The sequence below is a fragment of the Adiantum capillus-veneris genome, chromosome 29 (genome assembly GCF_014529385.1).
Source record: "Adiantum capillus-veneris isolate H3 chromosome 29, ASM1452938v2, whole genome shotgun sequence".
Taxonomy (NCBI): domain Eukaryota; kingdom Viridiplantae; phylum Streptophyta; class Polypodiopsida; order Polypodiales; family Pteridaceae; genus Adiantum; species Adiantum capillus-veneris.
Window position 1 is genome coordinate 111,013,149 of NC_140959.1, and position 144,179 is coordinate 111,157,327.

The following is a 144,179-nucleotide window of genomic DNA, read 5'->3' on the forward strand; positions in this document are numbered from 1 at the left end:
TCTTAGCGGTGTAATTGATATTTTGGCCTCTTGCAGCAAGAGCAGCTACTTGATAGACAAGTTTGACTTGTCCCCAATAGTCCTCCATGTAGTATTGTGGACTTTCTTCAAGTGCATCAATCCCATAGGCAATATTAGGGTCTATATCTTCCTCACAGACTTCCAAACAAGCAATAGATGACTCACAACCCACTTGATTCACATAGGTGATTCTCGGATGTGGTGGTTGCGGTCCTAGCACTGGAGGTGGTAAGGTGTTGTTTGAACAACATTTTGGGCCCTAGGGACCATGTGTTGTGACGTTTGTTTAACACGTGGAGCCGATATCAATGCAGGCACACGAGGTGTGTCTGTCCATGCTAAGGTTGGTCTTTTGGCCATCGCGCGCTTAAATACTATGCAATCCTTAGCTTGATGACCATACCTCCCACAGGCATTGAAATTCCCTTTGAATTTCACTCTAAAAGTAGGGAATTCATTGGTACTATGTGGACATAGCATATTGAGCACCATTGTTGCTCCCTTCTTGGATACATATGATTGTTTTGCGGAGCACGATTGTCTCTAAGACTCTCTTAAATGGCCTTGGTGAGATCTGCTAAAGTCATCTCGGATATCTTTGGCTCCTTAGCAATAGGCTTTATGGTCATAGGCTGATGCCCCGATGCTTGCGAGCTAATAGATTTAGGCTCAACAGACACTCTTTCTCCTTGAATCATTAAATTATCCTCCAATTGGATCGCATTGGTTGTGACTGCTTCCCAAGTGGTGATACCTCTAATGACTAGGCCATTGTACATATCCTCATGTCGTAATCTTCTAATGAATCCATCAAGCAATTGATTATTATTGAAGCGCTCATTTGATTACAATGAGAATTCAAATGCTTTAAGTGACTAATAAAGTCTCTCACCGACTCTCCTTCCTCTCGTTGGGATTTTTGGAGCTGAGAGGCTCCACCCCAAAGCACTCCCTCTCATATGTATTCTTTCAAGAACACTCTTAAGAGTAGGGTAAATCATTTTTCCTTCCACCCTTAGGGTTCTATACCAATGCCCTGCCTTTCCACTTAAGGTTAGGCTTAAAGCATTACTCTTATACAGGTCATTGTGTTCTCCTAGAGAATTGCATATTTGTTCAAACACTTCGATATCCTTTCTCACATCCCCGTCTCCACTAAATTTTTGTGTGAGCTTGGCTATTTGTACTGCTTTACTCCTAGGATCTCTATCAGGCTTGTTACACATATTCTCAGCAATAGATCGACCCGATAGCTTGCGCAAATGTTGCCAAGTCACCTAAGTGAGCAAGCACCATGGGTGAAGGCGCTCCAGAGACTACATGTGGAGTAGGTATTGTCATTGGGCTTGGCGCATAGGAAGCCCTTGGGTTCCACGTTTGGTATGGTGTTGTACCATGTGGCGGCCCAAAGTTCATATGTGTGGCCCTAGGCATAGCAAATGTCGGGATGTGACATGCTAATGCTAGTCATTATGGTCCCATGGAAATAAGAGCTTGGGTGTTGTGGTTGTGGAGCATAGGTTGTTGGAACAATGGGAGAGGTAGGAACTACATGAGTACGAGGACCCATAGGTGTATACGATTTGTACACACTTGTAAATACTGTTGCATGCAATGAGCTACCATGTAATGGTGCTTTACTAACAAATGAGGTCCATGGCGTGTTTCTTGGCATGCCCATCATTGGGGTAGGCATCGTATCCGTGGTGTCATCAAGGGAAAGATGAGCTAGACTTGGAAAGGTAAAGCTATCACTTGTGGGCTCAGATTGCACTGAGACCCCTGGCGAAACAACATATGGAGAATCCATCGGACTTACCGAGAGAGTCTCCATTTACGATAAGGTTGGTTGTTTAGCCTTCCCTGTATCCAAGAATCTCATGACCCGTTGAAGGCATGTGGATCCCTTTGTTCTGCCTTTCTAGCTCAATAACCCTATGGATGACCTCACAAACTCTTTGTTGTTGATCCTCCACACTCGTAGCACCCATTGTGGATTGTAGGACATCTAACCAACCCACATGAAAGGTGTGACTTGTGTATAGGTTGGTTAGAGTTTCCCCGTAGTTCGGACTCCCAATTCTCATTTAAGAACGCTCCATCTAGGATTGAGATGCTAGGGGTTTCCTTTGAACTAGATGCAATGTAGCTCTCTATGGGTTGACCCTTAGTGGTCGCTAATTCAGGAGCACTCAATTTCTCTCCTAGCAATGATATTGACATAGGGGATTTTGGTTTAAACTCTCTTCGTTGCTCCGCTTTGCGTAAGCTCTCAATTTCCTTTTCCCTAGCCGCAATGATATATCACTCAACCTCTTGCACTTCGGCAAGGCTTCTACCATCAGGTAATATAACCTCGGAGGGCAATAGCTCTGAAGAGTCAGGGGGTGCAGTGAATGGAGTATTCACGTCCACACTCTCTAAGGGCATAGAGTCTACGTTGGTCATAAATGGAGAATTTACTTCCCCTCCCCCCTCATTTACATCGTTATCTCCATGTTCGGAGCGAGTGGCTCTACTAAAGGTTTCCTTCAAGAGGCTAAGCACGCTCAGCCCAGACCATGAGCCCATGGCATGCATGTCTTGGCTTGAGCTATCAGAATTAGGCATTGGGTAACCTTCCATGAAGTCGTAGTCAGAGGAAGAGTCACTAGACGCTATGTGCGGGTCCTGAGTGGTACTACTTCGGGTTCCCGTTGAGGGCCTAAAGCCTAAGGTAGAGGAATAATGAGTGCCCGCGTAAACGGAGACACTCTCGATGTGCTCGTCTCTATCACACGACCCAGAGCATAGGTGCATGTGACCTTGACACTCTAGAGGTGTTGGTGAGTGTCCGTGAAGGCCGCTCACCTAGTTTTTTAGGTGTTTACAACCCAAGTTTTTTGTATTTTTTGTCTCTTTTTTAACCGAGCACAAAATATGGCGTACGATAGCTCAAAATGAGCGTCTTGGCTAGAGGGACGTGTGGTGCTTTACAACTCCCGATTGAGTTATGTACAACCCTCGGAATCCTAAAACTAGTCTTTTCCTAGGTGGGGAGAGGACTAGAATTAGTAAGTCCAAAGGGTGAGTGTGAAGGGGATGGTGGAGGACTTGAGGAACTTGTCCCACATGTCCTCATTCCCTCTTGTGGGGGTAGGGTATATATATAAGAATGAGTCTAGTATATATCTGAGGACTGAGGATTGAGGCCTGGGCCTAGGCTTCGGTTTGGTGGAGGACTTGAGGAACTTGTCCCACATGCCCTCATTCCCTCTTGAGGGGGTACGGTATATATATAAGAGTGAGTCTAGTATATATTAGAGGACTGAGGACTGAGGCCTGGGCCTAGGCTTGGGCTTGGGCTTGGGGAAATGATCCCAATCCCGATCCAAAATTTTCATAGAACACACTCACGCCTCACGCTTAAATATTTTTGATTATTTATTTATTTATTTATTTTGATGGTCTCCGCGCGCCCGATTTCAGTGGCCTTTTTGGACCACACACACACTACACCTTAATCTACTCTCCTAACTAACCTAACCTTATCTCTACAGCTAACTACTCTGCTAAATAAGCTTAACTACTCTGCTAACTGCTTACTCATTCACTACCTAACACACTAACTACTAACTGTGCAAATAAAAAACTATGTAAAAGTAGACATTGACAAAAAACAAGCTATTCATTAACTATGTAAATACTGTGTGCAAGCAGAAATTGGCAGAAAACACTCATTCACTACTAACACTAACTACTAACTGTGCAAATTAAAAAAAACTGTGTAAAAGCAGACATTGGAAGAAAACAGAGATTATGCAGGAAATTAAAACTTGCAAAAAATAACTTCTTCTTCTTCCTCTTTTCTCCTAACACAAACACTCACAGAAGAAGCATAGAGTACCTCTTGAGCTTAGTGCAGGGCGATTCCCTGGCAGTGGTGCCAAAAATGTGGGCTTTTGCCGCACGTATCGAAGGAAGGGCCTTGCCTAACACTGTGTGCGATCCACAGACGACTCCCAGCACGCGACTAGCCTAAACTAGTAAGCTCAAAGGTGACGATGGTGTGTCACTCACCGCTCTACGCTTGTTGTCGTGGAGGATTCCTCATCGCAAAGAAGAAGGAGCCGCCGCTGCGCCCCGCTCAACCGCCTCGCCATCGTCGTGCCGCCGCAATGCTCGATCGTACTCTCTCTCTCTCTCTCTCTCTCTCTCTCTCTCTCTCTCTCTCTCTCTCTCTCTCTCTCTCTCTCTCAAGCACACACACATACACACACACACACACACACTAGTACACAAAGGAAATAGAGAAGGAGATGGAGCAAGAGCACTCTTCTTGCATTGCACAAATGAGAGAATGAGGTATTTTAGGTTTAGATTGACTTTTATATGGGCTTGCCCGTTCACATTTGCGCACCCACACTTAGCCAATGTTACCCAAACATTATAGGTTCCAGTTTTAGAGTGCGCCTCTCATCGGTGATCACTGTTAACCATTCCTACCTGACCGACAAGCCCGGCTATAACATAATACACTACTAGCGGGTCCGACTAGCCCGGCCATGGCTACATAAAAGGTGGTCGCTTGGTGGTGGTGATCACTTGGTGGTAACAGTAAATCAAAGCAAACAAGCACCTCCACCTCAGTAGAGAGATTAAGCCAGATAACAATGGTATTATCTACAAAATGTATGTTTCATAACCCGATTAGAACCTGTAATATCCAAACTCATATTTTAGCAGCAAATCACTTCCTATGGTTTTGTGAAACAAAACTTGTAAGTTGAAATCATTTCAAAAAATTCCCATGTATCTTTCCGAAGGAATATGAACCACCACATAACCCTCCAGAATTCAAACCAGTGTCCAGTATTTCACCCACCTCAATTCAAAAGATCCTATTTTGTGCCCAATTGATCCAGCAATAAGGTTTTACAGAGATATCAATATAAAATCGGGATCAGTACTTATATGTCGGTCAAAATCTTAGGTTATGCCAGATACCAGGTTTTAAAGCATCAACACCAGAATTTGTATGTATAATTAAGGTTTTCACATAATTTATGGCAACACCAACCCCAAGAACCACATGTAATAGAATATGTTTGTATACATATGGCTTAAAAAAGACTAAATTTAAGACAGATTTCCAAGATCCAAAAAGCTAATTAGTAATCCAGTAATCAGTAACAGGTCAAAAGCAAAACAAGCCCTTCATTGATGTGTGAATAAAAGTTTAGAAAAAAACTTATTTTGTACCTAGGTCATCATACCATAGTCCTCAGCTAAAGAGGAAGTTGCTCCAGCAAAAAGCTAGGATTTTTAAAAAAAAACCAGTAGAAAATCAAATATGTGACATATTGATATTGTGTGTTTTGCAACAAAAGAGCCCTTTTTCAAGCCAGAAAGAAGTAAAACCTCTAGCCCAAGGAAGTGGGCTTGAATCCCACCTTATCCCATAGTTTATAAGAGTATCAAGGAAAAAACAACATATTGTAGATCAATCATGCAAAAAAGTTTTAAAGCCATCATCCCATCAAGAGCTAGTATCCTTCAAAAAGCCTTATAAAATCAGAGTGGCACAACACTAGAACTTTTCTAGAAGCTGAAATTTGAATGAAGTTTTAGAACCTGTGGAGCAGAAGCATTCCAAAATACCCTCCATAGTACCCGGGGAGTTTCATAGCCAAGCAAGGGATAGCACAGTAAAACCAATGCTCACTAACTAGACCAAAATTACCTTCTCCGTTTTACAAAAAAGCAAAAGACAGAAAGAACCCAATTCTAAGTGAGGGGAGAAGAGCCCCTCACCTTTATATACGAGTAGTCGATTGTTAAGGAGCAGTACAAAGCACGACAGCTATTGTGGTTGTACTAAAACATGATAGGTAAGGCCACACCTAGTATGCTCATCACGGCAAGACATCACATTAGGAGGGAAAGAGGATTCTATCATGAAAATGATACGCTACCTACCGCGTCGAGCCGCCAATCATCAGTCCATGTTACCAGCAAGGGAGGTTTTTGTCATGAATCCCTTCGAGTGAAATAGGGGAAAAGGATCAGTGTTGTCGGGTCTTTTGAGTGTCTTACCCTCGCACCAATTTATGCCAGGAGGAAAAAATGAGAAGGAGACCCATCACTTTATTTCAATGAGTTAAATCCTTAAGGGACTGCTCCCACTGAGCCGAGCCTTTTAGTGGTTCATATTCAACCAAGCTTATCAAGACAACAGTGTAAGCTAGTATCAAGGGTCCAAGCATAGTTATCCTATGCGGTCCTTTCAATCTTAAGGTGGACTCCCTTATGCTCAGGATAAGCCACTTGTAATCACAAGTACTCTCGCAGCAGTAGTCACCTAGCCTTAGCCAATTATGGTGAATAGCTCCTCTTAGCCACTATATTCTGCATAGCAGAAGTTTCGGAGTCGTCATTATGGGAGGTGTATAGTAAAGCATAAGGTAAACTCCCATAAGCAAAAACTCAAGTTTAAATTGAGTGCATATAGTTGGACGTCACAGTTTTTAGCCAAATACAGTGATTCAGAGCACAATCAGAACCCCTCCAGATGCTATCATGATCAGATGTTGTGACCAAGTGTGTGTGTGTGTGTGTGTGTGTGTGTGTGTGTGTGTGTGTGTGTGTGTGCGCGCGCGCGCGCGCGTGCGTGCGTGCATGTGTGTGTGTGTGTGTGACTAGAGTGAAAAAGAGAGTTATGTTAGAGATAGCAATACCCATCAATAACAATGGATCGGTGTTTTTAGTTGTTTTATAACTGGATCAATCAGTCTATTGATCGATAAGATTATTTAGTGACTTATTCACGTATAATTCAAGAACACGTCCCCAAAGGGGTGGTATAACTGTAAGGCTTTGGCCTCTCAACCTACGAGTTGTGGGTTCAAATCCCTCGTTGGGTCACGCTCTAGAGAGAGACCCTGTGCTCACGTGGTGTTCACGTTGCTACGGCTCTTGCCCTTGGACACTCAAATGCATCCTCCTCCCAGGGTGGTTCAGTCGAGGAGGAGGTTCCTAGCTGGTTGCTGCGAGTTCTCTCCGTCGTTCCGAGCATGTGGTGCATCAATAAGGTGGCCGCGATGATGCCTACGCGTCGCTCTTGCCCGATGGCACGCGGTCCTTGCCCAACCATGTAACATGGCTAATATAAACACCTCCCCCCTATGGGACCTCTGGTGTGTCGAAAGAAAAAATCAAGAATACGTGTTTATTTTTTAATTATATGATTTTTTTAACTATTCAATTATATAAGCAATGTAGATTATCAATATCCATTTTGAATTAATTAAAATGTTCTATTTTCAAATTATATGATTTTTTCATTATTCGATTAAATATATGCAAGCAGAGATGATCAATATCAATTTTGAATTAGTTAAGAGTGTTCTAAGCTACAAGTGTTTTAAGGCTTCTTTTGTTAGTTCCAATACTATGCATATTTTTTGTAAGGCTTTTCTCCCATTTTTTGTATGTATTTTGGGGAAATCTCATATTCAAACTTGTGTCAATGATAGCTATGACTTGCTTACAATCATGCTAATTTGTGAACAGTATTAAAGATTCCAAATATGTTGTGTCCTTTTCTTTATTTCCAACTTATGGGAAAGAAGGCATGGGGAATATTTACCTTTTTTCTTGTTTTTGTTTTTCTCAAATTTCCCTTATTTAAAATCCACATTTCATGAAAAATACCCTATCCACGAGAGGTAATCAGCACTATCCCCATAAAAGCCCATTGTATACCTTTTAAGGTTACAATTTGCTAGGATTTCATGAGGAAATAAAAGGGTGTCTTTCATGAATGAGCAAAGCATTTGAGGTCATCTTTTGGTGGGAAGGCTATAACTTGAGCATCTGAAGTGTGATTAGCTTATTTGGCACATTGCAATTCTCTCACTAACAACTTTCAAATGTCATGCCATAGGATGTGATCTTAAGGTAGGGAGATCAAAGTTATCCAAAGACCCCATTTCGTCATAAGGTAGATATCATGGACTTCTTAGATGGTCCAAAAAGTGAATCCAAATACCAAGGCACCTTCATAAACAAGTGTTGTCGATGTGAACAAGATACAACAAAGTGCTAAGTCCGTACAAGAGCTTGGCTTTTGGCTTACATAAGGCCTTAGCAAAGCATTGAACTTTGCATGAACCTTGTCGATTAGCACCACATGGCAAGTAATGACGGCAAACTTTTTTCCTTCCTACCTCTCATAAGAGAGGCATTAACTAAGCATTGTCTTTTGACATATAGGCCCCACTCAAAAATGGTTTGACATTTGTTTTCCTATTCTTGTGAAGAGGGGCATTGAGTAGTGGGCTAGACACTCTTTTTCTCATCCTCTTATGTAGGCCATTTTGATTTCCACTTTGCTTGGGTAAGAAAAGTCGTCAAGATGTCAATTGGTCTCCTTCTGTGCTACTTATTGGATCCCGAATGATGGTAGTAAAACAATATATCCGATATGTTCAACTTCCATGAGTCCACTGTTCAAGACAACATTGCCAATGCTCCTTACATCCCCCTCCCCCTTCACGCAATGCAAAACACAACATACGGCTTTCATCCTCCTTATGGTTCAGATGAACAACTAGATGTAGCTCAAAAGTATCTTACCATTGCTGTCTTTAATGAGAATCATAGCTTGATGTCAAGATGTCCAATGGCTCTTTGAGGCCTACAAAAGCATTTGTACCTCATTGTCATTACTACTGCCTCTCAATTATCTAATCATAAATGGTAGCTTGGCAGATCCTCCATGACTTGATCATAATTGGCTAGAACTACCATGTCTTTAGCCCTTGTATCAAAGTTTAAGAGTTGATCAAGGTTGTTGGCTTTCACATCCAAGAGTAATCCTTGCCTTGATTAGGAAATCAAGGTTTAATCAAGCACTTTCAAAATCTTTTAGCCAGATCTCTTATGTACAAGGTCCTCTCTGTATTTCACCCTCTATGTACTAACTTCTATGCACCCTCTATGGAGAGGTGGTTTAACTACAAGCTAAGAATCCATTGTAAAATTCAAGTCCTCTGCAAGTCAGTGGTCGACAAGGTGTGGCATCTAGACTTAAGTGAATAGTTGGTAGTAGTATTTCACGGTGATTCTTCATAAGCCTACAAACAAGCTTTGAAAACAAATATCCTACTGCTAGGTAAAGCAGATTTATGACTTCAGCTGTACTTGTCAGTTTACTGATGCCCAAATTTGTTGTGCATGGGTGTTCATTTTATGCATATCCAAGCTATGAGATGGTTTGATTCATAACATTATACATTATTACCTGAAAATGGGTACCAAATAATGCTTATTTGTCAGTCTAGACACGGCACCCACTAGTCAGAGACAGCATTCTACAGCAATCACGATAAGCACTACTGGTTAGCAAAGGTAGTATTCACCATCTCACCCATTTTGCCAAATGCTGATCTAACCCTAGTCTAGTTGAGCTACCATGTTTTCTGACACCACCAGTAGACATGAATACAGCAAACCAAACAAGGCATGAAAAGCCTGCTTCATTAACCAGAACTCCTATCAGCATTTCCCTCGTGTCTGAGGCTTTTGGATTGCTCTTAAGAAATGGAGCAGAAAAAAATGGGTGGTCATTGCAATCAAGTAGAAAACAAGAGCAAGAAAATTGAAGCTTTATTTGCAATTAAAGGTAATGCCTTGAGCTACTCTGGTTGATTTGACTACTAGGCAAATGAGAAGATTTATCGAGGGTGAAAAATGATACGGTACAACAATCTCTCCCCACTCAACAGGGGTGTATCAGACGCATGCTTGCGGCTTATTTGCTTTGAACTCGAAGCAGACATTCATTTGCTACAGAGTTGGTTTCTGAAACATAATACAAATTCCAGCCTCTCAACTCAACCGAACTCATTAATGCCATTTCTTCTGAGCAGGACCAAGCAATAGATTGCACAAAAATCTTCTTACTATACATAGGCAGCAGCATGTGAATCTAAGAACAACAAGAGTATGATGCTGACACACCTACTGAAATATGGACTCAATGCTTAAGCATTAGCATTATTGATTGATATAACCCTTGTGTATGCGAAGGGAGAATACTCTGCTTGGAGATGATTGAGCTTCGACCACGATTGTGGAAATCAAAGTGAGCAAAACTATAACATGTCAAGAAGGTGGTCTCACCATAGGAGAGGAAGCAGGCATTGCCATACCACCGGGACCCATTGTGAACAAGGTAGGCCGCAACATATGAGAAGGGAGGATGGCGCCTGATGGCATTAACCCTCCAGGTGGCATTATAGGTCCTGATGGCATTAAACCCCCTGGTGGCACCACAGCTCCTGATGGCATGGCAGGGGAAGAGGCGATAACACCGGCTGGTCTCATAATGGGACCTCCAGCCCCCACAACTGGCATTTGTGGAACTGCCCCTGAAGAGCTCAGCCGGTTGCTCAAAAAGCGCGCCCGCTCTGCCTGGAAGCGCTGCCTGTTCCTCTCCATCTGCTCCCTCTCCTTCTCAAGAACTGCATCAATGTCTCCAAGTTGCTTCAGTTTGGTGCTTAATTTCTTCAGCTGGCAAATGACACCCACATATTAGACAACAATAATCAACACCCACGGGCAGGCCTTGTAATCCTCTTTGTACCTGATTGTCAACGATGATTGCTGCTAGCCGCTGCACCTCACGTTCTTCTTGATCAGCAAGTAATTTTGTCTTCATTGCAGCAGTAGCCAATGCATCAGACGTGACCTTTCTATACGAGTCCTTAGATAAGGGACATTGATAGCCCTCTGCAAACTCTTCTGTGTTCTTCTTCTCTGCCTCATTTGCCCCCTCTGGATACAAACAGAACCTGTTTTCAAATTTTGGAGCCCAAAACCCAGCAGATTCCAGATAAGAAAGAAAAGCAACCCTTGCCAATTACCTGCTAAGTCTATAGGACATGAGGAGTCCACAAGCATACTCTGCTCTCGCCCATTGGCACCTGGCCTGCAAGTTCAAAAATCTCTCAAAATCTCTCTCTCTCTCTCTCTCTCTCTCTCTCTCTCTCTCTCTCTCTCTCTCTCTCTCTCTCTCTCTCTCTCTCTCTCTCTCTCTACTCCTCCTCAGCTAGATCTTTAAGGTCTCTTGGGATAGTTTCCTACAACGTTAAAACTCTCCTCTCTTCTTCTTCTTCCTCTCCGCACATCCTCACATCAGCTCGAGCTTGAGACTGGAAGATTCAGAGGGATACCAACAGATAGCAGGATATGCCGCTTATGTCATCTAGAGCCAGAGACAAGAGTTACATTACATATGCCATTGCACAGTGTACTATGAGATATGAGGCTGTTTCCACTGTCTATTCAGAGAGGGTTTTGGGCCTCTATCTAGGGTCATGAGTTATGAGGATCAGAGATGTCTTGGACTATATCTACTTTAAGTTACATAGGCATAGAGACACTTTACTAAGGAGAGCCGGAGAGAGACAGTACCAGAGACAGATTACAGATTTCTTTACACTAGATATTGGGCACCTAGAGGAGCAACCACCATTGCAGAGCTTTGCCCGCACTCATACTACCACTACTAGCATTTTCATAGACCGAGCATTGGAGCTAGGGAGATCTAGAAGACCGCAATTGAGAAGAGGAGCTACACAGTATAGATGGAGACTACAGCAAAGGATTCGAGCCATACTTTCTCGACGGCCATAGTGCGGACGAGGATGGATCTCTACCATAACTATCACCCCCCCCCCCCCCCCCCCCCCCCCCCCCCCTCATTGGACTACACAATGTACTGGGCACCTTGTATTAGCTGGCACATCCATACAGTCCCAATGTAGCAAACTGTTGACGTGTCGAAACCCTAATTCTCTCTCTCTCTCTCTCTCTCTCTCTCTCTCTCTCTCTCTCTCTCTCTCTCTCTCTCTCTCTCTCTCTCTCTCTCTCTCAGTTCAGTTGTTGAAGTGCTAAAAGTCTATTAAAATTGCTGTTTTCTAGTGCTTGTCTTGTGACAATGGTATCAGGGCATCAAGCGTGTGCTTTTCTGAACGCATACCGGTCCAACAAAAGAGCAAGCAAAGCTATTGGAATTGAATTATATTTGAGGTATCAGCCACTCCCACACTTACTTCATCGCGCATCGGGCACGCTCCCGTCTTCACCGATCATGTCTTACAGGACATAAGCCAATTAAGATCACTTGCAAGAGAAGGATCCACATTTGTTTCAAGTCACTGTTTTTCTCAGAAGCAGTGCCATGCAGATGTTGATGTCTATAGCTACCAAGCAGCATACTCCCAAGTACTTGGCAAGCTTTTCAAGAAAAAATAAAAAAAAATTGCACGAAGTTTTATGGTTTCTGATATCTTCCTTCGCAGTGCAACTTCTGGCAGAGTGGGGTATCCTGAAATGTTTGCCATGGAAACCCTAGCAGATTATATCTTGAAATTTCTCGACATCTCTCAATAGATGTCTATTCACGAGCAGATGACCTTGGAGGTTTAGTGCGATTGCTATCTTGGGACTACCATCGCCGCCAAAGCAACACTATTTGTCAAAGAGCTGACGGACCATGTGCTGCTCGGCTACGACCTCATGGAAGGAAACTAACCCTAATTTTTGGTGCAGGTTTCAAGACGGAAAGTCAGTCGACTTTTCGAGCTCCACTAATGTCGAGATTGCTTTTTAAGTTTGAGTTCTGTTTGATCTTGTTTAGTGATCCTGTTTGGAATTTGTTTGAAATGGTTGGTATCTGTTTTAAACCTGTTTTGGTGCTGATTTGAATTGTTTGACTCTGGTTTGATACTAGTTTAGTTGATTGGTGATTTTACTCCCCGGTGGAGAAGTGAGAAATATTGTTTTGGTATTGTTTCAACCTCGGAACAACGCAAGCCGATGCTTGGGGAGCGTTTCATTTTATGTTTGTTTCAAACCTCCGAACGACGCAGCCCGATGCCTGGGGAGCCTTTCGTTGTATGTTTGAAAACCTCCGAACGACACAAGCCGATGCCTGGGAAGCCTTGGTTGTATGCTTGTAAAATAATTGTTGTTGTGACTCCCGGCCCGGACCTAGATGGTTATGCGTGAGGAGTATTAAGAAGTCTGAGCAGTGGTTACTCTCAGCACCTCCAAATGACACAGGCTGCACTCTAGGGGGCGTTTGGTTGTAAATGGCCTCTATATCTCCCGGCCCATACCTTTTTAGGTTATGCAAGAGGAGTGATGAGGGAGTCGTTGAAAATCTCCCGGCCCGGACCTTGTTAGGTTATGCGGGAGGAGTGTTTATCGGCGGCTTTATGTTTCTATGTCTTGTAACATGCATATATGAGCATTTGTGTTGTATTGTGATGTGCCAACCACTGAATATTCCTAATTGGATGAGATTGCCTGGGTATGTAATTTTACTGCATCAAGACACCCGTGGAAGATCAATACGGTCTGGGTGTGATGGCTAATTTTACTACGCCGAAATACCAAGAGTTCCGATCTCGACGAAAGGAGAAGCTAACTCTTTGATCAAAACAGCCGACAGGAGAAGCTAACTCCTTGATCAAAAGAGTAGAAAGGAGAAACTAACTCCTTAATAAAAAGAGCAAACTGATTGTCCCTTGGAATGTCTCTCGGAAATTTTTGAGCTAACTTGAGTTGTTTCGCAGATATGCTGTAATCGCGGACGATTACTCTCTTTCAAGAAGGGGAGATATCACAAACTGCTAACGTGTCGAAACCCTAATTCTGTTGAAACCCTAACCCTAAAATCAAAAACCCCAATTCTACTGAAACCCTAACCCTAAAATCAAAAACCCTAATTCTGCTGAAATCCTAACCCTAAAATCAGAAACCCAATTCTGTTGAAACCCTAACTCTAAAATCAAAAACCCTAATTCTATTGAAACCCTAACCCTAAAATCAAAAACTCTAATTCTGTCTGAAACCCTAATTCTGCTGAAACCCTAACCCTAAAATCAAAAACCCTAATTCGGCCCGAAACCCTAATCCTAAAATCAGAAACCCTCATTCTGCATGAAACCCTAACCCTAAAATCAAAAACCCTAATTCTGCCCGAAACCCTTATTCTGTTGAAACCCTAATGCTAAAATCAGAAACCTTAAACCTAACCCTGATTTGCTGACGTGGCGGGCTGACACGTGGCCTGTTGTACGGACACCAACGCGATTTACGAAAAGCTGGCAGCTTTTGGCATTGCTTTTTGGACCAGAAGCTTTTGAGTTTGAAAGCTTTTCATGTAAACTGCTTTTTAGGCCAAGGGCCTTTAAATATGAGGTTAGGGCTTATTCTCTGGCATGCTGCCTGGAGAAGGTGCAGAGTACCGACTTGTAATGTGTTGATGCAATATAAAGAAATACTGAAAGGGGCGCCAAGGTTTGGGGCCAATACTCTCTGGGGTGGCGTGTCGCATGTCGACTCTCTCTCTCTTTCAATTCACTTGTTATTGAAGTGCTAAAAGTCTGTTCAGTCTGCTCTTTTCTATTGGCACGTGGTGCCTGTCTTGTGACACCCAGTTTGTAGTAGTTGTATTTTGTTTCAGTTCTTTTTGATTCCGAACATGGCATCAGATTCACTAGGTTGTAACAACTTGGTCTAATAGGTCATTTTGGCCTTTTGAAGACATTAATATATCATTTCATCTCTCTCTCTCTCTCTCTCTCTCTCTCTCTCTCTCTCTCTCTCTCTCTCTCTCTCTCTCTCTCTCTCTCTCTCTCTCTCTCTCTCTCTCTCTCTCTCTCTCTCTCTCTCTCTTTTCAAGCCATACTCTTTCGTCGTCCAGAGTGCAGATGAAGATGGATCTCTACTCCCCTCCCATATTGTCTTCACATTGTACTGCTTAGTTTAGGATCCCGCAGTATTTATATTTTGTTATCCTAGTTTAATTTATTTTGTTAATCTGACTTTGTATCAGATACACCGCATTGTAACTTTCTGGTCTCATAGGTCACTTTGGCCTTTTGAAGACGTTAATATAACATTTCATTTCATTTCTCTCTCTCTCTCTCTCTCTCTCTCTCTCTCTCTCTCTCTCTCTCTCTCTCTCTCTCTCTCTCTCTCTCTCTCTCTCTGCGCGCGCATGCATGCGCGCAAGGACAGCAGGCTTTTGGGTGTGTGTGTGTGTGTGTGTGTGTGGACGCTTAGAATTGTTGTTGCTTGTTCACGGTTGGTTTGTTTGGGGTTGGCCAGTTGCGCTCATCTCTAGTCTTTCTACCAAGCTTCTTCTGTTGGTTTCCACCTGGATGCTATCTCAAAGCCTCCTACACTGCCTCCTTGAAGTTCCCTCTCCAGCTACGGTTTTCAGGAGCCACCTTCAGCAAGTGGATTGCTCACTCTTCTGGATGAAATCTCCTTGTCAGCTCCAGTGCAGTGCTTTGTTACTCACCTAGTGCCATAATTATGAAGTAGCTCGGTGATGTCAGTTGCCTCTTCTCCCTCATCTTCGCCACCAAATGCTCTCCCCCTTCTGTTCCTCCATCAGCTCTTGCTGTCAGATTTTACCAATTGGCACACCAAGCTTATCGTAGCTGCTCACAGTCATCTTCAGCGTTGGTGGCTTTTAGTGGCTCCGGTTCTGTCGAAGTGCATATCTTTCAGAGGTTGCTGACATCCTGATTCCTCTCTCCACTTATCTTGCCAGAGCACTTTTGACTCTCTTTAGAAGAGGTTTTTAACCCTCGACTTCAATCTTTTCCGTTTGGCCATGTACCTAGTTATATTCAGTCTCTCTCTTTCTTTTTGCTGCAAGAAAAGGGATTATTTTATGAGTACATAAGAGACCTTGGGAGATGCTCAATGGCCTATCACCCACACGAAGTACAAAAGAGGAGTGACCATGTGTAGGCTATGTAAACATCAAGATGGTTTGTACAATGAATGTAAAATCGACCAATGTGGGAATGCATAATGCATGTGTTGTAACCCTGATCCCGACGAAAAAGAACTGACAACTGCGCCCATGTGAAAAAAAAGATGCATCGATGCTGCTCCGCTCCCTTGGAGGCCTGAAGAATCCCACTGGCTGCGAGTGTGCAGCAGCTCTGTCCAGATGGCTGTCAAAATGGTGGACGTAGCGGAGGATTGTGAGCCCAGATAGAAAAGCCTTCCACATGGTCCAAAGCGTGATGCTGCATATCGTGGTGAAAATTGTCTCTCGCTGGTAGAAATCCAAGTGGTGAACTGCATCTGGAATCATCTATCTGTAGAGTGCCCGGTCTATAACCCAAGGGAGTAAGTAGGTAGACCGGATCTTCGGCAAGCCTTGAAAAAAGGGGTGTGACCCAGAAATTGCAAAAGCCATGCAACTACCCCCACGTCACAAGGATGCCCACTCTAATCAACAACAAACAACTGCCATCCATACAAGCTGCACATAAGGACAAACCCAGAAACAATGCCTCAAAGACTCAGGCTCTGAAGTGTATCTCTAACAAGTCGGATCATGATTCTCTCTCTCTCTCTCTCTCTCTCTCTCTCTCTCTCTCTCTCTCTCTCTCTCTCTCTCTGGGCAGGGAGTGGTGCCCCCTCAGTAGTGAAAACAAGGTCAACACATGATCTACTCTCGAAAAGAGCCTACCACTCTAACAGGCTGCCAATGTGCAGTCAACTCTTGATCAGGTGGAACCTCACCCTGAAACTCTAGTCTGATGTTACATCCATGATGGCCAGTCTTAGCAATGCTAAAGACTATTGAGCAACAATCAAGACTCAAAGAGAGGATTGAAGTAACACCCACCAACCTTGATGAGAAGGTAAACGCGTCTGCTCCCCAACGAAATCATGTAAGTCAAGTGGAATAGCCTCATCTCTCTCTCCCATACACGCAACAACCCCTCTACTGATCCCGTACATAGCTCCAATAACATGTGCCCCAACCAAGGAAGCATCTAACCAATGGTGTAAAGAGCTTGCTGGCCCGTCATCCCATCTAGCCCAATCAATGTGAGTCCTCTTGCCTAGCTGATGCCCTTTTGAATTCGTCACATATGCATTCCATATAAGTGGCTGCCTCGCTACCTCCTCGACAGAAGGTGGGCGTCGAATCAAACCAAGACCTAAATCCTTTCGAATTCGCAACAAGCAATGCAATAACGGTGACAAATGGGACGCATCCGATGGTCGAGCAACATTATCCATAGATCCAAAACAGGGAGACGTATGCGACAAAGCATGGTGCAGAAACTGTTTCCAAGGCTCTGCCCCTGGAAACAATCCACGTACTGCGAGCTTGGCAAGCAATGCCTTGCTCTGTATCTCTAGATCAATACTCCCCAAACCTCCCTCCTCTCTAGGCCAAATGACTACCACGTGACACATCCAACCCTATGTGTGCGTGGACAAGCTACAGCATGACCAGGGTTCAGTCAGTCAAGTCAATCTAGAATAGGAAGTAATCTGGCACTTTTGTGAGTCTGTTCGCAAACCGTGCATGACTAGTCACGTAGAGTAGATGCATATCCTCCGGTTGCACACAACATGATCATCAGCATTCCCATCAGAATCCATCACGGGAATTTTCCAGTGTATTAAACCTTTTCCCTATTTTTGACATTTTTCACTTATTTATTAAGTGACTTTTGTTGGGAACTAGGTAGGGCAATTTTGCTAGTGAAATATATAAGCAAACCAAAGCTAGCACTTTCTGGCAGAAGAGGCAGCAGGAGCATTGCTCAACAGGCCAATTCTCAAGCAAGACCAACATTGGAAGCCTGGCGTTTTTCCTCAAGCACTTCAGCGTTTCCAATTCAGCAAAGAACTCCATCGCCACCCACCCAATACCACTTGCAGATTCAGCCATTCAGCTTGGCGTTTTTCAGCCTTAAGGCTTCAACGATTCAGCCCTGCACTAGGCGCTTCCCTCAGCAAAGTTCTGCAGCAGCGTTTTTGGTATTTCTGCCAGCGTTTTACATGCAACAATTCCAGCCTTTTCAGCAGGGTATTTCAGCCAGCAAGGGGACAGCAGGGCAGCATTTCGGCAGCGACAAAAAGGACAGCCACTCAGCGTTTCTAAACAACAGCAAAACAGGGACAAAACAGCCAGCAGATCAGCGTTTTTGATCCAACAAATCAGCGTTTTGCAGTAGCATATTCAACCGAAGAACCATCGGACTTAGCAGATAAGGAACAGCCCGACAAGAAGCATCCCAAAGCATTCAGTTTTCAGCATTAGCATCGTCCTCGTCGTCCACACCGTCGACCTCAACATAGCCCCATTTAGATTTGCATCAGCCATTGTACCAGATTGTGCAATCAATAGTAGACCACTCTCGCCATCGAGAGTGGGGCCCTTAGAGGAGGGTTTTACAACGTCTCTGGTGTCGTATTCTCTTCTCTCTCTATCTCTCAGTCCCATGCACCTTCATTCACAGTGTTCACCCACTTTGTTTGTGTCCATTGCACTCTCTCACTAAAGGAACGGAAGGCTCTCCCTTCCGTAAGTAAAAGGAACCCTTGAGCACAGTTCAGAGCACTCATCTTGAGCAAAGTTCAACAATCATTCCACTGCACCTTACAATGACTTTGCCCCAATGGACTCATGGTCGAGTGTGAGTAGAGCCATCTAGGCCAACCCACAAAAAGTTGTATACAATGCGCCTCAAACACGCCATGATGCCAAAATTGAAGAGTCATGCAAGATGTGGTGAACCAAGCCGTCGCAAGAAAAACCCAATTCACCACAAGGGCTTTGCCACCCGGGCAACAGAGCAAGGGGGTCCTTGAGGTGGTTGGGACGCGACATGCGGTGTCGTCCCTCTTTTCTCTCTCTCTGTCTCTCTCTCACTTTTTATTCACTTCAAGTGATGTAAAGTAGCCTTGTGTTTGTGCAAAGTACTAGATCTAAGCAAAATCCTTAAAACCCTTACGCGCCTTACAACAAGAAGAAGTACGGTATAATGCAAAGACACATTGAATCCACTGGAAGGGGAAACCGATCCTTTAAATAGTGCCCTCCAAGAAACCCCAATCTACTCTATCATAAGCCTTCTCAAAATCAACAAGCATGAACGCTACAGGCTGATCTGTCTGGCGAGCCCACTAGATTGCCTCATAGAAAGTGAAGATGTTGATCAACTCGTTGTTGCTCACGCTCCTCCCTCGCCATCGCTAAAAGAGGGACTCAACATGGTGGTAGAACACGTCTCCTAGAAACTCCTTGAGCTGCAAGCGTATGCAGCTTAACCGGTCCTATAACTCACATTCCCTGCGGAATAGGCCTCGTCACATCTCTGCAGCTCTTTCTGCAAGCCTCGAAAGACGCAGGTGATGCATGTAGCCAGATGGGACGCAGGATCTGCAGAACCGGTGCGTGTCCAAACATCCCGAATCAACTCAAACAATGAAGTATCCTCTAACACCAAGTCAGGTATGCACAATCCTCGCCTAGACATAGAGGAAGTCTCAAATCTCAAATGCGAAGAAGCTGGGGCATGATCCCAGAGCATTGTGCCGAGCCAAATCGTAATTGTCCCACCATGAGATGTTGCCCAGGCACCCACATAAAATCTATCTAGTCGCTCTGGCAGAGCACCTAACTGCCTTCAAAAACCCCACAAAAACTACAATAACTATGGCGTGTGAGCCATACATGAAATATGTCAGGCATCTGTACAAGAAACTGCAAAAAAGAATCTGTCCCAAGCATCTATCTCATATGGTGCTACATATGGTAAAGATGGAGGTTGAACGATTCACCAATCCTCCGTGGTCTCTACATTGTTGAAATCACCGCCAACAACCCGTGAATCCACTGTAGACAATACATTTACAATCCGGTGTCAAAACGAGGCTCTCTCCTGAGCTGAAGTAACCAAAGAGTCATCAATCTCTCTCTCTCTCTCTCTCTCTCTCTCTCTCTCTCTCTCTCTCTCTCTCTCTCTCTCTCTCTCTCTCTCTCTCTCTCTCTCTCTCTCTCTCTCTCTCTCTGCAATAAAGGTGGGGCTTTGACCAATGGCATTACATAAAATCGACCATAGGTCCATATACAAGAAATATGGGAAAAAACCTAAAAGAATACAATGAGATCATGGGGAAAAATCCCAAGACTAGTGAAATGTAGCTATCTGGACTGTGATCAAGTCTACACAAATCTACCCAAAGCTCTATCCACCTCAGACAATGTAGCAAAGACCATTAAGTCCAATATTGTATATCTGACTAATATAAAGGATCCGCCGTAAAAACCTCCTATAGCAGCTCACAAAAGCCAAGAGATTGTAAACCCCTTAGGCCATGCCTCTAAAATCATGCACATCCACTGATGATGAACCCCAAAAAAGGATGGAGATCTACAACACAACCATACTGTAAGAGAAGCACGAGGGACCCACTCGTCGTCCACCTCAAAAACCAAGGGAAGGTACGAAGATGCACATCTCTTTGGCCAAACCAACTCCCGAAGGCCTCCCTAAACTAACTCTCAAACAAATCTGCAAATTGTCCGATATCCATAAAGTATTTGGCCTCTACCATTCTCTACTTTTGTATGGTATCAAAGACAGACTCCCTCATCCATAAGGAGTTCTCATGTAAAACTTGCACTCTGAATCTGATCATGGGAGCTCTCCCTAGACCGAGGAGAAAGTGACGTGCTCCAAAAAACTACAAGAAAAACATATGACACATAATGGCCCACTCCTCAAAGAGACATCTAGATATCTCCATGGACCGCCAACCGCAAAGAACTCTGCAGGTAAGATGTAAGGTGCAGTGGAAGTGAATGTTGAACTTTGCTCAAGATGAGTGCTCCGAACTGTGCTCAAGGGTTCCTTTTACTTACGGAGGGGAGAGCCTTCCGTTCCTTTAGTGAGAGAGTGCAAATGATCACAAACAAGTGGTAAACACTGTGAATAAAGGTGCTGAGACTGAGAGATAGAGAGAGAAGAATACGACTCCAGAATGTTGTCAAACCCTCCTCCGAAGGCCCCACTCTCTATGGCGAGAGCGGTCTACTATTGATTATACAAAACTCTACAATGCTTTGGACTTGCCGACGATGTCGATGATGATGAGGACGACGATGAGATGGGCTGAAATCTGAAAACGCTAATGGCTGAAATCTGCAAATCTTTATCTGCTGAATTCTGACTCTATGTCGATGAAGACACGCTGAAAACGCAGATGCTGAAATCTGCGTTTTTCGGGCTGATTCTGCAAACTTTGGCTGATCTAACCGTGCGGCGAGGATCTGTTGCGGGAAGGTGAGATCTGCAAGGTTCAGGGGCTCTACTACGGAATCTGACTGCTGAAAACTGAAAACGCTGATGCCTATGCTGGTTTTGTCGCAGAGAATCTGCAAAACGTTGTGTTGTACTGCTGATCCAAAACGCTAGGCTGAATGTTGGAATCTGCTATCGCCAAGGCTGATCTGCAACTGCAAACGCCAGGGCTGAATCTTGATGAAAACACTAGGCTGCTGCAGCATAAAATGCTAGGTATGTCTGCTCCAAAAACGCTAGGTGGTCATTGTTGGGGAGTCTTGCTGAGAAGGTGCCTGCTGAACACTCGGTTCTTGCTGCCTCTTTTGCCAGAAAGTGCTAGCGCTAGGGTTTCTTATATATCTGCTTGTCAAATTGCCCTACCCAGTTTCCCAACAAAAGTCAGTTAATAATAATAAGTGAAAAATGGCTAAAATAGGGTAAATAGGTCAATGCATTGTAAAAATGCTTCTGATGGGTTCTGGCTGTAATCTGATGGTCATGATGTGTGCAACCAGAGGATATGCATCTACTCTAAGTGTCTGGACATGCACGGTCTATGAACAGACTCACAAAGGTGCAAGAACACTTCCTAAGCTAACTGAACTGGACTAAACTGAACTGAACCCTTGTCATGAAGTAGCTTGTCCATGTACACATAGGATTAGATGTGCACGTGACATCCCCTCCTTTTCAAAGTGAGATACTGGTACCGAACTGTGTGGCGTCAAGGGAGATCGCCAACAGCGTCTATAATCCTGGAAAGGACTCTTCGCCGGCCCACTCTAATGCGTGGGGCATGCGATCCTTGAACTTCATAAAGGTTTGCAACGCTTGCTTCTTTGGGCCGCGCCGAAAGCGACACAAAGTCATCTGTGGCTCCTTCAATGCTTCCACTTCATCGATAGTCATGCCTCTACCTTCTTAAAGAATCTCCGAGGATGAAAATTCATGAAACCACTTCCACACAAAAACATGAACATACCCATTCAAAGGAAACTGACTGGAAAAGTTCTAGTCTTCGTTAAAGACTGTGCATGCAATGTAGATGAACAAAATACGAAAAGCCAAACTGTTCATCAAACACACGCAAACAATGGAATCGAATCTTGACTGTCTAATGTAAATCAATCAACTGTGGCAAATCACAATGGAGATGCCGATACTTGATGCTCAATCCTTCATGTTCTCTTTCGGATACTGTGTCATGCCAAGGAAGAGACATAGAATGTGAATTCCTTGGGTGCAAACATTTCATCTTTTCATGAGTAATCCGCATACATCCGTGCTCATTCATGAGTGAATCGTGTTCATCGTACAATATGGCATGCCTGTGAAAAGGGATCACATAATGATGGTGACTAAAATACAGGAAAGCATCACGAATGAAACACTCGAACAATACGTGTTGTCTAATCATTCGAACACATAATACTTCCTGTGGAGGTTCTTTGGACCTCCACTCGAGAGCCAAGATCGGTTCTTCGTGATCTATTGAAATCTACAATGAGGTTAGCTTCACTAGTCAAAGTATCAACTAAGCCATCATCCTTGTGAACAATCACATCCTCATGCAAATCATCATGCTTATCATTATCATGCAAATCATGTGTGTCGTGCTTTGGAAAAGAAGAGACTGAGAGTCTCCTTTCCCCGATTCTTTTCAATCTGCTCCTGCACACTAGAAAAGAGTCAGAACAATGCCGCTTTCCTTTCGTTGTGCTCACGCTCTATGGTTCCCATTCTTTCTACGTATTCGCGATCCATTTCTGCTCTTCTTTCTTCGCGTTCTAACTTTCTGTCTATCATCATCTTGTCCATAGCCTCCATTGGAGTTAGTGCAATTCTCGTCATAAAGAGTGGGGCCTTCGGAGGAGGGTTTGACAACATTCTGGTGTCGTATTCTTCTCTCTCTATCTCTCAGTCTGAGCACCTTCATTCACAGAATTTGCCACTTTGTTTGTGATCATTTGCACTCTCTCACCAAAGGAACGGAAGGCTTTCCTTTCCTTAAGTAAAAGGAACCCTTGAGCACAGTTCGGAGTACTCATCTTGAGCAAAGTTCAAGATTCACTTCCCGCTTCGGGTGATGACCATACACTGAAGTCTTGGGTTCTTAAGTTCACGAGAAACTTAGGTTCTTGTGGATTCTTGGGTTCTTGAGGTTCTGGAGTATTGAGGTTCTTAAGGTTCTTCTTTAGCTTGCAATCTGTGTTAGACAATGATCTTCTCTTACCGGAGCTCTTCTCTTTTCTGTGGGCGCACCCCTTGGCACCTTGCCCTCACACCAAGGTTCCTTTTTCCCACCTCACGTCAATTGGCCGGCCGCTAAGGGCACAGTCCGCTCTCAATGAGTGAAAAGAGAAACATGGGAAACTAGACAAGCTCTTCTTTCTTTTTCTTGTCACTCTTCAAAAACAAGATTAAGAATCGACACGCCCAAGAGTACTTGCATTACGTGCGATCGCAACAAGCAAAAAAAATTCTTGTGGTTCTTTCCTCGAGGGTACAGAACACTGCCAAAGCTCTGATACCAATGTAAGGTGCAGCGGAAGTGAATGTTGAACTTTGCTCAAGATGAGTGCTCCAAACTGTGCTCAAGGGTTCCTTTTACTTATGGAAGGGAGAGCCTTCCGTTCCTTTAGTAAGAGAGTGCAAATGATTACAAACAAGTGGTAAACAATGTGAATGAAGGTGCTGAGACTGAGAGATAGAGAGAGAAGAATACGACACCAAAACATTGTCAAACCCTCCTCCGAAGGCCCCACTCTCTATGGCGAGAGCGGTCTACTATTGATTGCTCAAATCTCTACAATGCTTTGGACTTGCCGACGATGTCGACGATGATGAGGATGACGACGAGACGGGCTGAAATCTGAAAACGCTAATGGCTGAAATCTGCAAATCCTTATCTGCAGAATTCTGACTCTATGTTGGTGACGACGATGCGACGACGATGCGCTGAAAACGCAGATGCTGAAATCTGCGTTTTCCACGCTGAATCTGCAAATTTTGGCTAATCTAACCATGCTGCGAGGATCTGCTGCGGGAAGGTGAGACCTGCAAGGTTCGGGGGCTCTACTAGGGAATATGACTACTGAAAACTGAAAACGCGGATGCCTATGCTGGTTCTGTTGCGGAGAATTTGCAAAACGCTGTGTTGTAGCTCTCTCTCTCTCTGGCTTTGTAAAAATAAAGCAGAGTATTCCCCTCTCTCTCTCTCTATCTCCAATGCGTAGAGAAAAGCTTCAATTTTGCGTCGCTAGAAAGCTGAATTTTCAGCTCCGCAATTCCCGCCGCAATTTCCGAAAGAACTGTACTGTTGCCACGTGGCATTTTCAGCCGCCTGTTAAGAGTTTCCAACAACATTAGGGTTTCAGCCAGCAGTTAGGGTTAGGGTTTCCAGAAATTAGGGCTTCTGATAGAAATTAAGATTTGCAGGAATTAGGGTTTCTCGCAAAAATTAGGGTTTCTGCTCTCAGTTCGTGTGTAGCAAGAGTGGAACCTTCGCAGCACTTTCAACAATCTCAAATGGCGCCTTCCCCGTCGAAGAGTGTACCGTGTTATTGTAGGCAAATTCCACCAAAGGTAGATACCTTTCCCATTGAGTCTTCTGATCTGAGATATAAGACTTCAATAAATCTAGAACCACTGAATTTGCAATCTCAGATTGCCCATCAGTCTGCGGGAGGAACGATGACGAGAACTGCAACCACGTGCCAATGTTCTCCCAAATACTCGTAAATCTGGGGTCTCTGTCGAAGACAGTCGTCTCAAGCATGCCATGTAATCTGAAAATCAACGTGACCATTCTGTGTTCTTGGGAGATCAAAAATGAAATCCATTGCAATACTTTCCCAAGGGCGGGTGGCCATGGGTAAAGGCTGCAACAATCCTTGTGCTTTATGTCTGTCAAACTTGACCTTCTGGCATACTAAGCAACTGCGCACAAAGTCTTCCACATCCTTTTTTTTTCCCGAGAAAAAGATCCTTCTATTAGTTATTGAAACTGCGCGTAGGGCTACAACCACCTCTTCAAGAGAGGGCTACAACAACCATGGTGGGAGACTCTCCCAATGAAAAAACCAGCATATGTATAATGGGGCTAAATCAAGAAATGGGGGGAGGGAAAAGCCACACAGGTGGTCGGTAGTGCCATCGTAGTACACCCTGGACCATGGTGTAGCAAGGCCCGGGACGCCAGAGTCGAAGGAAATCCTCTCTGCGCTCCTGCATGCGGTCGGAGTTGCCATGTAGTGCCTCAAGCTGTTCCTGAGAGTGTGGATCAGCTCTAGCCAAAAATCGCGAACAGTCTCTACTGGTGACACAAGGCGAGCCTCAAAGATGCGAAAGCAACGGGCCCGCCAGATGAACCAGAGTGTCAGGCCACTGAAGAGCTCCCAACACTCCTCTCTCTCACTACACCACTTCTATAAAGTAAGCTTTGTAGCAGGCTGGAGTGTAGGTCTCCCCTCCTGCATCACTATCATCATGCTGGTGGAAGATAGCTCAAACTGAAGTGCCGGGCCCGTGAGGGTGGACCAAGCCGTTGCTCCCCAGGTATACTGTCGAGCCGTGGAGAGAGCACGCATCAGCCGAAGAACTCGTAGCCACATCTGCTGGGCCGAGGGGCAGTCCCAAAGACAGTGACGCTGACTCTCCGCAAGATGGTCACAAGCTACACATGTGGCCGAGAGACCACTATGCACTAGCAAGCTCCCAACTGCTGTAGCTCTGTGTGCGACCAGCCACTAAAACAAGGTGACTCGCCTCGGCTGTCTGGAGTCCCACAACCTCTCCAGAAGGCTGCCAATAACTCAGCTGTGAGACCCTCCTCCTGCCAATGAGGTGCTGCAACAACAGGGCAGGCCTCTCCCTGTGCTGCAAGTATATGATGTCCCAATCGAACAGTGTACTGAAAGAACGGGACACCTGGGTGGTTTGCAGAAGAGAAATGGTCCCTCCAAAGCCACTCACCAGGATCCCATTGTACTCGTACCAGTGGACAGCACTCCCAAGCCCACAGCCTCAATGTCCAGTCTCAAGAGCTGCTGGGTCAGGATCGATGACACAAGTCCTCCCACAGATGCCCACTACTCGGATCCTCTGAAACGGCACTCTGCCACCTGCGGGGCCTCTACTGCAACTCGCTGTAGCGGTCCCCCACCCTGAAGCTCGAAGAAAAGGGCTGGAACAATCTCTGAGCAAGCTCTGACTGAGATGAGAACCTCCAAACGTGTGAAAGCTCCCATCCACCAAGGTGCTACTGGCTCGAGAGGCGTGAGCCACTCAACTGGAACTCCCTTTGAGATGTCCTAGCACATGCTTTGCACCCCTCTCATGTCTTGTAGCTGGAGACCTTGCACCTCTAACAAGCCTGTGAACTCTAACCAATCACCTAGAGAGCGCGTTGGACCCGCTGCCATGGGACCCCAAGAAACATGAGGCCGACTACCAACCAAGTGGCCTCACTGAGTGCTAACCATGGGGTTCCAGACAAGGGGCTGCCGTAGGCGCTCCTCCGTGCAAGTAGGTTGTCTCTGCTCCAGGCCTCGCCGCAAGAGCTCCCAAGATCGCAGCAAACTCACGTCGAAGAGGTCCTCCACTCTCCTGCTCAAACCAACTCTGCGCATCTCTGTGAAGATCCATCTGGTCGAAGGTTGCCAGGGGCCTCCTGCCTAAGGCACCCTAGCACGAAGCCGCTATAGCAAGAACTCCTTCCAGGGCTCCTCACCTGGAAGGAGTCCTCTGACGATGAACTTCCCAAGAAGAGCTCTGCTCTGCTGTGCTGGGTCAATGATCCCAGGCCCTCCTTGTGAACAAGGAAGAGTGATGACCTGCCAAGCCACTTTGGCTCGGGTTACCTGAGTGTCACGTCCTGACCAAAGGAAGTTCCTGATCAGCCTCTCTACGTGGCTGATACAAGAACTCGAGAAGATCCAGCAAGAAGTGATGTACCACATAGTCGCCAACAACAACTGGTTGGCCACTACTACTCTGCCAGCCAAAGAAAATCGTGTTGAGCTCCACCGTAACAACTTCCTCTTGATAGATAGAAGGAGGGGAGCAATCTGCTACTCGGGAGACAAGTCCAAACAAACCTGACAGCCCAAGTACCGAACTGCAATCCCTTGGGGGGATCCACCTAAAACCCTCTCCTGGCATCCAACCAAGAAAGCCACTGTCTTTCTCCAGTTGATCTGTGCGCCCAATGCACAACAGAAGGTCTCCAGAGCCTGCTCACACCTGTGAAGGTTGGCCTCCTGGCCAACTAAGTACAAGGCAAACTCAGCGTCCAGCAGCTCGTCTCCCCGAATAGGGAGTGCTAAGCCCCGTAGACCAACCAACTGCGACACCAAAAACCTGCTCATCGCCTCCGCATAGAACAGAAAGAGAAAGGGGGCAAGAGGACAGCCCTGTCTGACCGAACGTGTGAGCATGAAGCGATCACCTCTACCTCCTGCCAAAAGTACCTGATTGTGAGCCTGTCTGTACAAAGCTGACACCCCTCTGATCCAAGCATCTGAGAAGCCCATCCTGCGTAGAGTGCCCTCTAGAAAGTCCTAGTCAACTCAGTCGTATGCCTTCTCAAAATCGAGAAGAAAAATCACTAGGTCCTCACCACGGAGCCGTGCTAGGGCAAAAGCCTCCCAAAAAGTAAAGATATTGTCAAGGATACTGCGTTCCCTGACAAAACCTGTCTGAGTCCCATGTATAAGGCTCTCTAGCAGTGGCTGAATCCTCAAACTCAAAGCCTTGGCAAGAATTTTGTAGGCTGAGTTGAAGATGGTGATGGGGCGCCACTGTCGAATCTCATCCAAGGAGCCACCCTCCTTGGGAATGAGGTAGATCAGGCCTCACTCATGCTGTCAGGCATCACTCCTATGTGCAAAATGTACTGAAAAGCACTACAGAGATATGGGCCAAGCACTTCCCAGTACACCAAGAAAAATCTGGGAGTCAACCCATCCTCACCTGGACAGCTACCACGCGGGAGGGCCCTAAGAGCCGTGTGCAACTCCTCAAGCTGAAATGGCAGCTCAAGCCTCTGACGCGTCTCCTTAGTCACAAGACAAGGCATCTGTGCCCAAACCTGCTCCCTGCATGCATCCTGACGCTCTGATTGAGGCTCTGCAGATAGTAACTCACGGTAAAAGTCAGTAGCAATTGCACGCATATCCTCGGGCTCAGAAGCAACTGACCCGTCGAGCCTCGGCAAACTGACTGACCTTGGCATGCGAATGTCGAGGTCCCACTGCCTCAAAGAAAGCACCAGTCACTTTGTCGCCTACGTGGGTCCACTGAGATGCCTGTCGGTGGAAAGCAAACTCATGTCGCCTCTCCTCTGTGCTAACAAGCTCCTGTCGAGCCTGCTGTAGCTGCTCCTCCAACCAAGGACTGTCTCGATGTTGCTCCTGCATCCTCTGTAACGAAGCAATGCCCCGTCTGAGACGCTGCTCCTCCTCTCTCGTTGCAACCCAACGAGCCAAAGACTCCTGGAGAAAGAAACGGCTAATCTGAGCTAATCCTTAGGCCACTCTGTCAACAGGAGAATCCTGCCTGTCCAAGCTCTCTATCCAGAGAGCCTCTACTCGCTCTCTGAGTGCAGAGTCCAACAAGACCCTCTCTGGGATGCGAAGCATCGTCCTCCCACTACTCTGCCTGTCTGCTACTGTGAGGATCACTGGTGCATGGTCCGAGAAGGAAGTCCCTGCCAGAATGCCAATTGTCCCTCCCAAGTCACTGAAATGGTTACTAGTGTAGAAGCGATCTATCCGCGATAGATTCACTCCTCCCACTCTGCGCTCCGAACGAGAGAAGGCAAGGCTGTCTGGGGGCCTCACAAAACTAGAGTGCTGCCAAGCATCCGAGACCCTCAGAGCCATACAAAACCTCTCCCAAGCTGCCAACTCAACTCCATGCACAGTAGCATGGCTACCACCAATCCTGTCAGAAGGGTCCTCCAACATGTTGAAGTCCCCTCCTATGCACCAGTATTCTGCCTGCGGCAAAGACTCAACTATCTATGACCAAAGCTCTGCTGGAGCACTCACCACATTGGACGCATAGATGTTCAGGAAGCCCACTAGGCAACCCTGAACCTGCATAGTAATCCATTGAGCCCTGCATGGCACAATAATCCCTCTACCCACAATGGCCTGCTGCAAAGAGTTCGCAATAGTCATACATACTCCACCCTGGATGCCTCCAGGCCCAAAAGCAGCTGACCAAAGAGTATTATATCGTCCACGCAAGAGCTAACCACGACATCTAATGCGGCTCTCACACAGATGGTGCTCCTAAAGCATAAGGAGATCAATCTCTCCTCCCACAAGGCAGCGCTGAAGCTCTTGACGCAATCGGCCTTGCTGACGCTGAAACTGGGGCCCACCTAGTCCCTGCACGTTCCATGAGACGATCCTCATGGGGAGCGAGAGAGAACAGACGTTGCCGCAACAGCTGGACGGGCTATCTTCGAGGCTGACTTGGATGGGGAGTAATCCGCATCCGAACGTCCTCTAGATAGGCGTGACTGCAACGAGTGCCGGGCCCAAGCCCAAGCAATGTGAGCCGTACGTAAAGCAACCTCCTCTGTCCAGGAGTCCTCATGAATGTATACATAGCATGGCAAGCACTCTGTATCGGCACAGAAGTAAACCACAATGTGTCTACATCCTGCTGTATCTGGAGGTGTCATCGCAAACTTGGCCAATGGCCACAAAGTCTGAAGCATGTCTGTAACTCCTAGTTCTCCCATGTGGTGAGAGAACTCTAGGACCTGTGTATGCAACCATCCCAACACTGAGTCAAGAGTCCACTCAGCCTGGTCCCTGCCGCAAAGGGGAAAGGAGAAGCCAACTGCTGAGTCCAAGGCCTCTGTCCCTCTAGCTGCAAGGAACAGAACATGGACCCTGAAGCAGGCTGCCTCATGGTCTGCTGAGGGGTCGCCGAGAAAACGGGTAAAGTCGTAGTCGAAGAAGTCCCATCGGCGCCAGATGTCAATGCTCGTCAGACCACGAGGGATAGCTGCAAGGGGAGACGTCTGTACCTGTAGAGGGGGCCGCAAGAAAGGTTGTCCCTCTCTCACCAAGGGACTCGTGGCAAAGGCGCTGCCAAGAGATCTCCTAGCAGCCAGCGAAGGCCCAACCCGGGGGCCCTGCCCCCTGGGTTGACTGTGGAGCTGAAGCAGGAGGGGGGGGAGAAGGAGCACGGGGGAGCGGTGGAGAAGAGGATCGGGGGGAGCGGCAGAGGTAGAGGGGCAGGGGGAAGAGGTGGCGGGAGCAGGAGGCGGGGAGGAGGATGATGAGGAGGGGGGGAACTCTGGGGGGGCAGGGGCCGTCGAAGGTGAAGCTGGGGTAGGGGCTGGAGGAGGGACCTCATCCTGCTCAAGAGGACCAAATCGGTTCCCCGTGGGAACCCACTGCTTCTGAGTAGGCGCCTGGGGACCACTCTGAGTGCCAGGTTGTCGCTATGGCCCCTGTCGTCGTCGACCACGGGCCTGCTGCCATCCCTCCTCCGCTGGAGCCCCGGGCTCAGAGGGTGGCTCTGCATGTGTGCGTTGTGCCTCTGTCTGTGTCTGCTGGCTAGCCCTTGTCGGCTGGGGCCGAGTCTGTTGTGTAGGTCGAGGCCTCCACCGTGGACAGGCCTTCGCTAGATGGCCCATCTGTCCACAAATGAAGCACTGGTTCGGGAGGCCCGAATACTCCACACTAAGTCTAAATGAACCTCCACTCACCCGAGGCAGAAGAATAACCTTCGGGAGCGTGTGAGTGTCTCTAACCAAAACGCGAACCGAGGAAATGCCAGCAGCCTTTTCAACTACTGAGGTTGCCGTTCGAGGTGTCCCCAGGACAGTCCCAATGGCTGAGCCGATCCTGGACAAAAGTAGTAAGTACTCCCTCCGCAAATCCAGAAAGCAGACGGAGATGGAGATGTCTGCCTCCTCTACCAGAATATCCGAAGCAGGGTCAAAACCATGTCTCCACTGTCGAAAGTGGGCTCAAGCTGCTAGGATGGTCAAAGGACTCATGACGATGACCTTGGACGGCATCTCGGAGGTCTCAAACTCGATCTAATAGTAAGCTCGTCCGAGTATCTGTACGTCCAAGATCTTGCCCGCCTCTACGAGAAGGCGGGCCTGGAGAAGTTCATGCAGCTCTCGTCTGTTGAGTCGGGTGCCAAGAATCTTGCAGATGACAGAAGTCGCCTGCATGCGCTCTACCTCTGCGGCTAGGCTCACTTGCTCTGTCGGTGAAAGAGCAAGTCGAATAATGGGCTCAACGGGGTCGGGCGAGGGGGCTTTGGAGGAGTCTCTTTGGGGCGGAGCACAAGCCTGTATTTGTGTCTGCTGCTCTGTAGGAAAAGGGAGGGCGAGAAGGCTAACGCTTGAGAACTCGACGAGTAGAGTCCAAATGTGAATCCACTGCAAGGCTATTCAAGCAAAGCCTTCGGGGCGGCGGGGCCGAAAATGCGCAAGGAGGGGGGGCGGGAAAATATGGGGAACTCGAATTGCGGGGGCAGTGGGCAGCAAACGAGCGGGGGGAAGCGGCCTGGACTGCACGCTGGTTGGATTGCGCATTGGCTGGGTGCAAACACAGCAACCAACGGGGGACGGACGGCGCGCAGGCAGGGGGGTAAGCGGGGGGCAGCGCGCAGCAAGGGCTAGCACGCAACGCGAGGGCGAAGGAGGGGAGACGAGAGCGATGGCGAGGGGGGGGAGGCAGGAGCAAGCGGGGGGGGGGGGAGCGTGCGGGAGCAGCAGCGAGCGTGCGTCTAGCTGCCTCTATCATGATGTTTCCTTTTGGCGTTTTGACAAGATAGGGTTCTTCCACATCCTTTTTGAGTCTCGGCCAATAGAAGTATCTCTCTACCCCTTTCATGGTGGTAGCAATGCCGTCGTGACTCGTAAAAGGTGGACAGTGGCATTTAGTCATAACCTTTTCCCTCAACGGATGTGTAACGCACAACATGGTTTTTCTCATCAAGTAGCCTTCCCGAATGGAGTATCCCACTACTGTCTCCCCATCTCGTATCTGTGTGAAACGTCTGCAAAATCTGTATCTGTGGCATACTGGTCGACCGTATCCTCGAAGCTCCTATGATGTATCGCAAAAATAGCCAGAACCAACGGCTTCCGAGACAAAGCATCTGCCACCACATTCTTTTGTCCCTGCACATGGACAATATGGAAGTGAAACTGTCACAAGATGTTCACCCTCATCTGCTTTTCCGAAAGCTGCTTCTGTGACAAGAAGTAGTGCAAACTCTGATGGTCTATAAAGACAGTAAAATCCGCTTCGAGTAGGTAATGCTGCCACTGAGTAAGAGCATGAATAACTGCCAAAAGCTCTTTCTCATAAATCTGTGCTGTCATCTCCGGCCTTGAGAACAATCGGCTCTCGTAAGCAATGACATGGCCTTCTTGCATTAAGACCGCACCCAGACTACGACCACAAGCATCACAATATACTTCAATTAACTTCTGCAAGTCCAGCAAAGTCAAAACTGGTCCTATAGACAATTTCTCTTTCAATGTCTGGAAGGCAGTCACCTCTGTGGATCCCCACGAGAAAGCTTCCAACTTCATGGACATTCTTCAATTCGGGCCAATCACGGATAGTGTCTATCTTGGCCGGATCCATTTGCACTCTTGTTGCTAAGACAATGTGTCCCAAAAACTGTATCTCTAAAGCAGATAATCTCTATGTTCTGCCTCATTCTTGGAGAAAACAATGAAATCATCAAAGAAAGTGCCAACAAATATCATGTACTCTCGAAAAATCATGTCCATCTTCCGGTTAAATGTTGCAGGAGCATTGGTTAAGCCAAAAGGCATCACCAAAAACTCAAATAACCCAAAAATCGTCCGGAAAGTTGTCTTGTAGACGTCTCCGAGCGCGATTCTGATATGATGATATCCACTCTTCAGATCAATCTTGCTAAAGCACGAGGATCCCTGTAATCTGTCAAGTATATCATCGATCCTAGGAATCGAAAATCTGTTCTTGATGGTGATTTTGTTGAGAGCTCTAAAATCGACGCACATTCTCCAAGATCCGTCTTTCTTCAAAACCAACAACACTGGAGAGCAATACGGTGAAGTACTAGGCTGGACAAGACCCTTTTCCAAGAGGTGTTTCACTTGGTTCATAATCTCTTCATCTAGTGCTCAGCTCACACGGTAAGGTGGCCGGTTCGGTGGCGTGCTTGCAGGTACCAAATCAATGGTATGATCTTCAGGCCCTCTAAAAAGCAATCGGCATGAGTGTGGAGAAAAATCTTGGCGTTCTTTTGTTCAGGTCAAAACATATTCGACGTTTATCCATCGTTCAGTTCTCTCCCAAAAGAATGAGTAAAGAAACTGAAGTTCATCAAGTACAATCTCTGAGCCCTTCATTTGTCAAAGTCGCTTTCTTGGCCCAGTTTTCAACCACGGCATAGTTCTTGTGGTACCAAGGGATTCCGAGTAGAACGTCACTCGCGTGCCCTGAACACCCCTGTCATTGCAAACGAAGTTTGCCAATGCTCGATGTAATGGCAACATCCCGTATCCGGGTGCATGTCGAACTACCTCCGCCTGTGGCGTCAGTCTATCGGGCGTAATTCCAAATCGAGCAGCCAATTTCAAGTGAAAAGAAGTTGGCCTTGGCTCCTTCAAAAGAGCTTCCTGATCCTTCACTTTGCCCAAAAAAAAAACGGCAAAGTTTGTACTTGCATTCATTTGATTCGTGCAGGTCCCACGCCATGTTGTACCAATTCTACTTTTCTATTTGCCTTTTCTACCACGTTCCTCAGTTGCTCTCGAACTCTCAAGCCTGTCGTCGTCCTTATCATTCTGTTCCTTCGGTGCCTTTTTAGGGCACTTCACGGAGATATGTCCATGTTCCCCGCATCCAAAGCACTTCCCCTCTCTGATGAAGCGAGCTCTCTCCTCAGGAGTAAGCTTGGGTTGTGCATCCTTTTTCTCTGGGTTGCTCTTTTTCTTTCTACTTTCATTCCCAATAGTCTGTTCGGCTCGTTGTGTCATGGCCTCATCTGTGGGGTAGGTCAGACTGCCAGAGAGAATGGCAAAGTCCCGCTTCGCATGACACATCAACTCATAAATAAAAGCTGATTTCTGTTCCAAGCAGTGATCTCACACCTGTGTAGGTAGATCCAAGGTGAACCGCTCAATCTGTTCTCTGAACGAGATCTTCTTGAATGAAGAGGCGGGTAGAAAAGAGCTCCAGAATCTCTCACGGTAAGCATTTATTGTATCTTTCTTGGTCATCCGAAGATGGTTCCAAGCAGCTCGTATATCGCGTTCATACTCTTGCGTCAACCAAGAAGAAATAAAAAGCTTCTTAAATTTCCACCATTTAACTGGCGCAGTCTTGTTTAATAGAAGCGTGGACCACCACGTGTGAGCATTCCCCTTAGAGTAAGAGGCATCTCTCCGAATCTTTGAGTGCTCTGAGTAGCGTCCTCCCGCGAATGCAATGTCAAACTACTGTAGAAAAGACAAAGCCTTCGAAGCATCTCAGTATCCTGAAAAAGTATCAAATTTAATCGAGTATCCACCTTTCTTAAAGTCTCGGACTTTCTTGCTTTTATCTTCCAGAAAGTCATATTGGTTAGCTTTATAAAATTCTTCTTGTTTGCATAAAAGTTTCCGTCATCAGAATCTGAGCTGTTTGTAGACCAGTCCTCACTAGAACTATCAGTCTCTGGGCGAGATTTAGCCTTCTTTGCCTTTTCCTTGCCCTTCCCGAAGCGTTGTTTCTTGCTTCGCTTTTTACCTTTTCTGTCTTCTTCGCTCGAATCCGAAGAGCTAGAAGAAGTGTCAGAAGAAGAAGAAGAAGAAGAAGAAGAAGAACGGGGTACTCAGGTGAACACGCTTCTTCTGTTTCTTTGCTTTGTCAAATATCGACTGACGACCCAAATAACCCGGGAAGTCAGTGCCTTTTTTCTGCTTTTTGCCGTGCTTTTTGGCTTTCTTTTGCACGTAAAAAAGCTGAACAATCCATGCATCAACCACCTCTTCTAATTCCTTCTCTGAATATTTCTTGTGAGCAGAAGGTTTCTTGAGAGCGGTGGTGTAATGGTTTTCTACCACTGCGCGTGCACTTCCTAAAAAGAAGTCTCGCTCATATATTTTGCAAATTTTGGGTCCTTCGCAAAATTGAGCATCATCTTTGTTGCATCGCCGAACAATTGACGACATCTCTCGCCGCTCCGCCTGAGTAGGCCGAGACGGGCCACACTCTCTGCCGCAATCTTCGTTGTGATCCCTACCCGCATCTCCAGATACAAAGGGAGTCGACTGATCCTTGCGTGAAGCCATAGGTGTCATGGAAAAAAATTTGGGGATCAGACTTCCCGTAGAAGAGAAATCGGCCGTGCTATGATACCACTATAACAAACTTGGACACTCCAAGTCAAGAATCAATCGCGACAACACCAAATAACCACTACAAAACAATTCACAGATCACAATAGATTTGAACTGGCCCGGCGGAATTCTGTGCCTAGAGATATTGGCCCCATAGACTGGCACCCCTTTCGGTATTTCTTTATGTATTAAATCAATGTCAAAGTATAAAGAGCGGTTAGGGTTTCACTCTCAGACTCTGTGTCCAGATGCTCTGCAGAGTGAGCCCTAAACCGCTTATTTAAAGTTTACAAGGGATGCCCAGAGGCAGAGCCCCAAAAGCTTCAAAACAAAAGCAAAAATTCTCTCTTTCAAACTCTCTCTCTCTGGCTTTGTAAAAATAAAGCAGAGTACTCCCTCTCTCTCTCTATCTCCAATGCGTAGAGAAAAGCTTCAACTTTGCGTCGCTAGAAAGCTGAATTTTCAGCTCCGCAATTCCCGCCGCAATTTCCGGAAGAACCGTAATGTTGCCACATGGCATTTTCAGTCGCCTGTTTAGGGTTTCAGCCAGCAGTCAGGGTTAGGGTTTCCAGAAATTAGGGTTTCTGCAAATTAGGGTTTTGGCAGAAATTAGGGTTTGCAGGAATTAGGGTTTCTGGCAGAAATTAGGGTTTTTGCTCTCGGTAGCCACGTCCTCACTTTGTGACAGAATCTGCTATCGCCAGGGCTGATCTGCAATTGCAAACACCAGGGCTGAATCTTGATGAAAACGCTAGGTTGCTGCAGCATAAAAACGCTAGGTTTGTCTGCTCCAAAAATGCTAGGTGGTCATTGTTGGGGAGTCTTGTTGAGAAGGTGCCTCTTGAACACTCTGTTCCTGCTGCCTCTTCTGGCAGATAGTGCTAGCGCTAGGGTTTCTTATATATCTGCTTGTCAAATTGCCCTACCTAGTTTCCCAACAAAAGTCACATAATAATGATAAGTGAAAATGGCTAAAATAGGGAAAATAGGTCTATGCACTCTAAAAATGCTTCTGATGGGTTTTGACTGTAACCTGGTGGTCGTGTTGTGTGCAATCAAAGGATATGCATCTACTCTAAGTGTCTGGACATGCACGGTCTATGAACAGACTCACAAAGGTGCCAGAACACTTCCTAAGCTAACTAAACTAGACTGAACTGAACTGGACCCTTGTCATGAAGTAGCTTGTGCATGTACACAAAGGGTTAGATGTGCACGTGACATAAGATCTCTAATAACGGGACATCGGCTAGTGATGTAAAACCTACTGAATAGTCACAATCCTCTGCAAACTAAGAAGACTCTCTCTCTTGCTCCCCCTCAATGGCCCACTCCTCAAAGAGACATCTGGAGATCTCCAAGGACCGACGACCGCAAAGAACTCTGCAGGTAAGATCTCTAATAATAGGACATCTGCTAGTGATGCAAAACCTACTGAATAGTCACAATCCTCTGCAAACTAAGAAGACTCTCTCTCGTGCTCCGCCTCAATAGTGCCTACTGTAAGCTATGGGGCCTTAACTACCCCCCCCCCCCCCCCCGCACATTGCCCTACCCAAGACTTTGACAAAAAAGTAAAATAAATACCTAAAGCCAAATTAAATATTGGGATCACATTGGGCTATTCACTTGAGATGCTATAACTTAGTCACAAAGTCATAACGTGGCATGCCCATTTGGAAGAGAAATGCCTAGGTGGAAAAGCAAATCTCAAGAACCGAACCTAGAAGAACTTTTGAATCGAGAGGCCAAACCCTAAAATCCCCAAAGCTTGAGGTCTAAGGCTGAACGCGCTGACATGCTGACGTGGCAGTTTGTGCGGACAATAACATGGCACGGCTATACGGATTTTCCGCGTTTTGCATTGAGGATGCCATGTGGCAAGCTTTGCGGATTTCCAATAATTATGCTGGCTGATTTCAGCGCTAGCTTTTGGAAGCAGATGCTTTTGGGGGTTAATGCTTTCAAGAGAAGTGCTTTTCTTTTGGGCATCCCTTGTAAGTTAAAAGAACCCTTGGGCCTCATTCTCTGTAGAGCATCTAGACCCAGAGTTCGAGAGCAGAGGACCCTCGGAAGTTGTACTTGCCGACACGAAATTAAATAAAATAGCGGAAGGGGTGTCAGTCTTTGGGGCTAGAGCGTCTGGACACGGAACTCCACCGTGTCAACTCTCTCTCTCTCTCTCTCTCTCTCTCTCTCTCTCTCTCTCTCTCTCTCTCTCTCTCTCTCTCTCTCTCTCTCTCTCTTCACGTGTTGCTATTCATTTCTCGCTTGGTGTGTCCAAGCCTATAACAGTGGTATCAGAGCAACGGTGTTGCTTTTTTAAAAGCATACCGGACCTTCAAGAGCACACAGAGCAATCATATTTTTTTCTAATCATAGAATCTGTGTCCTTGCCCCGGACACTGGTATCAAAGCGAGGGCGTGTGATTTTTTGAAAGCATACCGGTCGTTCAAGAGCACACAGAGCAATCAAGTTTTTTCCTAATCCAAGAATCTTTATGTCTTTGCCCCGAACAATGGTATCAGAGCGAGGGAGTGTGCTTTTCTGAAAGCATACTGGTCCTTCTTCAAGAGCACGCAGAGCAGTCAAATTCTTTTCTAATCAAAGAATCTTCGTGTCCCTGCCCCGGACAGTGGTATCATAGCGAGGGCGTGTGCTTTTCTGAACGCATACAGGTCCTTCAACAGCACACAAAGCAATCAGATTTCTTTATAATCAAAGAATCTTCGTGTCCTTGCTTCGAAAAGTGGTATTAGAGCGAGGGCGTGTGCTTTTCTAAAAGCATACCTATTAGTCCCTCGCCAGATCCATCTTGCACACATGATATAACACAAACCAAACTCACACCTAGACACACCTAGTGAGAGGACGTCAGGCTCACCTCCCAGCCATAGAGCCAATGCGGGCTCGCCTCCGAGCCTGCAGCCAAGCGCGCCAGCCTCTGCCACAAGGGCCGGTGTCCCATACCACCAAAGCCCATACCAATACGGGTGTGCGGACAGAGCTGCCAAGGGCCTAGAGTCCAAGTGTGGTGATCACACAAAATGTATTACAAATGAGACAAGTCTTATTTCTAGGACTTATAACCAAGGCGGCCATAACTGCAAGCGCACATCCTGATGTCTGGGGACGAACCACTTCCCCCTTTATTTTTAATTATTGTTCTGAGCAATATCCTCGGTTATAAAACCGGGGAAACGACTCCTTAACGATCTAATTGACTCCAACGTGGCTTGGATTCAAGACGACGTTTCGACTTGATCAAATATTCAGAATATAAAGTCTTCTGAGACTTGCAGACCCTTTGATCGAGAACTAGTTCGGGTTCACCTGGAACGTGACGGGTGGTATCTTGCAAGTTCGGGACTTGCTCAGGAGGAATTAGTAAGTCCCAACTGTTCCTTCAGACGGCTAACGTGGAACACGGGATGAACGGCAATGCCTGAAGGCAAGTCTAGCTTGTAAGAAACCCCACTTATCTTCTTTGTAATCTGAAACGGACCACAATAGCGAGAAGATAATTTCGAGCATGGATCAGTTCCAATCGTTTCAGAATCCTTTGGCACTTTAAGGTACACCCACATGCCCTCTTTAAGTTCACATGGTTGCCGATGCTGATTAGCGTAAAAAGTGGCACGATCTTGTGCCGTCTTAATGCTCTGTTTTGCCATCTAAAGTAATTCTTGCATATCATGCAAGAAATCGGTTACCGATCACATCTTGATCCCCTTGAATCCAGTGACAATTGGTGGTTTCGGCTCATAACCGTACATAAGCATAAACAGGCTATAGCCAGTAGCCAAGTACTTTGTATTGTTATAAGCGAGAAGAATTGGAGCGTCCCACGAAGACTTACTCGGTTCAATAAAACCTTTGGCAAGATAAGCTTGAAGCTGCCTAGCTATCTTGTCTTCCTCTTTTGGGCTGAACCTGTAAGGTTTCCAAGAGACGGAATGGCTATCGGGCAAAAGCTCTATCTTATGATCAAGATGAGGCCCACGAGACGGAAAGTCGTCCGCAAATTCAGCCAAAACAGAATCCAAATAATGCTTGACAATTACATCAAGCTCAGACAGAGACTCCGAAGTTTCTGATGCAATAATATCACTTTTTGAAAGAAGAGAATGACATTGAGACGGAAAATTAACAATAGAATCTTTAACCGAAGAAACTACAAGTTGCACACTGGAAACACGAGACAACGCATTGAATTCATTAGCTGAAAGCAGATTTACATCATAATCGGTGGTCAAGGAAGAAGGAGACCCCTCAACCACATGGTACACACCATCAAGTTCAAAGAAAATTGTATGCGATGCATAATCGATAGACAAAGAAGCTATCTTATCATAAAACCATGGCATGCCTAAAATAACATCTACATGCTCAAGGCCCATGATGCAGAAGTCCAAGACTAAGTGGTAACGCTGGATTCGGAGGTCGAGTCACGGCACAACCTCGGTCCATTGGTCGCTCCTACGTTCCACATAGCGGACCACATACGCATGGTCTGCAGGTGACATGTTGAGCTTAGTGCCTGTACCACACGAGAGAAAATAAAATTATGAGTAGAGCCTTTGTCGAATAAGACTGTCACAACGTGGCCATTGATCTCTCTTTTAACGTGGAGATAGTGCGGGCCAAATATAGCCTTCTTAACGCGACAACCTGGGCAACTATGTGCATTTACATGAAAAATCTCTGAGTCAGTAAAGGAAAAATACTTGGATTGTCGACAACGTTTACTGAGTAGTCGCCAGTGCGGAGGAACACGGCTTCCTCTTTTGCTTAGGACACACCTTGTCACCGTGGAAGTGGCCGGTCTGATGGCAATTGAAATAGCCATTCTTCTTTCGATCCTCCATACCAGTTGCCTTTGATTTTGTTGTCATTCTTCAATTTCTTTTGCGGAGGGTCTGATGACTAACTTGTGGCTGTCAAAGCGTTTGAAGGGACCACGGCGAGGAGTTTCCCCGTTCGTCGGGCCACCTCTAGAAGCCGCCAAGGTATTATCATAATTCTTGGCGGACTTATAGATGTCCTCAATAGATGTTATCGGATTGCGTAATACTTCATTTTGATATGTTGGCGGCAATCCGAAAACGTACGGTATTTGCACAATGACCTTAGGATCATGAAGCGTCTTCGTTTTGTGGAGAAGATCCTTGAAGGTCTGTGAGTAAACGTCTAGAGTTCGCTTTCCCATCTCGCAACGAAAAAGCTTCATAAAGCATTTGATCCTATCGACTTGCACAAAACGGGCTCAAAAGACTACCCAAGTAGTGGGCTTCGGTGGTAACGCAGCCCACCAAGAGTAGGCCTTCCCCTTTAGCATCAACGGAAGCTGCCCAAGACATTGCGCGTCCGTAAAACGATGCATATCAAAGAAGGCGGTCCATTTCGCCAACCACGAGTCTACAAAGGTGTCTTTGCACTCTTTCATTTCCCCTTTGAAGGGATTGGATAGAGTTGAAGAGGCAAAGTACCCATGGTGACGGGCAAAAATGTCACAAGACAGGCACAACGTGCCAATAGAAAAGAACAAACTGAATAGACTTTTAGCACTTCAATAACAACTAAACTGAAAGAGAGACGACACGCGACACGGAGTGGCAGAATTCCACCCCCAGAGAGTATTGGCCCCAAACCGTGGCGCCCCTTTCGATATTTCTTTATATTGCATCATCAAAGTACAAGCCAATACTCCAAACTCTGCACCTTCTCTAGGAAGCATGCCAAAGAATGAGCCCACGGCCTCCTATTTAAAGGCCCTAGGCCCCAAAAGCAGTTTACATGAAAAGCCTTCAAACTCAAAATCTTTTGGTCCAAAAGCAATGCCAAAAAGCTACCAGCGTAAATCATGGAATTCCGTACAACTGCCACGTCAGCAGTCAGCGCAAAACGGGGGAAATTGTACAGCCTACCACGTCAGCATTGTCAGCATAATTTCCAGAACCTCCGTACAATTGCCATGTCATCAGTTCCACGTTGTGTGTGTGTAATCCTTTATGTCACTTGGGGCCCCATCAGACGGGGTTTCCATAAGTTGGTAGGACTTCTTCTTCTTCTGTTACTTATTCTTCTTAGGGTTTAGGCCCCTCGGCCGGCATCTACAAGTTCGCTCCATTCTTCAAGGCTTTGACACGTCAGTAGTTTGTGACAGAAAACAGGACCTCTGTATAGCGTAGCTCCACAAGTTGCCTATGCATCTCTGTTAACTGCTGTTGCAGCATAGTAACGAGGGATGTGTCGGAGGCCAATGGCGGGAAGGAAGAACTCTCAAGACGAAGCTCATGCGTATGTGTGGAATCAAGAGGAGAAAGAGGCGAATCCTCTGTGGGTCAATGTGTGCTAGCGGCGCCATTCTCGTGTGGAGAAGCGTCGTGTGACGCCATAGCACGTAGATGTGTAGAATAGAGTGCGTGTGTATGGACATGCTTGGAAAATACACCAAGGCATGTATAGAGAGAGAGAGAGAGAGAGTTGTGCCCACGAGTGAGAGCTCACGGTCACAAGAGACTCTCGCTCACCTGCGCGGTTTACATAAAGGAGCATGGAAGAGGTAGCTGTCGTAGGAGTGGGACTGCTCTTGAGGGGATTGCATACCCAAGCGGCTAGTCAGTTTGGCCAATAAAAGGCCTCGCACTTAAAAAGTAGCCAATTATTAAAAGAGCTTTTGGGCGGCCTCTTAGTTTAAAGAGGGTCACTTAAAATAAAAGGGTGAAACAAAAAAAAACCTTACCGCAAGGAATATCGACGAAGGCCCTAAACGGCGTGCACACAACTGCCCTGCGAGACGACTCTTTTTCCGCCCTATGGTCGCTCGCTTTGCCGACCCATTGTACCACCTCTACGCACCATCCGGGGGTAAGCCACCTCACCGCCCTATTTGTGCGTTGCCTCACCACCCAGTCTATGTGCCACCTCCAACTCCTTGCTACACAGCCAGCGCATCGCCTCTCAGCTCCCAGCTGCACCAACGCCGCTGCCTATGTTGGCCGGACATGCCTCCTGTGTGTCCTATTATCGTACCTCAGCTGTAGATTCTCCATGGCACAGCAGCCGCAACCGGCCCACCTCAGTGCGTCGGTTGCAACACATGGCGACCATTGGCAAACAAGGTCTTGATTAAATTCTTCTTTTTTCCATCTCTGCAAAACATATTCCTAAATCACATAGTTCCTCTCTCCATTTGCATACGGAGGGGTAGCAATGTCCCTGGAGTGGAAGCTTCCAGGGACACCTTTTAGCAAAAATAATTACGAAGAGGTAAGACAAAGACATACGAAGAATCCATGTGACTGTCACCGGCAAATCAACATTCCACACACCAGAATCCGTGAAAAGAACTTCCCAGATTCCCACCACCGGCTGGCATGTGCCCCCTTGTCCTCCTCTCGCTAGTAGTGTCCCATACCACCCTATACGAGAGTTGGGAGAACCTGTCAAGCAAGGCAATCATGGCCCCATGAGCTCTAGTGGTTTTGTGTACGTATCCATGCCGTGCATACGAGGAAGGAGACTCTAATACCAATGTTTATCCCTAGCCAGATCCATCCTGCACACATGACATGACACAAGCCAAACTCACACCTAGACACACGTAGTGAGCAGACATCACGCTCACCTCCGAGCCATAGAGCCAAAACGGGCTCACCCCCGAGCCTAGGAGCCTGCAGCCAAGCACGCTAGCCTTTGCCACAAGGGCTTGTGTCCCATACCACCAAGCCCACACCAATACGGGTGTGCGGGAAGAGTTGCCAAGGGCCTAGAGTCCAAGTCTGGTGGTCGCACGAGATGTGTCACAAATGAAACTCAAGTCCTATTTATAGGACTTCATAAACAAAGGGCCAGGTTCACACTGGCCGGACATACTACAGGCGCCCATCCCGATGTCTGGGACGTAACAATACTAGTCCTTTAGGAGCACACAGAGCAGTCAAATTTTTTTCTAATCAAAGAATCTTCATGTTCCTGCACCGGACTTACTAGCAACTCCCACCCTTAGTCCATCGCGCATCGGGTGCACTCCTATCTCCATCGCTCTGTCAAGGCATAAGCCATAAAGAACTCAAGAGTTGGGGGGGCACCTTGAAATGCCAGCCACGAACAAATTTTAGGAGGGGGGTTTTGCGAGAGCAGAGTACAAACATCAACTGCAAGGTGATACGTGTGTGAAAAGCTTGATCAAGTACTCAAGAGACCCGAAATTTGCGAAATAATTAAAGAATTATCCGATTGATGAGATTCACTTGAGATGGAGTGAGGCCCATTGATTGTCATCTCAAGTGTTGTTAAATTGGCTTTATCTGACATAAAAATAATTCTAAATGAATTATTGGATTTATAAATGAGAGGGTTTTCTCGCTTGGAACACTAGGAAAAATAATTCTAAATGAATTATTGGAATTTTAAGTAAGAGGGTTTTTCTCACTGGAGACATCAGAGTACAGAGTATTCCTAGTGCGTCATTCAAAGTAATGACGGGAGCACTGAGAACGGGACTATCTGTAAGGCCACCATGAATGGGTACTTCTGATGCGTCACATCGGATGGGTGACAGGGAGCCTCAGAAAGAAGAATCTGACCATCCGGGAACGGACATCTCTGATGCGTCATAGGATGGGTGACATAGAGCATCGTGAAGGAGATTGTACCGTAAGTTCGGTAGGAAAGGACTAGTATTCTTGATGCATCACAAGGTGGGTGATGGGTGCATCGGAAAGGGAATATTCATAGTCAGGAGGAAATTCCGAACTGTGTTAGAATTGTGCACGAGGAAAAGCAAGCACTTGAGTGAAGATGGGTTCAAAGGAAACTTTGAGGAAAAACAGATGCTTTCTGAGAAAGCGAGATTGCTTTTCAGGAAAGCAGATGCTTTCCCGCGAGGAAGTCTATGTCTGTATTGCAACTGTGCGTGTGATTGCATCCAGGAACGCTTGGGAAGTGCTGTGAAAGCATTGTTTTTAACTTATAAGGTTTTATTGAGTTTTTGAGCAGGTTCATACTATTTTTATGTTGGCCACCCACTTAATAAGTGAGCAACCATCTGATGAATAAGGCAACAAATCAGCCAGCGTTTTCTCTCTCTCTTTTTCTGGCAGAACAGCAGAAAAAAAAACGAAAAATAAAATATTTTTATTTAATTTAATTTTTTTTAAAAAAATGGCCGCAATCTCTATGCGAGCAGCTATCTTTGCCATGGCCAAGGAGCTATAAAAGCATCACACGCCCTCTCCCAAAGGGAAGACCAATCTTTGCAAGGAGGAGATGTTGCTGCAGATTTCAGCCGCAAAGAAGACATTTGCCGGTGATGCCCATGACTGTCCCAAGTGTACCTGATGTCGCCAAGACCCAGTGCGCGAGTTCCCTCGCAAAGAAGTGCCTACGGAGCATGTTTCCATCGCGACAAGCTGCTGTTTTTCTCTGTTTTCAGCCCATAAACGTCGTAGATGGGGCTGATTTATGAGAAGGAACCCGAGAACACACCTCTTTTGTGAGTAGGATTGGAAGAGAGGATTTTCTATGTAGAGATCTCTTCCGGGGAATTGCTTTTCGAGAACCGAGTTGCGTTTCAAGCGTCGAGACTTTGAAGGTAACAAATTTTCATGTTATGATCTCTAAGTATTTGTTTGCAGGTGTACTTCCTATTAGTGAGGGAGTAGGAGCAGAGGAAGGCATGAGCCTTTGCAGGAGAAAAGCGCTCTGCGGAATTAGAGCCAGATCAGCCCAAGGGTTTCGTACCCGAGTTTGAGAAGTAGATCCACGGATCAGAGAGAGGTAGTATCTCAAGTTGTGATCCAGAAGTTGAGATTCCCAAGTAAGGACTTCGCATCCGGGAAAGCAGAGTTGTTCTGCGGCGGGAAGAGGACTCTGGAAACACAGTTGGAAAAGAGAGTTGCAGGGATGTCATGCCCTGAGTCTGGAGGGTGAGATCCAGAGGCGAGAACCTTGGTTCTCAAGGATTTGGAATAAGGAACGGAAGTTCCTTGGAATAGGGTTTTGCCCTAGGAATTGGAACTGAGGCTTCCGGAAACCATCAAGTCTTATTCTAGAACGAACGTGGTAATATGTTCGGTTCAAGTGCTTGTATAGACTTCTCCTCAGTAATAAAGATACTATTACGGGGGCGAACCAGCCCATCTTCTGGTCCCAGTATTGTGTCGATCTTCTCACTCTCTATCTCTCTCTCTATCTATTTCTCTCTTATCATAGTCACATGGGGACGGGGACGGGTCTCGGGGACGTGGCGGGTCCCGGGGACGGGGACGTGGCATAACAGGGGACGGGGGACGCGACAGTGGACGCACTTTAAAAAACACTAATTCTTTGCAAATTTAATACTGAGACAATAGTGAACACTTAGAGCACAAGATTGCAAAGAAAAAGTGGTTTTTGCATTCCTATTACATAGCACCAAAATATAACAAAGGGCGTGTGGCGTGCGCGACACAGTACACTATTAATGTGGTGATCAAGCATCAATCATTCTCGCCCAGGGACAAAACATAATGATGTACAAGTGAAGAGTGGATAAGTAGAGTTTAGCATAAATGAGAGTCAAAAAGGGAAGGACTCGAGACTCAAGAGGTCTAGACTCTAGACTCTACATGTTGGCCCATGGTGCCAACTGAATGTAAACTGGCTCTCCATAGTCCATTTGATACAAAAAATCATCCTCAAGTGGTGTTGTCTCAATCTCTGCCTCTGGCACCTCTGCATTTATCTGTGTCTCTGGGATAGGATCATCCTCAACAAGTGCCCACTCTGCGAAATCATCAGTTTGATCTAACTTGGAAAGCATCTTCAAATTTAATGAGACATATATGAGATCATTGGCTCTCTGTACATCAAGACGATTCCTCTTCTTTGAGGCTACATGAGCATACACACTCCAAAGTTGCTAGTCAAGATCCTTGGCTTTGTTAAACTTCAAGTCTTCAAGGAAGTGGCCTTGAGCCTTGAGACTTGGGTATGATAGTAGATACTATGAGGCTATGAGCCTTGAGGCTTGGAAGTGGGTGCTCTTAAGTAGAAAGAGCTCCCCCCAAAATGGGGGTTTGAAATTTGAATTTGAAATTTAAAGGCCCCCAAAAGTGGGATTTTGAAATTTGAATTCCCCCCAAAAGGGTGCTTTTGAAATTTGAACCCCCCCCCCCCCCCCCCCCCAAAAAAGTGGGCGCTTAAAAACATTTTGAAAGTTGAATGGTTGCAGCTGTTGCTAAATTGGCTTTATCTGACAAAAAAATAATTCTAAATGAATTATTGGATTTTTAAGTGAGAGGGTTTTCTCGCTTGGAACACCAAGGAAAAATAATTCTAAATGCATTATTGGAATTTTAAGTGAGAGGGCTTTTCTCACTGGAGACATCTGAGTACAGAGTATTCCTAGTGCGTCATTCAAAGTAATGACAGGAGCACTAAGAACGGGAATATCTGTAAGGCCACTAGGAACGGGTACTTCTGATGCGTCACATCGAATGGGTGACAGGGAGCATCGGAAAGAAGTATCCAACCATCCGGGAACGGACATCTCTGATGTGTCATAGGATGGGTGACATAGAGCATCGTGAAGGGGATTGTACAATAAGTTCGGTAGGAAAGGACTAGGTGATGGGTATTCCTGATGCGTCACAAGGTGGGTAACGGGTGCATCACAAAGGGGATATCCATAGTCGAGAGGAATTCCGAACTGGAAAGAGGAATACGCGTAAAGACGCAAGCACAAGAATAAAGATGGGTTCTGAGAAGCTTTTCTTGAAAAGCAGAAAATTTGAACGAGTTTTCTGGGAAGAGCAAACGCTTTCCCACGAGGAATCTATGTTTGCATTGCATTCGTGCATGTGGTTGCATCCAGGGACGCCTAGGAAGTGCTGTGAAAGCATTGATTTTAACTTATACGGTTTTATTGAGTTTTTGGGCAGGTTCAGACCAATTTTAAAAATATGCCAACCGTCCACTTAATAAGCGGGTAGCCACTTAGAAAATAAAGCAACAAAACTAGCCAAGGAATTCTCTCTCCCTATTTCGGGTAGAACACACCAAAAAAAAAAATTAAAATTAAAATTAAAATTTAAAATTTAAATTAAAACAAAAAAAAAAACGATTGCGATCTCTCCGTGAGCAACTATTCGTGCCGTGGTGAAAGAGCTATAAAAGCACCACATGCCCTCACTAAAGAGAGGTTGCCAACGCCAGCAAGAGAAGACTCTGCCGCCAGAAGACGCGAGAGATCGCGAGACTACGAAGCACGGAAGTCGCTTCTCTCGCGCAAGAGCGACAGGTACCTATTGTGGATTCATCATACGAATTGTTGTCGTGTGTTTGCGTGTTTGCGTGTACTTCATCGCGAAGGAGAAGCGAGAAGGCTTCGGCCTATGCTTGGGAATTCCGGAAACGGAATTCGGAAATTGTCTGCGGAGTCTCAACTCCGAGTACAGACGGCAAAAGGATTGAGAGCTTCTCTCTCGGATTTCCCTTACAGGAAGGAACGACCATCGAGTCAGAGATTTAGAACGAACGTGGTAATACGTTCGATTCAAGTGCTTGTATAGACTTCTCCTCAGTAATAAAGATACTATTACGGGGAGGGACCCGCCCATCTTCTGGTCCCCAGTACTATGTCGATCTTCTCTCTCTCTCTCTCTCTCTCTCTCTCTCTCTCTCTCTCTCTCTCTCTCTCTCTCTCTCTCTCTCTCTCTCTCTCTCTCTCTCTATATATATATATATATATATATATATATATATATCCTTTGGCTTCAGTATTAAGTGATAAATTCTATTTATCCGAGTATATTTTATATTGTTATGCGCTCCCGTTTGTGACAATGGTATCAGAGCATGGTCTCCTCTCTTTCTCTGTAAAGGAGGACGATTCTCGGAAGATACAGGAAGAAGCCATGACAAGCCAAGAGAGAAGTAAGCAGACGGAACACTAAGTCCTGCAAGGAAAAGCTCGTAGAGTTGGAAAAAATTTTTCTCTCTGCAAGAAGTCGACACAAGGCTTGGGATTCTCTGAGAAGACAACAAGAGCATGATGCTCAAGAACCTAGAGAATCCAAGGAGCGGAATGCTCGAGATTCTTCAGAATCCAGAAAATATCCATGAACGTCAATCCAGAACTATAGCCATGAAATCCCGTCATTCCAGGAAGGATATGAAGAAGGTCTCTAGACCTAGGAACACTTCCAGTCAAGTTTGATACTTTTGACAGAAGGGAAGAAGCCCCGAAAGCTACCGCTTTGATTCGACAGTTTGAAGTTGCCTTTGCAGGCGGCAATTTCTGAAAAGTGTTGCAGGTGAGACATGTGACCAAACACCTCAAGGGGATTGCAAGTACTTGGTGGTATACCAAAGCTGTGCAAGGAACTTACAACAAGACTTGGATTCAATTCAAGGCTGAATTTTTCGACAAATTTTTTTCCTCTACACTTTGAGGAAGGCATCCAAGAAGATTGGGATTGGTTTGCCCAATAGGAACACGAGCGAGTCAAAGCAAGTAGTGGTTCACTCTTGCCAAGGTAGCTCCATTCTTGATCCTCTCTGAGGAAGGAAAGATGAACAAATTCAACAAAGGACATTTGCCCAAATTTTGTAAACGTATCTACAAGATACTTTGCAGCAGATGGTGGAGTCAGCAATACAAGCTGAAAGTGTACACCTCAGTGTACATAGAATCTAATCCCCAGAGTGGGACGGGAACCATTGAACACAGAAACAATGAATTTTTGTTACCTCTCCTCGAAGGATACATTGCTATCCGGAGAAAGTTTGGAGTAAGGGAATTCAATCTAACTCGTGAGATTTTGAAAAAAAGACCCTCGAACTTTAAGTGAGAGGGCAGGTCTTTGATCAAAGTTAAATCTTTGAGGAACTCATAAACTACGTATTTCTTTTATGCACAAGATATGCATGTGTCTAACCAAGACAATCACTCTCGAGTGCTTATGAGAGTAGGATCGATTTGAAACATTGTTTTTTGAGCCTCTAGTTCGAGTGAGAATGAGGAAAGGCAGAAGAAGCGGAGAAAAGGCAAGAAAAGCAAATTTCTAAAGAAGTCTAGAAGGCATGGGACCAAATTGAGCAGTTTTGTTGTGGTTTGCCAAAAGAGATTCATTCAATAGTATTGTTTGGAACATAAGTCTAACTCTATTCAGAGACTTATGGGACATGCTAAGCAAGAATTTGCAAAGCATGCCGGCTCTTTGACTTATCCTACGCAGATGACAGTATCCACCTCAACAAGGCAAGAGTCTTCCAGTGAAGAGAATGAATCAAGAGAACTGGATGATAGCTTATCACACGATTCCAGAGCAGTAAGGGAATCAGATAGTAGCGCATCCGAAAGTTCCGATGAACTAAGGGAACCAAATGCAAGTTCATCAAAGGATTCCGGGAAAGAAAGGGGATCAAATGATAGTGCATCTCAAGGCTCCGACGATTGAGAGTGACGTGCCAACGAACAGGAGAGGCCAACGAGGCTATCCATAGGTCCCAGGGCACCAAGAAAGAAAGTAGAGGGATTTAGCTGGTAGATCAAAGAATTCCACAGATCCAGATTGAAGTGCCAAGGAAAGGGAGGCCAGTAGGGCTGCCAACAAGTCAAAGAGCACAAGAAAAGAACTGAAAGGTACTCTAGATCCACCCGTTAATTTGGTCAAACTTTTTGGCCCTCGATGCAAAGTGGATGGAGGAGGAGAACATCGCAAATTCTCTTCAAAGAAGAGTTGTGCATTGAAGCTTTTCAGCTATTAGCAGTGTCTATGCCAAAAGTTACCGATGAATCAACAGGTTCAATCTAGTGCGGTGCGGACTGCACAAGAGGGGAGCCACTCCACTCATTTGTCACAGATTGCTTAGATTGAATAAAGTCACTAATTTCTCTTTGAGATTTTAGGATACTGACGAGCTGATAGTATTTTGCAGAATGACTTTATGAACATATGTGCACTGAAATACAAATTTCCTTGATTGAACTTAAGACATTGCCCTTCAATGTGTGTATTATTAGAGACATATAGAGAAAGATGAAATGTCTGCAGCATTTTGTCTAATGAATGAATTGAACTTAGTGCATCTAGACATCTGTTAGAGATCACCAAGAGCTAGATGTGACGGCTAAGTAAATGTAAACTGAATGAGATTCTAGCATAGTTACCCGGAACAGGAACGGGGAACGGGGAACGGGAAACGGGGAACGGGAGGGTCCGGAACAGGACGGGAATGGGGAGGAGGAGGGGGGGCCGGAATGGGAACGGAGCTGGAACGGTCCACCTAAAGTAAGGATTGAATTACCTCCATTCAGCTTAGTCCCAAATAAACTCCTAAATAGCCCCCAAACTGCCCCCAAATCTGCCCCATAACCTGCTCTCAAACTGCACCAAATATGTTCCCCGAACAGCCCCAAATCTGCCCCCAAAAGCCCACTTTTTTCCCCCCAAATGCCTACTTTTGCTCGTTCCGCCCCGCATTTCGCCGTTCCACCTCATGTTCCGCCCATTCTGGAACACCGTTCCGGTTACACCCCGTTCCGGAACGGCGTTCCGTTCCCATCTCCATTTCAGGAATGGGACTCGTCCGGAACGCCGTTTCAGAACGTTTGGGCTGTGTTCCCCCCGTTCCCTGTTACAATGGATTCTAGTGCATCGAGATGTCTATCTAGACGAGATGATTGGATACTGGTGTGAGTACATCAAGAGTTTTGGAAGGATGAGATGGCTTCACAACGGTCTAGGTGCATCAAGAGTTCTAGATGGAATAAGATCGCTAGTTCAAATGATTGAAGCACAGTATTCAATGTGAACTAAGTGTGTGATTTGTGAATTGCGTGCTATGTGGATGTATCGTCTTGTGGGGATGGTCATGGGCATAGTTTGCGTGATTAAAATGTTAAAAGAAAGGATATAAATCTGATAGTAACAAGATTTAGTAGATCAAGACATCCGTGAAAAGATCAGCGCGGTCTGGATGTGATTGCTCAATGGTTACAATGATCAGAATTTGTGTCTGAGTCATGTCTTTGTAGAAGTATTAGATTGGTGTAGTTTGGTGCATGAGTACATAGAGTCAGTGTCTACTGAATAAGATTTCTGTCCTTTGGCTTTTTTTGCAAGCGTAGTTAAGGGAGATTACAATTCTTTCAAGAGGGGGAAATGTCACAAAGTGATGACATGGCACGCCCATCTCGAAGAGGAATGGTCAAGTGGACAAGAGAAACTGAAGAACCGAACCTAGAAGAAGATTTGAGCAACGAACAAGACGCCAAACCCTAAAAATCCCAAAGCTTGAAGTTTGAGGTTGAACGTGCGGACATGTTGACGTGGCAATCCGTACAAACAATGATGTGGTAGGACTCTACGGATTTGCCGCGTTTTGCGCTGCAACGTGACAGGCTGTACGGATTTCCACAAATTATGCTGGCTGATTTCAGAGCTAGCTTTTGGGAGCAGATGCTTTTGGGGGTTAATGCTTTTAAGAGAAGTGCTTGCTTTTGGGCATCCCTTGTAAGTTTAAAAGAACCCTTGGGCCTCATTCTCTGCAGAGCATCTAGACGCAGAGTTCTGTTAGAGTTCAGATTCCTATCCGGTGGTAGCTCCTATATCTCCTAGGAGCAGATTAGGGAGTCAAGGTTGTTTTGTGGTTGTGCCTGGCCGTATTGTGGACATACCTTTTCTCAGTGATGCACTCTACTGTGTTGCTCACCCGGTAGGCTAGCATGAGGCTGGACCCCCGTTCCTAGGGTTTCCTGGAATCAGAGTCTCAATTGTTCTTCAGTTTTGCTACTAAATATGTGTGTCAGGGCACTTTTAGTGAGTTCACATATTTGTTGGCATTTTCAGCCATTTATCAAGATCGTGAGGTTTTGCAGTAGGTAGGGCAATTCTGGGAATCGCTTATATATGCAACCCACCCCCTTGTACTTTTAGCAAAGCTCCAACATTTGAGCACACTCTCTCTCTCTAGAGTTTTCTCTTGCTGTCGGTTTTGCAGTGTGCCCTCTCTCTCTCTCTCTCTCTCTCTCTCTCTCTCTCTCTCTCTCTCTCTCTCTCTCTCTCTCTCTCTCTCTGTGTGTGTGTGTGTGTGTGTGTGTGTGTGTGTAGAGTTTTTCACCTGTGATCCCACTTCCTCTACCTAGCGCTACCCTTTCCTTGCCGTGTACACGCCCTCTCAGTGTGTCAGTGTCACAAAATGATGACATGGCATGTCCACTTATAAGTTGTTAGTTGTTCCAACTTATTGGGTGTGTGTGTGTGTGTATGTGTGTGTGTAGAGTTTTTCACCTACGATCCCACTTCCTCTACCTAGCGCTCCCCTTTCCTTGCCGTGTACACGCCCTCTCAATGTGTCATTGTCACAAAATGATGACGTGGCATGTCCACTTATAAGTTGTTAGTTGTTCCAACTTATTGGGTACCAGTCCCAATGGGGCACTTGGTGACACCTAGAGAAAAATAAAAGAGGGATCGTTGACTGCTGACGTGGCAATCGTTGTATGGACAAACCGCGTTTTAAGTTGACTCCTAGCATGGCAGCGTACGGAGTTCCGCGGATTGTACTGGCAATTTGGAGCGCCAGCTTTTGGGCCAGAAAGCTTTTAAGAATTGAAGCGTTTCATGTATTGCTTTTGAGAGGCCATGGGCCTATAAATATGTACCTAGAGGGTCTTTTCCACTTGGATTTGCTCACGAGCATTGAGCAGAGAAATGAGCGGTGAGCAGAGAAGCCCCTCTGTCTTTGTACTTTGCTCAAGCATTAATACAAAAAATAAATACCGAAGGGGGCGCCAGACTCTGGGGCCAATACCTCTTGGCACGGAACTAGGTCGGGTTGTGTCATCTCTCATTGAATTGTGATTTAAGTATTAAGTGATTCTGTCGTGTCAAATTCTCGACTTGAGGTGTCCAAGTCTGTTACAAGGGTATCAGAGCTCAAGCGATTTCCCTTTACGGAGAATCCGATCCCTTTGGTCGCGACACACATGGATTCAGTCGACAAATCCCGTAAGGACCAGAGCAATCCACCTGACAATTGAGGGTCGGGTGAGAGCACGGAAAATTCAAACGGATGACGATCACCTCCTGTCAATTCGAAAAAAGAGTATCCGGCCACCATGGCCCACGATGTATGAACGAATGGAGATGCAGCATCAACAGCAGGTTGATGCTTGTGCTAAGCAGATGCTCCAGTATTCGAAAGATCCCCAGTATGCAAAATTTTTGACCAAGCATCCGATCGACGAAATGCATACCCAGTGGCATACTGCCATGAACTCACCTTTAAAGTCAACATTGAAGAAAACACTTGCCCCGCACGTGTACATTGAAGATGAACTTGATGATGTGGTAGAACGAGGAGTCAACCAAATATTAAGGACCATGAAGCATTCAAAGAGACGCAAGTTGCAACCGAGACTACCCTCGTTATTTGGGTCGTCAATCTTCTTTTGCAAATGCACGAAAGACAAAGAAGGGCATACATTTTAGGGTGTTTCGCGTTCATCCTCATCCTCTTCTTACAGTTCAGATAGCTCCTTTGATTCAAGTGACAGGGACCGAAAGAGAAGGAAACAAAGAAAGACGCATAGACACAGTAAGAACAAGAAGAAGGCCAGGAAGAGCAGATCTCACCGGAGATCTCGAAAATCTTTTGACAGTTCTAAGGAGGATTCATCCTTTGCTGAGAGTTCGGACTCTGATGACCACATGTTTTATTCTAAGAGGAAGCACTTTTATAGAGCCAATCAATAAGACTTTCTCGAGGATAAGAGCAAGAAGACCAAAGAATTCAAGGAGGGTGGACAAGCACTAAAATTTGACACCTTTTCAAGTTTTTGAGATGCTCACAAGGCCCTCACTTTTATTCAAAAATTTGACATAGCTTTTTCTGCAGGGCGCTATTCAGAGCACTACCGGATCAAGAGGGCAGCATCCTATTTGAAAGGAAATGCACGAACATGGTGGTCCACTCTTCTTTTATGAAAAGAAGCATCGACAAAGTGGCTAAAGTTCAAGCCACTCACTCAGGAGAAAACGTGATGTGACTACCGCTTGGAATCATCTTTGGATGACCAAGGGAGATACTTTGGATATTTATTTATTGCGAGAGATTTTGGGATGCTTTTCTACCTACCTCTTCTTTAAGAAGATCATTTTTAAGTAGCAAATCAAGCGGTTTTTCTGTGGACTTACCAAAGGGATACGAGATTACTGCTTATTACAGAAGTTCGAGTCCATACAGCAATTGATGGGACATGCTAAGCAAGGGTTTGCTACGCATTCGGGTAATCTGACGTATCAAACTTATCAACGTTTGACACCAAGGACTGGACAAAATTCGACAAATGGTAACAATTGACGAGGGAAGTTTAAGGAAAAGGAAGATACACGTCCCGACTAACATAGAAACAGAAATCCAAAGTACCTCAAAACAGGGAAGTGCTTTGACTATGGGGAACAAGGACATATTTCCACATGGTGCCCCAAAAAGGCACCCAGAGAACAATCAAAAGATAGGCCAGAGAGTTCGAGAGCAGCCGAAGAATGCGGAAGAAAAGGAAAGACAAAAGCAGAACTGGTACCAAATTATGTGGGGACCGACCCAAATCAGATGGATGAAAGCATTGGACTTTGCCACACATGGGGCAAAGTACAAGATCAAGAAGCCCTAATCTTCTTTAAAGTAGGAGCCAAAGAGACCTTATTTCACCCAAATTGGCGGCTCGACTTGGAATTATGCCGGAAAAAATGGGGCCACACGGGGAGGCTATTCTAGCGGCACCCGGACAAGATATTGCCATTACACCTGTCATTGGCAAACCTCGTTTGCATTGTCAAGGGTATTTAGGGCACCAGGAGTTTTACATCATGCCTTTGGAAGGGTGTGACGTACTTATAGGAATCCCTTGGTTCCACAAGAACAGTGCCATGGTCAGTTATAGGGCCAAGCAAGCTACTTTGAAGAATGAGAAGGGCCGAGAGATTGTACTTCATGTAAAGACGAAGTGACATTTCTAAATTAACGAAATCCAACCTTTTTGTTTCCTCGATCTTCTTAAAAGAACTGAATTTTGAACAAAGGTCAAATATGTTGATTTGGAGAAGGAAAGACAAGAACTTCTACACGCATAGGCTGACTGTTTCTCTAAAGGCCTACCAAGCGAGTTACCTCCTTCTCGTCCTAAGGATCACATGATTGATTTGATTCCCGGTAGTCCACCACCAAATCGGTCACCTTACCAAGTTAGCCAAGCCCAAAATGAAGAGATAATGAACCAAGTAAGAGAACTTCTAGAAAAGGGTCTTATTCAACCTAGCACTACACCTTTGTGTTCACCAATGCTGCTAGTATTAAAGAAAGATGGATCTTGGAGATTATGAATTGACTATAGAGCTCTCAATAAAATCTTCATCAAGAACACATTCCCTATCCCTAGGATCGATGATATACTCGACAGATTTCAGGGGTCCACTTGTTTCAGCAGAATTAATCTGAAGAGTGGATATCATCAAATCCGAATTGCTCTTGGCAACGTCTACAAGAAAGATGGATCTTGGAGAATATCAATTGACTATAGAGCTCTCAATAAAATCTTCATCAAGAACAGATTCCCTATCCCTAGGATCGATGATATACTCGACAGATTTCAGGGGTCCACTTGTTTCAGTAGAATTAATCTGAAGAGTGGATATCATCAAATCCGAATTGCTCTTGGCAACGTCTAAAAGACAGCTTTTAGGACAACTTTTGGTTTGTAGGAATATTTGGTGATGCCATTTGGCCTTACGAATACAGCGGCTACATTCAAGCATATGATGGACAGAATTTTCAGAGAGTATCAATCATTTGTGGGCATTTTCTTTGACCACATGATCGTCTTCTCCAAGAGTGAGACAGAACATCGACACCAGCTGTTACATGTTTTCCAAGCATTGCAAAAACATAGATTGGTTATAAATGCGAGAAAGCGTGAGTTCTTCTTGCCAAGGGTACATTTTTTGGGACACATCGTCTCAGCAAAAGGGGTAAAGATGGACCCAACCAAAGAAGAGACTATTCGTGATTGGCCTGATTTGAAAAATATTCATGGAGTTCAAACTTTTTTGCGCTTGTGCTCATATTATCGGCGGTTCATTCGGAAATTTGTAGAGATAGCTTCTCCCTTGCATATGCTAACACAAAAATCCTTTTACTTGGAGACAGAAATCGCAACCTTTCAGACTCTCAAGGAAAAATTGACTACGGGACCAGTGTTGGCCTCGCCAGACTTGCAAAAGCCATTCAAAGTTTACTGTGATGCTTGTGGGCGCAGTCTGGAAGCAGTTTTGATTCAAGCAGGCCATGTCATTGCTTGCGAGAGCACGATGTTCTCACGTCCTGAATCGATTGCACAGATTTACAAGAAAGAATTGTTGCCAATTATCCAGGCTCTTACACAATGGCGACACTATCTACTCGAAGCCGACTTTACCGTCTTCACAGAGCATCAGAGTTTACGCTACTTTTAATCACATAAGTAGCTTTCGAAAAAGCAGAGTCGGTGGCGTAACATCTTGTGACAGTTCCACTTCCACATAGTTCATGTTCAGGGACAAAAGAACTTAGTGGAAGATGCATTGTCTGAAAAGCCCTTGGTTCTAGCTATTTCCGTGATACATCATCAAAGCTTCGAGGGTATGGTAGATCAATACGCCACAGATCCTGACTTTGCAGACAACTTTCACCGTATACAAAATGGGGGGACAGTTGCAGGCTATTCCATATAGGAGAACTATTTGATGCGAAAAACGATGTGTTACATAGCCTTTGAGGGAAAAGGTTTTGACAAAGTATCCCTGTCCACCTTTTTCGGGCCATCGGGACATAGATACCACCTTTAAGGGTGAGAGTTACTTTTATTGGGCGAGGCTCAAAAAGGATGTGGACGAGTTTGTTCGCAACTGTTTAGTATGTCAAAAGGTCAAGTTTGATAGGCATAAGGCACCAGGAGTTCTACACCCTTTACGCATACCCTCCCGCCCTTTGGAAAGCATTGTTATGGATTTCATTTTTTATCTTCCCAAGACTCAAAGTGGGCATGATGACATTTAGACAGTCATTGACGGATTTAGCAAGAAGGCCCACTTCATTCCATTAAAGAAGACAGTTAAGCCTGACCATTCGGCGAGACTCTTCATCTCACAGATTTTTCGGTTACATGGAATGCATGAGCCCATAGCCTCGGGACCCCAAATTCACGAGTTTGTTTTGGGGGGCAATCTGGGAGAACATTGGCACGCGGTTGCGGTTCTCATCCTCATTCCACCCACAGACAGACGCGCAGTCTAAAATAGAAAATTCAATGGTTTTGGATTTATTGAAGTCAAATCAAAAGAATCAATGGGAAAAGTACTTGCCCTTGGTGGAATTTGCCTACAACAACACGGTTCATTCATCGACGGGAAAGGCACCATTTGAAACCTTTCAAGGGTGAGGTGTCAGTCGATAAGGAGCCCGAGGAGCAACCTGAAGTAGAAGAGAGCGAGGAGATACTCGTTCCTCAACAGATACTTTCTCACAAGGAAAGGTAAAGTGATATAGCGGATCTTAGTGAAACTCAAGAACTATACGGTGTTGGATGCGAAATGGATAGAGGAGGAGGACCTAGCAAATACTCCTAAGATTTTGGAACTTTACCTTGAGGCTTTCGATCTAGCTTCGACTATTCTGAGAGATCTCGCACATTAGAAGGGTTGAATCAGGTGCAGACAGGACTGCACAAGAGGGGAGTCACTCCGCTCCTTTGTCACACATTACCTAGACTTGTATCAATACCAGTATACTTGCTCTTTGCAAGACTTATGGAATTACCTATCTCCTATATAAAACTACTAGTTTATACACCTTTTTGATATTCTTGACATAAAAAATGTCTAGAAACCAGTTTGCCAATACACCAGTAGGTGCTGCGATTGTTAAAAAAGAAAGTATGAGCCGAATCAAAGAAGATGCTTTGCAAGGAGATGCGTGAAGTAGGAAAGGAAGCATCGAAGCAAGCGTTGAGCCTGAGAGGGCGAGTAGGTGCAGGAGGCGACGGACGGACGACAAAGGTGCATGCGCGTGCGATCTTGGCTGTGAGTTTGTTTTACATTTGTTATGCTTACCAACCACAACAACACCGCATGGATGGTTGAATGGTTACGAGGGTAGGCGTTAGTTGTTGTCTTTTACACATGTGTGTTCGACCCCCTTTCACACTTTTAGAGGTGGGAGGAGTGAGTTCCTAGGTAGTTGTTGAAGTAAAATATTAGGGGAATCTCTTGAAGAATTGAATAAAAACAGAGGAGAACAAGTAGGGAGTAGAACAAACAATATAGACATGTAGCAATATCAATAACAGTACTGTCAATACCAGCACTAGCACTGAGAGTATGAGACTAGTACCAGTACTAGTATACCAGTTGACCAGGATTGCAGTCCCAGTACTGGCATTGAAAATCTGAGATTGATACCAGTACGAGTACCAGTGTATCAGACTGTAAAAAGTTTTATTAAATGATGTAATTGGCTACCAAAGTCTCTTGAAATTTCGCTTTCAATTATAAGGTTACTTACACAAAAAGGTGTATCTATGTGAAATGGATAATAGCTAGTGTACCAATTACCACGATAGCATGATAGCAATACCAGTACTAGCAGTACAAGTACTGGCACTGAAAATTTGAGACTGGTACTAGTATCAGTGCCACTGTATCAGACTGTAAAAAGTTTTTTTTAAATGATGTGATTGGCTACCAAAGTCTCTTGAAATTTCTCTTTCAGTTATAAGGTTACTTACACAAAAAGGTGTACCTATGTGAAATGGATAACAGCTCGTATACCAATTTACCAGGATAGCAGGATAGCAGTACCAGTACTGACATTATCACCTACATACAGAGCCAATGTTAACAAAATGCTGTGGTTTTTCTATGGGTGCAAGTGAGGGCTACTCTCTTTGGTTCAGTTTTATTGTTTGGAAGATTGGCAGCTGGTTTGAAGTTTGTCAAGGAGCTTCTTCCTTTTGGATGGGGTCTTGGACCAACCTAATGTTAATTCATTTGTACAAAATCAGGCTATCTATGTTTGTTTTGTATGATAAACCTTGTATTTATCTGGGTACCTTGGTCTTTGAATATGTATATGTTCGTTTGTGGGTAATATAAGTAAATAACTAAAAAACACACACACACACACACACACACCCATGAGTACCTTCTCTTCTTCTTCTACTCCTTCACAGCAAAACAGGCTCCTTCACTTTTACTTCACTTCATTCCACTTTCATTTCACATTACATGTATTATATTTATAAACTAGTCTTGCTTGGTGTTCCTTGCTATATAACCTCTATAGAATAATCATGCAGCGCATGTCAATTGCGATCAAATCCAGCTTATTGAACTTAGGGTCTAGATTCTAGAAGCCCCTACTGAAGGACATTTATGTTACCCGCGTTTGTAATGTTTGTTTGATTGTACAACTTATTCAACGCAATGTTGTTTTAGTGTTGGACGTTTCATCTTGTGAGTACAAATTAATTATCATAGTAAAGTTGTTGATGTAGTCATGCACATGCACTTTATCTATAATACATTGCCTCAAGGTACAATTGATCTCATCTAAGGTTGGTTTTCTTTCACGAATAATGGTCAAGAGCTAAAGACATTCAAGGTCCGTTGCATGTCTTACAGAGCATGACATCTTGTACAAAGTTGCATGTAGCTAGTGGACCGAACTTGTGATATGGCATGTGTTATAAAGCTCCCATGTGTGACTACAAACTAGGGGTAGTTGGGCAAGATCACCGAGTAAGAGAACACACTTGTTGATGAAGGGATCTACCAATGTACTGCTTGTTACGTTGACATTTTTTCTTACGATAAGGTCAGAAGTCGTTTGGATTTACATGGATAGCTCGTCTATAATTATAATATCTGTCTCTTTTACGTCCAAATATCGCTCATCGGTCTCATGAATAGAGAGGGGATACTGTTGATTCGTGGTTGGTATCTTGAAGTGGTAATGGACTGTAGATGCAATGGTGCTAAGTCTTGTTGCTCCCGCTCCGATGGCAAAGCACCCAACAATAATACAGAAGTGAGGACAGCAGAAGTGTCTATTTTATTTTTCTATCAATCTCCTTCTTAATCGCTATATATGTGAGGTATGTTGTCGTGCAGGAAGGATATATTTCTAGATTGTGAGCAAGGATGTCACATTGCATGCTCGAATCTTTATACAGTGCAATAATTTCAAACCATGACCTAGCATATGGACGATAAGCTAGTTTCAAATTGGATGTAGCTTGCTCCATAACTTATTGAGAACTTCATACTAATACTTAGTACGAGAGAAACGATGACATATATAGTATGTGATCAATTATTTAGACACCAAGTATGGTATCAATTATTTAGAGCTAAAGTAAAGATGCATAAGGTGAATTCACTACTGTGATACAGCACATGCATTCACTACTTGTGTATTCACTATTGTAATACATCACATGCATTATCTAGCAACCATATACAAAGAGTTGTGTGTGTAACTAACATGTGCAGATGTTGATCAACATCGAGTGTATACTTCGAAAAACGAGATCCAAATAATCCGAAGCAAGGGAAGTAATGCGGAAAATTCTAAAACAAGAAAATAGATAAAGCATGAATGAACTGCAACGATAAATGAGGTACTTTATTGACCTGCAATGTTGTACTGCTGCTTTTCGATGGTCCAATCTATAGCCCGATATTTGCGTGAAGCTACAAAAAAGCAATGTGAATAGTTAAACATAACATCTTGCAATGAAATGTCACAAATTGAAAGTGCAAAGTATACAATGCACATCATACAGAGGTGCCATACAAAAGTATGGTGGAGAGCTCGCATTGTGGTCTCTCCAAAAAATTATAAGAAACGGAAGTCGTGCCCTGCCTCGTAGCGTTTATGGGTTGCGCCAAGCAAACGCATCCACATGGGACATTGGATGCAGATATCGGACCTTGCAATGTTGTCGAGCTGGAGTCGCGCTTGTGCAATTGGAACGTGCGATGTTGTGAATATATGTCCTTCCTGCCATACACAAAACACGCAAATGTAACTTTATGTTCTATGTCCTGCTCGTTAAAATTCCCCCAACTGCTCGTTTGTTTTTTCCTACAGCTAGCTCTTGCTCTTATTAAGGCTACCCCTTAAACATTTGGTGCTCTTTTCTCTAGCCACCAGTGCTCTGGTAGCAAATCTTGTTGCTCAACGACCTCCTTTGTTGAAGCACTGCTTCCTCCAAAAGCCAGCACTCCCCCATTAAATTCTCTACACTACTCGTTAGTGGCTCCCTTTTTTTGTAGATGCGCGCTCTGTTTAGCTTCTCTTGCCTCAACCACCTGCTTGTGCACCCTCTGTGAAATCTTGTTCATTTTCCCTTGGTTGCTTGCCTTCTCCTCGTCTTTACGTTGGTTTATGACCTTACACCAAGTGACACCAACTTCCCAAATCTTCTTCACATCCTCAACCTACAACTCCCCACTCGTTTCTCGGCTTGCCAGCTGTCACAAAGTGATGACATGTCTGACCGAGAGCATGCGGGAAACCCTAGCCCTGACTGCTGCAGAAACCCTATTCTGCAAACCCTAACCCTAAAACCTGCAAACCCTAAAATCTGCCAAAATCGCTAACCCTAACCCTAGCAACATGCTTGAAATCCGAAAATGGCCTGGCTGAATTTGCGGCAGTTTTTCTGTTGCTTTTGCGTCAACTTTGCTTTATTTTGGCTACGCATGAGAGAGAGAGAGAGAGAGAGAGAGAGAGAGAGAGAGAGAGAGAGAGAGAGAGAGAGAGAGAGCATCATTGCCTTATTTGATTAAAAGCTCAAGAGAGCTTGTGTGTGTGTGTGTGTGTGTGTGTGTGTGTGTGTGTGTGTGTGTGTGTGTGTGTGTGTGTGTGTGTGTGTGAGAGAGAGAGAGAGAGAGAGAGAGAGAGAGAGAGAGAGAGAGAGAGAACCCTGCTTTTGATTTTAAGCTTTTGGGGCTCTGCTTTTGGCATCGCTTGTAAACAAATAAATAAGCGAAGAGGGTTCTCACTCTGCAGAGCATCTGGACGCAGAGTCTGAGAGTGAAACCCTAACCGCTCTCTTGTACTTTGAAGATTGATTAATACATAAAGAAATACCGAAAGGGGCGCTAGTCTTTGGGGCCAATATCTCTAGGCAGGGAACTCCGCCGCGGGCCAATGCAAATCTATTGTGATCTGTGAATTGTTTTGAAGTGGTTATTTGGTGGTGTTGTGATTGATTCTTGACTTGGAGTGTCCAAGTCTGTTACAGTGGTATCAGAGCACGGTCGATTTCTCTTCTACGGGAAATCCAATCCCCAATTTTTTTTCCGCGGCACCTATGGCTTCACGCAAGGATCAGTCAACTCCCTCTACATCTGGAGATGCAGGCAAGGATCACAACGAAGATTCCGGAGAGAGTATGGCCCGCCTCGGCAGACTCAGGCGGAGCAACGAGAGATGAAGCGTCGTCAATTGATCGGCGATGCAACAAAGATGATGCTCAATTTTGCGAAGGATACGAAATTGGCAAAATATACGAGCGAGACTTCTTTTCAGGAAGTGCATACGCAGTGGCAGAAAACCACAACACCACCCCCAAAACCCGCTCTCAAGAAGCCTTCTGCTCACAAGACCTATTCAGAGAAGGAATTAGAAGAGGTGGTTGAGGCACGGATTGCTCAGCTTTTTGACACCCAAAAGAAAGCCAAAAAGTACGGGCAAAAGCAGAAGAAAGGCACTGACTTCCCGGGTTATTTGGGTCGTCAGTTGACATTTGACAAAGCAAAGAAACAGAAGAAGCGTTTTCAATTTGAAGGAGTACCTAGTTCTTCTTCTTCTTCTTCTTTTGACAATTCTTCTAGCTCTTTAGATTCGAGCGAAGAAGATAGAAAAGGCAAAAAGCGAAGCAAGAAACAATGCTTCGGAAAGGGCAAGAAAAAGACAAAGAAGTCTAAATCTCGCCCAGTGACTGACAGTTCTACAAAGGACTCGTCTACAGACAGTTCAGACTTCGATGACGGAAAATTTTATGCGAACAAGAAGAATTTTTATAAAGCCAACCAGTACAACTTTCTAGAAGATAAAAGCAAGAAAGTTCGAGAGTTTAAGGAAGGTGGACAGTCGATCAAATTTGACACTTTTTCAGGATACCAAGATGCTTCGAAGGCTTTGTCTTTTATTCAACAGTTTGACATCGCTTTCGCGGGAGGACGCTACTCAGAGCACTCAAAGATTTGGAGAGCTGCTTCTTCCTTTAAGGGGAATGCTCGCACTTGGTGGTCCATGCTTCTTTTTAACAAGATTGCGCCAGTTAAATGGCTGAAATTTAAGAAGCTTTTTAATTCTTCTTGGTTCACGCAAGAATATGAACGCGATATATGAGCTGCTTCGAACCATCTTCGGATGACCAAGCAAGATACAGTGAATGCTTACTGTGAGAGATTCTGCAGCTCTTTTCTACCCGCCTCTTCATTCAAGAAGATCTCGTTCAGAGAACAAATTGAGCGGTTCACCTTGGGTCTACCTACAAAGATCCGAGATCACTGCTCGGAACGGAAGTCAACTTCTATTCAAGAGTTGATGACTCATGCGAAGCGGGGCTTTTCCATTCACTCTGGCAGTCTGACGTACCCCACCGATGAGGTCATGACACAACGAGCCGAACAGACTTCTGGGAATGAAAGTAGAAAGAGAAAGAGCAACCCAGAGAAGAAGGATGCACGACCCAAGCTTACTCTTGAGCAGAGAGCTCGCTTCATCACGAAGGGGAGGTGCTTTGGATGTGGGGAACATGGACATATCTCCGCGAAGTGCCCTAACGAGGCACCGAATGAACAAGATGAAGAAAGGCCAGAACGTTCTAAAGCAACTGAGAAACGTGGCAGAAAAGGCAGATAAAAAGCAAAACTAGTACAACATGGCGTGGGACCTACATCGAATCAAATGAATGAAAGTACAAACTTTGCCGCTTTTAGGGCAAAGTGAAGGATCAGGAAGCTCTTTTGGAGGAGCCAAGGCCAACTTCTTTTCACTTGAAACTGGCGGCTCGATTTGGAATTACGCCCGACACACTGACGCCACAGGCGGAGGTAGTTTGACTTGCACCCGGACGGGATGTTGCCATTACACCGAGCATTGGCAAACTTCGTTTGCAATAACAGGGGTGTTCACGGCACGCGAGTGACATTCTACTCGAAATCCCTTGGTACCACAAGAACTACGCCGTAGTTGACTACCGGGCCGAGAAAGCGACTTTGACAAATGAAGGGCTCAGAGATTGTACTTGATAAACTTCAATTTCTTTACTCATTCTTTTCGGAGAGAACTGAACGATGGATAAAGGTTGAATATGTTTTGACATGAACAAAAGAACGCCAAGATTTATCTCCACACTCGTACCGATTGCTTATTCGAGGGCCTGAAGATCATACCATTGATCTGATACCTGGAAGCACACTTCCGAACCGGCCACCTTATCGTGTGAGCCGAGCACACAATGAAGAGATTATGAACCAAGTGAAAGACCTCTTGGAAAAAGGTCTTGTCCAGCCTAGTACCTCACCGTATTGCTCTCCAGTGCTGTTGGTTTTGAAGAAAGACGGATCTTGGAGACTGTGCATCGATTATAGAGGTCTCAACAAGATCACCATCAAGAACAGATTTCCGATTCCTAGGATCGATGATATACTCGACAGATTATAGGGATCCTCGTGCTTTAGCAGGATTGATCTGAAGAGTGGATATCATCAGATCAGGACAGCTTTTCGGACGACTTTTGGGTTATTTGAGTTTTTGGTGATGCCTTTTGGCTTAACCAATGCTCCTGCGACATTTAACCGGAAGATCGACATGATTTTTCGAGAGTACAGGCTATTTGTTGGCACTTTCTTTGACGATATCATTGTTTTCTCCAAGAATGAGGCAAAACACAGAGATCATCTGCTTCAGGTTTATCAAGCATTACGAGATCACAAGTTAGTGATTAATGCAAAGAAAAGTGAATTTTTCCTACCAGAGATATACTTTTTGGGACACATTGTCTCAACAGCAGGAGTGCAAATGGATCCGGCCAAGATAGAGACTATTCGTGATTGGCCCGATTTGAAGAATGTCCATGAAGTTAGAAGCTTCTTGAGACTGTGTTCGTACTACAGGCGGTTCATTTGAAAGTTTGCAGAGGTTGCATCCCCTTTGTATATCTTGACACAAAAGGAGTCCTTTTCTCGTGGGGATCCACAGAGGTGACTGCCTTTCAGACTTTGAAAGAGAAATTGACTACAGGACCAGTTTTAACTTTGCCAGACTTGCAGAAGTCATTTGAAGTATATTCTGATGCTTGTGGTCGTAGTTTGGGTGCGGTCTTAATGCAAGAAGGCCATGTCATTGCTTACGAGAGTTGATTGTTCTCAAGGCCGGAGATAACAGCACAGATTTATGAGAAAGAGCTTTTGGTGGTTATCCATGCTCTTACTCAGTAGCGGCATTACCTAATCGGAGCGGATTTTACTATCTTTACAGACCATCAAAGTTTGCGCTACTTCTTGTAAGAGAAGCAGCTTACGGAAAAGCGGATGCGGTGGGCGAACATCTTGTCACAGTTTCACTTCCAGATTGTCCATGTTCAAGGACAGAAGAATGTGGTGGCAGATGCTTTGTCTCGGAGGCCGTTGGTTCTGGCTATTTCCGCGATACATCATAGGAGCTTCGAGGATATGGTCGACCAGTATGCCACAGATACAAATTTTGCAGACGTTTTCACACGGATACGGGATGGGGAGACAATAGCGGGATATTCCATTCGCGATGACTACTTGATGAGAAAAACCATGTTGTGCGTTACACAACCGTTGAGGGAAAAGGTTATGACTGAATGCCAATGTCCACCTTTTACGGGTCATCGCGGCATTGCTACCACCATGAAAGAGGTAGAGAGATACTTCTTCTGGCCAGGACTCAAAAAGGATGTGGAAGAGTCTGTGCGTAGTTGCTTAGTATGCCAAAAGGTCAATTTTGACAGGCATAAAGCACAAGGAAAGTTACAGCCTTTTACCCATACCCACCCGCCCCTAGCAAAGTATTGCAATGGATTTCATTTTTTGATCTCCCGAGAACACAGAATGGTCACGATCATTTTCCGATTACATGGCATGCCTAACACGATTGTCTCTGACAGAGACCCCATATTTACGAGTTTGTTTTAGAAGGCAATTTGGGAGAACATTGGCATGCGGTTGCAGTTCTCGTCATCGTTCCACCCGCAGACTGATGGACAATCTGAGATTGCAAATTCAGTGGTTCTAGATTTATTGAAGTCTTATATCTCAGATCAAAAGACTCAATGTAAAAAGTACCTACCTTTGGTGGAATTTGCCTACAATAACACGATACACTCTTCAACAAGGAACGCGCCATTTGAGATCGTTGAAGGTGCTACGAAGGTTCTACGCTTCCTAAGCACGAAAGATAAGATTTTTGAAGGGGATGAATATACGCGAGACTTAGATACAGCTTTTGCCAAGGTTCGCGAGACTTTGCACAAGTCTCAAGAATGTCAGGAAAAACCAAGGGATCGCCATCGTCGCGAGTTGAAATTGAAGGAGGACGATTGGGTGCTCTTACGTTTTGAGAAGGCACGCCTGAGAAAGAAAAAGGGAAAGGAGAAGATTTTTCCAAAGCTTAGTATGCGATACTACAGACCTTTCCTGATCACTTAAAAGATAAATGATGTCTCCTTCCGACTGAAACTGCATGATACTTGGAGGATTCACAATGCATTTCATGTGAGTCTCTTGAAACCTTTTAAAGGTAATATGTCTGATAATAAGGAGCTCGATGAGCAACCCGAAGTGGAAGAAAACGAGGAGATCCTTGTTCCTGAATAGATTTTGGCACATAAGGATACGAAGAAAGGTAAAGACCGAAGGGGGTTCTTGGTTAAGTTCAAGAACTATCCTACATTGGATGAGAAGTGGATGGGGAAGGAGGACCTAGCAGATACTCCTCAGATTGTGAAACTTTACCTCGATGCTTTTGGTTTAGCATAGTCTACTCCAAATGGAACCCAAAATTCAGCTTGGCTGGAGATCTGGTGCAGTGGGATGCACAAGAGGGGAGTCACTCCGCTCCTTTGTCAACGAATGCCTTGATTTTGATACTAAAGTCACTGATGTCTCTTTGAGCTTCAGGGATACTGAGAGCTGACAGTGTTCTGCTGGATGACTTTATGAAATGGAATTCCTGATTATGATACTGATTTGTTCTCGACTTCTTTTGAGTGCAGGAACTGATAGACGAAATGACTGCAGCATTTTGGTCTGATTGATCTTGAATAGACATGGTTGCAATAGGGGTTACTCAATCGAACGTCGACGAGGTCCCGATTGGATCTAGATGAGATTGCTAGCTACATTGCCGATAAATCATGGTCTAAGATCCGAATGAATGTTGAATGTCATGTGATGTCCTGTGATGTGACTGTCGATTGGTGCATGTGCTAGATGTGTGTTCCTAGTACGTAGGTACTAACAGTCAATGTCTGCTAAGACGGTTTATGGCTTCTGTCTGTTTTGCAAGCGTAATCGAGGGCGATTACAATGCTTTCAAGAGGGAGGTATGTCACAAAGTGATGACGTGTCTGCCCGAGAGCATGCGGAAAACCCTAGCCCTGACTGCTATTGAAAACCCTATTCTGCAAACCCTAACCCTAAAACCTGCAAACCCTAAAATCTATCAGAAATCCTAACCCTAACCCTAACCCTAGCAACAGGCTTGAAATCCGAAAATGGCGCTGGCTGAATTAACAGCAGTTTTTCTATTGCTTTTTCGTCAACTTTGCTTTATTTTTGCCTACGCATAGGAGAGAGAGAGAGAAAGAAAGAAAGAAAGAAAGATTTGTAACGTCTATGTCAGGCCGAAATCGGCCTATGAGACAAATCAAATGTACATGGTGTGTATGTCATCCGTCTATCGGAAAGACAAATGAAACAAAACTGATACAAAACTGAACTGAATGTAGGTAGTGGAGTATCTGAGGAGGGATGGAGCTCTATCTCTAGGGGTATATGCATGTCTATATGCTCAAGGTAGTACAATCATGAGAATGCATCAAGCTATCTAGCTCCATCCTGTACTAATGGGGGGATGTAAGATGTGGTACATGGGCGGGTCTGGTGCCAAGGCTACCCGGATGAAAGCTGTCGGGTCGGCCCTCATCTGAGCCACTCGCTCCTCAGTGGCACGGCGCTCCCGGGCTCGGATCTCCTCGATCTGTCGGTGGTGGGAGCTCGCGCCCCTGTAGCCTGTGACTCGTGGTCGTCGTCTAGCTCAGCTCACCTCCGCCTGTGGGAGTGTCACTCCCCTCTGAGTGTCTGGTGAGGGAGGGGCGGCAATCCTCTGAAAGAAGTCTGTGAGCTGCGACTGTCTCCCCTCTGTCTGTGTAGTTGTGTGTGGTTGTAGTAGTGTGTCTCGATGGCTCTGTATCTCTCGTAAGAAACGTCCGAGCTGTCTCTGATCTCGAGAGTCCATGATCTCTCCGAGAGTGGGTTGTCCTCTGAATAAGGCCTCATACCTGCCTTTGATCTCAGTGTATGCTCTGCATCTACATACAAAGTGCTCCTCACTCTCCACCTCCTCTGTGCAGGCTCTGCAGACTCGCTCCTCCCTGGGAACACCAGTATGTCTCCCGATCTCAATCTCTAACCTGTGTGAAGCCACTCTCAGCTGACCAATCGCCACCCGTGAGCTATGTGGCATATATGTGTCCATGTAGCGTGGTCTCTGTATGAACCCCCCAGACAATATGGTGAGAAACCGGTCTCTGTAATCTGACATCCTCGTCCCCAAGCCAGGTGACTCCCAGACTCTCCTAGTGTATAGCTGCCACAGATCCTGTCTCAATACCAAGTTCCTCTCACTGCGAGAGAGGTGAACATATGGTGAGTGGGGGTCGTACTGGAATGGTGGTAGGCTCTCCATGTCAAGACCGTGTCCCTCAAACCATGCTCTGACCTGTGAGTACCATGCTCTCTCAGAGAGAGAGAGAGAGAGAGAGAGAGAGAGAGAGAGAGCATCATTGCTTTATTTGATTATAAGCTCAAGAGAGAGCTTGTGTGAGAGAGAGAGAGAAACCTTGCTTTTGATTTTAAGCTTTTGGGGCTCTGCTTTTGGCGTCCCTTGTAAACAAATAAATAAGCGGAGAGGGTTCTCACTTTGCACAACATCTGGACGCAGAGTCTGAGAGTAAAACCCTAACGGCTCTCTTGTACTTTGAAGATTGATTAATACATAAAGAAATACCGAAAGGGGCACCAGTCTTTGGGGATAATATCTCTAGGCACGAAACTCCGCCGAGCCAGTGCAAATCTATTGTGATCTGTGAATTGTTTTGAAGTGGTTATTTGGTGCTGTTGTGATTGATTCTTGACTTGGAGTGTCCAAGTCTGTTACACCAGCACTTCTCCTTGTCGTCTCTGATCAACTCCTCTGCCTACGCCGCTCGTAGACTTTTTCCCCATCAACTCTTCTCGTCCTCGGTTTGTGAGGTGCTCCTGTTCCTCGGTCTGTGCCTGTTCAACTGTGTCAGCCCTCCCTGATTTTGGCCAGCACTGCTCCCTCGAGAAACCGCCAGCTTTGGTGCTTTTCACTGTCGAAAGCCAATACCATCAACAATTAGCATCCTCCTATACTATGCTGCTTCTTGGCCTTCTTATCTACCTATTGCTTTTCGAGCGAGATCGCAACGCAAGTTCACATCGTTCTTTTTTTTTTCTTTGAGCGAGGTCGCAGGCCTCTGGATTAAGATTCCGAGTCTATGCTGAGGATTAAGCGAAGTGGCTCAATACGGTGGCCTTATTTGAAAGGAGTACCAGAGAGCTTGCAAACTGTGGTTACTTGTTATATTTCACAGATCATCAACCTGGAAGGTACTTCGGATGCTTGCCGACTTGATGAGCACTCTCAAAGATCAGAAATTTGGTGCGATCAAGCCATGGCAAAGGTCTATTCTAGTGCCCTAAAACAGAAGATATCAGATTTCAATCGATGATTTGTTGGCATAATCTGGAGTCGAGTCACCAAACCTGTTGCTTCTGGGAACCTGCGAACTGGAAGAGCGAACTGCCTGTGCTGCCTGCGAGAACGTCTCCCAACTACGCGAAAAACTCTGTCAGCTTGCGAACTGCGCGAATTGCTCTGAACTTGCAGCGTCTTTTCAACTTGTTACTTAGCTTTTTGCTAGAGTGAAAAGTTGCGAATGAGAAGCAGCCAGGTGGTGGCTTGTGCGATCAGATAGGGGGAAAAGAACCTTTGGCTCACCAAGTAAATATATACATTAAATTACTAAACATGTATTATATTTATAAAATATATACAATAAACACTTATAACGAGTATATAATTAAACAAACTCAACACATAACAATTATATATTTCAAATAACTAAACACTTATAGAATAATATATATATATTAAACACTTACAAAATATATATGAACATTTATAAAAGAAAGATATTATATATGTATGTATGTATGTACACACATAGCAATTGGAGGCACGTCTCTAGAATTTTTACTTTCTCTCTTCGTCAACCACACATATATGGAGTCTTGTGATGATTGAAAGTTACATTAAATAGATACTTTATGCCATGACACACGTTTGGTTAAAAAAAACTCAAAATTTTGATAAAATTGTCTAAAAAACTTGAAATGAAAAACTCTTAAATGTTAAATCCCCGTATGCAATAAGGAAGACCAGGGACTGTCCTATTCTGGTCTGTACTTCAACATCTGGTTCAAGACAACTTGTCCAAAACTGGTGATTGTTAAGAGAGGCCAAGCAACATGGTGTTATGCCGAATGTGCAAAAACTATAGCGAATTCACTGATTTAGCATGGTTTGCAATTTTAAGTACTCCCAATGATGCAGATCAACTTGTTTTTGAATCGTGCCAATAGCTTCCTTATCACCTATGACAGGAAACGTAATCATGACAAACTCTACAAATGGATTACTTGTGAATTACCAAATACCAATTAATGAGACCTAATACCATCTCCTTTACTGCACCTGGCAAACAAATAAAGATGAAACGTAACACCTACCGAGTTGCTTGATAGTGTTCAGAAAGACTTGAGAGTGCAGTATGGGCAGCGACTGCGGCAACACGTGGTCCAACTGTGGCTGCTAAAAATGCTACCTGCAAAATCAGAATTTTGAAGCAAGTAAAAAAATTAGTTCTATGAATCATACAGACAGTTGTGATAGGTTCTTATTGGCAGAGACAATCACATACCAAAGACATGACAGGATTACTGGCACCTTCAAATGCTACATAAATTTCAGCTTCACTTTGCAATCCCTCTTGATATCCAGATTCCATGATTGCTTCTGGCTTGTCCAAGCCTAAAGGTAAGTTTGCTTCTAAATCGATGCCTTTGACTGCCGGCTCCTCCTGTGAATCCAAGTTTGCGTCCTCAGTATTGACTGTTGTAAAGGAGCGGGGAACTTCCATATCCTCAAAGAATCTGTCTTCAATTGATAGGCCAATAAAATGGGATATACATTGCGCCTTTGACTTCGTCCCAACAAACTCAGACACTTCTGCCCAGTTGTCACCATAGATCTCAAGGGCCTCTAGAAGCATCAGGGTCTCCTGATCTGTCCAGCTGCCAATATCAAAATTATCTGTCTGCTCAGGTTGCCCATAGAAAGGCATAAAATCTGATGTTGTCATCCCTATTCCAAGGTTCCCATTGCTGTAGCATTCTCGACATAAAACATAATCTGCCTGCCATTTAGTTCGCACATTTTTTGAGGACTTGGCCTTTAGGTGACAAGTGATGAGAAAAATGGACAAGACAAAATGACACCAAAGCCAATGAGCAAAACATAAAGAAGCCTGAGTTTTATTTGACCAAGTTCCGTGTGTGTGTGTGTGTGTGTGTGTGTGTGTGTGTGTGTGTGTGTGTGTGTGAGAGAGAGAGAGAGAGAGAGAGAGAGAGAGAGAGAGATGAAATGCTATATTAACGTCTTCAAAAGGCCAAAGTGACCTATGAGTCTATGAGACCAGAAAGTTACAATGTGGTGGATCTGATACAAAGTCTTAGTAACAAAATAAAAATACTATAGAATCCTAAGCTGCTAGATGTGAGCTAAGCAACTAACTGAGCTTGTGTAGGATATGGGTAGGGGGTGAAGTGAGAGGGGGGCTAAGACAACACAGTGTGGGTGTATCCTCAGAAAGAGCTAAATCACACGAGATGCAGCATCGGTCGCTGGCGAATCTCATCAATCTCCTCCATGGTCACTAGTCTAACCGGGCGTCCTACGTGTCTGGCCAAAGTGATCCAAATCCTCTGATGCAGCCTACGTCGATGCTGTGTAGTCCTCTTCCGCGGTCGTGGGCGTCTGGATCTCCCTAGATCAGTAGCTTGGTCGATCAACGTGCCTCTGGTGTGAGGAGAATGTGGGCTCTGCTGTGGTAGTAGCTTCTCCGGGTGTCCAATGTCTACTCTAAAGAAGTTTGCGATCCATCTCTGAGACTAGCTAGCCTCTCCTCTCATCACGCTCTCTCTATGTCTATGCAGCTCGAGCAAAAACAATCCCAGGCATCTCTGGTCCTCGTACCCCACAACTCTAGAGAGTGGTCCAAAGCCCTCTTTGAACAGGCAATGGAAGCGGCCTCGTATCTCATAGTAGACTAGGCAATGGCATCTGTAGTGCAACTCTGTCTCAGGCTCCATGTGACACAGGGGGCATGTCCTGGCCTCTGCTAGTACTCCATTGTATCTCCCAATCTCGACCCGAAGCTGGTGTGAAGATGTGCGTATCTGGCCAATAGCACATCGTATCCCATGAGACAAGTGGTTGTCCATGTATCTGGGTCTCGTCACAAAGGCGTCCTCCGTAAGCTGGAGAAGATGCTCTCTATACAAAGCCATCTTCGAGCCCAGCTCCTATGCCGGCTGTATCCATGACCTCCTCGTATCTAGCTGAGCTAGGTCCTGGCGGATGAGCCTAATGATCTCGAACTGTGTAATAGTCAGAGAGGGTGCATCCATTGAGTACTGGAAGGGGGGCAATCTATCCATGTTGAACCCATGTGCCTCAAACCATGATGTCATCTCCCCACACCAACATGCTGTATCTCCCTGCATGGCTAACTGTCGGAAGGACTCAAGTGATAGGCGGGTATATCTGTCTCTGGGAAGGTCCCACACGCGGTGTATAAAGGAGACTGATCTGGTGAGCGCCTCAACCACTAGTGGGGGGCAGCTAGCTCTGCTCGGATAGTGTCACGTGGTATTGAAGCCTTGGCTCTAATAAGCCACGAGATCATAGAGACAAGAGGCTTCTCCATGTCCCCCCATCCATCAGTGCGACCCGACCTCCTAGCACAAGGGACGCCCATTTTTGGGCTTCCCGCTCCACTTGCCATCCAGCCTCTTTTTTACACTAAAATTCCATTTGAGCCCCGTCCCTCGTCCCCACTCCTCGGGACGCGTCCCTTGTGACTATGCCGACCTCCCATGATGGTCCAATGAAGGTCCCCATATCTCAGCTCCATAGAGCAATGCGAAAGCCACCATAGTGTCAAAGAGCCAGAGCTTCATCCGAGGCTCCTGAAATTGAACCCGTGAGCACATCCTCTCCAATCTACCCAATGTTGCATAGGATCTGGTCAGTCTAGTCTTTGCTACTCTCTTCAACAAAAATGATGGTCCACTAAAAACCACCCCAAGGTAAGTGTAACCATTTTCCACTGTCTCTTGGCAGTATGTGAATGCGAGTGTTGACCTCCCGATCCACTATGGGGTGGTATTACACACCATAACCTTGGTTTTACCAAGGTTGACAGACAAACCACGTCAATGTGAGGCCGAAGTCGACCTATGAGACAAATCAAGTATACATGTGGGTATGTCTTCCAAGAAAAACAATCCAAACTGGTACAAAAAGGGGAAACCTCGGTGTATGATGGAATCTGTGTGTGTGTGTGTGTGTGTGTGTGTTGGGGGGGGGGGGGGGGGGGGGGGGGGGGGGGATGGAGCTCTAGTACTAGGGATGTGTGCATGTCTAAATGCTCGGGGTAGTACAACCATGCAGATGCATCAAGCTAGCTAGCTCCATCCTGTGCTAATAGGTGGATGTAGAATGCGGTACACGGGAGGATCAAAGGCAAGTGCTGCTTGGATTAATGCAACTGGGTGAAGCCACCATCTGGGCTCGTCTCTCCTCAACATCTCGACGCTCTCGGGTCTGGATCTCCTCGATCTGTCGGTGGTGGAGTTGTGAGGCCCGACATCTCGTAACACGTGGACGTCGTCTAGCTCGGCTCATCTCAGCCTGAAGGAGAGTCACTCCCCTCGATGGGTCCAGAAGTGGAGGAGGCATGGTCCTCTAGAAAAAATATGTAAGCTATGACTGTCTCTGTCTCCCCCCCCCCCCCCCGTGTCTCATGTGGCTGCAGAAGTATATCTCTATGCCTCTATATCTCTAGTAGGTAGCACCCCAACTGTCTCTAATCTGAAGAGTGCATGATCTCACGCAGGGTAGCTTGCCCTCTAAATAATGACTCGTGTCTATCTCTATGTCAACATAGGCTTTGCATCTACAAACAAAATGCTCCTCACTTTCCACCTCCTCTCTCCATACTCGACAAACTCTCTCCTCCCTGGGAATGTCATCAGCTCGCCCCACCTCTATCTCTAGTCTGTGTGATGATATTCTGAGCTGACTAATTGCCACCCTTGAGTTGTATGGCCTGTGGGTGTCCAAATAGCGTGGTCATTGTATAAACCCGTCCTCGAGTATGGTAAGGAAATGATCTCTGTAGTGTGACATCTTCTATTGAAGGGGAGATGTGATCCAAGTCTCTCTGATATACAGCTACCAGAGATCCTGTCGAAGCACTATGTTTCACTCACTACGTGAGAGATTAACCCGGGGTGAGTCGGGGTCATACTGGAACAGTGGCAAGCTCTCAAGATCAAGGCCATGTGCTCCTAACAATGCTCTCACCATGGTCAAGCTCTGTCATATCCAAACTCTTCTATCTGTATGGCTGCCTCGAATGCTCGCCGTGTGAGTCTGTCAATCGAGAGCTCTCACTCTCTCGATAAGGCAGACGATCTGAAAGAGTGCCTCCACTACCATGGGGGGATAGCAAGCTCTGCCCTGATGATGTCCTGTGGCACTGTGTGCTTGGCTTGAAACAAGCGAGAGATCATGCATATCTGTGGTCTCTCGATCCGTCTCCACTGGCTGTCTGTCAACTTGGGTGCCCACACTGCTGCTACGTACATTACGGCTGGGGTGACTAATGTATCAAATAGCTACCCCTTCGAGTGGGGCTCCTGAAAGTGTGCATGATGACATCTCCGCTCTAGCATGGCCAAAGTTGCATATCCACAGGTGAGTCTGTCAGTGGCAGTTTGAGCCATGGAGAAGGGGCATTGTCTGCTATTGAAAGAGACTTCCACATAGAGCCTCTGGTGACTCTGAAATCAAAATAATGTCGTCAGCATATAGCATAATGTGGATTGGAGGATATCACAAACTGGTGACGTGTCAAGCCACCGAAGAACGGAGCCAACCTGCAGATCCCGGTTGATGGAGCTAAACCCTAATTAAAGAAGCAAAAGAAGAAGGAGCAACAACAGAAGAAGTTTACCAACTTGCAAAGTCTTGCCGAGTGGCCTATTTTTAACGAAGAGTTCCCACCAACTTACGGTCGATGGGGCCCAAGTGACACAAAGACATCACATACAACAAGTTCCCACGCGCGCGCACACACACACAGAGAGAGATTTCTGTAAAGTGTTGATGATGTGGCAGCTATAAGGACGCCCGCAAAACGCACTGACATGATGACGTGGCAGTTTGTACACATAGTCCCGCAAAACACGCTGACAGTGCCACATGTGGAACATGTAAGGATTTTCGTAATTTGCGCTGGGAGCTTTTTATGCCAAATGCTTTTGAGCTGGAAGCTTTTCATGTAAACTACTTTTCATAGGCCAAGGGCGTTTAAATATGTATAGAGGGCTCAATCTCTGGCACTCTTCCGGGTGAAGGTGCGGAGCGCGTAAACCAGTATTGTACTGAGTTCAAGCAATATAAAGAAATACCGAAAGGGACGCCAACGTTTGGGGCCAGTGCTCTCTTGGGGTGGAACTCCACCACTCCCGTCTCGTGTTGTGTATCTCATTCTGTTCAGTGTTATTTGAAGTGTCTAAAGTTGTTCAGTCTACTCATTTCCGTTGGCACATGTGCCCATCCCCGTGACAGAGTACCTGCTAGGTCAACTCCCGCTCCCCCTGATCGTAGGATGTAGTCGGAGATCTCATTGATGTAGAAACCACAAAGGGTCGGGGAGAGGAGGCATCCTTGCTTAACACCAATGGTGCTAGCAATAGACTCTGACGGGCCGCCTAGACAACGAACTCTTCCAATTACTCTCTCATAGAGAGCATACATAGACCATATCATCTCCGATGGTATCCCCAGACTCTGAAGTCGTTGAAAGAGCCTCTCCCGTGGGACGGTGTCAAACGCTTTACAAAAGTCCACAAAGCAGCAATAGAGCTTCTTCTTCTGCACCTTTGTCTCATCAATGAGGAAGCGGAGAACAAAGATGTGCTCGATGGTGGAGAAGGTCCGCATAAACCCTGCCTGGCCAGGAGCCCGTAGGCCTCAGTTTCTCCATATGAACTAAGCTCAGTCTCAAGTACTGCCCCATACAGTTTGGCCATTGTATGGTCAATCATGATAGTCCTGTAATTCCCTGGGTCCGAGGTGTCCCCAAATTTGTGGGTCGACACAATGGTGTATCGCGTCCACTCCTCTCAGAAGCCTTGCCCTATAGCCCGGTTGAATACATGTGGTGTCACGTGACGGGCACCACGTGCCAACGAAAAAGAACAGACTGAACAACTTTAAGCACTTCAAATAACAAATGAATTGAAAGGAATAGACGACACGAGACGGGGAGTGGCAAAATTTCACCCCAAGAGAGCACTGGCCCCAAACGTTGGCACCCCTTTCGGTATTTCTTTATAATGCTTGAACTCAGCACATTGTCGGTACTCACGCTCTACACCTTCACCCAGAAGAGTGTCAGAGAATGAGCCCTCTCCATATATTTAAACGCACTTGGCCGTGAAAAGCAGTTACATGAAAAGCTTGAAACTCAAAAGCATCTGGCCCAAAAGCTAGCGCTCAAAATCAACCAAGATCTCCTAGCCTTGTATGCGGATATGAAGGAGTTGGAGCCTAGATCCCTAACCTCTTCTGCATTCGCATTCGCATCTAGCGTGCATCCATTTCCCTCATCATTGAACCTTTGGAAAGGAATTCGGAACCAAACCTCGATCCATCAGCACCGGTAGTGTTTTCACCACAGTCATTGTTTGGGAAACAACTCTTGCTACAGCAGGCAAAGTCAGCACTTAAGAAGAACAAGTAGCAGAAGAAGAAGTCCTACCAACTTATGAGGACCCCGTCCAATGGGGCCCCAAGTGACATAAAGGATTAAAATAAAGCAAGACCCACACACACACACACACACACAATTGCGTGGAATTGATGGCGTGGCAAGTTTTCTGAAAATTACGCTGACTGATGACGTAGCAGGCTGTACGGAATTCCGTGTTTTGCGTTGGTTGCTGACGTGGCAGTTGTACGGATTTTCGTAAATTACGCTAACAGCTTTTTGGCATTGCTTTTGGACTAGAAGCTTTTGAGTTTTGAAGGCTTTTCACTGTAACTACTTTTTAGGCCAAGGGCCTTTAAATATGAGGCTAGGGCTCACTCTTTGGCATGCTTCTTGGAGAAGGTGTACAATCTGAAGTACCGGCTTGTACTGAGTTGATGCAATATAAAGAAATACCTAAAGGGACGCCAAGGTTTGGGGCCAATACTCTTTAGGGTAGAATTCCGCCACTCCGTGTCGCGTGTCGTCTCTCTCTCTCTCTCTTTCAGTTCAATTGTTATTGAAGTGCTAAAAGTCTGTTCAGTCTGTTCTTTTCTATTGGCACATGGTGTCCGTCTTATGACAGTGGTACCAGAGCATCAGGAGTGTGCTTTTCTGAAAGCATACCGGCTCTACAAAAGAGCAGACAGAGGATACCTCGAATAAATATCCAATAGCTCTGTTTGCTCTTTTGTAGGACCGGTATGCTTTCAGAAAAGTACATGCCTGATGCTCTGATACCACTGTCACAAGACGGGCACCACATGCCAATGGAAAAGAATAGACTGAACAGACTTTTAGCACTTCATTAACAATTGAACTGAGAGAGAGAGAGAGAGAGACGACACACGACACGGAGTGGCGGAATTCCACCCCAGAGGGTATTGGCCCCAAACCTTGGCACCCCTTTCAGTATTTCTTTATATCGCATCAACATAGTACAAGCCGGTACTCGAGACTCTGCACCTTCTCCTGCAAGCATCCAGAGAATGAGCCCTAACCTCATATTTAAAGGCCCTTGGCTTGTAAAACAGTTACAGTGAAAAGCCTTTAAAACTCAAAAGCATCTGGTCCAAAAGCAATGCTCAAAAGCTGCTAGCGTAAAAATCCGGAATTCCGTACATCTGCCACGTCAACAGCCAGTGCAAAACGCGGAAATCCGTATAGCATGCCACGTCATCAGTCAGCATGATTTTCAAAAACATACCACGTCATCAGCCAGCTTCGCAATTTTTGGGTGTGTGTGTGCGGGTCCCGCTTTATTTTAATCCTTTATGTCACTGGGGCCCCATCGGACGGTATCACGGGGACGTGGCAGCTGTTAACTATGTCACGAGGACGTGGCAATTGCTAACCTTAGTTGTTGGTTTCTTTCCAATGATTTTTGTTTTATTTTTGAGACCCTCTTTTTGAAGTAGCAAACGGTCAGACATTGTATGGCCAATGTGAACAATAGTTTCACCCGCAGATGGGAAGTGGTCGGCACTGGAATTCGTATAGTAATAGGATGTCTAGGCTCAGAGCAAGATCATGTAGGTCCCCCCGTCGCACTTAGCAAGTTGGTGGATACTAGGAAGTGAACTCAATAAAGGCAGAAAGTCAAGGTGGGACTACCAACAAAAAGTATCCGACAGTTGGGCCACATTGCACTTTTGGATGCAGTCCCAATGAGGATAGATGGTCAGATGACCAGTGGGAGCCCAACGGAATCATTTCCTAAAATTTAGGGAACTTCTATTTTGGGCCGTGAAATGTGTTCATGTCATTACCTCTGGTATGACTAGGGGAACATTTTACAACTCTGCCGCAAAGTCAACTGGGCAACCAATCAAGAGATTTTTAAGCGGCAAACCCGAAAAAGAAAAATGCTTGTAAATGCGCCAAGTGGCAAATTTTCATGGACTTGCCTCTTACAAAAAAATGGGCGCTGAATTTTATGCTGGGAGAGGCCTCATTTTGGTTTCGGTCTCACAGGTTAAGAGCTATGGAATGCTTTCTTTCCCTCTCATGTACAATGTGGTGCTAGGAGTGATGCCCTGCACGCTACACACTACTCCTCTCTCCCCTACGTGCAGTTATGTGATGCCCCCAAGAGGGCTCTTCATTTGACTGATGTACAGCTATGTGATTTCATGCTTTTGTGCTGAGGCAAGAGCCTCCTTGAGCAGGAACGCGGGTAGCTAGCTGCTACTTCAAAGCAGGCACCGGTGAGGGTTATAACCTCACCGTACAGGTGTAAATTCAGCGCTGTGTATAGGCAGAAAATTGACTGTTTTTCAACCATTCGGACGCCGGAACCCTTGGGAATCGTGCCCCACTGGTAGAGGATAGCTAGGGGATTGTTTGGGGCTGAAAACAGGGCAAAAACCAGTAAATACAGCGAGCTGAATTTACTGTTTTTGGGCTGGAATCAGAGGGTATACGCCAGTGGAAGTGAGTTCTACCAAGGGAATTGGTTTTGCACAAGTTTTGGGGCTGTTATGCTGCCGAAATTTGGCCAAATCAAATAGTATCTAGAGGGATACAGGTAAAGGATTCCGAGGACTCTACTTTGTAATTTACCCTCTCAAAGAATAAAGAAATACCAAAAGGGGCGCCAATTTTGGGGCCTACAAGTTGTCGGCGTCTGCTCGGGGCATTTTAGCTTCCGAGCCGTGTGTGTGCTTAAGTGTTAATTCCCGTCACAGGTTTCCTTTGCACGTTCTCTCTGTGTGTGTCTAAAGTAAAGAATTTCGGGTGAAAGCCAACGCCTACCGCCCTACGGGCCGGTTTCAAGCTTCCGTTGCCGGGACATCAATCACTTTTTCCTCAAAGAGTGAGCCTCTGTTGTTTTGGGTAAAGACAGAGTGCAGAAACGCGTGATTACACTATGGCCGACAAAGGGAAGGGCATTATGGAAGAGGGTTCATCTTCAAAGGACAAACAGGAAATCCCTATGGTTTTCGAGATTGGCGAGAGCTCACGGCCACGTCAGTCTGTACCTCCTATCAATGTGAATGTCCCTCCAGTAGTACAGGGCTTTATGACTGGGCAACCTGAGGATGATGCGTTCAAGACTCAGTTAGTTGCCGCGGTGAATGTCTTTTCGCAGGTGGTGCAGAATCCAAGGTTTATGGAGTTCTTGCAAGCACCACCAGTGCAACAGCAAAATAGGCAACCTACACCGCGTACGGAGCTTGTTGAGGCTCAAGCCCAAGTACTTAATGTGACTCACCAAGAATGGGAACACTCGCATGTTGCGGAGTCAGGGGCTCCAAAACAGGTTCCTCCTGTGCTTGAACAAGTGGCTAGAGCGCCTATTCCACAAGTTATGCGAGTTCAGCCCGCCACCTTTCAAAGCCCGCATGCTGTCTTGAATGGACATGGAACTGGATACCAGGCTATGCACCCAGTTTTTCCACCACCCATTGTACATCCTGGGTATTTCGGGGGTGGATCATTGTTCCAAAGTATGGCTGGTTATGCGCCTGGAAGTCAGTCGTACATGCCACGAATAGTGTTTGGGGGTATGCAAGGCATCATGCCAAACCCCATGTATGGTAGTATCGGCATGCGCAGCAGGGTTTTCAGTGCAACCAGGGCCAGTTTGGCGTGCCGCAGGGTCATTTTGGCATGGCTGGTTTTTCTAGACAGCAGCCAAATATCGCACCTCTGACGCAAAATGTGAATGGCCAAGATGTGCCGATCATGCCTACTACAGTGCCCATGTTGCACACCATTCCTTATGAACACTTGGGGACACTGGAGAAGCCGAAAGCTTACAAAGAAGGTGGTGCAGCTGTAAAGTTCAGTACTTTCAGTGGCTTTGAGGATAAAGCAAAGGCTCTCACTTTTCTCCAGCAGTTTGATACAGCTTTTGCAGGAGGGAATTTTACAGAGGCCTCGAAAGTCAGGAAAGCTGTCACTTTCTTAAAGGATAATGCGCTTACTTGGTGGACGACATTGTTAATGCAAGGACAGGCACCCGCCACTTGGGTTTATTTCAAGCAAATGTTTGCATCTGCTTGGCTACAAAATGAATTTGAAGCCGACGTCATGACAGATTGGCACCAGCTTACTTCGGCTACATGCAAGAGCTTGCTAGAGTACAATCGGAGGTTTTGTAAAGCGTTACTCTCAGTGACCTCCTATAGATTTGTGCCATTGACAGAGCAGATAGAGAAGTATTGTTGTGGGCTGCCTAGAGGGCTCGCGATTACTGTACCAAGAACAAAGTGGCTACCCTCACTCAGCTTATGGAAGTTGCTAACACTGGTCTTGCCTTGCTGAAAGGAGAGGACAGTGGGTTTCCGAGCAACGAGAAAGGAGGGCAGCAAAAGAAAAATTCAACGAAGAAGCCTTTTCCGAAAACGGCTCCTGAAGCGTCACAGGGGTCAGAAAAGGCCATCAAAGACAAGGATTCGGCCGGGAATCTGGAGCGCAAGCAAAGAAACAGAAAAGGAAGCCTTTTGTGCGCAAGTCGCTCGAGGAAAAGAAGGTCCTAATGGCTGAAAACAAATGCTTTATATGCGAGCAGCCTGGTCACTTTGCTACCAATTGTCCACAAAGGAAAAGACCAGTTGACTCAGATGATAAAGAAGACCAGAAACGCAAGAAGCCTAAACCCACGGCAAGTTTGGTGCCAGACATGGTGGGTGATAGGCCCGGTACAGATGCCAGTGAGTTATACAGGACATGGGGTAAAGTTAGGGATCAGACGACACTCATCTCCTTTGATCCAGGTGCCAAAGCCAACTTTATCTCACTAGAGTTAGCTATGAAGCTGGGCATCAAAGCTGAAGAGATGGGGTACACTGCAGAGGCAAGGTTGGCATGTCCTGGCCACTCAGAGTGTGTTACTCCCATCATTGGAAAGCTACGTTTGCGTATTCAGTCGTATGTGGACACAGAAGAGTTCTACATCATGCCACTGGAAGGATGTGATGCCTTGTTGGGGATCCCGTGGATGTTCTGAGTGCATGGAGTCTTGGATGCCTACATCAAAAAGATCATTGTACAGCATAGGGGCAAAACTCACATCTTGGATGTAAAGCTAAAAGGAGAGTCAGTCCCTATTGTATCTGCTTCTGCTATCACTTCTGTAATAAAGAATCATCTTTCTGTGTACTTGATTTTTGCACGTGATGTCTCAAATAGTGATCAGTCAAATTTATATGTGTTAGATAAAGAAAGGTCAGCATTTTTGCAAAAGTTTAGCGACTGTTTTGATTCATTACCGTCGCAATTGCCGCCAGAGAGACCTGAGGACCATCGGATAGATTTGGTGCCAGCGTGTAGCCCACCAAATAGACCTCCCTACAAGGTTAGCGCGACGCAGCAGAAAGAGAATATGAGCCAGGTTGAGGAGTTATTAAGAGAAGGGGCTGATTCAACCTAGTTCGTCACCCTTTTGCTCCCCAATGCTCCTAGTGCAGAAGAAGGATGGCTCATGGCGCATGTGTATTGATTACTGTGCGTTGAATAAGATACCATCAAGAATAGATTTCCTATTCCTCGAATTGATGATATTCTCGATCGTTTAGAGGGTGCTGCAATTTTCAGCAGGATAGACCTTAAGAGTGGGTACCATCAGATTCGTATAAGGCCAAAGGATGTGCACAACACTGCGTTTAGAACGACATTTGGTCTTTATGAGTTTCTAGTGATGTCGTTTGGTCTAACAAATACTCCTGCCACGTTCAACAAAATGATGGACCGGATTTTCCGCTCGTATCAACAATTTGTTGGAACATTCTTTGATGACATGATAGTCTATTCGAAGAATGAAGAGGAGCATAGGCGTCACTTGACCATTGTGTTCGAAGAGGTGCGCAGTCACAGGTTACTTGTCAATCCTAAGAAAAGTGAATTCTTCCCAGAAGAGATCCACTTTCTTGGCCACATAGTCTCAAAGGATGGTGTCAGAATGGATCCTGCAAAGGTCGAAGCTATTAAGACATGGCCAGACTTGAAGACTGTGCACGATGTCAAAAGCTTCTTGGGATTGTGTTCCTACTATAGAAGGTTTATCAGGAATTTTGCAGAGATAGCATCGCCTCTTCACGCTTTGCAAAAGAAAGAGGTCACTTTCAGATGGGCCCAGAAAGAGATTTCAGCTTTTAGTCTCTTAAAGGAAAAGTTGACTTCAGATCCCGTAATAGTTTTGCCAGATCTCAGGAAGTCATTTGTGGTCCAGTGTGACACGTGTGGCAGTAGCATCGGAGCAATGGTAATGCAAGATGGACGGATAGTAGCTTATGAAAGCCGAATTTTACAAGGGCCAAAGAGGACTATGCAAGTCTATGAGAAAGAGCTCTTGGCCGTCATTCATGCGCTTTCTAGCTGAAAGCACTACCTCTTAGGTGCTGATTTTGTTGTCCAAACAGATCATCACACCTTGCAATACTTCTTGACACTATCAAAGTTATCCGATAAGCATATGCGATGGGCAAACATTCTTTCTATGTTCCACTTTCAAATTATGCATGTGGAAGACAAGAATGTTGTGGCTGATGCGTTATCAAGGAAGCCACAAATTTCAGCTGTGTCAACTCCTTCTCATCATGAGTTAGATGACATGAAGGAACAGTATGCTACTGATGAAGATTTTGCAAGGATCTTTGAACAGTTACAAGAGGGGCCACATCACGAGCTCTACCTCCTCAGAGATGGATTTATGAGGATGCATGTCACGTGACACATCCAACCCTATGTGTCCGTGGACAAGCTACAGCACAACAAGGGTTCAATCATTCCAGTCAATCTAGATTTAGAAGTGTTCTGGCACTTTTGTGAGTCTATTCGCAAACCGTGCATGACCAATCACTTAGTTTCGATGCATATCCTCCGGTTGCACACAGCATGATCATAAGCATTCCCATTAGAATCCTTCAGGGGAATTTTCCAGTGCATTTAACCTATTTTGACATTTTTCACTTATTAATTCAAGTGACTTTTGTTGAAAAGTAGGGCAATTTTGCTAAGTTTGTATAAATAAAAACCTAGCGCTAGCACTTTCTGGCAGAAGAGGCAGCACGAGCACAAGCTCAACAAGCAACTTCTCAGCAGAACACAAGAGGCCTAGAGTTTTTGCATCACTGCAGCAAAGCTAGCGTTTTTTGGACAAGAACTGGGATCAGCCAGCGTTTTTGCATCTGCATCAACTCGGCGACAGCAAGAAACAAATCAGCCCTAGCGTTAGCAGTTCCCCACCGCAGAACCCCAGTGTTTTTGCATCAGCACAAAGATCAGCCCTAGCGTTTTTGGATCTGCCAGACAAGCCAGCGTTTTGCAGATCTTCGCGATGAAATCCACAGTAGCATCAGCGTTTTCAGTTTTCAGGCCTTAGACACCGTAGATCAAGTCCCGAACCTCGTCGATCTCACCTTCCCGCAGCAGTTCCTCGCCGCACGGTCAGTTTCCGCAAGGTTTAGTTTCAGCCCGGAAAACGCAGATTTCAGCATTTGCGTTTTCAGCGCGTCGTCATCGACATAGAGTCGGAATTCAACAAATACAAGATTTGCAGATTTCAACCCTTAGCGTTTTTAGATTTTCAGCCCGTCTCATCGTCGTCGACATCGTCGGCAAGTCCAAGCATTGTAGAGATTTGTGCAATCATAAGTAGACCGCTCTCGCCATAGAGAGTGGGCCTTCGGAGGAGGGTTTGACAACATTCTGGTGTCGAATTCTCTTCTCTCTCTATCTCTCTATCTCTCAGTCTCATACACTTTCACGCACAGTGTCCATTCACTTTGTTTGTGTTCATTGCACTCTATCATTAAGAACGGAAGGCTCTCCCTACCATAAGAACAAAAGGAACCTTGAGCACAGTTCGGAGCACTCATCTTGAGCAAAGTTCAAACATTCACTTCGTTGCACCTTACATTGGTATCAGAGCTTTGGCAGTGTTCGGTATCACTCAATGAAAGAACCACAAGAGTCACAAGAATTGTTTTTTGCTTGTTGCGGTCGCACGAACCCAAGTTCGCTTGGGCGTGTCGATTACTAATCGTGTTTTTGAAGAGTGACAGGAATCCCAAGAAAGAAGGGCTTGTCCAATCTCCCGTTGTGCCTCGTTTCACTCATTGAGAGCGGACCGTGCACTTAGCGGCCGGCCATTCGACGTGAGGTGGGAAAAAGCAACCTTGGTGTAAGCACAAGGCCGCCAAGGGGTACACCTGCGGAAAAGAGAAGAACTCAGGTGAAGAGAAGATCCTTCTCTAACACAGATTGCAAGCGAAAGAAGAACCCCAAGAACCAAGACCCCCAAGAACCCAAGTTCCTCGTGAACTTAAGAACCCAAGACCACAAGAACCCACGACTTCAGTAGGTGGTCATCACTCGAAGCGAATGGATACTTCGCTTGGAGGTGGTGAGTATGGGAGTGGCGAAGAAGCATTTTCCTCATGAGGCAGTTCTTCCAACCCTTCCCCATCTACGCCAAAGATTGCACCAGATCCTATGAAGCTTTTCGACAAGATGGTGATGGACATGAAGTTAGAACGCGAAGAACGAAAAGCTGAAAGAGAAGCAGAAAGAAAGGCCTACGAAGAAAGCATGGCAGCCATAGATCGTGACTACGAAGAAAGCGTGGCAGCCATAGAGCGTAAGTACGACTTGGAAGCCAAAGAAAGTCAAGCCAAATTGGATCGCGAGAACAAAGAAATTCGAGCCAAATTGAATCGCGAGAACAAAGCAAGACAAGCAATGAACGACCGACACATGAAAGAGATGTTACGACTCTTTTCTCAAGTTCGGACACAGATGCAGGAGATTCAAGAAAATGAGACTCTCTCAGTCTCTTCTTCTCACAAGCATGATGATTTGCATGATAATGATGAGCATGATGATTTGCATTATCAAGATATGATTTCTCACAAGCATGATGATTTGTATGAAGAAGATGCGATTGTTCACAAGGATGATGTGTTAGTGAATACTTTTTCTAGTGAAGCTAACCTCATTGCAGATTCGATCAAACACGAAGAACCGATCATGGCTCTCGAGCCTAGGTCCAAAGAACCCTTGCAAGAAGTACTATGTGTTCGAATGATTTGTCAGCACACATTGTACGAGTGTTTCATTCGTGATCATTTCCTGTATTTTAGTCAGCGTTATGTGATCCCTTTTCCTAGGCATGACATATTGTACGTTGAGCACGTTTCACTCATGAATGAGCACGAATATATGCCGATTGTTCATGAAAAGCTGAAAAGTATGTATGTAAGGAAGTCACCTTCCATGTCTCTTCTTTGGCACGACACAGTTGTAGAAAGAGCACATGAAAGTATGAGCACCAAGCATGGGCATTTCCGTTGTGAATTGCCACAGTTGATTGATTTAGATCAGAAAGACACTAGTCGATCTCATTGTTTGCGTGTGTGTGGTGAACGGGTTGGCACTCCGTCTATTTGTTCATTTACATTGCATGCCCAGTCTTTAGAGAAGACGAGATTTTTTCCAGTCACTTCACATGGAATAGGTATGTTCATGGTTTTGTGTTGGAAATGGTTTCAGCCATGGAGATTCTTGAAGAAGAAAGAAGCATGACTATCGACAAAGTTGAAGCATTGAAGGAGCCACAAAAGACTTTGTCGCTTTCGGCACGGCCCAAAGAAGCAAGCATTGCAGACCTTTATGAACTTCAAGTACCGCATGACCCACACATCAGAGTGGGCCGGCGAAGAGTCCCGTCCAGGATTCCGGATGCTATCGGCGATCTCCCTCGACGCCATACAGTTCGGTACCAGTACCTCACTTTGAAAAGGAGGGGATGTCACGTGACACATCCAACCCTATGTGTCCGTGGACAAGCTACAGCATGACAAGGGTTCAGTCAGTCCAGTCAGTCTAGATTTAGAAGTGTTCTGGCATTTTTGTGAGTCTATTTGCAAACCGTGTATGACCAGTCACTTAGTTTAGATGCATATCCTCCGGTTGCACACAGCATGATCATAAGCATTCCCATCAGAATCCTTCAGGGGAATTTTCTAGTGCATTTAACCTATTTTCCCTATTTTTGACATTTTTCACTTATTAATTTAAGTGACTTTTGTTGGAAAGTAGGTAGGGCAATTTTGCTAAGTTTGTAATAATAAAAACCTAGCGCTAGCACTTTCTGGCAGAGGAGGTAGCAAGGGCACAAGCTTAACAGGTAACTTCTCAGCAGAACCCAAGAGGCCTAGCGTTTTTGCATCACTGCAGCAAAGCTAGCGTTTTTTGGACAAGAACCCGAATCAGCTAGCGTTTTTGCATTTGCATCAACCCGACGACAGCAAGGAACAAATCAGCCCTAGCATTAGCAGTTCCTCACCACAGAACCCCAGCGTTTTTGCATCAGCACAAAGATCAGCCCTAGCGTTTTTGGATCTGCCAGACAAGCCAGCGTTTTGCAGATCTTCGCGACGGAATCCACAGTAGCATCAGCGTTTTCAGTTTTCAGCCCTTAGACACTGCTGATCAAGTCCCGAACCTCGCAGACCTCACCTTCCCGCAGTAGTTGCTTGCCGCACGGTCAGTTTCCGCAAGGTTTACAGTTTCAGCCCGGAAAACGCAGATTTCAGCATCTGCATTTTCAGCGCGTCGTCGTCGCATCGTCGTCATCGACATAGAGTCAGAATTCGGTAGATACAAGATTTGCAGATTTCAGCCCTTAGCGTTTTCAGATTTCAGCACGTATCGTCGTCGTCCTCATCGTCGTCGACATCGTCAGCAAGTCCAAAAACCAATAAATACAGCGAGCTGAATTTACTGTTTTTGGGCTGGAATCAGAGTGTGGAGGTGAGTTCTAGCAGCGAAATTGGTTTCGCGCAAGTTTTGGGACTGTTATGCTGCCGAAATTTGGCCAAATCAAATAGTATCTAGAGGGATACAGGTAAAGGATTCCCAGGACTCTCCTTTGTAATTTACCCTCTCAAAGAATAAAGAAATACCGAAATGGGCGTCAATTTTGGAGCCTACATGTTGTCGGCGTCTGCTCAGGGCATTTTAGCTTCCGAGCCGTGTGTGCTTAAGTGTTAATTCCCATCACAAGTTTCCTTTGCACGTTCTCTCTGTGTGTGTGTCTAAAGTAAAGAATTTCCGGTGAAAGCCAATGCCTACTGCCCTACGGGCGGGTTTCAGACGGGGTCCCCATAAGTTGGTAGGACTTCTTCTTATGTTACTTGTTCTCTTAGGGTTTAGGCCCCTCGGCCGGCATCTGCAAGTCGACTCCATTCTTTAGGGTTTTGACACGTCAGCAGTTTGTGACACCCTCTATTTTAGTTGGGTCGACTTCCAAGACAAGCTCAAGGCTCGCTTCATGCCACCACAGTACCTTAATTGGTTAAAAGAAGATTGGTGTGGTCTTAAGCAAAATGGATCCCCTGTTATGTCTTTTTCTAACCGTATTTTGCAGATTGGCGTTCAATTGGGATCACAAGGAGGCTTTCCTCTTTCGGTTAGAGGAGTACATCAAGTTCGATGCAATTTTTGAGCCCTAAGGACTATAATGACGCTCTTCCATGTACGACTTCAACTGAGAGAGAGTGAAGAATTTGCTTTTCTTTGCTCCCTCTAGCTTCTTTTCTGGCCTTTGCCCTAATCTGAAGGCTGCTTTTGTGTGGAGGTTTTTGTCTCAATAGTGAGAGCCTCCTACTTTTGCATGAAAGGTACTAAACTCCTGCTTAGGATGAGCTCCTTTCAAATGCAAGTTACCGGCTATCAATGCGGACTGCACCATAATTTGAAGAGTGTTTCAAGAATAGAGCTTCATACTTTTCTGAAGTACTGGCTAGAGCCCAGCTTCAAACTTGCGCATCTTCTCTTCATCAGAAATTTTCATAAAGGGAGTAACTTTAAGGAGGACCACCCAAAATTTGTTGACATAGTCGTACACAGCTTCATGCTCTCTTTGGGAGAGCCAATCCCATTCTTTCTTCACATCATCGGTAAAGTCGGGAGGAAGGAACTGAGCATTAAAACTCCTTTTTGAACTCCTCCCAGTCTTTGGGTTTGCGTTTCTCCAGAATTGTGGTAAGCCACTAGTTGCTAGCCATATCTTTTAGATACATGCTAGCATGACGTAGTTTTGAGCGCTGTGAAAAATTTCCTTCAAATGCCACCTTGAATTGTCGAATGAAAGCCAGAGCCTTCGTATCGATCCTCTTTCCATTATAACATTCGAATTTAACATCTGCATCTACAACTTTGAAGGTCTTCTTCTTTCCCTCGTGGTGTCGGGACCGCTTTTTGGAGATGACTTTGGAATCCTTGTCCATTGGAATTCTGTGCCGACTGTTTTTATGATCCTTCTCTTGCTTTTCTGCTTTTGGTGGTTGATCTATAGCTTCGTCTGGAGGCAGCTCAAGTTCCTTATCAATAATAATATTGTCCACGTTCTTCATGAAAGAGTTATTTGGCGAGCAACTCGGCGAAGGAATTTCTTCTTCTTCTTCATGCTGTCGGGAGGTTCGTACTGCAGGGTTCTTCTGAGGCCGTGTTGGGACCCCAATCTGAGGTATTCCCTGAGTTAGTACAACAGGATTCTGAGATGGCTCTCCACCATCTTTGCTTTCCCTTTTTCAAGAGTCTTAAGCACTTTCCGCACTTCTGGATGAGCAATAGCAGCTTGCAATCCTGTCATCTGTTGCCTGAGCTGCTCGAGCGCTTCTGCTTGTCCTGCCATGACGGGTATTTTTCTACCAAGGACCGTCTCTCCTTAAGAAAGGAAACGAGGACCTTGCTCTGATACCACTATCACAAAAACAGAAGCGTGAACTTATAACTTTTAAAATTAATCTAGCTTTTAATAAAAGATTCCACACAAAAAAAAAGAATATGACACAGAAGACATACACAACACTTGGGACCGGAAGATGGGCTGGTCCCGCCCCTTGAAGGAGTTTTCCTTATAACTTCTTAAACAATTACAAGCACATAAATCCGTAACAACATACGCTTTTCGTATCCCAAATACTATTATGATGCATAAGAATCCATGAAATTCATAAGCCTATTGGCTGAAATTTTTCATACATGTAGCCGTGATCGACTATGTCTACTTCGTACTAAGAATTTCTGCGCGGGAGCAGCTTCTACTCGTATCTGCTCGCGTGGGAGATGCCCACACGATTTCTCCTTGGCTGAATTCTACCTTTGGCACGCGTTAGAATGCTGAAATTCTCATGGGCAGCCGGTGTTGCACTTGTCTGAGTGCGATTTTTTCCCAAATGGACGCACACAAGCTCCTATGGCTGCCTTCTGCCTCCATCGTGGGCTTCACAACATCTACCTAGATCCCAGAGTCAGGAAATTGTGTGTGTGTGTGTGAGAGAGAGAGAGAGAGAATGGGCTAAATTGAGAACGGAAAGAGGAAAGTCTCTGCACGGGAGGAAACTGTTGCAAACTCCTCCAGAGAGGTAGCGCTAGCTCTTTTTATACATGGGCGAGTGTACTGGACACCTGGCGCTACATGAGGGGAGAGAGAGAGAGAGAGTTCGTAAATGTTTTGACGCTTGTCTGCTGTTTTTTTAACACTACAGCTGAGTTTTTAATGTTTATTAATTTTCTCCGAATTCAAATTGGCTGACCACTGAGTTTATAAGGTTTTTAACCTTTGCACTTAAAAACACGCAGTAAATCCCACTTTTCGGGCCAATCTGAGGCATTATCAACCCAGCCGATCTCATATCTCTTCCAACTCAGTCTGCCGGCTCCCGCCAGGTCGTATTTCCTGTCACAAAGTGATGACGTGGCTGCCCGCTCTGCAGAAATCTTGAAATCAGAAACCCTAAATCTTGTTGAAACCCTGACCCTAACCCTAACTGCAGTAACCCTGATTTTGCTGACGTGGCAGTTGACACGTGGCAGCTGTACGGATCTCTGTGATTTGCGGCGGGATTTACGAGAGCCACAGGTTGCGGCAACAATGCTTTTTGTGGGCAGCTTTTTGGCTTGCTTTTTCCTACGCAATTGGGAGAGAGAGAGAGAGAGAGCCTCTTTGCTTTAATTTACTAAGCAAGAGAGAAAGAAAAGCTTTATTTTAGCAAAAGAGAGAGAGAGAGAGAGAGAGAGAGAGAGAGAGAGAGAAACTGCTTTATTTTGCAAAGCTTTTGAGCTTTTGATTTTCACCTTTTGGGGCTCTGCTTTTGGCATCCCTTGTACCTCTAAATTTGTGAACAGGCCTCTCACAACTCAAAGCATCTGGACGCAGAGTCTGAGTGTGAGCGCCTGCCCGCACTCTTGTACTTCGAAATCAGATTAATACAAAAAGAAATACCGAAAGGGGTGTCAGTCTATGGGGCCAATATCTCTAGGCACGGAACTCCGTCGGGCCAGTGTCGAATTAAATTGTGATCTGTGAACTGTTTTGAAGTGGTTATTTGGTGCTGTCGTGGTAGATTCTTGACTTGGAGTGTCCAAGTTTGTTACAGTGGTATCAAAGCATGGCCGATTTCTCTTCTACGGGAAATCCGATCCCAAATTTTTTTTCCGCAGCACCTATGGCTTCAGGCAAGGATCAATCGACTCCCTCTGCATCCAGAGATGCGGGAAGGGATCACGAGGAAGATTCCAGCAAGGAATATGGCCCGCCTTGGCCTACTCAGGTGGAGCGTCGAGAGATAGAGCATCGTCAATTAATCAACGATGCAACAAATATGATGCTCAATTTTGCGAAGGACCCAAAATTTGCAAAATATATGAGCGAGACTTCTTTCCTGCGGGAAGGGATCACGAGGAAGATTCCAGCAAGGAATATGGCCCGCCTCGGCCTACTCAGGTGGAGCGTCGAGAGATAGAGCGTCGTCAATTAATCAGCGATGCAACAAAGATGATGCTCAATTTTGCGAAGGACCCAAAATTTGCAAAATATATGAGCGAGACTTCTTTCCAAGAAGTGCACGCGCACTGGCAGAAAACCACAACACCACCCCCAAAACCCGCTCTCAAGAAACCTTCTGCTCACAAGAAGTATACACAGAAGGAATTAGAAGAGGTGGTTGATACATGAATTGCTCAGCTTTCTGACGTGCAGAACAAAGCTAAAAAGCACGGCAAAAAACAAAAGAAAGGCACTGACTTCCTGGGCTATTTGGGTCGTCAATCGACATTTGAAAAGGCAAAGAAACAGAAGAAGCGTATTCGATTTGAAGGAGTACCCAGTTCTTCTTCTGAAAGTTCTTCTAGCTCATCTGACTCGAGCGAAGAAGACCGCAAAGGCAAAAAGCGAAGCAAGAAACAACGCTTCGGAAAGGGCAAGAAAAAGGCAAAGAAGTCTAAATCTCGCCCAGTGAGAGACAGTTCTACAAAGGACTCGTCTACAGACAATTCAGACTCTGACGACAACAACTTTTATGCAAAGAAGAAGAATTTTTATAAAGCCAACCAATATGACTTTTTGGAAGATAAAAGCAAGAAAGTCCGAGAGTTTAAGGAAGGTGGACGGTCAATTAAATTTGACACGTTTTCGGGATATAGAGATTCTTCGAAGGCTTTGTCTTTTGTACAGCAGTTTGACATCGCTTTCGCAGGAGGACGCTACTCAGAGCACTCTAAGATTCGGAGAGCTGCCTCTTACTTTAAGGGGAATGCTGAAACTTGGTGGTCCACGCTTCTTTTAAATAAGACTGCGCCAATTAAATGGCAGAAATTTTAGAAGCTTTTTATTTCTTCTTGGCTGACTCGAGAGTATGAACGCGATATACGAGCTGCTTGGAACCATCTTCCATTGACCAAGAAAGATACAGTGGACGCTTATTGCGAGAGATTCTGGAGCTCTTTTCTACCCGCCTCTTCATTTAAGAAGATCTCGTTCAAGGAACAAATTGAGCGGTTTACATTGGGTCTACCTACAAAGATCCGAGACCACTGCTTGGAACAGAAGTCAGCTTCTATTCAAGAGTTAATGAGTCATGCACGGGGTTTTGCCATTCACTCTGGCAGTCACCTACCCCACCGATGAGGTCATGACACAAAGAGCCGAACAGACTTCTGGGAATGAAAGTAGAAAGAGAAAGAGCAACACAGAAAAGAAGGATGTACGACCCAAGCTTACTCCTCAGGAGAGAGCTCGCTTCATCGGGGAGGGGAAGTGCTTTGGATGCGAGGAAACTGGACATATCTCCGTGAAGTGCCCTAAAAAGGCACAAAAAGAACAGAACGACAAGGACGACGAAAGGCCTGAGAGTTCAAGAGCAACTGAGGAACGTGGAAGAAAAGACAAGATGAAAACAGGACTGGTTCCAGATTGTGTGGGTACCGATCCCAACACGATGGACGAAAGTACAGAACTTTGCCGAGCTTGGGGCAAAGTGATTGACCAAGAGGCCCTGATCTTCTTTGATGGAGGAGCCAAGGCCAACTTCATTTCACCGGAATTGGTGGCGCGGTCAAGATCACTCCCGATTGGATGGGACCACTTGCGGAGGCAATTCTAACGGCACCCGACAGGGACGTGTAGCCATTACATCTGTCATTGGCAAACTTTGGTTGCATTGTCAAGGGTATTTGGGGCATGAGGACTTTTACATAATGCCTTTGGAAGGTTGTGATGTTCTCTTGGGAATTCCCTGGTACCACAAGAACAACGCCGTGGTCAATTATCGGGTGAGGAAAGCGACATTGACTACAGAGAAGGGCAGAACAATTGTACTTGACATTAAACTGAAGGGCGAGTCTGTCCCTATTGTATCGGCTTCGGCCATTTCTAAATTAATGAAATCCAGTCTGTTTGTTTACTCGATCTTTATGAAAGAGTTAAGTGATGAGGATAGGACAAATATGTCTGCACTTGATAAAGAACGCCAAGATTTTCTCCACTCTCATGCTTCTCAAAAGGCCTGCCAGGCTAATTACCACCTGCTCGTCCTAAAGATCATACCATTGATTTGATTCCTGGAAGCACGCCACCGAACCGGCCACCTTAGAACGAAGAGATTATGAACCAAGTGAAAGACCTCTTGGAAAAGGGTCTTGTCCAGCCTAGTACTTCACCGTATTGCTCCCCAGTGTGGTTGGTTTTGAAGAAAGACGGATCTTGGCAAATGTGCATCGATTATAGAGCTCTCAAAAAAATCACCATCAAGAACAGATTTCCGATTCCTAGGATCGATGATATACTCGACAGATTACAGGGATCCTCGTGTTTTAGCACGATTGATCTGAAGAGTGATTACATCAGATCCGATCACGCCGGGAGACATCTACAAGACAGCCTTTCGGACGACTTTTGGATTATTTGAGTTTTTGGTGATGCCTTTTGGCCTAACCAATGCTCCTGTGACATTTAACCGAATGATGGACAGGATTTTTCGAGAGTACATGCTATTTGTTGGCACTTTCTTTGACGATATCATTGTTTTCTCCAAGAATGAGGCAGAACATAAAGATCCTTTGCTTCAGGTCTTTCAGGCATTACGAGATCACAAGTTAGTGATTAATGCAAAGAAAAGTGAATTTTTCTCACCAGAGATATACTTTTTGGGACACATAGTGTCAACAGCAGGAGTGCAAATGGATCCGGCCAAGATAGAGACTATCCGTGATTGGCCCGATTTGAAGCATGTCCATGAAGTTAGAAGCTTCTTGGGAATGTGCTCGTACTACAGGCAGTTCATTCAAAAGTTTGCAGAGGTTGCTTCCCCTTTGCATTATCTTGACACAAAAAGGAGTCCCTTTCTCGTGGGGACCCACAAAAGTGACTGCCTTTCAGACTTTGAAAGAGAAATTGACTAGGGGACCAGTTTTGACTTTGTCGGACTTGCAGAAGTCATTTGAAGTATATTGTGATGCTTGTGGTCGTAGTTTGGGTGCGGTCTTAATGCAAAAAGGCCATGTCATTGCTTACGAGAGGCGATTGTTCTCGAGGCCAAAAATGACAGCACAAATTTATGAGAAAGAGCTTTTGGCGGTTATCCATGCTCTTACTCAGTGGCAGCACTACCTACTCGGAGCGGATTTTACTGTCTTTACAGACCATCCGAGTTTACACTACTTCTTGTCACAGAAATAGCTATGGGAAAAGCAGATGCGGTGGGCGAACATCTTGTCACAATTTCACTTCCAGATCGTCCATGTTCAGGGACAGAAGAATGTGGTGGCAAATGCTTTGTCTCGGAAGCCGTTGGTTCTGGCTATTTTCGCGATACATCATAGGAGCTTCGAGGATATGGTCGAACAGTATGCCACAGATCCAAATTTTGCAGACGTTTTCACACGGATACGGAATGGGGAGACACTAGCGGGATATTCCATTTGGGATGGCTACTTGATGAGAAAAACCATGTTGTGCGTTACACAACCGTTGAGGGAAAAGGTTATGACCGAATGCCCCTGTCCACCTTTTATGGGTCATCGCAGCATATTGCTACCACCATGAAAGGGATAGAGAGATACTTCTTTTGGCCGAGACTCAAGAAGGATGTGGAAGAGTTTGTGTGTAGTTGCTTGGTATGCCAGAAGGTCAAGTTTGACAGGCATAAAACACAGGGATTGTTACAACCTTTGCCCATACCCACCCGCCAGAAAGTATTGCAATGGATTTCATTTTTTATCTCCAGAGAACACAGAGTGGTCACGATGGTATCTGGACTGCTATTGACAGATTTAGCAAGCAGGCTCATTTCATTCCTAGTGAAGAAAACAGTCAAGCCAGATTACTTAGCGAGACTTTGTGGCCCAGATTTACAGATTAAATGGTATGCCTGAGACGATTGTCTCCGACAGGGACCCCAGATTTACGAGTTTGTTTTGGAAGGCAATTTGGGAGAACATTGACACGCGGTTGGAGTTCTCGTCATCGTTCCACCCGCAGACTGACGGGTAATCCAAGATTGCCAATTCAGTGGTTTTGGATTTATTCAAGTCTTATCACAAGACTCAATGGGAAAAAGTATCTACCTTGGTGGAATTTGCCTACAATAACACGATACACTCTTCGACAGGCAGGCACCATTTAAAATTATTGAAGGTGCTACGAAGTTCCACCCTTCCTAAGCACGAAAGATAAGATTTTTTAAGCGGATGAGTATACATGCGACTTAGACACGGCTTTTGCCAAGGTCCGCGAGGCTTTGCAGAAATCTCAAGAACGACAAAAAAAGGCAGCGGATCGCCATCATCGCAATTTGAAATTGAAGGAGGATGATTGGGTGCTCTTACGTTTTGAGAAGGCACGCCTGAGGAAGAAAAAGGGAAAGGAGAGGCTTTTTTCAAAGCTTAGTATGAGATACTACGGACCTTTCCAGCTCTCCGAAAAGATCAATGATGTATCCCTTCAACTGAAACTGCCTAACACTTGGAGGATTCACAATGCATTTCATGTGAGTCTCTTGAAATCTTTTAAAGGTGATGTACCTGATGATGGGAAGCCCGATGAGCAACCCGAAGTGGAAGAAAACGAGGAGATCCTTGTTCCTGAACAGATTTTGGCACATAAGGACACAAAGAATAAAGGTAAAGTCCGAAGGCGGTTCTTGGTTAAGTTGAAGAACTATCCTACATTGGATGCGAAGTGGATGGAGGAGGAGGACCTAGCAGATACTCCTCAGATTGTGAAACTTTACCTTGAAGCTTTTGGTTTAGCATAGTCTATTCCAAATGAAACCCAAAATTCAGCTTGGCCGGAGATCTGGTGCAGTGGGATGCACAAGAGGGGAGTTACTCCGCTCCTTTGTCAACATGTTAGGTGCAGCGGAATGAATGTTTGCGCTTTGCTCAAGATGAGTGCTCCGAACTGTGCTCAAGGTTCCTTTTGTTCTTATGGAAGGGAGAGCCTTCCGTTCTTAATGAGAGAATGCTATGATCACAAACAAAGTGAATGGACACAATGCGTGCAAGTGTATGAGACTAGGAGATAGAGAGAGAAGAGAATACGACACCAGAGATGTTGTAAAACCCTCCTCCGAAGGCCCCACTCTCGTCGGCGAGAGTGGTCTACTTATGATTGCACAATCTGGTACAAATGGTATGCATGAGACTGATGCAAGTCTAGGCTATGTCGGCGATGACGATGGGGATGACGAAGTCGACCTAAGGGCTGAAATCTGCAATCTTTCTACTGCTGTCCAAAAACGCTATGGGCTGAAATCTGCTATTAGTCCAAAACGCTGATTTGGGGCTGTTTTTTGGGGTCTTTGTCGCTGAAAATCTGCAGGTTTAGGGCTGAAAACTGATGGTCTTTCCGGGCTGAATCTGCTACGCTTTAGGGCTGATCTTGCAGGTCTTCTAATGCTGAAAATTGCTATCACGGGACACATCCAACCCTATGTGTCTGTGGACAAGCTACAGCATGATCAGGGTTCAATCAGTCCAATCAGTCTAAATTAGAAGTGATCTAGCACTTTTGTGAGTCTATTCGTAGACCGTGCATGCCCAGTCATATCTTCTGGTTGCACACAGCATGATCATAAGCATTCCCATCAGATTCCATCAGAATTAGTTAGGGGAATTTTCCAGTGCATTTAGCCTATTTTACCTATTTTTGTTGGAAAGTCACTTAAATTAATAAGTGAAAAGTGCAAGGCCGCCAAGGGGTGCGCCCGCGGAAAGGAGTGGAACTCGGGTGAAGAGAAGATCCTTCTCAAACACGGTTTGCAAGCGAAAGAAAACCTCAAGAACCTCAAGAACCTCAAGAACTCAAGAACGCAAGAACCCAAGTTCCTTGTGAACTTAAGAACCCACAAGAACCCACGATTGCAGAATGGTCATCACTCGAAGCGGAATGGATACTTCGCTTGGAGGTGATGAGCATGAGAGAGGCGAAGAAGAATTTTTCCCACCAGGAGGTTTTTCCGACCCTCCCCCTTCCCCATCTACGACAAGGATTGCACTAACTCCTATGAAGGAGTTGACGCGGTTGTTTATGGACAGGAAGTTCGACTATGAAGAAAGAAGGGCAGCCATAGATCGTGACTACGAAGAAAGAAGGGCAGCCATAGATCGTGAATTCGATGCAAGAATGGAAGCCATAGAGCATCAGTACGACTTGGAAGACAAAGCAAGACAAGCAGAATTTGATCGCGAGAACAAAGCCATCCAAGAACAGAGCGACCGACAAAACAAAGAGTTCTGACGACTCTTTTCTCAAGTACAGGCACAGATGCAAGAGATTTGGGGAAATGAGACTCTCTCAGTCTCTTCTTCTCCAATGCAGGACACACAGGATTTGCATGATGATTTGAATGACAATGATTTGCATGATGATTTGAATGATATTGATTTGCATGATGATTTGGATGATAATGACAAGCATGATGATTTGCATGATCAAGATGTGATTTCTCACACGCATGATGAGTTGCATGAAGAGATGTGATTGTTCACAAGGATGATGTGTTAGTGAATGCTTTTTCTAGCAAAGCTAACCTCGTTGTAGATTCGATCAATCACGAAGAACCGATCTTGGCTTTCGAGTCGAGGTCAAAAGAACCCCCACAGGACGATTCGATCATTCAGGAAGAACCAATCTTGGCTCTCGAGCCTAGGTCCAAAGAACCCTCACAGGAAGTATTATGTGTTCTCATGATTGATATACACGCATTGTTCGAGTGTTTCATTCGTGATCGTTTCCTGTATTTTAGTCAGCGTCTTTATGTGATCCCTTTTCCTAGGCATGACATATTGTACGTTGAGCACGTTTCACTCATGGATGAGCACGAATGTATGCGGAATTTTCATGAAAAGCTGAAAAGTATACATTCAAGGAAGTCACGTTTCATGTCTCTTCCTTGGCACGACACAGTTGTAGAAAGAGCACATGAAAGTATGAGCACCAAGCATGGGTATTTCCGTTGTGAATTGCCACAGTTGATTGATTTAGATCAGAAGAGAAAGATTCGGTCTCATTGTTTGTGTGTGTGTGGTGAACGGTTTGGCACTCCGTCTCTTTGTTCATCTACATTGCATGCACAATCTTTGAGGAAGACAAGATTTTTTCCACTCACTTTACATGGAATAGGTATATTCATGGTTTTGTGTTGGAAGTGGTTTCAGGAATTTTCAACCATGGAGATTCTTGAAGAAAAAGAAGCATGACTCTCGACGAAGTTGAAGCATTGAAGGAGCCACAGAAGACTTTGTGTCGCTTTCGGCGCGGCCCATAGAAGCGAGCATTGCATACCTTTATGAAGTTCAAGTACCGCACCACCCACACAGCAGAGTGGGCCGACGAAGTCCCTTCCAAGATTCCGGATGCTATTGGCGATCTCCCTCGACGCCATACAGTTCGGTACCAGTACCTCACTTTGAAAAGCAGGGGATGTCACGTGACACATCCAACCATGTGTCCATGGACAAGCTACAGCATGATCAGGGTTCAGTCAGTCCAGTCAGTCTAGATTAGAAGTAATCTGGCACTTTTGTGAGTCTATTCGTAGACCGTGCATGCCCAGTCACTTAGTATAGATGCATATCCTCTGGTTACACACAGCATGATCATAAGCATTCCCATCAGATTCCATCAAAATCAGTTAGGGAAATTTTCCAGTGCATTTAGCCTATTTTACCTATTTTTGGCATTTTTCACTTATTGATTTAAGTGACTTTCCAACAAAAGTAGGTAGGGCAATTTTGCTAAGAAAATATATAAGCAAACCAAAGTTAGCACTAAATGGCAGAAGAGGCAGCAGGAGCTTACCGCTCAACAGGCAACTTCTCAAGCAAGAACCCCTTAGTGGCGATTTTCCCTCCAAGCAAAGATCCCCCATGCTAACGTTTTCCCTCCACATCAGCCCTAGAGTTTTCATCCTAGCCTCATCGCCAAGAAGTTCCTAGCATATAGCGTTTTCCAGAATTGCATCCCTAGCGGTTTTGGAGCCAGATTGCCCTCCTTGTGCATGGCGATTTTCAGCCCTAAGACCTGCAATTTTCAGCAGATGAAGACCATCAGTTTTCAGCCCTAAAGACCTGTAGTTTCAGCCCCCAAATCAGCGATTTTCAGCAGCAGAAATCAGCCCCAATTCAGTGTTTTTTATTTGTAGCAGATTTCAGCCTTGAGCGTTTTTGGACAACAAATAAAGAGTAGCAGATTTCAGCCCTTAGATCGGTCTCGCCATCCCCATCGTCGTCATCGATCTAGCCTACATATGCATCAGTCACATGCATTCCCATTGTACCAGTTTGTGCAATCAATAGAAGACCACTCTCGCCGACGAGAGTGGGGCCTTCGGAGGAGGGTTTTACAACGTCTCTGGTGTCGTATTTCGCTTCTCTCTCTATCTCTCAGTCTCATACACTTGCACGCACACTGTCCACTCACTTTGTTCGTGATCATTACACTCTCTCATTAAGAACGGAAGGCTCTCCCTTCCATAAGAACAAAAGGAACCTTGAGCACAGTTTGGAGCACTCATCTTGAGCAAAGGTCAAACATTCATTCCGCTACACCTAACAATTGCCGGGCTGAAGGCTGTAACGGCTGGAGTCTGCAAACACTGGGGAAATCCAAAACGCTAGGGTTTAGCCATTCCCAAAAACACTGGCCTGTGTCTTGTCAAAAACGCTAGCTGAAGGGGAACAAACACGCTAGCTTTTGTGGTCTTCTGCTGGCAATGGTAAACTGATGCAAAACGCTAGGCAATGCTGGATATGGTGACGATGTGCTGTTGCAAAACGCCAACGCTGAGGATGGCTGGCGATGGTTCTTGTTGAAAAACGCTAAGGGAGGTCCTTCTTGCTTGGTGGGGGAAACCGCCAAGGTCCTTGTCTTGCTGAGAAGTTGCCTGCTGAGCTTGGCTCCTGTTGCCTCTTCTGCCATTTAGTGCTAGTCTTGGTTTGCTTATATACAAACTTACTCAATTTGCCCTACCTACTTTCCAACAAAAGTCACTTAAAAATAATAAGTGAAAAATGTCAAAAATAGATAAAATAGGCTAAATGCACTGGAAAATTCCCCTGATGGATTCTGATGGGAATGCTTATGATCATGTTGTGTGCAACCAGAGGATATACATCGACACTAAGTGACTGGGCATGCACGGTCTACGAATAGACTCACAAAAGTGCCAGATCACTTCTAATCTAGACTGACTAGACTGACTGAACCCTGATCATGTTGTAGCTTGTCCACGGACACATAGGGTTGGATGTGTCACGTGACACAACAGATGCCTTGATTTCAGAATACTAGAGTCACTGATGTCTCTTTGAGCTTCACAAATACTGAGAGCTGACAGTATTCTGCTGTATGACTTTATGAAATGGAATTCTTGAATATGAAACTGATTTGTTCTTGACTTGTTTTTAAGTGCAACTCATAGACGAAATGACAGCAGCATTTTGGTCTAATTGATCTCGAATAGAGATGGTTGCAATAGGGGTTAGTCAATTAGGCATCGATGAGGTCCCGACTAGATCTAGATGCGATTGCTAGCTACATTGCCGATAAGTCATGGTCTAAGATCGGAATGAATGTTGAATGTCATGTGATGTCCTGTGATGTCGTGTGATGTGACTGACGATTGGTACATGTGCTAGATGTGTGTTCCTAGTACGTAGGTACTAACAATCAGTGTCTGCTAAGACGGTTTATGACCTCTTTCTGTTTTGCACGCGTAATCGAGGGCGATTACAATGCTTTCAAGAGGGGGGTATGTCACAAAGTGATGACGTGGCTGCCCGCTCTGCAGAAACCCTAAAATCAAAAACCCTAATCTTGTTGAAACCATAACCCTAAAATCAAAAACCCTAACCCTAACTGCAGTAACCCTTATTTTGATGACGTGGCAGTTGACACGTGGCAACTGTGTGGATCTCTGTGATTTGCGGCAGGATTTACGGGAGCCACAGGTGTTGGGTTAAAGGCCCAAATGGCCCCCTTTAATGTACATTTTAAAGGTTACTAACCTTTGGCCAAGTTCACAGCCACTAACTTATTAAATTGGTCCTTATACAATAATAAAAGGGATAGTGAGTTTTTACAAACTCGCTCACTTATCCCCTTTGAAGAAAGCGTGCTCTCTCTCTCTCTCTCCAACGATCTGCTAGCGTCTCCTCTCTTGTTGGCCTTCGCCACTCCTCTCTGCACACACACTGCACTTCCTCGCGTACTCTATCACTTGCACACACCGTCGCGCTCTCATCAATTGGTATCAAAGCCTGATTAGGGTTTGCCCCCAAACCTGCAAACGTTGAATTTCAGCCAAGAAAGTCAACTTTCACGCGAGATTTTGCAATTTCATCGCCAAAGGTCTCGTCCCCGAACACTAGAGAGCTCCCGGCAACCAAAATTGACCTAAAACAGGCTGAAATTAGGTCAAAAACAGAAAATTACATGTTATGACAGCAAAATAAATACAGGTTTTGCAAATGATGTATTAAGGTGTGGGAATACTTTTGCTAAAACAAACCCTAAAACAGGTGTATTAAACAAATTTCAGACTTACGCAGGTTTTTGCAAGTGTTTTTATGGTGCGATTACATTCGGGAAAGTGCAAATTGATGCAATCTACGCACGTTTGACAAATTTTGCCGATGTATGACCATTTGTGGCTCAATTTCATACAATTTTGATGCTACAAATTGGGGCTTTTGTGCTTACATGCTTCTAAAGGCTGTGTATTAGCCTTATGTATGTCTTCTGAGGCTAAAAACAACTAAATTTGTTGTTTTCGAGCACAAATTCGCTCGCTGAAATTTCCTGCACATAAATTTCAGAAATTGAATTTTGTGTCCAAATCGTCCTATTTTGCCCCAAATTGCTCCTATGACCATTTGGAGCTGTAGTGCACATCTCTGTGAGGCTATACTCCGATTTTTGCGCATTTTGCCCAAAAATTCAGCGTATCATCCCTCTTATTTCGTGCAACTATGGCTTCATCTTCTTCGGATATGAAGAACCTCTTCGAGATTAGGAGGTTCGATGGAACAGGTTTTGATCTTTGGAAAGACAGGATTCAGGGAATCCTATTTCTTAAGGATTGCGAAGGGGCACTTAAACAAGTGAAGCCACAAAATATGACCGATAAAGCATAGGTTAGCATGAACAGGAAGGCCGTTACGTACATTAAAATGGCCATGACCAATGAGACCGTCGTTGATGTGAAAGGTCTTACGACTGCTTTTGATGTGTGGGAGAAGTTAAAGGGAATGTATGAAAATACGACGCCTGTCAACCAGGTGCACTTGATGCGAAAACTTGTTGGCATGCAACTAGATGAGTCCAAGAGCGCAGCAGAGCACTTGTCATTGTTCGCAGGTACTTTGTCGCAATTACAGGATTCTGGCTTGCTCCCTTTTGATGATAAGCTGAAAGCTATCTTCTTGCTTATGACCTTACCTGAGTCATGGGAAACTTTGGTGGTTTCGTTGTCCAATAACCCCAATTTGACCTTTGATGGTGTTAGGGGTTCTATCTTGAATGAAGAAATCAGGAGGAAAGCAAGTGGAGAGGGAGGCAGCTCTGCCAACATGGTTAGAGGCAGGACAGAAAAGAAGAATGCTTATGCACAAAGGAGTAAGAGTAAAGAAAGGGGAAATGCAAGCAAAGGCAAGGGTGATGTGACTTGCTATCAATGTGGCAGGAAAGGTCACAAGAAACCCGATTGCAGGTACTATAAAGCTGAGTTAGAAAGGAAAAAGAATGGCGGAGACAAAAAGAAAGAGAAGAAGGAAGTCAAGGCAGATACATACACAGGATAGCTCAAAGGACAAAGAGAAGGCCAATGTGGCTTCTAGTGTCGTGATTGAGGAGCTGTCAGATATAGAGGATATCTTGTGTGCCACTTTGTCAGATGATGATGCTTATGACTTTGATGCCTCTCTAAATGTTCATTCACAAGACATGCAGATCACCAAGAGTGATCTTATTGATGCTTTGTTGACTATCAATGATGCATTGTCCCAGACTTGGATTGTTGATTCCGGTGCTTCATTTCATGTGACTCCTACCAAGGAGTGTTTCTCTACTTTTGATGTAGGCAAGCGTGGCTATGTATACCTTGGAAACAATCATATATGTTCCATTGAGGGTATTCACACTGTGCATCTCTCCATAGATGACACAAATGAGCTTGTCTTGCATGATGTTAGATATGTGCCGAGAATCAAGAAGAGTCTGCTTTATGTTGGTCAGATGGATATGCATGGTTACAGCATCTTGTTTGAGAGAGGATCATGGAAAATGACCAAAGGCTCAAGGCTGATTGTAAAGGGCACAAAGAAAGGGACACTTTACTGCATGCATGGAAAGGACGCGTTGGGCAAGTTTATTGCATTGGCTGAAATTAACTCTCACATGGAGTTGTGGCACAAGAGACTTGGCCATATGAGCCAAAAGTGCCTTTCTAAGCTTTGTACTTTGAACAAGCTTGATGCTAAAGGCACAAAGCTTGATTTTTGTAATGAATGTCAATATGGCAAGCAAGTAAAGCGTTCTTATTACTCTAGTGTCTCTCGTAGATCTTGTGTGCTTGATCTTGTACATTCTGATGTATGTAGCATGCCTGCTAAGTCTATGGGAGGTGCATGCTATTTTATCTCCTTTGTTGATGATCATTCTAGGAAAATTTGGGTTTATTTGCTTAAGTCTAAGGATGAAGCCTTTGCTGCGTTTAAGAGATTTCATGCATTTGTGACCACCCAAACTGGTAGAAAGCTAAAATGCTTGCGTACAGACAATGGGGGGGAGTACATAAGTGCTGAATTTAACAAGTTTTGTGAAAATTTGGGCATTAAGAGAGAGCTTACTGTGCCATACAGCCCCTCTTCTAATGGTGTGGCTGAAAGATTCAATAGGACGCTTTGTGAGAGGGTGAGATGCAAGTTGTCCACAGCTAATCTCTCTCATGGATTTTGGGGAGAAGCTTTGAAAACTACAGTGCATATATACGATCGATCCCCTCACATGTCTTTGAAAGGTGACATCCCTGAAGAGGTTTGGTCTGGCAAGCCTCCTTCATATGATCACTTACGCATTTTTGGTTGCCAAGCTTTTGTGCATGTTAGACCTGAGTTGAGGAGTAAACTAGATGCGAAGTCCATTAAAGGCCTCTTCATGGGATATGGTGAAGAAGGCAAAATGGGTTACAGGATTTGGTTACCTCAGCTCAAAAGGGTTGTACGCAGCCGGGATGTTGTTTTTAACGAGGCAAGGCTGCTTCAAAACAATTGTGCCTCAAAGCATGACCATAAAAGGGTGAAATTTCAGCATGACCGGCCACCTGTTAGGCCTATTTTTGACCCTCAGGATGTACCACAAATGGCTGAAAATGTAGATGATCCAGTGGTGTTTGAGCCAGATGATGTTGGACAGCAAATTGAGGCTCCTGAAGGACATTTGCAGCCAAGAAACAATGTTGAAAATGGTGCTGAAAATTATGTACAGCAGCCCATTGTTGATGATTTTGTAGTGCCACCTGATGTAAACCCATTGCTGGATAATGTGGATCATTGGATGAGGCAGTCTACTCGTCAATATCGCATCCTTAGCCACTTCATCCATATGGTTTCCTCATGGTGGTTTACACACACACACACACACACACACACACACACACGGTGATGTGAGAGCCTGGTATGCTCAAGTGAATGATACAAATTCTCCCCCCTTATATATAGGGGCTAAAGTGACTGCCCGACTCTCCTGAAAATACCTGAGGACCCAATAAATGAAGGCACCCTCTACATGACTGGTCACCTGGACCAGATTTGGTCCTGGACATAAGGAGGACTGAATTTGGTCCTGACTGGACAGAAACTAGAAGACCCTGGGTACATACGCGCCAAGCCGGCAGAATATGGACGAGCAAAACATGATGTTTGAACTTAATAGATTGACTGATTGCCCAATTTCAGATGACACTTGTGGACCCCTGTGCTAAACTATATTTCCTTTTGAAGAGCAATTTGATGCAAATTACGCCCCGTCGTCTTTTCTGACACATGATAGACAAGCTTCTTCTCCAGCTATCCTAGCAAGTCCATACTTTTGAGATCCGTCCAGGAGCTGAGAGGGGGTGTTAGAGTTTGTCACCTCTTTTGTCAGCCTGTGAGCAATGAGAGGGCAACACGTTGCCGACAGTCAATCACAAAGGTATGCAGAGTCACCTCATCACAAAGGGCCTGCTAGTATTCAATCCTTCATCAACTTGACTTTGAAAGGATGTGAAAGCAAGCATTCACACTCTTCAAGCTTATAGACAATGTGCTGAAGATAAGGTTTGAACACTTTTGTTCAGACAAAATACGTGGTATTGAAAATGATGAGGCGGAACAAAATCTAAACTCATCCAAAAAAATACATAAAGCTACCTGTTTCTCACAATAAAAATGGTTGTTGGAGCAACTACTGGCACACGCGCTGCAGGTGTTTCCTAAAGAGCCAATTAAAGCTGTACCGCTTGCTTCCTTGACAGCAATCTCAGTTGCAAGACTAGAATGCTCCTCACCCATTGCTAAACTTTTCAAAGCCAAGGAAGGAACACGTAAAACTTCAAATCGGTACAGGTACTCCAGAGATGTTAAAGAAAGTTGTGGCAAGCTTAACCCTCCTAATGAATCTTCCATCAAGTAGACAGGAACCCTTGTTGGGTACCTAAATCCTGCAGACTCTGAAATTGCTTCAGCTTGGTAATTTAAAAGCCCCCACTGTATTAAGAAATCCAATATCTGCCTCAGTTCTTTGTTGCCAAGACTACCCATTTCTCGTACATCATCAACACTTAGAGGTTTTTGGGGGTTTGACCTGTACTTTATTATCATGGCATTCCTTGCCTTCATGAATGTCTCTGCAGATTGAAGTTTGGACTTGCCGAAGAAAAACTGAGGCATGGCTTGTCTCTCCAGCTTGTGTATGCGATCCCATGCAAACCAGCCTACAAATGAAAAGTGCACTATGTTACAGGGATGATGTTACCATGTAGTTAAAAAGATATTGAAGAATTATTACTTGCATGTGCTGGGATAACTGCAACCCTGGGACTTTTAAGAGGCTGTGGATCTGGCCTCGACCACGATGCAAAAGGATACACTTGCTGGCTCACAGCAGCATCAATAGAGGCTCGCATTACAGAATCGAACTGGCCTGCATTGTCCTGGTTCAAGATGGCAGTTCTAGAGCCTGGCATACTCGAGGGGACGACAGAGATGACCTGTAATTGACCATGAGAAATGTTCTCCAATGCAAGGGCAGGGCTTCTAACACGGCTGAACCTGGAATCATCATCTTCTAATCTGCCTTGGTGTTCTCTCTCTAGAAGGGCGGCAATTGAAACATGCTGAGAGCCAAGCCGCTGCTTTATAACCAACGGCTCTGCTGAAAGCTGCTCACAACGCTCTGATAGGACTTCTGGGAGGCCCGCTGAAGAGGGAACAACTTCGCGGGACTCGCTGGAAGCAGAAGAGTCTTCTCTGCACATGCGTTTGGAGACAGAAGATGAAGTGGGCGAAGGGTGCTTCCGCTTGAGGCTGCCCTCCTTAGCATCTTCCTCAGAATTGAGATGGGGTGAGTTGGCATTTTGAGTGTGCTGCTGTGAGGTAGGACTGAGGGTCTGGCTCTCATTGTTCTGGCTTGTTGTTGGATCCGGGATCTGCTGCTCTTTGCGAGGTTTCAGCTTGATCTTGAGAGCCATTCACTGACGCGAGAGAGAGAGAGAAAGAGATCGGTAGCGCACTATGGCAGCATGGTGTCTCAGAAAGCCTCCCCCACCATTTCAAACATTCAAAACATAGCCTACATGTTCATAGAAGCCTACCTGATTAAGTATGCATTGAACTTTGTGTACATTCTATAAGCCCTAGGCAATATTTCTGTTCACAATGATCTTCCATCTCAAATTTGAAAAGTAGGTCCTACCATTCTCTTTGTTTGCTAGTCGGTCATGGGCATGAGAATCAGAGATCAATAGTCCCCACTCCCAATGGAGTGACATGGGGGCCATCACAAAAAACTACTCTCCATATAAAAAGCAATTTTGAAAGGAAAGCTAATTTTCAGATGCCTACCCTCTGAGATCCGAAGGTTTCGAGCTTTCCAGATCTGCTTCAAGTAGAAATATCTAGTAATTTGTCTGCATGCTAGAATCGCTTGGTATTGGAATCTTCTCCCTCCCAGCACTAGGTCATTCCTTAAGAAGACAACCTTCCACGTCCTCTACACCCCTTTGCAGATCTTGGCGGCAACACCTCGCAAGGAAGGGTGGTCTTTAAACAGATGTACGGGATCCTTGAAAGGAAGGGCAATCTTTAAACAAATGTAGGGGATCCTCGAAAGCTGCTTTGCACCCAAAGCAAGTGCCTGTGACAATCCCTCTAGCAAGAATCTTATTCCCAATTGGGATACCCCCCACAACACCTCCCAAGTGAATATTTTCATTGATCTTGGCCATTGTCTCGCCATTGTCCGTCCCAAATGTTGTTTATGCTCTTCAGTCACTTCGCTTCTGAACAATTCACCCTCCACAATTTCATGAGCGAAGTGAACCAATTTGCTTTATAAATCAGCTTGTTATATGTTCCCAGGTGTTTGGAAGTGCAAAAGTTCTATCTTTGGGCCAATGCCAATCTTTCTAATCGAGCTCTGGTCCCGGTGGCAGGCATTGAACTATTGCATAGAACTTCTAAGACTCTACTAATCAATAGCCTTTCATTTAGATTCAAACTATGTTGCACCACCAACTAGTCCACATCCTTCCAGCAGAAGAATTTCCCCAGAAATGAGCCGACTTGGAGATATCTTTGTTATTCACCTTTCTAGCAACTTCCCTCCAAATGCTATTCAGGGATCCTCCTCCAAGCTTGGAGAGACTAGTGTAAGATGGAGCACCTAAAGTATGTGAAGGTCTCCCTCCATTCCATTGATGATTCCACTTCGTTGCACTTTCTAAGTATCTTCCCAATAGAGCTTTCTGGCTTCAAAAAAGTCCAACTTGGAGCCAGAATTTGGTCATGCACCCCTCCTTCCCTTGACCTCCCTGCATGAAAATCTCTACTTTGTCAAGCACCCAATCCTACCTTTGATCTGTTAAGGAGACAGCCAGCTTTGCACACATTTCTTCTGTGTGTTGCGCTAGGTCCAAGATCCCAAGGCCACCTTGTTCCTTAGGTCTCGCCACCCATTCCCCCCACTACCATGGAGTTGTGTCTTTCTCATTGCATTTGGCCACTTTCAGAACCAGTGAGACAAAAGATATGTATTAAATCATAAAGGAGTTATTCACAGCCACCCTATTGTGGAAGGGGAGGAGTGTGAACTCCCACCTTCTCATTTTACAATTAATTTTGTTTAAACCCCCAATCAAAATCTTTGTATGTTTGAGGTCAAATGAGTCGTTTTCAATGAGTGAAATCAATTTTGATTTTTCAATGTTGCACTTAGAGCCTCATGTAGTTGCAAACATTTGGATGATCTCGAGTGCTCTTCTTAGCATCTAGGAAAGGCGTACAAATGTTATTTCATTAATTTTCAAGCTACCAAAGGGTCTTGGTCTTTAATGGTCGCCTTCATTTCATATTATATTCTTTGTTTGACTTGGGATTGAAAGTTAGCGGATGAGTCCAACATCTACACCAGACACTATAGTCTACAAAGTAGATCTTTGGGCAGTTCTTCCCCAAAACCTGTCAAAGTCGACAATGTGGAAGGGTAGATCAATGGGGAGAATACACGAGAAAGAGAAAGAGAGAGAGACAATTGAAACAACCAATTGGCCAATGAATTAGTGATTATACAATGGGGGCTAGGTGTTGCTTAAATACTAGCCGAGGGGCCCTTAAGTACCTCCCTTAGTAAATTTCCCCACCCAAGACTCTGCCAAATAAGTAAAATAAATACCTAAAGCCAAAATAAATATTGGGATCACATTGTGCCATTAAAAGAGATGCTATAACTTTAACACCCAATCTACAGTTCATAGTGGACATATCTAAGAAGACTAAGTCAGTGAAGAAGCTACCATGGACACAGTAGTAAAGGTACCTTCGATTGGAAACACCTCGAGTATGCAGCCACCAATATTTTTACCTTAAAGAATTCCATCTTGACCACCATTTGCCTCATAAATAAATGAATTGTAGACCACACTATGTCTAAGGATCCCCATTCGTGATTGTGAACACATCACATCCAAACATTCCTAAACAATGAGTTTTGAAACACATCATGTCCATAATCGGGCCAACATCAATGGATTGGTGCACACATCCATAGTGTTTTGTATACGTCGTGTTGGGTCCTTGCCAAATGCTTGATCCTTGAATTTCAACCCATGGGTTCAAACACCGGTAACTTGAACTTCAATACATGGGTCCAAATCACTTGTAGGGAGCATTGTTTGCCCCTCTATGCCACTCAAAAGCTTCCCCCTGGCTGAATCTAGTAACGACAACGGACACCTGAGTAGAAATTTGGCATCGTGGCTACCACCACGTGTGCCATGCCGATCTCCTCCATCAATTATTTATCCTCGCGATCTCTGTCAAGCTTGTCTTTGCCTTTGTCCTCTTGTGAGCTCTTGCATTTTCAAGCTCCCAAGCCAAACAAAGCAGCTTCATCTCCCTTGATGACTCCAACTGTGTCTAGACAATTAATTGAGTATTGGCTGATCCATTTTCCATAGTCGATCATTGGTGTTGGTCTTGGTTCTCCTTTGTTGCTCAACATGCCAAGGCCAAAATTTTGCTATGTTTCAAATCTCCATCCACTGTGTTGCCCACCACATAGGTCATGTCTGCCCTAGACATCATTTCAGAACCCTCTAGTGGGAGAACTCCTATTGTGGGCTTTCCTTGGCTTCACAAAGAAGTCTTTTTTGTAGCAGTTGTGGGGTGTCTCAAAACTAAGGGGATAGAGGCCAGTGAAAACGCAAACGTAACATGTCGTCAATAGAGGCCTTATTAACAGCATCTCAAAAGAGTAAGAGCTATTGTGGTGGTCAAGAAGCGCTTCTAGCATCTCAAAACGTTGTTGAGCAATTTTCGGTACGAACCTCGGCCTCCTAGTGTTTCAAAACGTTGATGGTTGCTTCTCCTCTAATTCACGATGCCAATTGAGCTCTCTTTGCTGTTTTTGGATGTCGTCATCACTCCTCTCCCATGCTTGCCCTTCTCCTGCAAGATCAAAGATCCACTGGCTTTGATACCGTGTCAAAGTCGATGATGCAAAAGCATAGAGAAATGGGGAGAATACGAGAGAGAGAGAGAGAGAGAGAGAGAGAGAGAGAGAGAGAGGGGGGGGGGGGGGGGGGGGGGGGGGGGGGAGAGAGAGTTGAACCAACCAACTAGCAATGAATTAGTGATGAGATTCAAGGGCAATTGGTGCCTACTAGCTACAAAAGTAGGTGGAAGGAGCTTATTCTGAGGGTGAGGTGCCGCCCATTCAATTGGTGGCTCTAGAAATGTAGTGCTCCTTCTTTCGCCAATAATGGAATGCCAATGCGGATACATGCCACTATAGTTGTTCCTCTTTTGCATAGTTTGAACGCCCCGAAGCCTTCACTCTCATTATTGGTGGGGCTGGTCATGAGTTATGACAGCTTCTATAGTAGGTTTCACAGCGTTAAGTTACATTTTGATTTCTTGAACAAGTAGTAGCAAGTAGCAGATTTGGTCGATACCTTGCTTCTCCAGTTGCTATTGCCTCTACGCCTCTTCCTACATGTTGACCACTCTTTGACCTAGCCTTATGAAAACCTTGCCCCCTCTCCGGCCTTAGAAACCCTCAAAAAGGAGAAAGGAATTTCGGTTTCAAAGAGTCACAAAATTGCAATGTCCTTTCTTTCATGCCAGTGATAACCCCGATATTGGGTTAACCCTGCTCATAGGTGAGGGTAAAGAAGTTGTTTGTAGCATACTCAAGCAAGATGTGAGGGACAAACATGGATACATCACTACCAAGGACATTGGGTGCGAACATATCTTTATGCTTAATTGTAGGTATTGGTAATGGGGAACTTGGATTCTAGTTATGTAGTGTGATGGCTCAATTCCTTTGAAAGAAGCTCTAGAAATGTGGTTTTAATATGCCCCTTAGAGTTTCCACCAAAGCACATAAACCCACCAGTCTCAGCCGAAACATTCTTTAATTAAAAAGGCTATGGTCTACTTTCATGATTTAGCAAACAAGGCCCATGTTGTGCCCCCAATCGTATGGAGTAACTTTGCAAATAATTTTTTTTTCATTTTTGCATCTTGAATGACATGTATGTAGAAGTTGGGAACCAGCTAAATTTTCAATTGAATTAGCTAACCTTCACAAATGGGTTTTCAAACATATTTTTGCCATGAACCTAGTCTTCTTAAGCACCCTCTTTGTATAATCACGAGTGTGGTAGCTAGCAATCATAGCACACTCTCCAAGTTATGAATTGTAGAGCGCCATCAATGTAATTTCTTCATTAGAAATGTAGTAAACAAAAATTCAAAATTGGCCAATGTCTCGGTTATTCAGTTGTCAAGATGTCTATAATCGAAGCCTCTCTTCCCCCTCTCCTTCTCTAAAACACACACACACACACACACACACACACACACACACACACACACACACACACACACACACACACACACGTTTTATAGGAAGCTTTGGAGTGACAATTGTAATCTTAGACTCTCAATGCATACAACTAATAGGAATGCTCATACTCTCTCTCTCTCTCTCTCTCTCTCTCTCTCTCTCTCTCAAGGCAAGGGTAGGACCAAGAGGGGGCACAGCTCCTAGGCAAGGCAGATTAGGTATGTAGTTTAGGGACTCTTAAAGATACGTCAAGAGGCCAATAAGAGGAGGTGGTTGGGTGGAGAATAGGCATACATTAGTCCTTGTCCTCTCAGTGGAATTAGAGCTATGGTAGAGGAAGAAGGAGAAGGTCTCTCTCTATACTCTGCAGATCCTCTTAGGATTCTAAATTAGCCATTTTTTATTTTTAAAATATTTGCACATAGAAGTCGATTTTGAATGCCTTTCCTACTAATCTTACCAAAATTATTGTGGTCTCCAACTTTGTAGAAGAAATTTTCTCAGATTTTGCACCAATTTTGAGTTATTTTGTGTACGTTGACAGGTGGCCAAAAAACACAATTTTGGTCTTTCATAGTTTGTCAGAGAAGATCGATGTTGCCAAGTGCATGCAAATCCATGCAAGAACTCTTGAATTCGAGGAGCAAGGTCACACAAAGAAACAAGATCATGCAAAACTTATCACGCAAGGAATGAGGATAGACAAGGGAAGAAAGGCTCGAGATCCCCTCGAGGCTCAATTTTGGAATGCAAGCTCTATTGTCAAGCTGATAATTGATCTCAAACTACTTTCAAAGAGCGGTAAGCATTGAAATTACATTTGAACTTTCACCACTGAAAAGAGGCAACAAAGTGTCATAAATGTCATGTGGGCTTACATCATTGTCTCTAGTACATGACAACAAGGGCTAAACAGAATCTTCCACAAACACAACATCCCGTGAAACCAGAATACGCTTTGTTTGTGGATGATACAACCTGTAACCTTTTCTTTCAGCACTATAACCAACAAAATGACTTTTGGATTTCCTTGGGTCATAAGTCTCCAAGTACTAGCAAAAGTCTGGTAAGAATCTGGCAAAGCATCAAGAACAGTCTACATAAGGGAACTGTCAGAAATGACTGCTTGCAAAAATAAGTTTCTCATTGATATCCTTGACACCAACAAGAAAAGTGTCCATATCATCTTCCTCATGCATAATCTTCGACTCCAACTCTTTACGCAGCAATGCAATTTTTGCCTCACTATAACTTGCATAAAGACCAGCCAGAATATCCCAAGCCTGTTTTGCAGATTTTACTAAACAAGCGCGCTTCATGAACAACGCAATCAATGCATGAGCTTGCACTTCTTTTACATCCCAACGAGCTTGCTTAGCCGTAGGCAAAACAACTCTGGCACCAACGATCCTACCACCAAAACCTGCAACATCCTCATAACCAGGACGTACATCAATGTCCTGCACAATGTTCCAATTGCCCTTTGACATAAGGACATGCTGCATCATATAAGCCCACATAGCGTAATTGTCCCCATCCAATCTGTCCTCAACAACAAACATTTTGAACACATTTGTGTCGTTGTCAGCCATGGCAAATGCTGCACCTAATGTGTCAATTGCTCAAAAAGAAGAGAAACAAAGCGAGAACAACACGTGCTATATAGCACAAACCATAGTAGACTATTGAGTTGAAATGGTTGCATAATTCATTAAATTTTTTTGCTATTTTTGACATTTTGTGGAGATTTTTAGCGTATTTTTTTAGTCTTGGGCATTTTGTAAAAACTTTCTTCATTGTTTTTTTTTTTTTTTTTTTTAACACACAACCCCCCCTCCCCCCAACAAGCACTCTAGCACTTTTAATTTTTTCCTTTTTTGTGTAACTTTTTGGCTTATTTTTTTAATTTCTTAATTTTTAATTTAGTTTTTGGTTTTAATTTATTTTCACCTATTTTATTTCTTTATTTTATTTTGTTTAAATTAAAAAAAAATCATCCTAAAAAAATTCCCTCCCCAAATAAAGCATTTTCAAGCAAAAAAATGTAAAAAACTATGAAAAAACAAAATAATAATAAAAAAGAAACAAATAAAAAAAACAAAACAAATAAAAACCCATAAAAAGAATAAAACAGAAAATTTTAAAAAATATATAAAATAAAAAATCACACACACTTCCACACACTACACACTCACACCCAAATAAAGCAGCCACACTCTCAGTCACACACACACACACACAAAAGCACACACAGACACAGTCACACATGCATGCGCACGCCCTTTAAACGCAAAAAGACACAAAAAGGGTGCCCTTTCTTTGCTGTGATAGGGTCGTGACCCGTCTGCTGCTGTTGCTCTCTCTCTCTCTCTCTCTCTCTCTCTCTCTCTCTCTCTCTCTCTCTCTCTCTCTCTCTCTCTCTCTCTCTCTCTCTCTCTCTCTCTCTCTCTCTCTCTCTCTCTCTCTCCCCCCCCCCCATGCGCCTATCGGCCTAACCCCTCCACATCCGCCTCGTTCTGCGCACCGAGGCCGCGCACTTTCTCCCTGTATTTGCACCGACCCTGCACGCTCGTTGCCAGCATGTTGTGTTCACTTTTTTTTTTTATAAAAGCTTTCATTTGATTCATATATATTTTAAATTTCATTTTTATTTCATTGATTTTTTTATTTTAATTTCATTTGAGTCTTATTATGTTTCTATTTATACTTTATAAAAATTGAAAATTGGAATTTTATAAAAAAATAAAAAATTAAACAAACCCCCAAAAAAGTCCAAAAATTTGACCAAAAAATAGAGAAAAATGAAAAAACATTAAAATTCAAATAAAATTAAAAAACTAAAAAATCACAAAAAACCTGAGAAAATTTCAAAAAAAAAACTCAAAAACACTGAAAAACTTGTAAAAATAAACCAAAAATTGCATTTGATTTTTTTATTTTATCATTTGCGTATTTTTAACTTTTTATTCTTCTCGTTTTATTCATCGCTTTTTCATTTTTGTATTTATTTTTTGTTTTTTTTAAATCAAAATTAAAATATGATAGGTAGTTAGAGTTGAAAGACATCACCTTGGTTCGACTGAGTTCCTCACTAGCTCAAGGCCACATACACGTCCTTGCCAATTAGCCCTTATGATGTTGTAGATAGAGCACATCTCGATGATTGTTTGAACACCCAGGTAGATCCTAAGATAGTGCAATTACATAGGTTGGAGCACACATTCATGATTGTGGACATAGATATCGACAAGAGTAGAGAAGAGGACATTTTGAGCCAACCATGAGCCTTATGGTATATCTTTTTGGACATCCTTGCGATAGGATTTATAGGGACACGGATGGTACTAGATATTTCTTGATGATGGGACTACCCTATTCTCCACGGCATGGCCACAATCCTATAGTCATGACCACAGAGAGTTCACAGACATCTGCTAGACAGTCTTTTCCTACCAGGTCACCTCCCAAATCCCCATCACATAGACAGATATTGCCTTAGAGCACAATTGATCAGTCGAGATCTAGAGTGATTGAGATGAAGGCAACGAATGCCCAAATTGATGAGGACAGGATGAGTACACCAGAGAGCACTATCGTAGAGCCACCTAGAGTGACTATTCCAGAGGCTGTTACTTGTTCTACAGAGGAGGTACAACCTAGTGAGATTTCTCATATGCTAGATACGAGACTTGAGCCAGTAGAGATAGATAGAGTGTCAGATTCTACACTTACGGCTGATTCCAATGCACCTATCATAGCAGTAGATGTCCCACCCGAGACTACACTTGAGGATATTGTTGACCCACATGACCACGAGAGTGCTGACATTACGACTAAGCCCTTAGAGATCAAGATACTTGCAAATACGATAGAGACAGAGGTTGCCATTGAGATAGATGCTCACAGGCATCCATGACTAGATTCAGGACGATTGAGCATTTAGATTCCCCACGAGAGACAAGGACATATGAGGTACTTATAAACCATGACTATCACCACCCCCTAGAGAAGAGGTCACACCCGAGGATTCGGATACCAGTTTTCCTAGAGTGACTCCTATCACGACACTTGAGACACCCTGAGATCAGGCAGAGCATACCTTAGAGGATGTTCACGAGAGTAGTACTACCTATGAGCGACCTATGATATATCAGGTCTATAGCTCATCACAGAGAGCTTATTGTAGGGCCACTAGACACGTTTACGTGCCTCGCATGATGACACATACTAGACCATTAACTTGTGACGATACACTTGTTTGGATTGAGAGCAACAGTACACATGATGGTTTATCCCAATGTTAGCTCACATCTAGACAATCACTAGAGGCACATGGATTTTATAGAGGACATAGACAGATTTGGGTCCCTAGGTCACAGACCATAGCACATCCTCATGGGATCCTCATAGACCTCCTACACTTTCTTTGACCACACCCATGCTATAGAGATCTAGATCATGTTCTCGACCTATAGAGAGGCCTACCCCACGATGAGTGTCGAAATGTGCTAGGCATTCACGACCACAGGTGAGGAGAGCTCGATCTACATTTAGTGACCTACCGTAGACATTGAAGATTTGGCTACCGAAGAGTCGACCACCTATCACACCACAGGTTGACACGAGCCATAGCTCAGAGATTTCCATTGACCATGTTGTTGACTTAGAGCTAGGCAAGAGCCAGTCATTGAGGGATCTTGAGCCACACAATTCATTGCCCACACAGTCACATGCTGATGTCATCTCTAGGCCCATTAGTTGTGCTAGAGATTCTACCATCCACATGGAGCTAGGTGCTAGCCAGCCGATGACCATTAAACAGAGAGCTAGGAGATTACAAGTTTTATTGTTTGGAGAGAGTTCTCTTATCCCTCCTAGTTGCACTAGACCCTTGACTTGTGTAGATTGACCATGGTACACTAGAAACATGTACATATACTACTAGAGGCACTTTTTTCCCTTTGGGTTTTTTCCCTCTAGGCATCAGGTATGATACCTTATTATAGGATTTCTTTTTATTTGCATTTAGGTAATAAAACTTTGGGTTTTTTCCCTCTAGGCATCAGGTATGATACCTTATTATAGGATTTCTTTTTATTTGCATTTAGGTAATAAAACCTTCATTTCTATGCTGATACACCTTTCTAGGTGGTAGTGTTTTGTTTATGATTTTGTAGCATAGATAGACTTCAACTTTCACATGACATGGATATATCGAGCTCCAACATGATTATGTCCACAACTATCAAGGGCACGTATATAACCTCCAAGTGTACTATTTTCCATGATTCATGTTGATGGACATTTATACTTACTGATTTTACTTTTTCCATGGTTTGATTGAGTGCATTTAGTTATGTTTTGTTATCTACCATTATAGATGTATAAATTTGTCTTTGCTTTAGTTAATTGACTTCGAGTTTAGCCTTGTCAATGAGCCTTGAGGTTAGGAGACCGTGACTTTAGGTTAAATCATTTACTTGACCGCTAGTCCTAGTTAGTAAAATTATTTGAATGTTTGAGACCTCAGGAGTGTTTTAGGCATAGAGAGGCTTGCTCAAACAACAAAGAACACTAGTGAGAATACAAAGGAAATGGAAGCAAAAAACAAGTGCCACAAATGTAAAAATTTAAGCTGGAAGAGAAATTTTGGCTTGATTTGGTACTTCACTCACATGTATTGCATATGGTACTAGAGCCCTAGATGTTCCCAATGTGAGCGCTTTTCTTTGAAAAGTAAAAGGCCCGGGCATACAAAATAAGCACACACGTCAAATGAATTTGAATCAATGTGGGAAAAAAAAGAGAAAAAGCGAGAAAAATGAAATGAAAAGACTTCCATTGAGCTTCAAGTGAAAATTTCAAGCTTTTGGTTTAGAGTCGTGAGAGTTAGTTAGCTAATAGAAACCAAAAAATACAATTAGAGAATCTTGCATTTAGATAATTTTGCTAACTCAACTAGTATTAGAGTGACTATTTTAACCCTTAGTCATAGCTAACTAATTGAGAGACTCATCCATAAGCCCAAAATTCTTGATTAATTAATTTCAACAAAGTGCAATTTATTTGTCGTTAATGATAGTGTAGCATTTCATAATTAATTTCAGTAAAGTGCAATTTATTTGTCTTGAATGGCAAAGTAGCATTTCATAATTATCAGCATTTACTCATTTCCACATGTACTTTGCATTCCCCTCATGCTTTATTGCCATATACTTCAGCTTGCTACATCATCGACGCTTTTCTTTTGCAGACACATCCTTCCTCGAGTGTCTACCACAACTTGGCTTTGTCAGGGACGACAAAGCTTAGGGAGGGGGAATGTTGGTAGCGTTGAACACCAGCAGTCGTTTACTCTTATCCATGACCATATTGTTCCATTTATTATGTATAGGTTCACGGGCTCTTTACGAGTTCCAGATTGTATACAGTATTTTACTTTATGTGCCTTGGGCGATCGACCATTTGTTTTTAAAACCCTAAGCATATAAGTGAATTGTAGGTCATGTGAAAGGGGAGATATCATTTTGAGAAAAAACCTAGAGTAGAGAAGAAGGAGGAGGCTATGGAGGTGGAGGCTTGGAGCCGCATATACTCTCTTCACAAACCGGTTAAGCATGGAATGAAGTTGAGTCCTATTACTTCTCTCTTTGCTTTTCCTTCAGGTTTTGTATTAGTGTCTTGATTTGTGTGTTTTAAGAACTAATCACCCTCTAATTGCTTGACTGTCTATTGTGTGTTTGATTATGGTGTTGTGTGCATGATTAATTAGTGTATAGATTAGGGTTCGTGCATGCATTGCCCTAATCGTAACCCCAGGAGCTTGGATGAGCTCGTGATTAGGATGTGCTTACAAGCATTGATAGAAATGGAACGAAGAGCAAGTATGATTAGCATAAAGTTTAACATGTGTGCAACACTAATCCCTTCCATTAGTTCTCTCTTCTCTCTAATCTAGATGGACTTTCATGATTTTTCCACTTTTTTCTTAGGTCGCCGGATTGATGATTTTGTTGATCGTTGAAGTTATGCTACAAGGAAGCCAACAAATTGTTGCATGCAAACTATCTTGGTTTTCCACAAGCAGGAATCAAGGTGATCCTTCAGATCTGGATCCGGGTATTGGGCTCTTACTTTGCAGGTTTTGCGCATGGGATTCATCTCCTAGTAGGGAAGGGTGCCCAAAATGTGAGTGTGCAAACGCGGTGTGTGTGTGTGTGTGTGTGTGTGTGTGTGTGTGTGTGTGAGAGAGAGAGAGAGAGAGAGAGAGAGAGAGAGAGAGAGAGAGAGAGAGAGAGAGAGAGAGAGAAAGAACACATAATGTGGGTGGAGTAGCTCAGTACTATGTGTGTGAGAGAGTCCCTTATTCTTCTAACTAGTAAAGAATAAGGTGTGTACAAGTAATGGGTGGTCGAACGTCTATGACATGTCTGATCGGGGTAAGAGGCACACTGCCTTTACCCTAATAATCTCCCACTTAAAGGCAAATGTGATGATAAGTGGTACTACTATAAGACCTAGTAGTATGTACGGTAGGTAAGGGAGGAAACTCGTCTCAATATATGTCCACTGACTCTCTCAAAGCCAATGCTTGCCACCATGTAGGCTCTAGCGGTGTGCAAAAGTGTATATCCCTGCTAGAATCAGCATGCATACCCAGCAAGTATACTGTAATGACTTGCATCTCTCCGTGATGCATCATGCTAGTCTCAGTCATTGCACGACTAACAGCCCCAATAGCAAACGCTCCCACTGTAGCTGCTATGTTGGGTCTTGACACTAAGAGGTCGTACATGAGAGTCCAAAAAACTAAATAAAAAACGTGTAATCTCTGCCAGCATATCCATGCCAATCGCATCAACACCATGTGTAGTGACCTCTACCAATCTATCCACATTAGGTTTCTCAACCCTCATTGCATCACCACCAGAACTAGTCGCATATTCACACGTTAATCCTGACTTCAGGGTAGTTGTCACTCTCTCATCATCCATAGGGACTATATCCTCATGTCCTAGCATCATCGTATCAGCCTCTATCATGAGCATGTCAAAGAACATATCGCTCATCTCCATGGTAGGAGAAATATATGTCCTGAGAGGATCAATCCGTTGTGTCTTGCTAGAGCATGACCACTCTAACTCCGCATCTACATACATGTCATGCATAGCACTCTGGAGCTCATCTGAAAAAGTACATGTATGCAAATTCACTGAGACTGCACCGTCTCATACATGTGACTCACTGCTCTGCTTCTTGACTGGCAAAGCCTCAAAATCGGTCACCACTATTGTTGATTGCTCTAGTTGTGCACTCAAAGAGTTGTCCTTCTCTACATGTCTGTTCTCACACCTTGCATGCACAACGAACGAGGTGTCACATGTCTGCATGGCAATGAACTCACAAAGACTATGGTGTCTCTGACATCAAGAACGTAGAGAAGAGTTGAACGAGCATCACGATGGCTTCGCACTATCACAAGCAAACCTCTCATCATCAAGTAAGACACATCAGTCAACTGAACATGACACCCATGATCTCTAAGCTGCGAGATGGAGATCAAACTCCTACGAGCATCAGGCACATAATGAACATCATGGAGCACAAGCATACTCCCGCTGGCAAAGTGTAAATGACTGTCACCCACACAGTGAACACCATCCTATCTTAGAGCAAAAAACGTGCTAAACCACTCACTGTGAGGAGTAACATGGCGTAAAGCACTATTGTCCAGCTGCCAATCGTGAGACACAATCCATGCATGTCTAGGTGAACCTAGGGAAGTAGGAGTGTCTACCACACTCGTGACTGCACCAACAACCAGTGGAAACCTCGAATGTCTGAAACATCATCTTCTCATGTACCCTGCTTTGCCACAATGCCAACAAACCACATGTCTACGGCTTTGAGATCTGCTTGATACACCAGCCTATGTATCCAATGACGAATTCTCAGTGCAAGATTCCATAATTGAGCACAAAATGAGTCTATAGATCAGCCCACACAAAGTGTAAATTATTTGTCCACAAGAGTATAACTACTCAACACAATGCAAAAGGAAACTAGCTGATCAAACATCTGCCACCAAAACTATGGCCAACATCACATAAAGCACATAACCATGTGCCAAAACCAAGAACCAATCAACCATACACAATGAGAGCGCAAGAGAAACGACCATCCGCATAGGCACAAGCCAAAAATTGGCTAAAATAGCTCTCTAGCACCTGTCACAAAGTGCATAAAACCTGGCAAAAAACTAGCAGAAGACTATGTGTGTGAGAGAGATCCTTATTCTTCTAACTAGTAAATAATATGGTATGTACAAGTGATGGGCGGTCGGACGTCTCTGGCGTGTCCGACCGGGGAAAGAGGCACACTACCTTTACCCCAACAATCTCCCATTAAAGACTCTGTCAGTTTTCTCCTAGGATTTCTCACCATAATTTGTTTGACATCCATATAGTAGACATGAGTAACAGTTCAAAGTCTACAAATGTGACTCATTAGAGACGAAGGTCTCGTTCATGCCGATACTTGCGATGTTGGCATTGTGGAAACACACGGAACATTAGGGACCGTTGTTTCATACATATGAGGTAGCAACAGAGATGTATACAAGATGTAGAGACAGTTTTGGCACATGCTACAGTGGTGGTTTCTTATGCCATTGATAGTGATGAGATGTTTACCTTTAGCGTGTCTCCTGCTTACATGTCTTTTAGAGGTGACACTTCTCCCCATTAGTTGCTAGATGAGGATGCATTTTTCCACACCACACCACATTGTGAGTGGTTTAGCACTTTCTCTAGTGGAAACTTTGGTTGTCTACACTTGGCCAATGGTTTGGCATTTGGAATTGTAGGTGCAGGAGATGTTTGCTTGTCATTGTCCAGTAGTGAATCCTATACACTACTACGACACGTGTGCTATGTTCCTCAGTTGAGACAGAGTTTGATCTTAGTGAGACAATTAGTAGATTGTGGTTGTTAGACATTGCTTAGAGAGTAGTCTTTCTAGATGCATTGTGGATCACTAGTTATTGTCAAGGGAGCCCAAAGTGGCTTGGTATATCCTATGCATGTATCTGAGGTACAAGATGACATAGTCTCAATTTTGTTGTTGGCATGCATTGAGCAAGAGGAGACGAGACGTGTCTCCTTTGGGTGAGCTCCACCATGCTCACAAGATAGAGCATTCAGCTATGCACGACATGCCAATAGACTCTATAGAGACAAAGATAGAGCGACAGTGCTTTTATGTAAAGAGTGGGGTTTCTCCCTAGAGACATAAACAAAGATGATGGACATGGAGTTCTTTGATATGGTCATGCTAGAGGTTGATGAGTTGATGCCAGGACACACAATTTTGCATATGGGTGAGAGGAATGTAGCGATGTGTTGGCGATGACACATTCATACGCACTAAGTAGTCCTAATGATGTAGTGCATGCAGATAGCATAGGGGAGGCTAGGACAACCACATTTGCACAAATTTTGTTAGTCTTCAAGCATCTCATGTACGACATACTAGTGTCGAGGCCCAACCTAGCAGCTGTAGTGGGAGCATTTGTAGCAAGGATTGTTCTATTTTTTTTAACACAAACTATCTTAGATATAGAACTTGTTTTACAAGATCCAACAGGCATAATCCAAAGAATGCGACCATGCCAAAACAATCACACTTCAATGGTTTATTTTTATTAGATTTAGCTCAAAAAATGACAAAGGCTGTGAAAAGACCTTGCTAGACTTTTTTTTAATCTAATAAATACATTACCACTTATTTTGGTTTTCATGTATGTTATGACTATTATTGTAAGGTCCTCATAGAAAAAATTTATGTCAATTTGAGTAAGGGAAGGTCACATTTTGCTATTTTAATTTTTTTACTTGCTCAATTCATTTGAGGTATGTCTCTTAAGGTTTGGGAATATTTCAAGCCTAGGAATTTTGACAATTATCTACCATCCATGGTTTGGCCTAGTCTCCCTAACCCTAGTTGGCTAGTCCACTTCATACAAGGAGTTGAAAGAGTGCGTAGTGTGTATACATAGTCAATCTAAAAAATAAATATGAATAATAATTATGTAGAGGCTCAAAAAATATCAATAAATCAAATTAAAGTGCTTGACATGTGCAAAATGGCATGTCAAACAAAGAAGCTATAATAAAATTACATGTGAATGTTCATCAAGGTCACAATGTTGTGATGAGGCATGACAAGGTTAACCAAAGTAGTCCTTGCGCACTAAAGTTGCCATTTTGATGTAAAAATTTAATTGATGGGGACTTTGCAACTATGTGTTTTGTGTGGCCACCAATCCTTACCTCTTAAAAGTAAGTTTAACCAAGTCAATATGACGTAGGGGTAACAAAAAAGAGATCTAATAGTCTTGGTGGAGGCAACTGCTAAAAGTGGGTACACATGATCATGCATATACCAGGGCAAGATCGAGTGCCCAATTTATGATTATTAAGGGGCTCAAGTGTATGCCACCACAAGGGCTTGATCATACATCAAGAAGGGGTTTTATGATCGATTAGAAGCCAAGTAACAACTTTTCATTTTTTATTAGCGTCGGAGCTCATGCTGAGACTACTACCCATGGTTTTGTTTTATATTTGTTGACTAGTAGATGTCAATTTGTTCATATTTTGTACAAATAATCTCAATTGCAATAGATTTAGTGTTCTCTCTCCTCTCGAACATCTCTCACAGCTAGAGGCTCAAGGCCTTCCAGGTCAACCCTGGAGAACCACATACTCCAACAATGTGATACATATTTTGAAGTGGGCCCCTAAGTGATGGCTCAACAAACTTGTGACCATGGCACTGGGGCAATAAGCAATAGAAGCAGCATATGATTTTTGAACTCCAAGACTTTAAAGAACTTTCATTTTGAATGATGTGGTGACATCATTGGTGATGTCTATCCATAGTCCATTATTTGAATATCCTCTAAATGTGGCCTTCATGATAATAAAAAAGAGAGTTCATGGCTTAATAAAGATAAATCATAATGATGAAAAAATAGAATTAGAAGATTGAATCAAAATCTTAATTAATCATCTCACCTTGATACCATGTTAGAAATATATATATATATATATATATATATATATATATATATATATATATATATATATATATATATATATATATATATATATATATATATATATATATATATATATATATAGAGAGAGAGAGAGAGAGAGAGAGAGAGAGAGAGAGAGTTGACACAGGATGGAACACGAGAACTCTAGAATTGGGACTGTAACAACTAACTAGAAGAATGAGAATGTAGAAGAGGTGACTTTTTATAGCCAAGATGCAATGCAAATATGACCTCATAGTCTGTCATAGGTGATGTTGACCTCATAGCTTAGGTAAGTCTAGGATGCTAACATAGGGGTGGTTCCCACACCTAAAAAAACATCCACATAAGGCAATGGCATCACATTTGTATGGTTGTCTCCAAACCCCTTCTCACTATCTTAGTCTATAGTGCTATCATCCTTTGTTTTTGACAAATTGCTCCTCCCCACACCATCGGGTTTCTAGGAATTCCTCTCTCTGCGAAGAGATCTGCTAGCAGATTTCTTCACATGCATGTCCTTCCCCTCATGCATTGAGCCCTCATTCACTCAAACTTGCTCTCTAGCTTTTTGCGAGGCCACACTTTTGCACACTTGGCCTTTCTCTCCATCTTCCTCAGCTTCTCTTCATGCAACCTCAGGCTACTTCATGTAGCTTGTGGAGAAACATTCATACTTAGGGGAATTTTCCCTTTACCCTCCAGCTTCACCCTCTAGATAATTCCCCCCTTGCACATAGAATGCCTTCTTGGGGCCATGGTCCTGTTGGGAGGAGAGGGGGAGATCAACTGCTTAAGCTATTTAACACATGCTCCAAAACATCACCATCAACCTGTCCACCTCTTCTTCCAATTTCCAAGCACACACACACACACACCTAGACTATGACACACACACACACACAGAAAACATAGAATTGACATAGACATGCTTGTAAGAGAGTGTAAGAGATGTGTAAGGGATGGAGACTAGATTAGAGAGTACATGACAAATAGAGCATAGCATAAGAGTGTAGAGAAGAGAATCTGCAAGAGAAAGGCCTAAATCTGGCACCTCTCTTGTGGAGTTGGTATTTAATATATTATTTTTGAATTTAAGGTGCCAAAAATTGAGGCCCCTCTTTTTACAACCACTTCACTTTTGTAAATGAGTGAAGCTCATTAGTTCTTGCATGACCCATAAGCGGAGTTCCCACTACAAATATCTACCGCGCATTCCACTCTACAAAATCATCATCAACTCAATTAGAAAATAAATAGACAGCACATAATTAACCATTACGCCAGCTATGTGCCGGTGTAGATTCGGTGCGTGCAGAATGCAATAATTTATCTTCAAGTTCTTACCTTCACATGCGTTCATATGTGAGTGACTGTTGCAAATTTTGAAGTTGTTCCGCAATCGTGGGTGCCTGAGGAAGGTGTGCCATGATTGCGTGCTTTTTTTATATATTTTTCTCTTTTTTGTTTTTTTTTGTTTTTTTATTTTTTTATAATGATAATGCTTAAAAAGGGCTATTTGGTGATATTTACAGATACAATATGAGGAATAAAAGAGTAAAATAGATAATAGAAATGTAATGTACTCAGTCCGGAATGGCGATGCGCTAGGAAATTTCCAAAAAAGGGAGTGGTCCGATGGTGCGTTAGCGAGCTGGTCAAATTTTGTAGCGTCCGATCTCCCTTACCCCAAAATGCTAATACAACTGATAATTTTATTGTATGGTCACCGCTCGATCCGCGCCCTACGTCGTAGCGGATAGTTGCTACTGATGCGTGGCCTTTGATCACCACCCGCTCTAATGTTTGGATGCGATTCTTGAAAAATAATCGGTCCTAAAATTAAGGGTGACTGGCAATTTCAAATGTTGCAGAAAGCCAATCGAAGCACAATTTTATCTTCGTTTTCAGTGGGTTGCTTAAACTTTTTCAGCGGCCGAACAGTAGGGAGGTATGACTGCCCCCTTGAATTGATGAGGAGATTTGAATTTAAAAAGGTAGCTGAAACTCTGTACTGGGCTGCCAATGTAGCATGGGAAAACCCTTTGGAGAGTTATTTTAAAAATAACTTGAGGGCTTCAGTGGGCGGCCGGCCAAAGAACTTTAAGCCACACTTTTTTAAAAAGTGTGTAAAGGATTTATAAAGCCTTGCATGGTGGCAAGCAAGCTCCTGCAGACAGCGCGATGCAGAGTGAGAGAACCAGAGCCGTGCAACATCATTTTCAGCCCTCGAGGCAGGAGAAGAAAGGCTTTAGTTTGCCAGGGCCATTCCTGCCATGCTGACTCGGCCCATTTTTGCAGAGGTCGATGGCGAGGCTTTCTTGCTTGCAAGAGATGTTTCCCGCAGTTTGCAAACTCGAGCTTTTAACTCAAGGAGGATCGGGTCGAGTGCAGAATTTGAAGTCCCCCCTTGAATTTTTGAAAGCTTGTAATTCTGTCGTGGTTCACAATTCCTCAAAATCCTTCAAAGCTTCAATCTTTCCCGAGTTGAGCCGTATCCGTGTTGATCATATCGCTTCGTCGTCAATTAAATTAGGCAATTAACTCCTTCTTTCTTTCCTCTCTTTCTCGCCTTCACAATCCGCACTAATTAGGCATTAAATTTGAAAATTGAGACTCTTCCTACCGTATCGGAACATCATGAAGCCGAAACTTGGAAGCTGCTTGTCAATTAGTTGTTGAATTGCCGCCAATTAACGACTAATTAGGAATTCTTCTACAAGTTCGACCAATGAAACTTTGAATTTCCACGGATCCTTGAACCGTAGAATTGTAAATTCGATGAATTGCAATTCGGAGGTTGTTGATCTGAGTAATTCCTTCTTGAAATTGAAATCTGATGCCAATTAACTCGAACCTGTTTGCTCTAATACCACTATTGGGAGAAGAGGGGGAGATCGACTGCTTAAGCTATTCAACACATGCTCCAAAACATCACCATCAACCTGTCCACCTCTTCTTTCAATTTCCAAGCGCACACACACACACCTATACTATCACACACACACACACACACACACACACACACACACAGAAAACATAGAATTGACATAGACATGCTTGTAAGAGAGTGTAAGAGATGTGTAAGAGATGGAGACTAGATTAGAGAGTACACAACAAATAGAGCATAGCATAAGAGAGTAGAGAAGAGAATCTGCAAGAGAAAGGCCTAAATCTAGCCCCAAACTCCACGGCACCTCTCTTGTGGAGTTGGTATTTAATATATTATTTTTGAGTTTAAGGTGCCAAAAATTGAGGCAACCACTTCACTTTTGTAAATGAGTGAAGCTCATTAGTTCTTGCATGACCCATAAGGGGAGTTCCCACTACAAATATTTACAGGGCCATAGTGGCTTATTGAAATGAGATTCTAAAATACTGTGCAATTATAAAATGGCCAAGAGTAATTGCCGACGCCTCTTCATCAACTCCCCGCATTCCACTCTACAAAATCATCATCAACTGAATTAGAAAATAAATAGAGAGCACATAATTAACCATTACGCCAGCTATCCCAATTGCAGCTAACCACTACAACAGGAGTGTGCCCAGTCTCGTAACAGGTCCCCAGGCACAATTGTATCAAGATAAAGTTGGCGCACTTGTTTTTTGACAAGTTCTTGACCACCCACCATGTTGCCCTTCTCACCCACACACTTTAGACATGGACCCATTGCTCAACCATCAACCTTGAGCCCTTCTCATCCACACTTTAAACTTGCAACATGCTCCAGCACCCCTCTTGACTTTTACCTCACACCAAGCCTTTGATTGCACATGCAAATTCTCATGCAATAATAGGGGACATGCATGCAAGAGCCACTCCTACTCATCCTCATGCAACATGCACTCCTAGTTGTGATGTGGTGACTCCATTGCTCCACCTCAGCATCCTTACCCACCAACGTGGCCTTCCACATAGGCCTCATGCCTTCCATGTCCATTTGGTGTTTGTGTTTACTTTCTAGGCCAAGTTTACATATTTTCCAATGTGGACACCCCTAATCTGCCCAAAATTAATTTTATTACCCACTGGGCTATAGTGTTGACGGTGAAGCAAGCTGGATGTGTCCAAAATCAATCTCTCTCTCTCTCTCTCTCTCTCTCTCTCTCTAGCGCCTCCACCAAGTTGGCATCCTTCACACCTCCTCCAACTTGCATTTATCACTCTTGTTGCAAACAATGCTGCCTTTGTCATATGTAGCAAGCAAAAAGAATTCCCTTCTCTAGAAACTTGCTATACTATTTGACATATGCACGCTAATGTATAAGAAGATTCCAAAGTAGGCAATTTTCCCTCGTTTATGGAGCGTGAGCTTCATTTGACATGTCCACTATCCTTGCATCCACTCTCTCGCTACCATCTTCCACCCTCACCTATCTCACATGGGCATGGAAGGAGATGGGATCTAATGTGGGATGATTGAGCAAACTAGATCTCAGACAAACTTGGGCAAACTAAATTTGGGTATACAAGTTTACTTCACCCCCCCCCCCCCCCCCCCCCCCCCGCCACCTCAAAGGATTGAACCCACAATGGGGGGGATGAGAGCCATGTGCCTTAACCACACGCCCACACATGCCACTTGTGGAATGTAGACATTTTCATTGAGTTTTGATGTGCAAATGTATTGGGGTGGGAGAAAGTAAACTCGGGTACAATCTACGGTGCCCACTTAATGTCGAGCCCCTAAATTGATGGGAGACTTTGATCCCATCTCCCTGTGAGAGTGCACGTGTGCGAGAGAGAGAGAGAGAGAGAGAGAGAGAGAGAGAGAGAGAGAGAGAGAGAGAGAGAGAGAGAGAGAGAGAGAGAGAGTAGACAACACAAAACACTATGTGTGGAAGAGGGGGCGACCAGTCCCCCATTACTACCAGAGCAAAAGACCAATACAACTGTATGTCAGACTATGAAATGGGTACCCCCCTGACTCCATATATAGGAGTGCCCAAGGGAATCCGTACTGGGCGGGCGATTGCCCCAAACCTGGGCGGCCGGACAAAAGTGTAGCCTATATGCATATGCTATTGGTGGCTAGCCTAGAGGCACACTAATCGTACATGCATGCCCTAGACCTGTGAAGCAGCAGAGTGGTCTAAGTCTAACACCCCCTCTCAGCACACCTGATGCTGAACAAACCGCATGGAGCCAAAGATGTGAGGCAAATGATGAAGATGTCTGCTGCTGCAGTGTCCACTGAAGGAGACTCCATGAGTGTAGCAGTAGTCTAGGGTATCACGACCTCCGAGGTATCTCTATGGTAAAGTGCTGAGGCGGTCCGGGGCGGGCAACAAGAGAGGCGACCTCTAAACACCCCTCAAGGCTCCCGTGCTGCTCAATTGGGGCTGGGGCAACCACAAGCACAACAAAACAGCAAACCCACAGCCAAACCCAAACAAGATAGGAGCACCACCTAGTTATGGTATGCGAACTAGGACGCAAGAGAGATTTTGGCACAACCAAGAAGATGCACCACACAACACACACAAGCAACCTCACACCAAGACACACACAAAATGGACCAGAGAGACCTAGAGAAAAGGGAAGAGAGAGAGAAAAGGATCTTGCGTAATACCTTATTTGTGACTTGCAAATGGAGATGGTTTGTTATGATGCTATCATAGAGCTTGTACAAAACTCACTCAATGCTTAGTGATTGCTAAACATTGCCAAAACACACACACACTGTCTTAGGGTGTGGGAGACCTCTCACCACAATACCCTCTTACAATGGACACAAAACTGACAATGAAAAACACACTAAAACACTTTCTAAAATCAAGATCAACCGATAAAAACTCAAAATACACAAGTCACCTTGAATTCACCAAACCGTATTGCACAAATGGAAGGACGAAGATTTGAACGTCGAATCACGCCTTTGATGCACCAAACCTCAATTTATTGATGATGAAGGAGCATATACAATAGTGGTTTTGAGATTTGTGGAACTCACGCTCTCTCGCTTGCAATGTGTAGCTTAAAGGCTTCTCTCACACCAAGAGTGAAGCTCATAAGTGGTTGCTACACCTAAGTCTCTCCTCACGCATAGAGTGTTGGGGTGCTATGTGAGATGTTGGAGGTTGTTTTACAAGAAGGAGAGGGGCCTATTTATAGGTTGAAGACCCCTCATTAAGATTATTGGAAATCCTAATTTACAAGCTAACAAATCAGGATTATGATTTTTTTTGAATATCAAAACATTGTGGGCCTTCTTTGTCTGCTTGAGTCATGGGTGTGGGCTCAAAAGAGAGCATTATTGATGGTAGATAAGGTGAAAGTAAGTAAGGAGAGAGAGAGAGAGAGAGAGAGAGAGAGAGAGAGAGAGAGAGAGAGAGTTACTTACTTTGTACATGTCTTGAGGTGAGGTGTCTTTTATGGTTAGGTCAATGCTATTTTGTGTTAGTATGTTAGTGGTTAGTGTTAGTAATCACTAGAAAGTTAATGATATATTTACAATGGGTAGAATGGGGTGGATGGTTGGAGTAAGATGGTTGAATGAAGTGAGCAAATCCTTGTGATGGTGAAGCTTGAAGAAGTTTTGGACTTACTTGTGTAGGTTCTCAAAATGACTATCGATCTTCTTCTTCGTCTTCTCTTCTTTACGCCACCACCGCCAAGGTTGATCATCGTGATGAAAATGGTAATTCCGTTGATGAGATCTTTTGATTTGCAGAGGTTAAGCATGGTACACATGCTAAATTTATGTATATATATAAGGGTTAAGATGGAATTGTACTTTGGAGATAATAGAGAGAGGCATAGAGATGGTGTATGTACATGGAGAGCTCATATGAGAGCTATGGGAGTAAGTGGGGAGGTTAATGGTGAAGAAGGTGAGAGAAACCATTGAAGGTGCAGGTTTGAGTGAGGGATTGAGAGAAATGTGTGTGTGTGTGTGTGTGTATGTAGAAGTGTGGAAAGAGGTGAGAGAAGACTATGGGCTACTTGTGAGAAAAGTGGACAAACTGGGGTCCACTCAAAAAATTATATCTCACCGCTGGTCGCTCCAAAAATCATGAAAAAATTTGAGGTGATTATTCAAAGCGTGGGCTACATTTTATCTTTTGACCACCGCTCCAAATTCGGAGTGGAGATGGATATTAAAAATCCCACCAAAAGACCTGTTGTTTCTTCACAAAAAGTCTTCAGTGGCCCCCTCCTTTGTTGAATTTGTACAATGCATCCAAGAGTGAGCCCCTCCTTTGTCATATCATAATACAAAGCATCCAAGTTGCCCTTGACACATGCATGGAGGAGGATTATTGGTGAATAAAGAAATATATACATGGTGGGACTAGTGTATGGACTATTCATGGACTTTAGCTCAATGAGCACATGGTGTTAGAATAATGAGTAAAAATAATAATAAAAATATGGAGGAGTTATGGATATGGAAAGATTTTGGAATCATATGATATGGTCCCTCCTTGAATTATTTTGGGTGAAAGAGGAAAAGGTATGCAAGTAAATAATATAATAAACGTAACCAATGAGTAGAAATCAATTTTTTGTTTTCACGAGGGTGAGGGTGAAAATGTGGGAGTGATTTGTATAAAGGAAAAATATGAGGTTAGAGTATGTACATATTGGCAAAAAATATAATTATGGTGTAAGAGGATGAAAGAAGGTGTACATAGGTTTAATAAAACACACACCTAAGTAGAAATATTTAAATAAAATACCAAAATAATTATAAAAAATCCCTATATTTAGGCCATATATACAATGAAATATTTACACACAGAGAGGCCATAATATACTTTTATTTTTTTATTTTTTTATTTTTTTGGCTCAACTAGCCCAGTGACTAGCTAGCTGAGGGTTTTTAAGAAGATATGGGAAAAGCCCCCTAACTCACACATGCCTATGTACAGTGAAATGGTAGGGATAGCCATAGCGTTTGGGTGAATTTGGTAGGGTGGAGTAACTTACTATGGCAATTATGGAGAGCCGAAAAACGGCTATCAGTGCCATCACGAGTAGTGTAGCAAATTGTTGTACTCCATTGATACATTGTTAAGATATTGCGTGAAGGTCAGGAACTGAGTGTGAAAACAACTCCTTGTCGTAAAATAAGTGCCAATAGACCTGCAAGTGTCCTGGCCAATAAGATTGGTGGTGTTTGTAGTCAAACCGTCTGGAGAAAATGGGAAAGCCCAGGAACCGTCATGAGAATGATCGGAAGCCTGTCCAATGCATGAACCTATAACCCAGCCTGGCTAGGTGGCTAAGCTATGAAAAACTTCGGGAAGGTCAAATGTAGCAATCTGCACCGTAAACATCCTCAAAAACAAGGAAAGCCAAACTAAACAATCTACACTATAGAAGCTATCATAAGATGCAACAGTCACCGAGAGACCGCATGGACCACCACCGGATGGTGTCATGTCAGTAGGTAGGATAGTCCAAGATGAGGGGAAAGTCGGACTCAATAGTCTATGCTATGAAGTGCCTTTGAGAAGAGATGTGGTCAGATCAAGCTATCTGCACCATAATCATCATGTAGAAGAAGGAAAGCCAGACTGAGCAGTCTGCATTGTGAATTGAAGTGGGCAGACAAAGATGTCATCTTACCTATATCTCCTACCTCCAATCCTCAGTGTCAACCAAAACAGAATCCGTGCCAACAATGCCACCAAACCGCATCTCGGTGTGGCTCTCATGTGAATGAGCCAGGAGTGGCCTACTGCCCAGGTTGGGGGATAAGTCTGCTGTAAGGTTACCGAGGGTGAGTGTAGGCAACTGTGAAGGCAACAATCCAAATGATCAGGAGTGTAGAAGAGCAACTACACTACCATCCAAGCCAAGCTTCAGGTGACTTTAGATGTAGTTGTGTAATGATGCCTAATATCCCGCATCTCACGGGTAAACTCTCCAAGAGAGTCCAAAGAACTAAAGTCCCACTCCACTCTGTAGATCCAAGCAATGAACCTGTCCAAGAAGAGATCCAAGATCCTCTCCCTAAGTCCATGTAGATGCTCCTGTGTAAGCAAGTGATATGACGTGTCGAGGTCAAGTGGTAAGTGTTTGTCCACACAAGATGGTGGTGTCTTCTCTGGGAATGTCAAAATCCCATATGCCATGAGCATGGCCATATCTCCTGTGAACTCCTCTGATGAGTGCATAGGTGTGTCCGTAGCAAACCACAAGTCACCACCCCCTCTGAGGTGTGCAACAAGTGAATGATGGTTGGAATGAATGGATCTCCCAAGGATCGTACTCCCGTAGATTATCAAGCCGATGTAAAAGCTATCGTATGCTACAGGGTGAAATCATGATTGGGTGGTACACTTTTATGGGTTGCACTATTAGACGTGGCGCGCGGTAATTTTTTTGCAAATTAACTCTAAATTTGGCGCCAAATAGCTTTTTAGATTTTCCTCTTCAAGAGCTATCCAATGATATATCACATGCCTTGGGTTCTTCTATCTTTGTCAAACATATTACAGCTATTAATTTGCTAAATTGTGATGTCCCAGACACAGCTTTGGTGTCAACCCATTCATGCTTTCACCCTATAACAGTCACTGAGAGACCGCACGGACCACCACCGGATGGTGTCCTGGAAGGAGGTAACTTCATCCTCTGCAAGCCATGTGGCTGCTGTCCACCCAAAAACGCAATTGCGAGGTGATGAAAACGCTGTTGTCTAGTGATTTTCAGCGTGCTCATACGCTCTTGGCAGGGTCCGAAGCGTTGCAGAGGGTCTAGAGATGGTGGTGAATTAAAGTCACTTGGGCTGTAAATAGAGGAAATACCAAGGGTAGGTGGCTGAAATTCGATAATGTGATAATCTAAAGAGGAACAGGACCGGTTGCATACAACATCAGTGGGTTGAATGGTACTTGTTCTAGCACTCCATTTTGCCGCACGATGGGGGCATACAAATGTGATGGTATTTGTTGGAATTTTCTCTTTGATGGGCTTATTGTCGGTAATGGATGTTGCAGGCAAGCGTTCAGAAAGAAGATGACATACCTGCAAACAGCTATTCCTCTACACCGACAAGAATTGTTCCTCTCCCCTTTCTTGGTGATTTCAGGTTAGGGTATTGAGCCACTTGGCTCGTTCAAGACCATAGAATGGGGATTTAATCAAAAGCCTAGTATCAATAAAAAAAACCCAAAAACAACCAACTTTTCCTTGCACAACTTTTCATACTTCTATTTTGTCTTTTCTTCTTGTCTACAGTTTGGCCAAAGACATCATAACAAAGGAGACGTACTCGAGAAGCTCAGGTGATCCTTGTGTACTAGTTACTTTTTAACGTAATACTGGTAGTAGATGTTGGCAATCAATTGCTTGGGTGGATGCAAGATAGTAGCACATGTAGTGTAGAGGATTGATAATGGCCATCACACTTCTCCATGTTGTCCAATTGTCCAATGTCAAATATTGACTGTCATCATTTCAGATCCCATCTTCTTTTGCCTCCTTGGATGTCAATAGACCAATTTGGAAGACCCACTCACATTTGAACCACTTTCATGTCCGGCTTAATTTAATGGGTTTTAGCAGAACACAAAGTTAATATTGCTTAAAACGGTTTGAATTTTTCATTTCAACAGTATAGTGTAGATTCGAAATAACAAAATGCGACGTCCTCCAGCTCAGTATTTGAAGCCAATTGATTGCGCCATTCTACTATAATGATTGCGCAGGAAATTATGAAGTGAGAACTCATCACTACGATAATCTTTACACTACCTATATAGCGTAGAACATAAAGTTATCTCTACTCCTCTTTCCCCTAATCAAATTTTAACTGAATTCAAGTATGGTTTGCAAGATGCTTGTAGAAAAACAACTATAACTCTTTACGTTGACATAGAATGTCATAATAATCAATATCCAATCTCCTAAATGATTTTCTCATGTCAAAATGATCATTTAATATCGGAAAGTGCCAAGGGAGAAAAAGCTAGAATATTGGTTAAGTTAGCAGACCGGCCACAGTAGGGATCCAAAGGAGGGAAAATAGAGATCCAAAGGGGTGGCCATCTGCAAAAGAGCTATGTGCAACAATGGGTTCCAAAGACCTTAGGGTTCACTCCATTAAGACTTCCAAAATGCTAAGGTTCCAAAATTCAAAGGTTGTGTCCAAAGGTCAAAAGCCTAGGGAAATTGGATGTCTCTACTATGGAAGACTGATAGGACTAATGTGCAGATATTCTTGTGGGAGCTTAGGCTCTCAAGCGCCAAATAAACTAGTCATCCATTCTGGAACGATGTCGTAGGGTAACATAGGGATCTTCTACCCGCTATGAAACGGATTAATGAATATGCTTTATCTTCTCTACCCCATAGTCGAGGACGACTATGATTTCAAGAGAGAGATAATGTCATAATAATCAGTATCTAATTCTCCTAAATGATTTTCTCATGTTAAACTGATCATTTAATAATGGGAAGTGCCAGGGGAGAAAAACCTAGAATATTGGTTAAGTTAGTAGACCGGCCACAGTAGCGATCCAAAAGAGGGAAAATAGAGATCCAAAGGGGGGGGCATCTGCAAAAGAGCTATGTGCAACAATGGGCTCCAAAGACCTTAGGGTTTAGCCCATTAAGACTTCCAAAATGCTAAGGTTCCAAAATTCAAAGGTTGTGTCCAATGGTCAAAAGCCTAGGGAAATTGGATGCTTAGTGTGTGTCCCAAAATTCTTCAACCATCCCTATATAGGAGGGGGAGAGCCCTAGTTGTAGGAGATGAGAGAGAAACTCACACACACACACACCTACACACAAGCTCCCTTTACACAAAGGGAATAAGGGACACATGTCAGTCCCTAGCCCAGATGCCCACAAGGTGTACTCAAATCCTATTGGATGACCTTGGAGGTGGACCAATGAGAATTAGGCTAGAGTAAATCTAGTTTAACCAATCTAAAAACACTTAATAAAAGAACCAATTAGAATTAAGCTCTCTAGAAGACTATTGGACAATATCCCAAGGGGTCCAATGAGCATTCAACAGCCCAATGGCTTGCCAGATCCTATTGGCCAGGAGGCAAAGGGGTCCAATGAGAGTTTAGTTGCATTTATTAATTACCTAAAGATCTCATAAAAGGGGAAAGGGGGACACATGTCAGAAGGCTATCACTTATGCTGCTTAATTTCCATTGGCTAGGCTTGGGGAGGTCCAATAGGGCTGTAGCATGAGCATTTAGCAAGGGGAGTCGACCAAGAGAGACAGGGGGACTGATTTTTGCAAGGCATTATCACACACACACACACTCACACAATCTCATGTGTGAAGCAAAGAATACTCTCTCTCCTTATGCAGCTTTAATGGAAAGCTTACCACCTACTCCAAGCTTGTGAGAAGGGATGCCTACACCAACAACTATTGGCTTTGTGATGCAAATCCAACCAAGAGCCAAGCTTCAATGCATGCTCATCTCCTCTACCATGCTAATTACTAAGCTAAGCTATGCTAATATGAGTGATTATGTGAGGAGATGTACATCTTTCTCGTAAGAATACTCCTTCTTCCTCTCAATCTACTCTCATACCCCGCTAGCTCTCACCATCTTCGAAGGTGTGTGAGGTCTTAGGTTTGAGAGCGTGAGGAAATTGATGTTGTGTTTGATAAGTGTTTTGCTTAGTGCATGAAGTTTCCATCTTCATTGCACTAGCTAGTACAGGAACACAAAGAATTGTATTGTAAAATGTCTCTCTTGATGGGAGAAACCATAATACAAAGCCTTTTGGAGGGGGGACCGGCTCCATGCAAATCCGGTCCTCAACTGTTGTCAATTGCTTAATTTGTCTCTCTTTTGAAGTATTGTTCATGCTATCTAACTAGGTGTTATGGTTTTAATTGCTCTCTCCACCCAAGCACTCTTGTTATTCTCATTAGGAAGCTATTCTAATGAAATGCTCACTATGTTCAAGCTATTTTCCGCTACACACAAGTTACTAGACCATTAAATGTTACATAGAACATAAAGTTTCTTTGCTTCTCTTTAAGCTTAATCAATATGCTGTATCTTTTGTCTTTGACTTGACTCCTGTTTTATGTCTGACAAAGAGAAAATATGTTCACAACAATGGACGTTTCGACTGCCTAGCTCTACAACATTGCAAGGTCTGTTATCTGAATCCATTTCCCTATGCCTATACGTTTGCTTGGAGCAACACATAAATGCTACAGGGTAGGACACCTAAGTTTCATTATACGTTATACGAAAACATATAATATGTCATATACGGGCGTATTTTACCTGACCTCATATTATACGGGTGTATAATACGGTGCCACGTTAGCAAAAACGGACAATGCATTTTTTTAAAGTTTTTTGATCGAAAGCAACTTCGATCAAAAAAACTTTTGATTAAAAAAAATGTAGGTCAAAATATTTTTCGATTGAAGAATGTTTTTTTTGAAAAATAAAGTATATATATCGGTAACGCACCTTGTTAATATCAAAATTTAAAATAGTTTTAAAATCTTTTGATTAAAATCAATTTAATATTTTGTTGAAATTTGATTGATTCTTTCCTTTGAAATTAAATTATGTAAGCTTTGAATGTTGTGTAGAGCCATCACACTATGCTCTCACTAGAATCAGAATCTAGGAATCTCATGTCCAAATACATTGATATTACATTATCTTTATTTGGATTGTTACGTCTATCATACTGTGTGATCATACACGTGTATCAATGGCAGATATATAAGCTTTCAAAGATCTATCATGGAGTGTGAGAACTTCATGTTCACACTTCAGATAGATATGACAATTGTCAAGGTTTGCAATTAATCCTCATGTTCCAATGAGAATCAATTGCAAGATTTGATCAATATTATTGATTATCGTAATGTGTGAAAGCTTTAAGCTTGCACTTTAGATAAATCGATATAGTGCAACATGATGATGAGTTTTGTTCGTATTGTTTTAAATAAGTGATTAAGATTATCGATTAACGTAATGTGTGAATACCAAAAGCTGGCACTCTAGGTGAATCGATATAGTGCAATGTGATTGAAATGTTTTGTTTGAAGTAATGAAGCTATTTAGTGAAACCTATATAATTTGATTGACATGAATTTATTGAAGAATGCTAAGACTATCATTGTTTATAGTTAATTGATAATGTAGTGCGAGACTAATTGATATTGTTTATAGATTTTGATCACTATATTGATTGATAGAGCATTGCTTGTGTAGTTTGTTGCTTTGAATTAGTTTTGACCTTGAAATTAACAAGTAAATTTGTTTATCTGACAGTTTAAATTTATCTGTCAGCATGGTGAAAGGACATGAGTGGCGTTACGTCCACGAGCTGCGTGCTGGAAAGAATACATCTTGATTGAAATGCAAGACTTGCGGCCATGAGTTCAGTGGTAATGCGACCAGAATCATTTGTTTAAAATCCCTGGTAATGTCTCCGAGTGTACGGCTCCACCAAGAGATATTTATGCTAGATTGCCAAAGTATGCTCGCATAGCAGAGAAAATTCTTGCAGCTAAAAAGAAAAGTGCTAATGCCAAACAAGTTGCAACAGATGTTGAAATGTCTGCTCTCAATGATAAGACAAAGCATGTGCCTACAAAAGCAAATGATCACACTCCCCAGTCAACTTCTTTTCGTGGACATGCTTCAACGTCAGCAGAAACAAATCCTAGTTCAACTAAAGTTAATAAAGCATCATCCAATGGACAAACGCTGTATGAAGCAATAGGTAAGCAATGGTTGTTTGAAAACCACTTCAAATGAACGTAAGATTTTGTGGCGTGTAGTATACCGTTCAATGCTATGTGCAATCGCATATTTAAAGATGCTTTAATGAGCACGGACAAAAAAGGGTTTGTGCTTCCTGATTATAATAAGATGCGCATAGAGTATCAAGATAAATTGAAAGATAGTACTAAAGCCATCCTCAAGCGTACAGTGATGGACTTTGTTCGTGCATATGGTTGCACCATAACGTTGGATGGATGGACCAAATGTGAGAAGAAGCCGCTCATCAATGCGATGCTTATCAATCCTAGAGGGTCTATGTTCGTAGAAGCCATTGACACCTCTTTAAAAGAGAAGACCAGTGATTATTTAGTAAGGATATATGAACGTGCCATAGCAAAGGCAGGAGGCCAAAGAATTTGACTGCAATTGTCACAGATAAGGCATCCAATTACAAAGTTGCAGGAAGGGCTGTCCAAGTTAAGTACCTAAAAATTAATTGGGTGCCATGTGCCGCGCATATGCATAATTTGCTATTAAAAGACAATGGAAAATGGCCGACTTAAAACAAGCATGCTGCTAGATGCAAATCATGTGGTGAAATTTATTAAAGAGCATCAATTTTTGTATGCTCTTTTTTGAATAAAATCACCCAACAAAACTTTACAGATATTTTGTGCGACAAGGTTTGCAACCTCATACTATGTTTTTGCCACCTTGCAAGAAGTGAAGCTTGCATTGATTGAAATGATAGCCGATAGAAGATGGGATGCTTGGCTCAACAAGTATCCTAGCTACCAAGAGGCAGCTACAAGATGTGTATAGCTTGTGCACTCGCAAGTTTTTTGATGCAATGAAGAGAGAATCGTCACCATGGCCAAACCATTTGTCGATCTTTTGCGAATAGTCGATAAAGACTCATTTCCCTTTGGTTGAGTCTATTGGTATATGTCATAGGCATTATGCAAAGTAAGAGAGCATGCTGACTTTGGTGCAAAGGACAAAACTTCAAGCTTTCAACTGCCAACAAGAGATGGGTGCAATTGCATATGCTGTTGCATGGTGCTGCATTTGTATTGGATCCTAAATTTCAAATGCACCAATAATCGACCAATAAAGAAGTCATGACTGACTTCAAAACAATGTGATCTCAACCATTAGGATAAGAGGATGGAAAGGTTGCACACACAAGTGCGCCTCTATGGTGGAAGGAGTATGGTGGGGAGAAAGTGGAGATGCAACATATTGCTGTTAGAGTTCTATCTGTTGTTGCAGCAAGTGGAAGCTGTGAATAAAATTGGTCGGCTTTTGACTTTATGCATACCAAGAAACAAAACCGGCTTCATCCTAAACGTGCTGCTGATTTGTTTTATGTTTTTTGCAACATGAGCCTTATCCATAAGCCAATGAACATTACTTCAAGAACAACACAAAAGCACTATGGTGTCTTTCAAACCCATGAAGCTATAGCTACGGAAGTAGACAATGATGATGAAGTGGAATGGGAGATAGATTCAAAATGCTCTGATATAGATGATATAATTGGTGTGTTTGATGGAGATGAAGATGTATGACTAAAGGCCTATAAGTAATTATGACACATCGCCATTTTACACTACAAGATGTTCACACACCTCTCTCTCTCTCTCTCTCTCTCTCTCTCTCTCTCTCTCAAGTTACCTCTGCAATAAGAGTCATAATTACAGTTAGATAAAGTGTAATGCAATTTTTTTGATCGAGAATACAAAATGGATAGCTAAGGGGATAAATAGCAGTTGTAATTACAAAACGTGTAGCCCTTTGCCAAAATAGCTAGGGGTAAAGTGAGCAAAGTGCTCAAGCCAAAGATCGAGTGAACTCATTGAATAGTTCATCTATGTCGTCGAACTCAATACTTTTAGATGCATGAGACGGGCCTGGAGGTTCTTTTTTCGCGAAGGACCACCCTGATCTGACAATGGTCCATAGAGTGTTGCATATTGTTTTAGCTTGGCTTGGGCCTCTGATAGCTCTATCTCAAGCTCAAGAATTTTGCCGTGCAACATATCATGTGTCTCTCCTTGGCTTGCAAGTTCTTGCCCTGGGCTTGCCAATGCAACGAGCGTCTTTGATTCTTTGAGAAGCAGAACTATGGGATATTTGCATGCAGGCATTGGATTAGTGGCGTGACTTGCTGCCACTTTCTCTACAATCCGACCATGCCCAACGCCACAATTCTTGGGGCGGTCTGACCAATCTACACGTCTCCAAAGGATGTTGTAAATATAGAATTGTTGTATAAAGTAGAGTGCCATTTGGTTGTTGTTTGGTATAGCTCTCTCTTGACATATGAATCTTCGTAGCAATACTCATGCGAGTCCTTTGGGCTGCAAATCTTATATCTTTATAGGAGTTCATTCCTTGGCATTGCCGCTGATTCAAAATAAATGCTGGTGCACAAAGTGGCTTGGACATAGCTTCATGCAATCCTTAAGGCTGAGAGACTCACCTTGCAACCCAAACTCATCCTCTTCGATTTGTGCAATAGCTTCGAGGTCTTTCTCTTGGCCATAACGCTCTCTCTCTTCTTTGTAGATGGCTGTGCTTTAGCGTGGTTACGTTCTTCTTTCATATCTATCAATCAAGCAACATGTCATCATTAGAAAGACTTATCATAAAGCTAACATGTTTTCACTTTCAATCTTCAAAGAAATAGACAAGATAACTTAATCATGCTACTGCAAGAAAGAGACATAATAATTATCACCATGTCATTGAAAAGAGACAAGATAACTTGATCAATTATATAATTTACAAGCGCAACTAAAGAGGACATAAATAATTCATCACTTTAATCATCAACTAGTTGTAGACTAGAAATCATTACAATGTCATAGCCCACTCTATGGGTATTGTTTATAGAGAGAGAAAGATCAAAAGTGTTAGGTCGGGTTGAGGGATTATTTCTCTTGCCACTCTCAAGGTGGTTAAGTACATTGCTTAAAAAATTCCTTTTTTAAAAATCTTGTGGCACTGACATGCACTTCAAGAGTCATTTACAAGTATGACACATGGAGTAGATATCCATGGCTTTATTCTAGGGAGAGGGATTAGTAGATATTCATTTTGGAGTAAACCATGGAAAATCTCCCTTGCACTGATTTCTAGTTTCTATTTGCAAGTTGTGTAGAGGAGGAAATCATGTCATTGTTTTGGTCTCTGTACATGACCCCCAATCCACAATGCCTGCATAGACCCCCTTTTGCCCAAAGTGAAGCATCATGTTGCGGGAGTGAAGTTCATTTTGGAGATAGTCGTGCGTATGTAGATACTTTAGGGTCTGAAGAAGAGCGTTTATTATCTACAGAATATTATTTTGGAATAACTATATTGCTCCTTTAGAGGTTACATAATTGCGAATGGCAGGTTGACTACCATTTGCAATGCACTCTCTTATTCATTGCTCTACATGACCGCCATTCCAAAAATGTGAAATGAGCATTGGACAATCTATGTGGCAGACCATGGCAAGTGGTTAAATAATGCCGCGATGAGCGATGTCCAAAAATGTGGCTTCGTTCATGACTTGTTGATCCACTGTGGGTCCATACAAGTGGAATTTGAAGATCTTTGCCACATACAGTGGCTCTTTAAATGCAGGATGTGTGACACCTACACGCTTCACGTGTGCCCTTCTCCCTTCTCCCAGCTACGAAGCTTGTATGTTGTAAATTGCAATTTTTGACAAAAGATGTAATATAGGGAGGAGTTGAGACTGATCAAGAGTGAGAGTGGCGCTAGTAGCAAACTCTATTCTAACCGTATTTTTTGGCTCTTTTGTAGCATCGAAAGAGCTGACTTCCACTCTCGTGCGCTTTGCTGCCCTTTACAACTTTTCCTTGCT

General features: G+C 44.1%; 1 protein-coding gene across 4 annotated transcripts; it reads right to left on the reverse strand.

Annotated features, from left to right (window-relative positions):
* Positions 1–9,717: 9,717 nt before the first annotated feature.
* LOC147419758 (SWI/SNF complex subunit SWI3C-like) lies at positions 9,718–108,755 on the reverse strand. 4 transcript variants are annotated; one of them, XM_086506376.1, is made up of 9 exons: positions 107,947–108,755; positions 107,310–107,872; positions 71,928–72,458; positions 71,737–71,831; positions 61,448–61,654; positions 61,285–61,344; positions 10,929–10,993; positions 10,649–10,839; positions 9,718–10,575 (listed from the first exon to the last, which is right to left on the reverse strand). In XM_086506376.1, the coding sequence occupies exons 1-9, from the start codon at positions 108,626–108,628 to the stop codon at positions 10,168–10,170; spliced, it is 2,802 nt and encodes a 933-aa protein (XP_086362502.1). In that variant the 5' UTR covers positions 108,629–108,755; the 3' UTR covers positions 9,718–10,167. The 4 variants fall into 4 exon arrangements, with proteins under 4 accessions (XP_086362502.1, XP_086362503.1, XP_086362504.1 ...); XM_086506377.1 differs by having other exon boundaries at positions 71,928–72,422; positions 107,947–108,753; XM_086506378.1 differs by lacking the exon at positions 61,448–61,654 and having other exon boundaries at positions 107,947–108,753.
* Between the last annotated feature and the right edge of the window lie 35,424 nt (positions 108,756–144,179).

Bases quoted from the DNA above. Each gene is read 5' to 3' on its own strand.
- LOC147419758 (XM_086506376.1), bottom strand. From the start codon at position 108,628: ATGGCTCTCAAGATCAAGCTGAAACCTCGCAAAGAGCAGCAGATCCCG. The intron at 71,832-71,927 runs GTATGTGATTGT...CTGATTTTGCAG, and splicing joins GTAATCCTGTCATGTCTTTG to GTAGCATTTTTAGCAGCCAC. The intron at 10,994-61,284 runs GTCAATAAAGTA...TTGAACTTGCAG, and splicing joins GCAGCAGTACAACATTGCAG to GCCAGGTGCCAATGGGCGAG.